Source organism: Callospermophilus lateralis, unplaced genomic scaffold (genome assembly GCF_048772815.1).
Source record: "Callospermophilus lateralis isolate mCalLat2 unplaced genomic scaffold, mCalLat2.hap1 Scaffold_82, whole genome shotgun sequence".
In the NCBI taxonomy this organism is placed as follows: Eukaryota; Metazoa; Chordata; class Mammalia; order Rodentia; family Sciuridae; genus Callospermophilus; species Callospermophilus lateralis.
In genome coordinates, this window is record NW_027516260.1 from 5,617,816 (window position 1) to 5,761,994 (window position 144,179).

At 38.2% G+C, this 144,179-nt stretch overlaps 1 protein-coding gene across 1 annotated transcript; it reads left to right on the forward strand.

The window, feature by feature from the left end:
• The first annotated feature begins 16,699 nt into the window (after window positions 1-16,699).
• Window positions 16,700-82,044, forward strand: LOC143641001 (secretory phospholipase A2 receptor-like). The gene is given in 19 exon segments (XM_077108466.1): window positions 16,700-16,860; window positions 20,339-20,358; window positions 26,347-26,541; window positions 27,671-27,828; window positions 29,682-29,780; window positions 32,963-33,075; window positions 42,407-42,576; window positions 43,042-43,049; window positions 52,491-52,623; window positions 53,368-53,403; window positions 53,859-54,016; window positions 59,333-59,397; window positions 59,884-59,987; window positions 61,737-61,876; window positions 69,792-69,909; window positions 70,557-70,687; window positions 71,350-71,497; window positions 75,593-75,831; window positions 81,856-82,044. Coding segments are annotated over 19 exon segments (2,385 nt in total).
• The last annotated feature ends 62,135 nt before the right edge of the window (window positions 82,045-144,179 follow it).

Consider the following 144,179-nt stretch of genomic DNA (forward strand, 5'->3'; position numbering starts at 1 on the left):
GGAAAGAATTAAACTTCTGATAAAACCAATCATTCTAAGAAGTAAAGACTTTTTTCAAGAGAATGATTTAGTATCAAGAGAGGACATTCAGATTCAAGCAGATTGGTCCCACCTGTGTGAAGTCTGCATCTTAAGATACTAAGAAAGCAGCAGAGACAATTTGAGAACAAAATTTTCCACACTTTATCACCTGAAATGGTGTGCCCTACCCCAAGAGGAGAGTGCTATTGCTTTAAGGGAGCTACACTTCTGGACCTTCTATAAATGAGACAGGTAGATAGACACACAGACAGATGAGAGTTTGGGGACATCGCAAAAAGGACAATGAGAGGCACAAGCAGCAACTGATTCCTCTGCCCAGAGAAGGGGACATCACAGGAAAGTAACAGATGACTGTGCTTGGAGCCCATTTCTCAAGGGAAACCATCCTAGGTCATTCATACTAAAACTCTCAGTGTCTGGACTTTTTAAGTAGCCAAGGTCAAAGCCCCAGTCTGAGTCTGGAGATTTATAATGAGCTATCACTACCTCAAGTACTTTGTCTGAATCATCAACAAAATGGATCTGCCTTCTGAGTTCTCTTGGAGAATTTTCTCCCAGAAAACCCATCTTGAAAGGTCTTTGAATTGGAGAATGTATTTGAAAGAGAGCAGTGAACAAATGATTTCACACCTGGGTTTTTTTCTTAAGAAATGTGGTTACACTATTATGAGAAAACTTTTAAATTTAATTCTGTGTTTCCTTGATGGTAGGCTACATAAAATTCCATAATGCTTCCAGTGTATCTGTTCTCACCATTAGCAGTTCTGAAACTACATTAGGTGAGAAAAAACACAGGGATGCCCATAAGTGAATAAAGAAAAACACTTTTCTGGGGAAATGGGATTTTGTTTAATTGTTAAACAAAGATTAGCAATTTTCTTCCCTATAGAGCCTCTTGAAGTGTTTACTAGATTAATGAGTATCATGAATTTCTGATAGGGGGATTTAATAGTCTACATTAAATAAACTATAGGAACATATTCATTATCAGGACAAGGATTAACAGCTTCCTTCAGAACACAGTTTGGGAAACCATGCTTCTTCACTAGAGACAGACATAAAAATAAATCATTCTGTCAGTTAACATTTAAATCCCATCCTCCTAATCCTTGATTGCCTAAAGTTAAGGCCATAAATCATTTTAAGAACAACTGATACTGTGCAACAAATGTCCAATAATCCACCAAGGTCTGTTCTGAGACCAGGGCTGACAACTGCATTTTCCACTCTATTGGTCACCATTCCATGCTATTGGGAATTCAAGATAACAATTTCATCAATATGTAATGAAGTTTGCCCCCTACTATCTCCTCAAATATTTGATTTTAACGGCAATTTTCTTCTATCAAAAAAGCTTTTACTGTGTGTGTGTGTGGGGGGGTGTTTTTGTTGTTGTTTTTGTTGAGACTTTAATATTTTGAACTCCCTGATATATAAAAAAGATTCACTTCCTTACTCCAATGTTGAAATCACTGTTGAGCCCTTAGCAGCATTGCCTGGGTTGAGCAGCCTGTTACACACTCAACAGCTAGGGGGCGCTAAGAGGGGGCTCCAGAATTAGTTGCAAGTGAGGCTCCACCAGAGTAGCCAGGAGGCCACAGTTAGCACTGCCTGTAGATGGGTTTTCTACTCCCTCAAAATCTCTCACATCTGACAGCTCAGGGAAATCACTTTTGGTCTGAAAGTAAGTATGCCCAACAATATATAGATTTCTTACTTCCGTTGCAGTGTAAAAACCCAACATACCGTCTTTAATTAGATGCCAGCTGTATTTGCTTTTAAAGGCTTTTTTTATTTCTCATCTTCTAATTCTTCAAACATCACCAGCTTAATGACATTTTGATTAGCTTGTTAGAATAATTTATTGTTTAGCCTTTTTAACGATTAGGGTGTTCACATCATACTCAATCCTTTACTCTATTTGATTTTGTGTAAACTTTCAGTGAGTGGACATCAGAAACAATCAGGAAAGTCCATAAAATGGGAGTAGAAAGTAATAAATCCTCCACCGATCTCCTCAAGGATGCTCCTCAAACAATCACTGGCCATCGTTTCTCCCAGCTTTTGAAAGGGTAACAATCATCCCTACTGTCACAACTGCATAAATTCCATCTTTAAGGTCAAAAGAAGTATGAAGTCCTTCCACTGAAAGTTTTTTTTTTTTTAAGTAAAATATTTCCATCTCATCTTCCTTCTTACATGCCCTCATGAAGAATGGAGATGGATAGGTGATAGACAAATATACATGTAGATAGAGAGACATACTTAAATCTGTTAAGGGGCACTATTATGTTACTGACCTTGGTGAGTCTACCATCACAGCCATGGAGGATTACACACCATAGGGATTTTCCAGATTTTCTTTTGCTCCCTCAGTGCAAAGTCATGGGGAATTCCAGAACAGAAGAGGCTGGCTAATCAGACTTTCACTGGACTGGAGGAATGTTTGCACAAGCATATAAGCAATCTCACAATAGAGGACTGGCCTGCATGATTCAGACCTCTCTGCTTCTATCCCAGAGAAACTTTTGCAGTTATGACTCCTCATGGCTCCACAGGTCATTGAAGGAGATCAGAGCTCACTGTGACTCCAATGATGGACAGATATTGCACCATGTCTCTCTGATGCAGCTGGAGCAAACTGTCAGAGATGGTGGGGTTGTCAGGTGGGGCCTCCACAACTCCCTGAGTCACCCCTGATCCCTTGATTTTTCTCCCTCCCCATGAGCAATTCATTTGCATATCCTGTCTCATAGAAGTATACTCAGAATCCAACCACTTTGAACTACTTTCCTTGGGTCCACCACAGTTCAAGTAATTCATTATCTGTGACTTTCAGATGCTGAAGCAGCCTCTGGTCAGCCTCCTGCCTCCTGTCCTTGCTGTCTCTACTGTTCACTCAGAGTGATCCTTCCAAACATAAGCTCCTTCGCATCCAACCAAAACTCCACAAGAGCTTCTCTTCTCACGCAGAATACAAACTCAGAGTTCTGACCACAGCGCTGCCCCCCAACCCGAACCCAGACTCTCCTTCAGGAGCTCCTGATGGCTCCTGTACCTCTCTGGCCTGGTTCCTACTACCTTCCTCAGATCACCCTCTCACTCCACTCCAGCCTCACTAGCCACATTGCTGGTCCCCAAATATTCCTCCCCAGGTCTTGTACTCCCTCTTCCCATGGCATGGGCTGCTCTTAGAGACAGCTATGTGACACCCTCCTTTACTTCCCCAGGGCTCTGCTAAATGACACCTTTTCAGAAAGCTTTCTCTAGCCATCCCACCTCAGCCATCTCTTACCATGCCTTATTTTTCTTAGCATCTGTGTATGTGTTGTCTGTCTCTTTCACCAGAATGTAAACTCCAAGAGGCAAGATCTTCTTGGCTTTAATCAGAACTGTGTTCCCAGAACTGTGCACAAATTGTGTCTGTTGATGGTTGCTGAATGAGTGAATGAATAAATAAATCAGAATTCATTTTTACTGTAACATATCTGCCCATTGCAACCCTAGAAGACATGGTTCTTATCAGAAAAAAATAAATGCTCAAAATCAAGGAATCCTAATCCTCAGTTGGATTGCTTAACTTATCTTTTAAAATGAAAAGAAAAAGAGATGCTTATCACTTGTGAAGCTGAGTATGAGTAAATCCCTTGGCAATCAATGTCTGTTTGTTCACATGGACTTCTTGCCTTGGCTGACCACTAATTTGCTTCATAGATGGGGAAAGAGCGGCATAACAAGTCTTTTTCTCAGAGTCAAGTCAGGATTAACTCACGCTTGCTAGCATTTACTGGAAAACCTCATCTTTGGATTTATTCCACAACAAAAAGACAAAAAAGAGCTCAGTTCTTTTGGACTTCAAAAGAATTTCCGAACCCTGAGGTGAGGGACTTCTCAAATGGTCTGATCACAAGGATGGTTTTCCTCTGACTCCTGTGCACACTGCGCTCTAGTGTGCATGGGGCCTGGGGGAGCTGAGAAGTCAGGGGGGCTGCCGATCAAGCACCAGGAGTTAATCCTGAGTCATCTCCTGGCCACAGGAATTGCCCTGACTGCACTCCCCTGTACTCAGTGCCAGGCCTGGCTGGATTCTTCCTGAAGCTGTTTCCTGCTGCCTTAAGGGCCAGGCAGCTTGTTTTGTTTCATTTTGTTTTTAAGTGATTGTACTAGACTTCAAGCAGAGAAGGAATAAGAAAGGATTGTACAATCCAGGATGACATATTTTTCTCATTTTTGGTGATAAATGATTCACAGGATGAACAAATAAAAAAGAGACAGCCAGGTATAGGGCCAGAGATAAAATGAGAGGGCTAAAGATACAGCCCTTTTTTTAAAGTTTCTGGTAGAGTTTCATTTCTTGTGGGCACCTTTTTTTGTTTGTTTTAACTCCATGATTATCTCTTATCCACCGGGAGATGGTTTGCACAGTAATACGACACTCAGGTTGGAGGGCAGTGGCCTTATACCCGGGTGGCCTCCTGAGCAGCTGTGTGATGGTGGGCAGGTTATATAGCTTCTCCATGTCTCAGTTTACTCATCTGGTAAATGAAAATGAAATAGTCCCTATTTTATGAGGGTTTTTCGAGAATGAAATCAGGCAATACTAATAAAATATTCAACAGTGCCTGACACTTGTTGGTGCTTAATAAAGGAAGCTACAGTAAATATGAATCCTAAAAAAAATAAATAAAATATAAAAAATAATAAATAAATACAACTCCTGAGGGAAAACCACAGAGGGGCCCCCATTTTAGGAGTGGGAGCTTAGGAGTGGTGGGACCTGTGAGTGGCTGGAGAATGGGAAGCTAGATTACCATCATGAAACATTCTTAGGTAAGCATCTCTGGTGACTTGCCTAAGGTGATAACAAAACAAAACAAAACAAAGGACTAGAATCTCCAAGGCTTCAGTAACTTGCTGTCATGGCTTTCCCCCCTTATTTGTAATAAACATGCACTTTCACACCTCATTGATTTTCAATTTTACTTTCCTTTTCTCAAGGAAAGCCCCCAAATTGTATATTCTTCAGGTCCCACAAAATCTGGTTTCTTTCCAAAGTGGTATAATTAAATTTTCACCATGATCCTAAAGGTGATAATATCATTGTTTCAAAAATCTGAAAACAAAAGTGTTGAGAAAAAAAAAAAAAAAACATTATCCCCACAGATAGACAGCAGGACCTGGCAGGACTGCAACTTAAACACAGGTTTCTCTATATCCGGAACAAAACTCTTGCCATTATACTGACCTTCCCCCACCACGAGCATCTAAAGGCTTTAAAAAGTGAGCTCTAGAAAAAAATAGGCATGTGTACATCCATGTTCATAGCACCACTCTTCACAATTCCCAAAAGGTGAAAATAACCTAAATGTCCATTGACAGATAAGTGAATAAATAAAACATGGTATATCCATATAACAAAATGTTATTCAGTCTTAAAAAGGAATAAAATTTTGACACATCCTACAACATGAATGAACCTTGAGGGCATTATGCTAAGTAAAATAACAGAATAGTTAAATTCATAGAGACAGCAGAATGGTGAAGGGCAGTTGCAGGAGAGGCAGCTACTGGGGGCAACTAATAGGTAAAGGGTGCATAGTTTAATTGGGGAATTAATTAATGGGCAGCTATTAGGTAAAGGGTACAGAAATTAATTTTCGATGACGAAAAAGTTGTAGAGATGCCTTGTGGTGAAGGTTTTACAATATCTGAATTTACTTCATGTCACTGAATTACATGTCTGAAATTTGCAGTGGGGAGACCAGGGATTGAACTCAGGGGCACTCGACCACTGAGCCACATCCCCAGTCCTATTTTTTTGTACTTTGTTTAGAGACAGGGTCTCACTGAGACGTTTAGTGCCTGGCTTTTTGCTGAGGCTGGCTTTGAACTCTCGATCCTCCTCCCAAGCCGCTGGGATTACAGGCATGTGCCACCGCATCTGGCTGAATTTTTTTTTTTAAATAGTAAATTTTGAAGGCTGGAGATGTAGCTTGAGCTTGGTGGTAGAGCACTTGCCTAGTACACAGGAGGCCCTGGGTTTGATCCCAAGCACCACAAACAAAAAAGGGTAAATTTTATGTTATGTATATTTTCACACACACACAGACACACACACACACACACACACACACACACACACACACACACACACCCCAAAAACAAATAAGCCCAGCCTAGAATGTAAGGCTTAAGCCATAAAATATTTCCATAGCATTTAGAATATTATGGGCATTATATACTAGGATGACAAAAAGTTGTTACGATAATTCTTTAAAAGAATTTTCCTGAATGTCTTGAAATGTGAGACAAAGATAGCAGCTTCCAAATTCCTTGTTTCCTATGTTACACACAACTACAAGTCAGCCATGAAATTCTGCAGACAATCCACTGTATATGATGTCACAGAGCTACCTCAAAGGTAGACTCTGAGCTACCTCAAAGGTAGACTCTGAGGCAATACACCCATCTGTGCTGTCTTCTTGGAGCTACTTCCTGAGATGTACTTGTAGAGAGACACACAGAAGTAGAAGACTTGTCATTGGTGCTTGAATAAAGCAGGGAGCACGTTAAAGCCCAGCCCAAGGTGATGGTCATTACCTGGTTCCCAGTGTTTCAGATGGCTCCTGGCCGGGCTTACTCAGTTTCCCCTCTCCTGGGAGTGTTGTGTGAGGGCCTGAGCCAGACCCAAGTGGGCCCTGGACTGTCAATTTTTGATGTGGCTGAGTGTCAGTTTCCAGGAGAGACCCGAGCTGAATGCAGTGAGCCAGAGGTATATATGGTTCTCTGAAACCAGGGTCAGATGAAAACAGCTCATTTGAAATCTCCCAAGCAAAGTTGCTGCTGAGAGGCTGGAGTGCAGGGGGGCTGCTACCCTGAGCTCTGAACAACTAAGATAGTATCCTATGGGCTCAGCCAGCCTGTCTAAAAGTGTCAATAGCAAGGATACAGAAACTCTCTCCACCACCCTAAGAAATGGGAATTTGTTGTAACAGTATATATTGCTCTAGGAAAGCAGGGTCCTGGAGAAAGCCAGGAAGAACTGTTCTTAAAGAGATCCAACCTGGAAGTGCATTTGGGATTACAGCCACTTGAGACTGCTTGAGAAACTCAGGAGAATGAGTTTGTGGATCTGACTCTACTGCTTTTCAATTAATATAGCTCAGGGTCCTTCTCTATAGATACCTCAACCCACTCATTTTCAACTCAGTGTTGCTTTCCCTTGCCTTTGGCTTCTGCCTCCATGTAGCTGCTGATTTCTTCTAAAATTGGACTGACACTTGATGCATAATCTTTCTTTCCTCCAGCCTGATACATTCAATCTCTCTCTCCCTCTCTCCCCCTACCCTCCCCCCCCCTCTCTCTCTCTCCCCGATCATCCTGTCAGTTTTACCTTCCGTTATGAAACTTTAGATTTTTCTGCCTAAATTTCTCAGTTCAAATTCCACATAGTCTTCCCTTCTACATGGTTTGGCTTTCTGAAGTTTCAGAGTTATCTGGTCAACTGCAATCCAAAAGTATTAAATGATTCCAGAAATAATTCATAAACTTTAAGTTGTGTACCATTCTAAGCAGTACAATGAAATCATTTTTAAACAATTTTTAATATGTTCAGTTTTTAATAACAGGAATGTTTTATAAACTATTACTATGTCGAACAGCAAATGAATACTTACAGTGATTTTTTTTCTAGTGAATTTGAATTTTTTTTCTTCCTTTAATTTTTTTTTTTGTTGTTGTTAATTGTCTTACTAGAAATTGAACCCAGGGCTTCATGAGTTTGAGACAGGTGCTCTACCACTAAGCTAAACCCACAATGCCTTGAAATTCTTTTAAAAAGAAAAAGGTTTGGATTATATAAACATAGCACAATGAAGTCTTTTACCATCCTATTCTGTTTCACACAGGGTGTGAATCATCTTTTTGTCCACTGTATCCACTTTTTATATGCTACCCACCTGATTTAGTTATCAGATCAGTTATCAGATCAACTGTCATGGTATCAAAATACTTGTATTAAAGTAACCCATATTTTACTTAAAAATGACCTTTAAGTGCAGGAGTAGTAATGCTGACAATTCAGATATGCCAAAGAGAAGCCATAAAGGGCTTCTCTTAAAGTAAAAAGATGAAAGTCCTTACTTAATAAGGAAAGGAAAAACTTATATGCTGAGGCTGCTAAGATCTATGGAAAGAACAAATCTTCTGTCCATGAAACTATGAAAAAAGAAAAAAGAAATTCATTCTAGTTTTCCTATTGTTAGAAATACCAGGGTGTGCCAGGTGCCATGGTGCATGCCTGTAATCCCAGAAGCTTGGAAGGCTGAGGCAGGAGGATCATGAGTTCAAACCCAGCCTCAGCAACTTAGAGAGGCCCTAAGCAACTTAATAAGACCCTGTCTCAGAATAAAAAAAATTAAAATTGGCTGGGGATATGGCTCAGTGATTAAATGCCCCTGGGTTCAATCTCTGATACACCCCCCACCCCAATTGTCCCATGCCCAAAAAGGAATCAAACATGTGCACTGAAGTAGCTTGGCAAGGCAAACTTTATTTTTGCAGAAGGGCGTGCTACTGATTATGAGCAAGCACACGTGAGTGAACAGTCAACCTGATTATATCCCTAATGCAGCACTGCCCCTTGCTCTGATATGAGGAGCTCAGGGTTATAATCTACATGATTGGCTCATTTTAAATTGGGGAAAGGCTACAGTTAAAGGGAAGAGCTATAGTTAAAATGGCTACCATTGGATCTTACATCCTAATTAAGGCTAAATACTATATTGTGAAAATGGAACACCAAACTTTCTATTTCTTACAAGGTGACATCTCAAACTGAGAAAGCTACAGTCACAGTATGTGATAATTATTACATTCTGATAGAAAAGGCATTAAATTTGTGTGTACATATGTATAAGAAAACAACATAGTATGTATAGGGTTTGGTCCTATCCTTTGTTTCAGGAATCCTCTGAGGGAATTAGAATTTATCTCCCATGGATAAGGTGAACCACAATAAGCAGAAACAGAGGGAAATAATCTGGTTAGTTAAGGGGACATGGTTTCCATTCAGGGCATCTTGAGAGTTCTGGCAAGCATGGATTGGCTGCTCATGGGATAACAAGGCTGCTCCTTTCACAGTGGTGTGAGTACAGCAGTTCCCAGGGGAGGGCACCAGGCACTACATCTTCAGGAAGCAAGACTGTTTCTTCCCTGTGCATTATTGCTTGGTACCAGTTATCCAGAGCAGTGCCAACATGAATACAGAGTGTGAGAATATTTTATTGTACCATTACTTCACTTTATATTTTCTCTTAAATTCCTCTCTGCATTTTCTCTACCCTACATTTTAAGCTTTCATCATAGCCCAAGCAGGGGACATGTTTTACCTCTCCTGGTTGCTTTCTGTACCCTCCTAAACCATTTATGCATGTACTCACCTATGTACTCAATATCCGTTGAATGCCTGCCCTGTAACAATACTGGACAATAAACTACTGGAAGTCTTTATACAGTATGGCACAGGGCACTCAATGTAAAGCACAAATTCAATTTCACAGGTTGAATTGGGTCTTGGGAGTTCTCCCAGGACCTTGTTGCTGCCTGCATCCTGTTGGCAGCGGGAATGAAATTTTATCCACTCCCACTCATGTTCCATTGGCAAGAGCTAGTCACTGGGGTTCTCTTAACTTCAAAACAGGCCAGGAGAGTTAGTCTGATTGTCTTCCCAGAGGAAGAGATTTTGGGTGGTAGCAGAACCCCAGAGAAGTTTCCACAGAGTGGGCAGATAGACAGCTGTTCGGGCATCCCTTACTCAGTTCATCCAAAGAGGCTAATAGTAGCTACTAGGGAGGTCTGTGTGCAGACAACTCAGGACTCATTGAATACCACCAGATTCATATCTTTCAATCCAAGCTGATGATCCCAATCTTACAGTTCATGCTTCAAACGTGTCCCCATTTTTTAGACTTCCATCTCCAGTTGCCTAAGTGGCATTTGGTTATCTTCTAGGATCTCAAACTGATCATGTTCTTATTCACATCTTCTTTACCCAGCCTAACCTCTCTCAGTGAAGAGTATCACTCAGTTACTCAGACCAAAAACCTCTCCCTTTTTTTCATGTCCACATCCAATCCATAATCAGTCGATTTTCAAAATATGTCCTGACCACCTCTTTCTAGTTACAACCACCACCGTGTCTGTCCTCAACAGCCACACATTATTGTTTTGCCCCAAACACCTTCCAACCTTGCCACAGGAGTTGTAACTTCCACAGCAGCCAGAGTGATTCTCTTAAAATGTAAATTACATCAGATCTTTCTAGGTTTCCTATGACACTCTAACCAGTTTAGAAAAAAATTCAAGGTCAAGACTATGTATAATCTGACTTCTGTCTTCAAAACACATCATTTTTCCTTTCCTTTCTTATAGTCTCAGAGTCTTTACATTTTCATGTGTCATCCATGTCATCGAGAGCTCTGTGACATAGCACTGGTCAAGGAGACTCTCCAACTCTCCTACATAAACCAACACCTCCTCACTGCCCCCCTTCCTTTAACCCAGCTTTATTCTTCATCCTAGCTCTGATCACTGTCTGAATTTGAGTCTCTTTCCACTGCTCTCCGGGAGTATTTGCTGCAAGAGTTCAGTATTTGATTGATTTTTTTTCAAGGACACAATCTGTTTCAAGGAGAATATCTGCATTATGAAAAAGAAAATGGAGTTCCTAAAAAATTAGAATTAGAACAATCATATTTATCCAGCAATCGCACTACTAGGTATATATTTGAAAGAAGGGAAATCAGCCTGTTGAAGAAACATCTGCACTTCCATGCTTATTGGAGCACTATTCACATTAACCAAGATAGGGAACCAACCTAGGTGTCCATCAGTGGGTGAAGGGATAAAGAAAATGTATTGTATGTGCAATGGAATGTTATTCAGCCATAAAAAAGAACAAAATTCTGTCATTTGTAACAATATGTATAGAACTGGGGGTATTACATTAAGTGAAATAAGTCAGGCACAGTAGGAGAAATGCCACATATTCTCACTTACATGTGGAAGATAAAAAGTTGATCTTAAAAAAGTAGAGAATATAATAGTGGTTACTAGAAGCTGGGAAGGATGTGAGATAGGGAGGGATGGAGAAAGGAGAATCATGGTTATAGGGAGAAATAATTCCAACTATTGTAAAGCACAGTAGGAAAACAATGGTTGACAACAATTAATGAAATATTTCAAAATAGCTAATAGAGAGGACTGTGAACACTCCCAACACAAAGAAAGATTCGCATCTGAGGTGATATATATGCCAATTACCCTGAACGGATACATTGTATGTATGTATTGAAATGCCACATTATATAAGTAAAATAAATTTATATTTTAAAAGAAATTAAATATATATATATAATTAAAAGTGATATTTGACACAAAACCAATACTCAGTAAATATTTATTGAATGAATGGATGAATAACAAGCTAATAGTGGATTTTTAAAATGCAGGCAATATCCAGGGCACTGGAAATGGAAAAACAAGCTAAATAAACTTTTAAATAAGAACAGTATATGGGAAATGTCTTTTATCCAATGAAAAAAATAAGAAAACAGTTTTCCCTAACCCTAACTTCTAGTCTGCCTATAAAATTATGTTTATTTTTTATTTTTCAGACTTTATTGAAATTCTCTGCAGAGGATTTAACATGGAGTACAGAAACTTGTGGTATTTTCATTTAGCTTGTTTTTCTTTTTTACCCTCCTTACCTGTAACTTAAATGCTTATGTTTTATTTCACATCTTTGCTGTTTTCATTAAATTAAAATCATTGTAGAAGCAATCCTATTTCAGTTGTTCTTTTGACACTTTATCGATCAACATTTCACTAAAGGTATCAACTTTCTCTAGGATGCAGAGAGACTAATAAAATTTACACAAAAATTTCTCCTAAATAAATTTCCCCACCTTCTTGGTTATTGTACACCTGCCTTCCTTATAAGGAGAACAAGGAAGTAAATCATGTGGAAGTTGCTTTTAAACACAGCTTTTCTTCTTTACCTGTCCAGCTAGCCTCTGTGTTCATTTCAGTCATAATGAAAACTTTTTAATTTACATCTCAAGTTTCATTTCAAAGCAGTGTAAGTAGTATTTAATATTTTACACTTCAAGAAAGAAAGCCTTTAACGATCTTCAGCTTTGGTCTTGTAACCTTGAAGGTAATTCATTTTTTTAATCTGCACAGCGAGAACTGAAACGAATGGGGATTGAGCTGCTCTTCCTGTTCTTTCTATTTCTAGGAAGGAATGATCATGCACAAGGTAAGACCTAAGTTCTCGGATATGTTGCTTTCACGATATGATTGACAAATCTGTCATTTGGTTCAGAAACTAGAGCCAAAGTCATTTTTCATTTGACCTGTTTGATGGCTCTTTTGCCACTGAGTGAATACTTTCACAAATTACAGGCAAACACAGGGCTGGTCCCACCGTGGATGTTCTAGGCTTAAGGTAAATAAATACAAAGGTTACACAGGCATTTTAATGAGGAGAATTAAACAACATTACTGCACAGTAGGATTTCTTAATGCCTTTGTGACAGTCCTTTTGGAAACTTCTGTTTTATTATACAATAAGTTCTTCCTCTTGAGAGTAATAATCTTGGGAGAGAAAAAGGATGTTATTTCACAAACAGAAATACCACATTTATAAGAGAAGCATTTTAAATGGTTACAAATAATTTTTAAAATTAAAATGACAGGTATTTAATAAGAATAAAAAACAGGATGATTCTGTATTTGTCAACAACTATTTTTAAAAAAAGGAAGAGGATTATAATTTTTGGCTTATAAGGCACATGTATTTTCAACGTGATAGATGTGAAGTGTAAATTTTTATGTGAGAGTTGCTAGTATTTTGAGAATTGATTTTTGAAGACAAAAATGCATTTTGATATTGTTTTGTTCAAGTAATTTAAGAGGCATAAGTCTTGTAAATGGAATGAATGAAAGTGTATTTAATTCCTTGCATCTTGCTGAATTTAAATGTAGGTGGCTGTGCCTTGGGAGGTGCAGAAACCTGTGGAGACTGCTTTCTCATTGGACCTCAGTGTTCCTGGTGTTCTCAGGAGGTAAAACAAATGACCTCAACATGTTTTTAAAAGCTCTGTGCAGTTAGACTTATGTTGATTTCCTCAATGATAGCTCAGATAATGTCCTTTTTTTCTGTGGGGTTATATGAGTGAAACAAATCAAGAAAGGATAATAAAAGTATTAGTGGATCAAAGTGGCATTGACATGATTGCTTTCAAACACAATTCATGGGAGGAATGCATGTCAAATTATTCTAAATAAAATAATCTACTCAGGGTCCTTTATTTGACCTGGTTCCTTTTCTTATTTTAAGGTAATTTCTCATGGTTAAATGTAAAATGTCAAGCCTTTCTGGACAATCAGTAATCATGGAGATGTTTTCTGAAGTTAAACACACATTTGATATCAGTACTATAGCTGTATTCCATCCGGGAACCAGGATCCAATGTGAGTCACTGCTAGTTTCTACAAGGAGCATTGTAGTATTGGGGAAAACCTTACTACTCAGACCTTATTCAGTTCTTTTAAAACTTATATTTTCATGAGTTCAGTCACTCTGTATCATACCAATGACAAAGCCCCAAACAGCCATTCCTTTTCTAAAACTGAAAACTATGTAGTGTGAAGATGTCTGGGGGCATATAGCAAGCCATTCTAAGTCACTGCCTGTGCTGTGACACCATAGAGTGATTTGCAGAGTTATCCTGATAAGATAGAGATGCACTAACTCTGAATTTTAAAACAAGTCTTTCCCCAACTGGATCTCATAAAGATAATCTAAACATCTATTCTTCCCATGCTCTAGATAGGGCAGAGGCATGGGAGGGGAAGGGAGGGGGCAGGGGGTTAGCAATGATGGTGGAATGTGATGGACATTATTATCCAAATACATGTATGAAGACATGAATTGGTGTGAACATACTTTATATACAAACAGAGATATGAAAAATTGTGCTGTATATGTGTAATAAGAATTGTAATGCATTCCTGTATAATATATTTAAAAAATAAATTAATAATAATAATAATAATAATAATAATAAAAAGAGCACAAACCTGGCACACTTCCCCAGTACTCACTTGACGGATAGGGGCCACAAAACAACATTCAGGTTGAAGAGCATTCAGCTCTTTTGATTTCAAATGCAGGATTGAGAATGTAAATGTGGGGGGTAGGCATAATTTTTTGGACATTGGCTTTCTAAAGAAGACAGCTTTAATTTCATTCCAGAGACAGAAAATGGCAAATCATTCTAGAATTTTTGTTTAAATGCACTTTTTAGCAGTCATTTGAGAGAGTTTCTCATAGCCTTACTTTTGAATGACCCTTGGTAGCTAAATGATTGTCAAATTTTATGGCAAGATTAAGAGGTCACTCCAGTAGTAAAAGTAGTTATCAGTTTATCAACTGAGGTAATTGGAACAAAATGTAAAATAGACTTCTGCTTAGGAAGAACAGAAAATATGTTGTGTGATTAACACCACCCCTGACCTTCTGGCAAAGGTTGTGACTACAGCCGATAGCAACTGCATGGTGTTGAGAAGGCGCCTCTATCAGCCACTGTTTGCCTTCCTTACATTTTGAGACGTTAGAGAGTTTGCCAGAGCCTCAAATACACAAAAGCCTGACTGGTAGATGACAAATTATATTCTCAAAATTTAATTTAAGAAGAAAGATAACTTTCCTACTTGCTGAAAACAAGTGGCCTTGAATTCTAAGGGGCTAGGAAAAATATGGATATTGGTTCAGTTCTCTCTAAGCATGAGAGTCAATGGGTTCAACTTTTCCTAGTGCCAGCTCTAGAGTAACCTTGTCATCAGGTAAGACAGGTACCTCTGGGCTCCATTTTTTCTGCTCTTGATGCTGCAAAAATGGAATGGCCACATATCTGCTGGGAAATACTATACCTCAGTGCTCATGTGAACCTAATGAGGCCTGGGAAACTCCAGAGTCCTGTACAGAAAAGCAGACTTTTAAACCATCTTCTAATTTCCTTCCTTACTTCCAAATCTTGGAGGAAAGATCTTGAACTAGAACACTTTAAGATACTGAGTTTAAGGTCCCTGAGAGGTCAGTTTTAGTGAAATAATGCTAATCAGGGCAACACACCAATGATTAAAACTAGTAAAGTATCAGACAGTGCAATGTCATAATCCTTGTCCTTTAGAAATACATAGAAAAATCTCTATTTGCTACCGGATTTGGTAATAGATGCACTGTAAAGCTTAGACAGGCCTAGGATTCCAATAACCAACAGTTCATTCCAAAAAAAAAACAGTAGACTGAAAAATGTCAACTCGATGAACTCAACTATTTCAAGAATCTGGTCATGGCAAAGGAGAATCTTTAAATAAATGAGCTTTTAAAAAAACTGCTAATGAATTCAAATGAACATAATTAAAAGGAGACTCCATCTTTACTCATAACTTTGCTGGCAGAATACTCTGGCTATTCAACTATAACTTAGCTTTAGACCTACAATCAATGTCAGTCATACAGGAATATGATGTATTTAGGATGGCAAGATGCTTAACTAGGAAAGTATGTAAAAATTTTAATTACTGCCATCTTATAAAGAAATGCAGATTTGTCTTCTTTTTCTCTACTTTTTTCATTTTTAGAATTTTACCCATCCATCTGGAGTTGGTGAAAGATGTGATACCCCAGCAAATCTTTTAGCCAAAGGATGTCAATTAACCTTCATCGAAAACCCTGTCTCCCAAATAGAAATCCTTAAAAATAAGCCTCTCAGTGTAGGCAGACAGAAAAATAGTTCTGACATTGTTCAGATTGCACCTCAAAACTTGATTCTTAAATTGAGACCAGGTAAGTTATGATTTTTTAACAGAAGGGGAAGGGTCTTTCAGAAAAAAGAAAAACACAGAAGTGTCTGTTCTTGTAAATAAACATAATGTTATGTGTGTAATATTGCTATTGCTTTAATATGGATGCTACATGTCACAGATCATTGATTATTATGCCTCCAATTGCCCATTTTTAAGGAAATATGAAATTTCGGGACTCACATTTTTCTTTGTTCACGTTGGCCACTTTTACTCCAAATGTGTTACTGAAGAAGTCTTTTCTAATAGTAACCATTTGAATTACTTAAATGTTGCTTAGATTTGCCTCACATTTCTTCAAGAGTTGAAATGTAGATTGAAACTCCCCTTTATTTTGTTCACCTGTTCTAAAACCACACACAAAAAAGTTCAGCTTATCTTTCATCTAAATGGATGCTAATTCTTCCCAGGAGATATAAAATATCCTAACTTATATTTCTTCAGTACTTATAAACTCAGTGCTGAAAGATGTTTGTGGGCTTACTCATTTATAAACTCTACAACTTAGTACATCACATGGTATGTATCTTCAGTAAGTTCTTAAGGGAAAGAAATAGCTAGCTGGTGGGGAGATTGGCCAGTTGCAAATGAACCTTCCTGTGTTTTATGAATTTGCTTTCCATGTGGGGGCTCTGCAGGTGGTGAGCAGACATTGCAAGTGCATGTCCGCCAGACCGAGGATTACCCTGTGGACCTGTATTACCTCATGGATCTCTCCGCCTCCATGGACGATGACCTCAACACAATCAAAGAGCTGGGCTCCCTGCTTTCCAAGGAGATGTCTAAATTAACCAGCAACTTTAGACTGGGCTTCGGGTTTTTCCACAAAAGACCCGTCTCCCCTTTTATGAAAACAACGCCAGAGGAAATTGCCAACCCTTGCAGGTAAGTGATTCTCTGGCATCTCTGTGCACTGATTTCCACAGCGATACGCCGCTGCCCGCCCTGAGCCGCACTTGCCAGGAACTTGCTAACTCCCTGGCATTTCTATCTGGCTGTCTGATCTCACAGTTCTCTCAGATGCCCAAGTTGCTCACAGCCTCCCAGGATCTTAAATGCATGGTTCTAGCCTTCCAGCCTCTGCAAAGCATCTGCCTCCAGCGATCGAGGGCGTGGCCAGGGGCGTGGCCAGGGAGGTTTTGTGTTCTGTGGACAAAGGGGACTGTACATTCCATTGGATTTTATCCCCCTCCCTGCCCTTGGGAGACCTTCAATCCCCAATGACCACCACTGAAGCTGTCTGACAGTAACCTCTATTCGTTTTGAGTCTTTTTCTACTGCAATGACTTCTGTCAAAATAATAATTTTTGCGACGTCCTCTGTCGTACTTTGGGAAATATGGGTTTTCTTTCATTGTTTGGAGAAGGCCTTTGCAGCCATCACTGCTACTAAATTCACAGGAAATGAGTCAGTGACTCCATTATCATGTGTTATAATCAGCTATTAAAACCGTGTCTTCTGCAGGATGGCCAAGGACAAATAGCTTTGTGATGGCTTACCTGTGCAGCCAATGATATGTTCAAAATCAAATTATTTAATACCCTTCTATTGAGAAAGAGCCACCATCTGCTCTGGGCCAGACCCTGCACTGAAGGCTTTACATACATGACCTTATTCAATCTCTATAATGACAGGAGGTTAAGGCAGGTTTCATTAGCCCTATATTCAGAGGAAGTAACAGAGGCTCTGCGTGGTTAATAATTTGCCCAAGGGCACATGACTAATAAGTATACCAAGATCTGGTTTGATCCCAAACCAAGCCCTTTACTACTATGCATTTAGTATATATGAAATCATTTTTAAAATGTTAATTTTTAATATTCTTATACACCAGAGCAAGCAATCCCTATAAAAGACAAACAGCTTCTATCGTATTTAAAAACACATCAGTGCACTTCTCAACTATAATCGAACATAGGTAAAAATTATTTAACTGTGAAAGTAATTTACCACTGATTATAACTCTTAGGAATTGTGTTTGGTTAAGAGTATCAGAAACTGTGACTTTAAAAGGAGAGAGTTTTTTTTTTTTTCTCTCTTTTACACAAAGTGAAGTCGGGGCTTGGGTGACAGTTCCACAAACACCAGAAATCCATAACTTCTGTGTTTTTTTGCTCCACCATCTTTAGCACTTGGATTTTGTCTTCATGATCCAAGAGGCTGCTAGGGTATTAAGCATAATTTCTTCACTCCAGGCAGGAAGAAAGGAAGAAAAGTGGGACAGATTAGTTAAGGGCACTATCTGACCCTCTTAAAGTATAATTGACATGTACTTGAAATGCACACATCAAAAATACTGTTTGAAGACTCTTAATAATTGAATATACCAGTATAATCAACACCCAAAACATGATGTAGGTATATTCATCAACTCAGAAAGTCTCCTCATGCCTCCTTCCAGTCATTTCTACTTCCTCAGAGGTACTCACTTTGTGATTTCTATAATTTAGATTGGTTTTGTCTATTCTTGGATTTCATACAGCTAAAATAAAATAGTATACACCTTTGTGTCTTGCTTCTTTTGCTCAGTGTAACGTTTTGAGATTTAATAATGATCTTGTGTATACTGAAAATTTGTTCCTTTTTGTTTTAATAAGTAGTCCATTAATGGATTTGCTACATTTTATTTATTCCTTCTTCCACTGATGGACATTTGAGTTGTGTCATTTCTTGGCTGTCATGAAAAATGCTGCTACATACTCAGCCCTTTTTTAAAATTTTACTTTGAGACAGGTTCTTGCTAAACTGTGGAGGTCAGCCTTGAACTTGCAATCCTCCTGCCTCAACCTCCCAAGTAGCTTGGATTTTAGGCATGTACCACGATACCCAGTCCCCAGGAGTATTTTTTTAAGTTCATTTTTCAATGGTGTGCTGGTGATTTATAGAAATGCAATTGATTTTTCACATTAACTTATGTAACCTTAATAAATTTTCCCATTTATTCTAGTCTGATTTTTATAGATTCTTGTGATTTCACAAGGACAGTCAAGTAAAACTAGTATAGCTTTTATTACTATCATGAGTGCTTGCTGGAGATATATATATATATATATATATATATATATATATATATATATATATATATATATATATATTAGGACTACTTTGGACACGGGTTGAGGCACCAGCAGTTGACTACGCTTTCCCATCATCAGAGCTCCTGTCAGCACAGTAAAAAAGGCAAATGACATATTTGCACACTGTGAAAACAGTGTGACCCTAAAAGTCCTCTGGAATGTCCCAGGAACCCCAGAGTCTATGCACCATTCTTCACAAACCCTTTTAGGACTGGCGATGTAGCTCAGTGGTAGAGCACTTGTCAAGCATGTGTGAAGCCTGGGGTTCAATCCCCAACACTGTAAAGAAAGAAAAAAAATGCTACTAGGGATTGAACTCACAGACACTCGACCTTTGAACCACATCCCCAGCCCTATTTTGTATTTTATTTAGAGATAGGGTCTCACTGAGTTGCTCAGAACTTCACTTTTGCTGAGGCTGGCTTTGAACTCGTGATTCTCCTGCCTCAGCCTCCCCAGCCACTGGGATTACAGGTGTGCACCATCACACTAGACAAAATGCTACCTTTTAAATCTAATTTCTAATGGATTTTGGAGTATTTTTTATTTTTATTGGAAGGAGAGTCACTAAAAGTTCATTTTATCGTAAGAAGGCTGAAGCACTAAAAATTCATTTTACCCTGTAAGAAGGCTAAAGCAGCTTACAGTTTTGAAAGAGTTCTCTTTGCTTTTGTCTAAGATACAGAATAAAAGAAAAGTTTTCTTCATTTCATATTTATAAATGAGTCATAATGTATATTTTAAAATACTTAGCAGCACAAAAATTAAATTTTTCCCTCCATCAAACATTTTGAAGAATTTCTTCTTAACATCAATCCGCATACACTATGTTATGATTTTTTTAATCTCAAATTTGGCTTCAATGGTGAGTAATTCATTGTAGTTTTACAAAAAAGGAGACAGAGCCATGGAATACTTAAATGGATTTCCTATATATATACATACACAAAAGCATATATGAGTATAGAATGTACAGTTTCTTATTGCAAAGTTAATAAGTTCATGTGACACAAAAAGAAGAAAATCAAAATAGGTTCTAACCCTAAGAAAAAGATGATGTTAAACTTTTAGTATATATCATTATAGTTTTTTTTAAAAAAATATATTTACTTATTTAATTTTTAAATTTGTTTTAATTAGTTATACATGACAGTAGAATGCACTTATGCACTTTGATATATTTTAACAATATTTATTTTAAATTTAACAAAATATGTAAGTAGTACTTCTTTATATTGTGTTTCTCAATTATCCTACAATTTAAATGTAAATTCATTGTTGTCTAGGAACTCAACATCCTCCATTGGTAAGAGATTCCTACTCTCTATACTTGCTATACTCAGAAAGCAACATCCAAATGTGAGCATTCATTAGAGTTATTTTACTCCAAATAAGGGTTTCAGTTCCAATTCCAAGGGCAACCCCCCCTCTAATGCTCTGCTTTGCTTTTGCCACATGTTCTTCCATCACATGAATCCGCTCAGTGAGTTACATTAAGATTTCATCCACTTTTCAAAAGCATGGACTTCTGATAATTAGAATTATCTGCTTGGGACATAATTTTAACCAACAAAGATGCAAATTTCTCACAGGAAGGTAGGACTGCCAGTTTTTTGGTTCTAGGAGATGCTCCAGCATCTTTTGGTACAGGGTAAATCAACAGCCCCAAGTGAAAGATTAAACAAAAAATTTCCAAAAATAGTTAGGTCCTAGGGACAATGGAATGACAAATACAGCTACATGCTTTTTATCTGAAATAAACGTCATAGCAACTTCATGAAGTAGATGTTATCATACCCATTTTATGAATAAGGGCACTGAGGCCCAGGAAGCTTAATTAACTTGCCCCAGGATAGAACTGTTCTGTCTTTTATTCTAATTTTAATGAATTTTCTATCACTTCAGAGCTACTCTAATCATTACGGGAGTAATTACGACACATGCTGATTTATCATCATCAACCAATTGGAAAAAAAACTAGAGCTCTTCCTCATATCACACTTTAAAATACGTCTCATATTTGAGGGTGGGTGGGGAAAAATTTGACTTTAATAAAAAGTTTTAAGGTATGTATCAAAAACATCAAAGACAAAAGGTTAATATTTTTCAGAGAGTTCTTCAAATTAAATTGGAAATAAAAAATATACCAAAAAGAAAATAAACAAAGGGTATAAACCAGCAAATTGGTAAAAGAATAAATACAAAATGTCAATAAATATAAACAACTGGATCAGTCTCATTACTAATAAAATAAAAGTTAAAAATAAAATTCAGATTTCACTTTAGCTAATCAGCTATTTTGTTTTGTTGAATGGTACAGTCTCACATACAATTATCCGAAATGACAGCTGATACAAACTTATCTGAAAAGAATTTGCAAATAAGGGCCAAAAGATAACCCAGCAATTCCCTATCAAAAAATTTATTCTAAGCAAAGATACAGACTAGTTTCCAAAAATATATGAAAAGGGATCACCATATTATCTAATTAACAAAAGATTTCAAAATAAATTATTAGCAAGAGGAATTATTGAACTCTGATATATCTCATAGGCATTGCAACCTTTTTAAAATTTCTTCTTCACATTTTCATATAAAACCTCATTTTTTTCAATGAACAAAAAAGGCATTTATTTTTAATCAGAAAAAAACACTATTCTAGAGATATCATTAGCCAAATCCATGCATTATTGTCCTGAGGTCTGTGCTAATCTCTATGTGATTGATGTAAGAAAAACACTAATGTTTGTGAACCCCAATCCCAAAAAGCTCATTGTGCAGTGTTCTCTGCATATTTTGTTTCTTCAAGCTTCACAACAACCCTTCTAGGTAGATACTATCAGTGGGCAAGACTTCAGAATTTCAGAGAAACCTGATACATGATATTTTTTAAAAAGGGAATAAGATTAACTTCTGGGAGTTAAGGTAAAATGTAATGAATCAGAAAGAAATATAAAAAGTGGCCTGGAAACAGCAGACTGGCTCCTGGATCACTAGAACAGCTGTGTTGGTAGCAGTGAAATAATAGATGGTCCTGGTGGGTTGGGGAAAGACAGAAAAAGAAGGGTCACAGAATACATAGGCATTCAAGAACCTCAGCCAAGTCACTTCCAGAGTTTCCAGCCCCATTGACTAAAAGGACTTATGAAACATTTGTTAGTTGAGGAGTTTGACCACAGATGAGGGAGGGACCAGATGTAGTCAAGAGCATCTGTTCTTGAGATGGCCATCTTAGGATAGCCCAGGCTGTGCCATTCAGTGTTCTGAAATGTCGGAAAACAATGGATTCTGACCTCTCTCCTTGAAAGTCTACTGACAGGAAGAAAATCACTTCCCTCATGGACACCGACTTGCTGGTCTTCGTGAGAGCTTTACTACTCAGTATAAAAGAATCCACAGCCATTCTGATTTGAATGAACATTCGATTCTCATCACTTATGGTAGTCATTCTATAAACTTGCCTCAGGCACTGAGTTATTCTAATACTGAACATTGCTCCAAAGGGAAAAATAGGTTAGAATCCTGTGAGTCTTTAGTTATAAGTTTAATCAACTGACCAATATATAACCTTGTTTTTTGTGTGTTTATATTTAAAAAACATCTTGCTTAATAGATAGTGTTGATTCATTTCTATTATTTACATTATTTACACTGTGAGCGATGACTCGAGAAAGCAAAACATCATCTTGTTTGACCTCAGCAGGTAATGTGCACATAGGGAAACTCACTTTTTTTCTTCTCTGTGTATATCTACAAACGATGAAGAAAATTATTTATTGATTTGCTAAAGATCAATTTTAGTAAGTAAGTGAAAATTCACAAATGATGAGGATGTATAGGCAGATGAATTTGGTAACAGGAGTCTGACCCTGAAAGACGCACCTGCTCTCTAAGTGCTAACAAGAAAGCCTGCCACACCTGCAAGCTCAAGGCCAGGCCCTATGTGTGCTCCACAAGAATCAACCAAGGCTCCCAGGCAGCGCACCACAGCCTCAATGAAGGCTACTCCTATCTGTCTCTGTGCTGTCAATGGTTGTCAAACTTTAGTGTGTGTCGGAAAGGTTTGGTACAGTACGTGTTGCTGAGCACATTCCTGGCATTTCTAAGGCAGGAGATTTGAACTAGTGCTCCAGATTTTGCATTTCTAACATTTTTCCATGTGATGCTCATGCTGCTGTATCAGGAACCTCACTTTGAGAACCTCTGCTCCATACCATTATCCTGCTTTTATAGATGAAAGCTCAAAGCTCAGAAGGGTTAAGTAACTTGCTCAAGGTTTCGGGCACAGCTAGTAACTGACTTTTAGGATAAGATGTAGCTGAACTCATGATCATCTCTATATGTTCTACTATTAGGAGCAGATTTCATCCTACCATGATATAAGCGGGGGTTTTATTCCCAGGTTGGTCCCCAACAAAGAATTCAAGCATGGTAGTGTTGGACTCTAGAACCTAGGCCCTGCTAGGTTTTTTTTTCAACCTTCAATAATATCTTTTTTAAAAAATATTTTATTTGCTCTTTTTAGTTATACATGACAGCAGAATGTATTTTGACATATTACACATACATGGAGTATAACTTCCCATTCTTGTGGTTGTACATGAGGTGCAGTTACACTGGTCACATATTTATATGTGAACATAAGAAAGTTATATCTGATTCATTCTACTGTCTTTACTATTCCCATTCCCCTGCCCTTCCCTTTATTCCCGCTTGTCTAACCCAAAGTACTTCTGTTATTCACTACCATCCCCCCACTTATTGTGTGTTAGCATCCACATATCAGAAATAACATTTGGCCTATGGTTTTAGAGGATTTATTTATTTCACTTAGCATGATAGTATCCTGTTATTATTTCTTCGAGTAAGCTTTCTACCCTTTCAGCATTTTCAAGTCCTTCTTGAATACCAATAACCCCAGATGCCTCATCCACATTTACTGACCTTGTAGTTACACTGCAAGGTTCTACCTGGCCCTAGGCAGGTAGATGAACCAGCCTCAAGTTCCTATGTCATACCTGTGGCCACCCGAGCTGCATCACATCCTGAGCCCATAGCCCACTAAGACCAACACAAATTGGATAGGAGCAAGGCTCACTCTATGGGCTGCCTATTGATGAGGTGGACTTGTGGCCTATTCTGCCATTAACTAGAATAGAAATACAATAGACTCAGGCCATGTATCTTCCTCTGGCACTGGAGCTGTTCCAGAGGCTTCATCTGTAGGCAGGCCTGGGGATGAACCCACAGGATCTGCCTGGTGTTAAGTTGGTTCACCAAATTAGCACTGAGGTCTAGGGCAAAGTCTTATACTTACTACCCTCTCCTACCCACAGTCAATGGCATTTTGCCACATATTATACTGCCCAAGGTTGAGGTAGTGTTGTGAAGGCAGTCCCTTGGCCACTAAGAATGTCACTAAGCTTAACACCTGAGTCTCATAGCTGCAAAGGCCTGCACAGTCTCAGGGGTATTCCGAGGCCCATACCACAGATGGCAGAGAAACAGGCCAAAACATGAGTCTGTGCCCCTGGGATGTAGGTCTTTCTAGTTCATGAGCAGTTCTAAATCACTATCTGAGAGCACTGCCCTCAGTGGCAGTGCTGGCTAGCCGAGTTAGGTGGCACACGCCTGTAATTCCAGTGGCCCGGGAGACTGAAACAGGAGGTTTGCAAGTTCAAAGACAGCCTCAGCAAAAGCAAGGCACTAAGCAACTCACTGAGACCCTGTCTCTAAATAAAATACAAAATAGGGCTGAGATGTGGCTCAGTGTTTGAGTGGCCCTGAATTCAATCCCCAGTATCCACCTACCTCACTCCACCCCAAAAAAGAAAAGAAAATAGCTGCTGTCTGAGACTGGTGGTGGAAGACACCAAGGCTGATTTAAACTAGGTTGTACTTGAGTCTCATAGCTGCAGGGGCCTTACATTCTCAGGAAGAAGATAGGTGTACCCGTTTTATTCTACAGCCAGAGATGATGCAGGCAAAACTTAACCAATCTCCGGCTGATGCTGGGGCTGATGCAGAGGCTCTATCTAGGAGTTGTGGCCTGTGAATGAGGTCTTCAGTTTCTAAGAGGTTCTGGGTCTCACTGCAGTGGGCCTGGCACTGGGGCTCCAACACAAATCCCTGTGCTAGCTTTCATGCCCTGTTCCCCAAGAAGGGAGTCCTGTTCCCTGCTCTGCTGCTGGAGATTGGAGGAAACTTAGTGGAGACAGTCAGCCTAACAATTTGTGGGGGTCAGTCCACAGTAATTGGTCTGGCAATAGGGGCCATGGTCACTGGTTTCACTATGGTGGGCCTGGTATTGGGTTTCAAATTGAAGACCTCGAACATGGTTCTCTCTACTTCCCCCAAGCGGGAGGCATCTCTTTACATGCCAGACTGCTTGGAGTTGGAGAGAGGTGACACTTTCCTTCCTGCCTTCTTCAGTATGCCCTTTCATTTTGTACTAAAAGCAGGGCCTAGAGTCTCTCATCTGATTTCCTTGGCTCTTGTGAAGGTAGTTTGGTGCATGAATAGCTGTTCAGCTTTGTGTTCTGTGGGGAAACATCACTGGAGGATCTTACTCATCTCCATCTTTGGGGTGGGGGCACTGTGCACAGCAAGCACACAAGAGCGAACATACTGAGGAGCAGATCCAGCACCTCCCACATGTCAGGCAGGCGTTCTACCCCTGAGCTGCATCCCAGCCCTCAACCACCATCTTGCTCTTCCACACCAGGTTCTTGCTTGGCTCTACTATTGCTTCCGTAAGAAAAAGTTCCTCCTTCACCTTTTTATCGTACCTTTAGACTGAGGTTTAAAACTCCATATTTTAAAAGGATTCTGTGTGGCTTTGTTTCCTAACTTGAAAACCACCGGATGATGTCTAAATATTCTACATTCTCGAACTATGATTCTAATTGTTGTCAGAGTTCAACAATTAGAAGCAATTTTAAAAGAATGTTTTCTTCCCCAGATAGCAGTGAAATCATTCCTAACCCTGTTAACTAGCCCTGACTTTCAGCTTTTGTTGTACATGATCTTTGTAATGTCTCCTACTGCTTTGTGCCTTTCATTTCTCATCTGGAAAATAAGGAGCTGAGATTCATTAGACCTTATATGTAGATCTAGATCAGAGACTAGGCCCTTCTCAATTCTGAGGATCTAAAATTCCACAATTTATATGTCATTGCATTTATTTTGATTTTCACATTTTCAAAGTAATCATATTGATGGCATTTTAAATAAAGAGTAATAAGTCATGTTAAAAATAATTGTGGAAAATTACATTGCTTTTTGCTGAAAAAAGATAAAGATGCTTGGAAATATCACGCTACCCACTGTGAGCCTGGCTGGAATCCCTACAACCGTAATTGCTACAAACTTCAGAAAGAAGCAAAAACCTGGAATGAGGCTTTGCATTCTTGCCAGTCTGATAACAGCACATTAATAGACATAGCTTCATTAGCAGAGGTGGAGTTCCTTGTAAACCTCCTTAGAGATGGTGAGTATCTTTGCCTTAGATTTAAGAAGAATGAAACATGATGCAGTAACTTTTTTAAAAAATATTTTATTTGTTAGTTGTAGTTGGGCACAATACCTTTATTTTATTTATTTATTTATTGTTTTGTGGTGCTGAGGATCAAACCCAGGGTCTCACATGTTCGAGGTGAGTGCTCTACCACTGAGCCACAACCACAGACCACAGTAATGTTTTATTAGTGGAGTTGAAAAGAAATTTAAGCTATTTAAAAGTGTTTTGGGCACATTTATTTAAAGGTTCTCAATAGTATTCAAGAATGCAAATTCATTGGATTTTTACTAAATACATGTTCAGAAACTTTGTAACTTCTCCACATATGCCAAATATGATTAGATGGCTTTTAATTGTTTTAAGGGGTAATATCATTTTCTGAAACTTCTAATGCAAAATCTAAACCTATGATTTAGTTTTATGCCCATTATGTAGTAGTTGTGTGCTGGTCATGTAAAGGGAATTCCTTAAGCTAAAAATTAAGTGAAATAACTTCAGGTATAACTTATGAGAAAGGCATGATTTATTTGGCGTGGTGATTTTCAGGCAGTCTGTCATGTGTGGGTTCCTGGCTTCCAACCTCTTCTACCTTCAGCCCTTCAGATCCAGTCTGCTCCTCCCTGTTCTATAGTTCACAGGAATCCTGCTGGAAAACATTGAAATCATTCATTTCATTTTTCAGTTTTTAAAAGTGAAAAAAAAAAAAACAGATACTACACTTGATCTTCTTTTAAATGTCCCTTTTCATAATCCAATCAACCTTCCCATTTTTTTCCCTTTCTCTAGGCAGAAGCAAAACCATATTTTTCAGGTCTATTTTACTCACTATAATAGGAACTAGAGTCCAAGGAGTCTGACTTGCTTTGGTTTTGTCATTGTGATGGCTTTAGCTCACCCTTTGCCTCACTTAAAAGATCTTGAAGCAGATCTGAATATTATGGGAGGGGAAAGTTTAGACAGGTATTTATATGAAGCTTAAACGGGTTTCTTCACATGAAGCAATTACATGTAAAGTAGTATGTTTTGGTAATAACTTCAGTGCATTATCACCTTTGCAAATAATAGGATCTCTTAAGTAATTTACAATCGTCTCTTACAGAAAATGCATCCGAAACATGGATTGGTTTGAGCAGCAATAAAATTCCAGTTTTCTTTGAATGGTCTAATGGCTCCTCAGTCATCTTTACTAATTGGCACACACTTGAGCCCCGAATATTTCCAAATAGAAGCCAGCTATGCGTCTCAGCAGAGCAATCTGTAAGTTGATTTGTTTTTTTCAATGCTCATGTTGCTGGACCTGTGTCAAGGATCTCCTATGCCTGGGACTTGGGCCACATCACAGACCAAGACACTTACTTCTGTGACACCTTTATTGTTGTGTGCTTAAGGCCTGCGTAACATATGCAGTCACAATTATACACGTTAATGCAGTGCCTCTGAGTTCCTTTGGGGGAGGGAGAAACAGTGACCTCCTAAATCTTTGTCATGGGTCTGACTCTGCTGAAATCCACCACAGTTCATGCTCCTATAGTAGAAACATTATTGACTCATTGGTTTTGATATAATTAAGATGACCTTCATTTCCTATTGACTGACAAGAATATTTCACTTAGCTTTTTTATAGAACAGGAGCCAACATTTAGATAGATAGTATTATTTTAAAAGAGTGAGGTAGGTGTTCTCCTCTAAGTGGGATATTCTGTAACCCCCTTTGTAACAGCTTATTTCCTTAAGTAGTAGGTATATAAAAATTAACACTTATTTTCGTCAAATAATCCTTAAAATGAAATACTCATTATATATAACAAGTTACCTAATCATGATTAACACCTAAATTTGAATGTGAAAGCTTAGGAAAACCACTCATTCATCCATCTATCTATCCAACAGTCATTAAGCAACTCTGGTATGCCTGACTATTCTATAATTGGATGGTTTGCTGGAAGATTCCATGGGGAGGGACAGTGCTGCTCTTACATGTGAAAATGTCAGCCCTTGACAGAGTATGCAACTGAAGGTCACGGAAGGGCTCCATATTCCCCTAAAATTCCGTATACCTGAAATACCAACTGAAATTTGAATTGTGTGGTTTTAATCTAAAGTTCTGACTCGAATTAAAATAAAAAATCATTTGGGAAATTAAAATTTTAATCTGCTGGCAGATATTATATTATTATTAATGAGGAATCTGAGAACAGCCGTTGGTAGAGCTGAGAGAAGACAGCCTGTTATATAAAGAGCTGAGTGATGCTCTGAAAACTTAGTGATGGAGAAGGACTTTAGGGGTTGAACGTGAATTTCAACCATGTGAATGTTATCTAGGATGATTCACAGTGGCTTCCAGGTATTTCCCCAGCATCAAGTTTATACACAAAAGCAGCAGAGGCTTTGATTTAACACTTAGAAGTGGTTGGGAAGAGAAAGCGGCACCCTCAATTGATCAGAGGGATGACTCCATCCACGTGGTTTCTCAAGGCATGACCTTAGACCGGCAACATCACCATCACCTGAAGCCTTTTACAATTACAAATCCTCAGGTCCCACCAGACCCACTGAAAGAAAAATCTGATCAAGGGCTACAGCCATCAGTGTTTCAGGAGTCCCTCCAGGTGATTCTGTTACACACTAATGATTTTGAACCATTACTCCATCCCATCTTTTTAAAAGAAAATTTGAGAGCAGCTTAATGCAAAGCCAGACTGACCCAGATATCAATCCTAGCTCTAATTTTTTTTTACTGACTATAGAACTTTGTGCAAAGCATCAAGCCTAATCTTCAAATTAGAATAATTGCTACCTGATAGAAACATTGAAATTCATGAAAATCACCCAACATTAGGTCTAGTACACAGCAGCAACCAAGAAATATCAGTTGTGTCCTCCCTCCTAACCCGTTTCTAAATTGTGGACATCAAAACTGTTGCATGCTGGAGAGAGAGTGGGGCTTCCCATCCCTGGAGGGGCTACTGACCCTTTCGTAGGCAGGGTCCTGAAACATGGCCCCACTGGAAACACTTGCTATTAATCAGATATTGGGTCATAATAAGGGGTATTGCCCACAAGCATGAGCACTGAGTGTATTCATTCATCTCATAACATTTTCCACATAGGAGGGACATTGGAAAGTTAAAAATTGCGAAGAAACCTATTTTTACATTTGTAAAAAAGCAGGCCGTGTTCTTCCTGATGCTGAATCATGATTTCAAGAGGTAAGTACGAGTAACACTGCAATTTAGGTACAGGGTCTACATAGGTAGAATAATGTATCTGCCCTCAATTTAAAGTAAATCTCTGCCTTCCCCACCTTTCCTTTACCTTCCCTCTCTTGGCTCTCCATTCCTCCTCTCCTTCCCACCCCCTCTCTCTCTTTCTCTCTCTCTCTTTCCTGAGTGTGGGCTACTTTTTACAAACCAAACAATTCCCAGATAGAGGCACTTGAAGGATTTACAACCCTGAGAGAGATCGTTGTCTTGCTGTGCTCTTTGACCCAAGACTACTCTTTTTTTCCTTGAGATAAAAAATGTAAATGATCCTGTTATGCCATCTGTACAAACAATGGCTGTGGCACGATGCCTCCTCTCACACATGTTTTTCATAGTTCTCAAATGGGATGTCAGAGAGAAAGCGAATGTGTTCCTTGGAGTCACCGTGAACTTCGGCACCCAGCATCTTGCCTTCTTCTTCCCCTTCTGAGACTTAAATATTGGAACAGAATAAAATAATGGAGAGGAGAGCATGCTTGTGATATATTCTTTATTTGGAAATGCAATAATAAAGATACTTTAATATAAGTCACAAAGTATTTTAGATGGTTTAAATAAAAATATGTAATACTTTAGGTTTAAACCTAAAAGGGAGAAAATTATCTCTTTAAAATTTCTTGACTATTTCCTGCCCTGAGATAAAATGGCATTTAAAAATCAACTTCTCAGTGTCCTCAGCATATGGATCCATGTTCTCTCTCCTTCCCTCTGCCCCCTCCCTCTTTTTCATCAGAAATCTTCATGCTACGTGTTATTCTCAAAAAGTTCCCAGGGGCTGAGGCTGTAGCTCAGTGGTAAAGTGCTTGCCTCTAATGTGTGAGGTACTGGGTTCGATCCTCAGCACCACATAAAAATAACTAAAGATACTGTAAGTTCATCTACAACTAAATAAATATTTTTAAAAAATTCCCAGACTGATTTTTATGTAACTCCACTTTAAATCTTTTCTTCTTTAATCCAGTTATTTATGTTAAAACTAAACAGTGATCCATCTCTGCAAAAACTGTGTTCCATTTGTTAATGAATGCTTATATGAACTACAGCTTCAAACTCCAGATGGATAATATATGTACCATAGCTGACATATCACCAAACAGTTTATCTAAGGATTCCGGTTCCTGAATTAGTTATAGCTGACCACTGACCTAATCTCTATCTTATGTGGCTTTCAAGGCAACTCCACATGTTTTATTTTTGCTGAATGAGCAATCAACTTCTTATACAAAAAAGCAGAGTGCTCTATATGAACTTTACTGCTTCCCTTTTCTGTCTAGAATTCCCAGTATTTCAAGATTCTGAGTTTAGAGCTAGTTCTTTTGTTGTATAAAAAAATTCCTGATAATTTTTTGCTTTACATCAACCTCTGAGTATGGTTTCCAATGACTCCTTTCTTTTAGCCATTTGTTTTAGTGGAACTCTCTAAACAGTGTCCCCTTGCAACATGAATTTACAAAATCAGTCTTATTCAAAGCCAAAAAAAACCAAAGTGATTTATTTTTTCCTCTGAGTCACTTTTTGGGGATTGGACAATATAAGCAAATGCTTCAACATTATTACCCTCATCCTTTCATTTAGAAATGAAGTGGCAGATAGAGTATACAAAGGGTGACGCTCCTGTCACTCTCCACTCCTCCAATTAGGTGGACAAGGGCTAGCAGTGCAGAGGTTTTGTTCTCCTGGTTACTACTCAGCCACTTCTTTTTACCCTCCGTTTTCTTGAGGCTGTTCAGTTCTTGGATTTTTGTTTTGCTAAGCTTCCCATGATCCAAAAACTGCTAATAAAGAAGGAATAGTTAGTTAGAAAGGTCAAATTGTCAGCCTCCCTCCACCTGTACTTCCAGGAACAAAAGCAGTCTAACCTCCCTGCCCCTGGCCCACAGAGTGCTCACAGGAGTCTCTCTGCAGCTGTCAGTTACACAGAGAGGATCAGGGGTGAGGTAGAGGGGAGTGAGTTCAGAGCAGACCCTGAATGGCTGGATGTGGGAGCCATGTGAACCACATCATTTCATGAAATGTTTTGAACCAAAATATCAGATTTCTAAATTAAGGTTTTCTTTAATTGACAAGACTGAGACCTTTCCAAGAAATATTCTAGAAATCATTTTATGCCTGATCAAAAGCAGGTAAGCATTTCCATGGCACAAAGTGAAAGGTATTTTTAAACTGGTGAATAAGTAAAAAAGAAAAAAAAAGGCACATTTAAGCAATGTGGTTTAATAATACTGAAGCAAAAAGACCTAAAATAATTCAGTTGAAATATGATGAAAGTATGACTCCTGTATCATGTGATTTTAAAGAACAGAGTGACCCTAATTTGCTCCTAGGGCTAAGCCATAGAGCAATATATTTTTCATTTTTGTCTGAGTGTCAAAATTATCTCTTTCTTCCTCTCTAAAAGGCCATCCAGTTAATTTAGGAATATAATCTTTGTCATATATATGTGTATATATTTTTTGGCCATTCTCTATTTGGAAGTATCATGATCGAACTGAGACCATCCTCAATTGCATGAGAATTGGGTTCCAGGCTCAGCTGGTCCACTGGTTGGTGATTTTATTTAAGTCCCTAAGCTCAAAGAGATAACATGAAACAATATGAAAGAAAGTTGAAAAAAAAAAGACTCCAATATTATCTAGACACTTTTCTGCTTTGCTCATACTGATTTCCTGTCTCTACTCTAAGATCTCTGCCTGCATTGATTCTTTTTGATTCACAATAGCCCGATAAATATTGTACTATACCATTTTACAGATGAGGAAACTAGATGTGGAGACATTATACTTATTGAAATTCATTCAACATTAATAGATAAACCCACATTGTGGTTGGATCCAAAGTTGGGGTTCTTTTGTTTGCCATGTTTTCCCCCTTTATTTTCATTTGTGTCAAAGTTTTTGCATTTTTAAGTTAATTAAAATTTCTAGTTTGTTCAGATAATTTTAAAAGTGTCGAAGTGGCTATAGCTATTGGAACCACCAGATAGGAGAAATATAAAGGTAGACAAAATTCAAAGAGATTTGAGTGAGTCCGAGAAAAAAGTTATATATATATGAGAAAATGCAAAAAAAGACCTATTGGTATTTAATTAAAATAAAACACACTGTTAATTTCCCCTTTTCTTGTTTAAGGGATGGGAGAGACATGGTAGATTCTGTTACAAAACGGATACAGTCCTTCGCACCTTTGACTAGGCTTCCAGTGGTTACTACTGTCCTCCTGCTCTTGTGATCATTACAAAGAGGTAAAATTAAATTTTTCTAGCTGAAACATTAGTATTCTTTGATGTGAGGGCTCTTGGGATGATAAAATCTAACCATAATCAGAGCTTCTTAAAATGTAAAGTGCTCTGTAGAGTAGGGTATTCAATTACCTAAAGCATTTATGGAGGTGAATTTAAATCTTCTGATGTTATTCCTAAATTGATTTTTGAATGACAAATAGTAAAATTTAAGATGACTTGAACTTTCCACAAAGATTTATTAATTATTAGCTTTGCTAATATATTCAGTTGTATTTAGGCTTTTATCTTCTAACTGCTTGTCATGGAAAACAAATATTTACCAAGTATTTTTTAAACACAATATGTATAAGCTGCATGGGGTCTTTCTTTAGCACAAAAGGAAGTGTAGTGAAAATGTGGAGGGTATTCAAATACCTCCCCATTGCTGCTTAGGTCTATTTTGTTTAGACTTAGACTTCTTTGTGCACAGATGTCTTCCTGATCCTGCAGAGGGTTGTGCCTTTTTACTCTTCATATAATTTGCAGCATGCTATACTGGGGATAAAAAGTGCAATAACAAAGATGACCTCCTGTAACAATAAATGTCAAGGACAGTGAGGGCTGGAAGGCCAGTTTCTCCATACCTAAAACAGAAGCAGCAGGACAGAATTCTTCAGTGGTTCCACAGGAAAGACACCTGCAAAACAAGTCTCTTGCTTTTGTGACAAGGCCATTACCTTTGAAAATATCCACTGAAAACTGCATGTGGTGGTATATACCTGTAATCCCAGGTACTTGGGAGATTGAGGCTGTAAAATTACTTGTGCAAGACCAATCTGAGTAATGTAGTGAGAGATCTGTATGAAAAAAAATCCACTGACTACTAGGAAATAGGAGAACTGGTGCTTTGGTTTTGTCTAGAGACTCTTCATGCATCTGTCTACTTTGTAGAGAGAACTTGTATGCTTTCTCTGTTCTCCCTTGACTTGGGAGTCAACATTCTTAGTCACCAGTGTTTTTTCTCTTCTCTCACCCTCTTTCTTTCCTCACTCCCTCCATCTGTCCTGAAATCTTTTCCAGTATATACTCCAAAAAAATGAACAGGAATGTGCATGCATGTGTGCAGAGAAATGGATTAATACACTGGGGAATGGGTTGACATCGAGTGGCAGACTAAATGACCTTCTTTAGGGTATAATGCTACCTTTGATGTATCTCAGCATTAGTTTTAGTTCTGCCATTCTCCCTCCCAGGTATAGGTACCAGGCAGAATGAAGCCTTTATTCCCTCAACTTTCTAGGCAGCTTCCACAAGCACTTTGGATCAGAAATCCCCAGTCAGCAAGTCAACACTGGACATTACAGGAGCTTGACCAATGAAATCAGGGTCCTCTGTTCATTATAATTGAATTGTTCTGTATTGAAGAAAATAAGTATAATTGTTTCATCTATTTTTATGTATCATTCTTCCTTTTTTTTTTTTAATTTGTGTTTGTTTGTTTAATGTTCATGGAGATCTTGTTACATACCAGGCATGCTAGTATTTTATTTTTCATATGTTATCTGACTATGCAAAAAATTAATAGTCAAGAGTTTATTTAAAAAGTATTTATTGAATGCCTGTTTTGTGAGAGGCACCCTATTAAACACCAACAAGATTTTAGTTAGGTAGGTAGATAGATCAATCAATCGATTGATCGATAGATAAATGGTATAATTGTCCAGTGCCTTTTGCAATATAGCAGCTGACGAAAGAGAACACAGACATGTGGAACAAATGAAGAAGATGGAGTAACAGGACAAAGTGATGAACTCAAAGTCACATTATAGATTGTTCACAGTGCCAAAGTGACCCTAGCTAGGGTGGAAATCAGCCTTAGCGTTCAGAGGCTTCATATTCTACCAATGCTTTGGGGACCTCATACAGATGATGAATAGTGTCGGGGGGGAAAAATCTGTTTTGTTTCCCCAAAACTGGATACAAGTGTATGTTGTGAACATGATTTTTTTCTTTGCTTAACTACATTCAGTAGCCCACATTCATGTGTGTTCCAACTCTGAAGCAAAATTATGGCAGAGGTAAATTTGGTTTTAATCCCTATTTCAGCTACCTAGGCCTGTCCAAGTTGTCTTGCGCTGACCACCAGCCCAGTTGCTAACCACACCTGCAGGACCACCTCTGAGTAAATGAAGCCCTTCCAGGTCAGTTAGCAGCAAGTACACTACTGGCAAGCAAGACCACATCCAAAGCAGGATGTTGGAAAAATGAAGAACACTGGACTCTTGGTCTTTATCCATTCAGACCCCAGGAGGCAATAAACCACTCTTTGAGTAACACACACGTTGGAATGTTCTCCAGCAGTATATTCTGTCTGAGAAGGCTGGACAGTAGATGGAAAGCCTCCTCAGACCCAGGGGCGTCCACTAGCCTTAGTAATCATTTTCTTCCATTACTGATTTCCTGTTTGAGTTAAGACACTGCTGTCACTCTTCAGCACCCAGGCTTGTAGTTACTAATTGATTTTCCACTCTTCTGCACAATTGAGTGACGAGTTTGATGGGCACAATTAGAACCACCTGCTACAAATTACTTATTTCTTTTGTTATCCAGCAACCACTCTTGCTCTAGGACTTTTTAACACTTTGTGGAATAGAGAAAGTCAGAAAAACAGACCCTTATTACTAAGTAACAGATTTTTATTTACTGGTGTACTATTACAAAACCTTTTCAGGTCCAGTGACTTTGCTGCTTATAAGAGCAGGAATGCAAAACTCCAATTCCATAGATAATTGTCTAGGTGCTTGTATGTTGAAATCTTGATCAATCAGCTATGGAATATTTAGCAAAAAAATAATACAAATGATATTTGATTTTGTGAAGCTTACCCAGAGAGAAAAATCCTGCAATGTCTCACTTTTTTCTGTTTAAATATTCATTATACTTAAGTATTAAGTATTTTTAAAGTTTTGCCACTTTCCTGCAACTGCCATATCCCAAACACCCTGGCAGTTAACTTTTGTGTCTGTGTGGGTAAAATACACATAGCATAAAATTTACCATATAAACCACTTTAAGTGTATCATTCAATGGCTTTAAGTGCATTCACATTGTGGTACAGCTACCACCATCTCCATCTCCAGAGTTTTTTCATCTTCTCATATTGAAAAAAAAAAAAAAAAACTCCCAATTCCCCCTTACCACCAACTCCTGACAACTACTGTTCTATTTTCTGTCACAGTAAGTTTGACCACTCTAGATTCCTCATGTAAATGAAATTATAGAGTGTTTTTCCTTTTGACTCTGGCTCATTTTACTTAGAATAATGCCATCATGGTTTACACATGTTGCAGCATACATCAGAATTTTCTTTGTTTTTAAGGGTAAGATAGCCTGATATGTATATACCACATTTTGTTGACCCATTTGTCCATCAGTAATTATTTGGGTTGCTTTTGCCTTTTGACAATTATAAATAATGCTACCTTGAACATGAATATACAAATTCAAGTCCCTGCTTTGAATTCTTTGAGTATATCCTCAGAAGTAAAATTGCCAGGTCATATGATAATTCTATTTTAACTTTTTGAGAAAGTGTCATACTGTTTTCCATAGTTGCAGCACCATTTTACACTCCCACCAGTAGTTCACAGGGTTCCAAGGTCACCACACTCTGGCCAATTTGTTATCCTCTGGTTGTTTTGTTGCATTTTGATAATACCATGCTACTAGATATGACATGGTATTTCACGGAGGCTTTGATTGCATTTCCCTGAATGAGCATCATTTCAATATTGGCCATTTAAAGACACGTGTATTCAAATATTTGGCTCATTTCTTAATTGGGGTGTTTGTTTTTCTGTCATTTAACTATAGAAGTCATTTATATATTCTGTATATTAATCCTATATCAGATATATATTTGAAAATATTTTCTCCCATTCTGTGGGTTGCCTTCTCACTCTATAGTGCTTTTAATGCACAAAAGTTTTTTATTTTGATGAAGCCAACTTTATCCATATCTTATTTTATTTTCTACACTTTTGATGTCACTTCCAAGATATAATTCCCATATACTGTCGGGAATCACTCTGGAAATACACACCCTTAAGTCCTAAGCAAGAGATACTGAACATTGTTGTGCCCCACAGAAACTTGGGCTTTACCTCCACTTGGATAATGAGGCTTGGCTCCAGGAGTGGGCGTTACCCAGTGGGGTTGAGTTACACTCACCTGTTCTTTTGTAATCCTACCCCTTGCCTCGTTTGGACGGCTTCTCCCCCAATAAAATAGGGTTCCAGGCATGCTCATTCTCTTTCATGCCTGACTTGCCTCTTTTGTTGGATCTGGGTAAGAGGAGATGTCAAAGAACCCAAAGAAAAAGTTATCTCTCTGTCTCTGTGTGATTATTTCATGCCAGCCCAGTTCACCTGGAGTGACCCTGACTGGTTTAGTCATGTGTCACAACAATATACAATATTGTTGTATATTGTTGTGATACATGATTTTCCCTACATTTTCTTCTAAGAGTTTTAAAATTTTAGGTTTTATATTTAAGTTTTTAATTAACTTTGAGTTTTTTTTTTAATGGTATAGGAATCCAATTCATTCTTTTGCAAGTGTACATGAAGTTTTCCCAACACCATTTATTGAAAAGACTGACCTTCTCCATGAATGGTATTGAACCCTTGTTGAAAATCATGTGACAATATATGCAAGAGTTTTCTCTGGGCTTTCTGTTGTTCCATTGATCTATATGTCAGTCTTTCTGTCAGTACCACAGTTTTGATTACTGCACTTTTTGGTACATTTTTTAAAATATAGTATAGACTTTATTTGGATTCTAATTGTAATAAGTTTTGAAATCAAAAAGTGTGAGACCTCCAACTTTTTGCTCTTTTTTATTCTTTCAACTATTCAAGGTCCCTTGAAATTCCATATGAAATTTAGGATTACATCTATTTCTGAAAAGAAAAATTATATATATGTATATAGGATGTTGATAGGGATTATTTTGAATACATAGATCATTTGGGATAATACAGACATAGTAATAATAGTAATCCTTCCAGGCCATGAACATGGGAATGTCTTTGTGTTTATTTGTGTTTTTAATCTCTTTCATCAGCATTTTGCAATTCTCAGTGTACAAGACGTTCTCCTCTTTGGCTGACTTTATTCTTAAGTATGTCATTCTGTCAGGTGCTATCCTAAATGCAATTGTTTTCCTAATTTCCTTTTTTGGACTATCCATTGTTATAGAACACAGCTCACTTTTGTGCGTTGATTTTGTATGCTGTAACTTTGCTGACTTCAATTATTAGTTCTAATAGTGTTTCTGTGTGTATAAAAAGAAGCTATTTTTTTTAAAGAAAGAGTGAGAGAGAGTGAGAAAGAGGGAGAGAGAGAGAATTTTTTTCAATATTTATTTTTTAGTATTTGGCGGACACAACATCTTTGTCTGTATGTGGTGCTGAGGATCGAACCCAGGTCGCACGCATGCCAGGCGATCGCGCGACCGCTTGAGCCACATCCCCAGCCCCAAAAGAAGCTATTTTTTTTAAAGTCACATCTTAGTTATCCACTTTAAAATAAGACAATAAAAAAAACTCTCATTAGTAAAAATTAAACACCAAGAATATAGACTAAATAGTGACAGTGCTCCTTCACCTACTGTCTATTCTCTTCTCTTCCCCAAAAGGAACCACCACTAACAGCTTGGAAGTTGTTCTTCTAGGTTTATTTCTTCTGTCTATATTAAGTATGTTTTCTAATTCTACATTTGTTTTCTAATAGTTTTCAAGAAACAATTTTCAAAAATTTAACATTCCTGGTTATTACAGGAGGCCACTAGAAACTTGTGACAACAATGATCATGGTGCGTGTCTCCATCTTAAAACTATTGATAGTCTATTTCCGTTCTTCATTTACAAGAAGGAAAAAGAAGCTGATGATTTTTATATTTTTCAACAACAAAGTTTGTTATTTCAAATGGCATAGAAAATGTTGATAATTGTGTAATTGGGAGAAAGCAAATTGCAGTTACTCAGTTCAAAACCAAGTCATTCCAGTGAAATTTTCAACTTCTCTCACACACACACACACAACCACTATTTTTTAAATTTCATTTGCAAACAATAAAGCTATACTTTCTATGTGTTACTTTTGTTTTTAATTCATTTTGGATAATACAAACACAATCGTTATAGTGCTGCTATCTGCTACGTGCTGTGATGTTCATAGACAAGAAACCTTTTTTCCAATTACATGCCAATTTTTTTCCAGTTAGCCATCACTGCTAAACTGATGAAGAAACATAATGTTCACTTATATATTAAGTAAAAAGTACCTCCTCTTAAAGTATGTACTTTTAAAGTGCAAAATGCTTATTCTGAAGTGAAAAAAATTTATCAATGCATATTAAAAATATGTTGCTATCTTTAAATTGCCTTTTTAAATGAAAATGTAATGTTTAGCACCGTGAACAATTTTTTGGAAACATAATGGAACTTCAAGATGTATTTTTCTTATTTACATTGAAAACACAAGTGATTTCTTAACTTTTTCTAAGGCATTAATTGGAAAAGTTAATTTCTTTCTGACTGCAAGAATTATTCTCCTAGAATATTTGATTTTGTAAGTAGGTGCACCTAAGCAAAATATTCTACCACTTTTTTTTAAGATGACAAATAGTTTTTACTTTATTCAGTTCTTAGAGATAGCATGCTATCCTGGTTCAAATAACAATACAGAAGAATGTACATTATATTTGGTTATTTTTGTTTCCTTAAATCCCAACAACATTTGAATTAAACAAGCTCAGCAAATCAGACAGAGACCAGATAATACAAAACTCTGGAATGTTCTCTTATGAATTATTCTAAAACACAGGGTTAGAAAAGCCTCTGAAAGATGATCTTCTATATTATTGTAAGGCAGAAGTTTTTTTTTACCCTATCAGTGTTTGAAATAGTGAGTAGTAAAGAATATAAAATGACCTCTTGCTTCTTTACCGGCTGGAAACTGATACTCGAAGATATTATCCAGATTTAATATCTTCATATTGTTTAGAAAAAAAGAAAGTTTTTTAGATTTTTTTTATTCTTTAGAAGAAAGACACATTTGTCACATTTCTTCACCTTTTAAAACTGGATCAAGAAAACCAGAGTCTTGTTTTGAGTTGAAGGCTTTAGGATTTAATGTATGAGTATTATATACACTACTTCAAAAATACACTTGCCAGTTCAAAAAGCCAAAGGTTTCTATTGTTTCAAGCAATGATAAATAGAAATAAAATAGCAAATCAAAGGGGACTAAATAAATCTACAATCAACAGGGGACACAAGCAATATGTTGTCATGAATAATGATACCCAAGGCCAAGTTCACAGACAAGGTCATTTCCCTGCATTATCTGATAAATGCCACAGTATAAGATAATGGAAAACCCAGCAACACCCCCAGACTAAACACTGGCACAAGAAGCAGTGCCTGATCATCGCACCCATGGTGCACAGTGCCTTGCTGGCCTCTAACACAGCAATTTCAGGCACCATGTGGGGACAATAACCATGCCATGCTGCCTCGGAGGGATCAGGAAAGCAGACCATATGTTAAGACACACAAACCAACAAAGTATAAGGAAAATTATGACAGCATCCAGGAAGCATTCAGCTTGATATACCTTCTTTCTGAAGCACATTTATGTAAGGTTCTGCCCCTGTGTGTAATTACAAAAGAATTTGTCTAACTTCAAATGGGTGCGATTTAGACTGTTAATAAAGTATTTGCAAAAAATATTTACTAAAGCATGAAGAAAACCCATGAGCTCTGCAAAGATGCATACCACGGATGTTTTTAGTCACTAAACATTTCTAGTGGTGTCATTTCAAATTTTACTTTTTTCTGTTCTCCCCGCGCCCCCCCATTTCCTTTGTGACACCTCTGTTTTCCAATGATCCCATTGTTTTACTTCCCTTAGCAAGTTAAAAATGCATGGAAATTTTTAAATTCCGAATAGTATTTTAAAAGTCTAATTTGCTTTCTCATTGTGTTCCTGGGTAACTTCATCAGGACTTCATTTCCCGTTGACTCAGCTGAGCTGGCCAGAAGTCACCACTGTTTGAAACTTCTTCTAACTTTATATATTTTGAAAATAGATTTCTCAAGACAGTTTCAAATTTAGCTTTAAATTCTTATCAGGTATGCATTGGCGTTTTCTGTGTGAATGTATTCATGTTGGAAAGGATGAATTGCTAACAATCATTGAACACTAATTCATTCAGCTGTTTGGGGAAAATGCTAGTGGATGTACTGGCTTGTAGTAGCTCCTTCTGCTTGAATTTGTCATCAGTGAAAATGCACATTTGAATAATCCAAGAACTCCATGTGCCTGTGAACAAACTGATTAGGGAGACACACAGTTACTACTTATATTCTTTTCTCACCAAGCAAGTGTGGTGAGTGGGTGTGTGTGAACTCTGTAGTGTTAAACACTCATTCAGAAAAATTTACTATTCTTCCTTCTCTCTCCTGCCAGCCCCTACCTCCCTGCACATTATGGCATGGTGTGTGGTATGTGGTCTAAACACAAAACAGGCCCCATCTTACTCTAATAAATGTATGGTTGGCTACATGGACTTTCCCACCTACACTGTGAAACCAAAGTCAGCCTCTGTTCCTTGAAACAATTTGTTAACAATTTGAATATGAGATTCTCCCCAAAAGCTCTTATGTGAATGCAATAGGTGAAATGATTAGATTATGAGGGCTGTAATCTAATCAGGCTATCCTCGTTTGATGAACTAACTGGGTGGTAACTCTAGGAGTGTGGGGCATGGCTGGAGGAAGTGGGTCATTGGGGGGCAGAGGTGCTGGAAGGGTTCATTCCCTGTGTCCCATACCACTCTCTGCTTCCTGGCCACCATGAAAAGACTCTATCCATCATGCCTCCATCACCCCTCTGCCATGATGTTCTGCCTCAACCTGGAGGCCCAGAGCAATGGTATTGGTCAACCATTGGCTGAACCTCTGAAACCATGAGCCAAAATAAACTTTTATTCCTCTAAGTTATTCTGGTTGCTTATTTTGGATACAGTGATAAAAGGCTGACTAACACACAGTTATAAAAGTCTATAAGAATAAAATTCTCCTCATGTATTTCTGGAAATTACACTGACATTTGGCATTTATTAGTAATGTTCAGTGTCTTAGTGTATTTTCCTGCTCCGTGTTCTAAAGAATTAGCAAGAAATGCTTACTCTGGTGCCATTCTGTGCGCTTCATTATGTTTTAATGAGATTTTTTTTTTATTGCCTAGAAACGTAATGTAACCATTTCCTTTTCCCCTTTTCAAGGTTTGAACAGGCTTTTATTACCAGTTTGATCAGTAGTGTGGTGAAAACAAAGGACAGTTATTTTTGGATCACTCTGCAAGACCAAAATGACACAGGAGAATACACTTGGAAGACCACAGGACAGAAGTCTGAGTCGGTACAGTACACGCACTGGAACGCACATCAACCCCGTGAGTGGAGAGGGCTGCAGCACCTACTCCCCCTCACTTTTTCCTTCTCTTTTATTGGTTCCAAATCCCTTCCACCCCTTGGTCACCTCGTTTGAGTCTTCCTTAATGTTTTCTTACTGCCTATGTTAACTAAAATAATCACCCCGTTTGCAGGGGGTAACAAGATAGTCAGTTTCTAACATATAGTCCACATGAAGCTGTATAATTTGGGTAAGTCACTTAATCTCTCCATATGTTTCCTCGTTATTAAGGATAGCAATAGTATCTACAGAATTACTCTGAGGACTAAGTGAAATATTACACAGTTCCTGCTGCACTGTAAATCATAAATACTAGCTCTTACTGCAGAGAAAGAATGTGTAGAATTTTTTCTAAAGACTTCATAGAATATAATATCATGGTTTTCCTGTTAGGATTCCTCACCCATACATTCTAAGATGTGGGGCCTCCTCTGTGCTGCACCAGCCACCAAGGTGAGCACCCTGGAAAATCCCAGGACCCTACAGGAGGGTCTGATTGTTTTCTACATGCTTAGATTTCCTCAACATTTATGAGCCAGATTTAACTGTTTAAAAAAGATTCCCTAAACTTCCTGAGGTTAAAAGAAAGAAAAGAGAGATCAAAGAAAATCCGTTTACAGTCTCTCTGTTGAACACATGGTTTAAGTACCGGTACTTTTTGAAGACTTCCAATTCCCAGCCCCGCATGTAAGAAGCTTAGAAGTTGCCATGCCATCCTAACAAGCAAAGAGCTGAACAAGCTGAGAAACCAAAATTCTTCTTAGAGCCACCAAAGATATGAGATCACAGAGCAAACCACTGCCCCCAAATTGGAGAGAGAGACAGAGGATACAGACATCACAACTTACTGGAAGAGAGACTGACCAGCAGAAACCTCCACTCAATCCAGTGCTGGGCTTAGAAATCCTGAACTGCAATGGACGAAGTTGCTGGAAGCTCCGTGTAGACAACTCTGAGAGTCAAACTCCAGGAGGGCCTGGGTCACAGGAGGCGCACACACTGTCACAGCTTCTTCCTCTTGAAACTCTAACAGGTCCGCACAGTGAGGATCAGAGAAAATTTTCCTTGTGCTTTCACTTGAAGGAGAAGGAAAAGAACCTCTATTTTTGGGGGGGGGGTACTGGGAATTGAACTCAGGGTCACTCAACCATTGAGCCACATCCATAGCTCTGTTTGGTATTTATTTAGAGATAGGGTCTCACTGAGTTGCTTTGCGCTTCCCCGTTACTGAATCTGACTTTGAACCCATGGTCCTCCTGTCTCAGCCCTTCCAAGCTGCTGGGATCACAGGCATGCACCACTACGCCCAGCCAGGATCCTTTTTTGAATACACAACATTCTGTTAACAGAGTCTCACCAGAGCCTGACCTGCTTGAGTTTAATCAGAGCATAACCTACCTGAGAGGGAGGGGAACTACCGGGCTCCAGCACTCTCCAGCTGTTCTATCACACTGAGGAGAGAAAAACACCTGAGAAGCTCTCACTGATGAGGGCCACAGTCCAGAGGCACAGGACGGATCATTTAAAGACTGAGGCCAAGTCATAGGATGTGGACACTCCCTTTCGCCCATAGTTTCCACCATCTTACTAGAGGCCTGTTTCCTGGAATTCCTTTTTCCAAGTACATTATGTCCACCTTTCAACAAAAACATTACAAGGCATACTAAAAGGCAGAAGACAGATGGAGAGTCTAAGAAAAAAAAGTGAAAATGAAATGCTATATATAGATATATGTATTTATCAGAATAGAAGAATGTCTTGGCGGGCTAATGATTCACTGATGAAAGAATCTTTGAGTTTGAGGATGTGACCATAGAAATTTTCAGAAGTGAAAAAAAATTTTTTTAAAGAAACATAACAGAATATAAAAGAACTGTGAGACAACTACAACTGTATAAATACTTGTAATAGGATTATCAGAAGGAGAAGAGAGAAAGGAACACAAGCAATACTTAAAGCAACAGTAACCAAGAATTTCCCCCAATCGATGTCATTACCAAACCACAATCCAGGAAGCCCAGAGATCACCAACCAGGATAGTTCCCCCAGAATAACTATAGCTTGGAAAATCAGATTCAGACTTGAGAAAATAAAAATATAAAGAAAAATTTTTGGACGAAGCCAGAGAGGGAGCAAAGATGAGAATTAAATCTGACTGCTCCTCAGAAACTATGCAAGCAAAAAAGAGAATAACGTGAAATTTATAAAGTATTGAGGGGAGAGAAAAACCCAACCTAAAATTCTATAATTTTTAAAGTATCCTGTAAAAGTGAAGGAGAATTTAAATCTTTCATGATTTTATTGAATGTGTGCCAGTAGGCTTGCTTTGCAAAAATATTAAATGAACTTCTTGGGAGAGAAAAAAAATGAAATAGAAACTTAGGCCTATCTAAAGGAAGCGCATTGGGAATGAATAGTGAAGATAAAATAAAAACTTTTATTTTTCTCATTTTTAATTATCTAATATATGTTCAAAATAATAATGACAACAATATACTCAGTTATAAATCATAACAACTAATTATCAAATATTTGCTTCTATGTAAATGAAACAAATGACAGGGATAAGAGGGACATTGGGTGGTTGTGATGTGTCAGAGTAGCTTTAGTTGTGACAAATTTGGCACTGTGATATGTGATGTCTACTGTGAGGGAGATTGTGTAGGAGGCAAGGGAGAGGGATGATATGGGAATTCCCTGTGCTTTCAGGTTCATTTTGGTATGAACCTAAAACTACTATAAAAAATATTCATTAATTTTTCAAAAATTATATATTTTAAAGATACAAGCAAGGTGTAATCAAGACAAATATTTTTTTTGTGTGTTTGCATATAAATGGTACACCTGTAATCCCAGCAACTCAAGAGGCTGAGGCAGGAGGATCACAAGTTTGAGGCTAGCTGCAGCAACTTTAGCAAAACCCTCAGCAACTAAGTGAGACTCTGTCTCAAAACAAAAAATTAAAACGACTGGAGATATAACTTAGTTCAATCCCCAGTACCCCTCACCAAAAAAAAAAAAAAAAAAAAAAAAAAAAAAAAAAAAAGCATTGGTTTAGGAAATTGTATAGAAACTGATGATTTCCCATAGCCCAAAATAAGAAACATCACAATTCACTCAACAGAACAATCTTCTGGTTCTGCAACTCTGTATTATTAAATTGGAAAAAAGAAGTAAAGTTCCATGTCACACCATTCTACAAAACAAAAAAATTAAAGCTCAGGTATCATTTCTATATACTTAGGAATTTTGATGGGAATATACCTGACAAAATAAATTAATACATTTTGAGAAAACAAAATTTTTGGTTTTTAAAGTTAACTTCCTTGGGGCATATTTAGATGTCTGAAGTCTGGAACTAAAGCAGAGCTTCTTGTCATTCATAAGTTTCTGCTGTAATTTACTTGAGTGGCACTACTCTTTTTCTCTTTTCCCTGAAGCAAAAATAATGCTGTGATGCTCAGTTTGGCTGCTCATGCTGATTGACATTGAGTAAATTGTCTCTGAATAAGATGAAAATGTAAATCTTTTTTGAAGAAAATAGCAATAATAAAAGCTCCAGTGTTTCCATTTTTCTTTTAAATTACAGCTTGTAGAAACACCACCCTAAATCACATTTTCTTTACTGGCTGTCAAAAAAGAATCCATTATCTTGGGCCTCATATGAGAATCTTAATCCAGCAGAAACTGACTGTCTGAACTGACCACTGAACAGGAAGCCTGTAGGTTTTTATAAACTCGGACTCTGTCCTTATGTCCTACTAGCAAAATATTCCATCTGTGCTAGAATCACAGTTCTGCCATTTTTTCTCAATTTTGTATTATGTTCATCAAATAGCACAATACACCACCACGTACTCTTCACCAGGAGTCAGCAATGATCAACTTTATGGTCACTATTGTCTCAGCTTTACCCTCACCCATGTCCCATATTTTCTCATAGCAAATCCCAGATATATATCATTTCACCCACAAGTATTTCAGAATTATTTAAAAAAAATAAAGACATCTTTTATAAAAACATGATATAATACAATTATCAAACCTGAAAATAATTAATTATAGTTCCATAACATCATAAATCTTCAATTAATGCTCATGTTTCCAAGTGACCCATAAATATTATATAGAGTATTTTACACTTTGTTTCAATCAGGATCCAAATAAGTTCACACATTGCAATTGATTAATAGATTTCCTAACATCTGTTTCCCACCTCCTTCACCCATCTTTTGTTTTTCTTAGAATTTATTTGTTGATGATGCAAATGAATTATATGGCTTAAATTTCCGTAAAGTTTATGCTTTATTGTCTAACACATATTGTGTAATGGGTTACTCTATCCTCTTTATTTTTCACACAAAAAAACAACATTTTTTTTTCTTAAACAGAATCAGAGACCTGATCAAATTCAGTTTTTCTTTATTTTATTTTGAAATACTATTTCTCACAAACTTGCATGTTTTGTCTGGAGATGCATAATGTCCAGTTTTCTTTCTTTTTATGTTATGAGCAGCTTTTTAATTTTTTTAATTTTTCTTTTTAGTTATACCTGACAGTAAAGTGTATTTTGACATATTATACATTCAAGGAATATAACTTATTTTAATTAGGATTCCATTTTTGTGTTTGTATGCTATGTGGAGTTACACTGGTCATGCATTCATGCACAAGCATAGGAAAGTTATGTCCAATTCATTCTATTGTCTTCCTGTTCCCATCCTCCTTCCTTTCCCTTCATTCCCCTTAGTCTAATCCAATGGACTTCTGTTCTTCCCCTCGTACCCTCCCTAGTTGTGGATTAGCATCTACATATCAGAGAGGTCTTTGATTTTTTGGACTGGCTTATTTTGCTTAATATGACAGTCTCCCATTCCATCCATTTACCAGCAAATGCCAAAATTTCATTCTTTATTGCCCATTTTTTATTAGGTTTTATTGTTTTGTTTTGTTTTGATTTGGTTTTTTGGTGTTGAGTTTTTTGAGTTCTCTGTATATCCTGGAGATTCATGCTTTATCTGATGTACAGGTAAAGATTTTCTTCCATTCTATAGGTTCTCTGTTCATGTTCTTGATTATTTTCTTTGCTATGAAGAAGCTTTTTAGTTTGACACAATCCCATTTATTGACTCTTGACTTTACTTATTGCACTGTAGGAGTCTTATTTAGGAAGTCGGTTCCTAAGCTGACATTGGGCCTACATTTTCTTCTAACAGGTGCAGGGTCTCTAATGCCTAGGTCTTTAATTCACTTTGAGTTGAGTTTTTTGCAGGGTGAAAGGGGGTTCAATTTTATTCTACTACATATGGATTTCCAGTTGTCCCAGCACCATTTGTTGAAGAGTCCATCTTTCCTCCACTGTGGCACCTTTGTCTGGTATGAGAAAACAGTATTTATATGAGTTTGTCTCTGTGTCTTCTATTCTATACCATTGGTCTTCTTGTCTGTTTTTGTGCCAATACCATGCTTGTTTGTTACTATAGCTCTGTAGTATAATTTAAGGTCTGGTATTGTGATGCCTCCTGCGTCACTTTTCTCTTTAGGGATTGCTTTGACTATTCTGGGCCTTTTACTTTTCCAGATGAATTTCATGACTGCTTTTTCTATTTCCATGAAGAACATCATTTGAATTTTAATAGGAATTGCATTAAATCTGTGTAGCACTTTTGGTAGTATGGGCATTTGACAATATTAGTTGCCTATCCAAGAACATGGGAATCCTTCCATCTTTTTGTGTGTTCTTCAGTTTCTTTCTTTAGTGTTTTATAGTGTTCATTGCATAGATATTTTACCTCTTTTGTTAGATTGATTCTCAAATTTTTTTGAGGCTATTGTGAATGGGATAATTTTCCTGACTTCTCTTTCAGCTGATTCCTCATTGGTGTATAGGAACACAATTGATTTATTTGTGTTAATTTTATATCCTGCTACTTTACTGAATTCTAGCAGCTTTCTGGTGGAGTTTTTTTTGGGGGGGAGTTTCTAAATAGAGAATCACATCATTAGCAAATAGGGATAGTTTGAGTTCTTCTTTTCCAATTCATATCCCTTTAATTTCTTTCTTTTTTCTAAATGCTTTGGCTAGGGTTTCAAGAACTATGTTGAATAGATGTGACAAAAGAGGGCATCCCTGTCTTGTTCCAGTTTTTAGAGGGAATATTATTAGCAGTTTTTGATGATCGATGCATAGGCCCCTTGATTCATTATGGTTTGTTTGTGTTATTTTGTTTTTCTGGAGATGGAACCCAGGGCCTTAAGTATGTTAGACAAGCACTCTGCCACTAAGCTATATCTTCAGCCCCCAGTAGGGGTTCTTGATTCATAGTTGGAATACTCCTATAAGGAAAAAATTCTCGGCCTGTATTTTAGTAACTTTGTGGTATGGTTTTTATAGGAAAGCCAGAATAAATGCTTAATTCTTTCCCTTTACAAAATAATTATTTCTTCATTAGCATCTTCCAGCATTGATCAATTAGAGGTTTGCAGGATTTTTAAAAGCTGTTAACGAGTAAGCACTTTAAAACATATTTGATATGTTGATCTGTTTTAGTTCATTTAACCTCCCCTACCCTGGAGGCTGAGGGGTTGAACCCAGTGCCTAATCACTGGACCACATCCCCAGACCTTTTTATTTTTTACTTTATTTATTTTTATTTATGTTTTATTGTGTTGGGGATTGAACCCAGGGCCTTGTTCATGCAAGGCAAGCACTCTACCAACTGAGCTATATCCCTAGCCCTTTTAGTTCATTTCACTTATCCTTTTTTAATGCTCAAGTTGCCCAATCTTTGTAATGGGGATCTCCTCAACAACTACCTCCTGAGTCCTCCTGATGTGATGTTAACTGTCTCTGATAGCATCCTTGCTATCTGGCATGACAAGATGTAAATTTCTGCCTCAGACTTCAAATCATTCAGGTCATCAATGAATCCTGGTCATTTTAATGGGAAGTGGTATTATTTTCATATGCAATCTGAGCATATAGGTATTTATTAAACTTTTGTGTTTTTTTTTTTTTCATTTCTAGGCCATTTTGGTGGGCGGATATAGGAAGTAAATGATGTGTCTATGTATGTACGCACGTGTGTGTTTGTGTGTGTGAGAGAGAGAGAGATGAAATACTTTTTTAGTTCAAACTGATAACTGATACTTTCAATTCAAATTCAGGACTACAAGGTTTTTAACCTTTATCTGTATTTCCTTTCTTTCACTCCAAAACTCTCCTTTATCAAAAAAAAAAAAAAAAAAAAAAAAAAAACCAGGAAACTCTGGTATATATTTTTTTAAACAACAACAACAAAGGCACTCTATAGCCCTTGGTATTTTGAGAGAAATAAAATATTCAGGTAAAGCAGGAAAGGTGGTTTTGATTTCCACTAACCATTGCCACTGATTAAAGGGGAAGATGATAAGATATTTTCTATTAAGGGAGAAACTAATGCGTCAAAACTGAAATATACTTTGTACTTAGATTAAAGATTCCATTGTAAATGAAGGCTGCTCTATGGGAATGAAAAAGGTGAATACATCATTGTTAAGATATTACAAAAGATTTTCTGGGTTACACAAGAGTTTCGTAGGAATCTTAATAGAGGGAAAGAAACACTTGAGATCGCTGTTTTGCGAACATGCATAACTGATATCTAGATGCGGAAGAAGACAACTTCAGGGCCCATTTGCCCCAATTGGTCCAAGTTAGTGGAAATCTGCCAAGGGCAAGAAAAATGGGATCCTAGCAGAGCAAGTCAGATTTGTTCTCCTGAGAATGCCATACAGATAGTGAGTACAGAGACATCACCAGGTCAGCAGACACAGCTAGACTGATGATCTATTCTAAGGCTCATCAGAGTTCTAGAAGAACCACATAATGAGGACAAACTCAGCCTTGTTTCTGAGCACTTTTGGACATTTTCATGTCTTTTCAGAACCACACAAGTAATTGCCATACAAGTAAAAATGTGATTGTAGATCTTCAATCTACAGAAACATGACCAGGGAAATGAGAGAGCTCCATGGAGAAGGAGGAACATAATTTGAGCAGAATTCATTCATTCATTCATTCATTCATTCGTTCAACTACTCTTTATTGAATACCCACCCACTCTGTACCTTGACATTGTCTCATAATAGTCTCAAGTAAAATACGATTTCAAATCCTGGATTAAACACTCACTATGTAGCCTGTGGCAACTCACGTCCCTCTGTGCCTCAACTTTTCCACGTGCAAAATGCAGATGCTAATCGCTGCCTCAATGAGCTTCTGAAGTTAAATAAGGGAAAGTTCATATAAATGCATAACACAGTTCCTGGCAGAGGTACAGAGCTATGAAAGCTCAGCTTCCCTGCCTGCAAAATTCCACTTTTTTTCTGTAGATAAGGAGAGAGGGAGGGAGAGGGAAGGTGGGGAGGGCAGAAGACTTGAGAGGTGAGAATATGAGAGGGTTATTGCATGGAAGGGGACAATAACTAGAGAGATTCAAGTAAAATATTCACTCAGAGGCACAGAGGTCTGCCTGGCACAGTTCCCTCCTGCCCTGAAGCCACAGGTTGGCTTGCAGCTTAGAAATCACTCAGCTGCATCTATTTTGTTAATGAAGAAACTGAGACCAAGAAACAATGGAGCATTAAAGTCAATACAGCACTTAAAAAAACAAACATTCACCAGGTGGTGCACACCTGTAATCCTAGCAGCTCTGGAGGCTGAGGCAGGAGAATCGCAAGTTCAAAGCCAGCCCCAGCAAAAACCAGATGCTAAGCATTTCAGTGAGATCCTGTCTCTAAATAAAATACCTAATGGAGCTGGAGATGTATGTGGTTCAGTGGTCAAGTGAAGTTCAATCCCTCGTACTCCAAAAAATAAAAATAAAGACAAACAAACACGCTACAGGTTGAGAATACTTCATTTTGTTTTACTCAAACACATTCATTAGTAATAAGAGGAAAAAAGACTATGGTTCAGAAAACAATGACAAAAAGGCCGTGAAACTATAGACTGAGGTCCTATGACCACTTCCTGCTGGGCAGAATGAATTCACAACATTCTCTGAACCTGAGGATAAATATATTTATGTCATATAAATTGTTGCACGACTGTATATATTGAGGAGGACTATAAATGGTTTCACACATCCTTTTTTTCCAATTTTTTATTGCAATTTTACTTGTGATCCATTCACTCTTCTGTCAGAGTAAGCATTAAATAGTTGAGAAGGCTAAATCTTTATTTATGAATTATGGAGCTATATGACCTATGTGGTCACTCAGGGAAATTTTTGGTAGTTTCCTGACTGAAAAGCTACCTATAGATTAGAATTTAGTTATGAGAAACTAAAAGCTTAGCATATACACAAAGGAACCAACATCAAAGGTGATGCCCAGATCTGGCCCATTCTTGTGCCTCTAAGAAGTTTACCCAGGATCCCAGGGTGAGACTAATCCTGCCAGTTAGAAAATAGTGCTAACTCTGAACAAAGCTTGCACCAGATTTCTTCCTTCTGGAGAAAGGAGTCACATTCCCCCTTTTTAAGAAAAAGCATCTTGGGGCTGGGGCTGGGGATGTGGCTCAAGCCGTAGCGCGCCCATCTGGCATGCGTGGGGCCCAGGTTCGATCCTCAGCACCACATACAAACAAAGATGTTCTGTCCGCCGAAAACTAAAATAAATAAATAAATAAATAAAAGTAAAAAAAAAAAAAAAAAAAAGCATCTTTAAGAAAAAAGATGCTAAACACTAATTAGCTTGTTCTTCACAAATGTGGAACAACCTTTAACTAGAACGACACGCAAACATTTCTGAAGCTTCCTCTAGAAATCTATAATGATTATGTGCATGGAATTCTTCTTTGATCTTCTGAAACTTCAATCATTAAGGAATAACAAACTTCATCTGCTGCAGGTTGTCTCTTCATTTTTAGACAGTATTTATTTTGAAGAAGATCCAAGAAATTGTGCTGTGTATAAAGCAAATAAAATATTGCTCCCCTCACACTGTGGTTCCCGCTGTGAATGGATATGCAAAATCCCAAGAGGTAAAAATATTAATAAGGTTTTTACTTTATGTTTGAACTAATAATGTGTATAGCACTTTCCCTATTGAAGAGATCTAGAGACTCAAAATCGAAGCACCCTGAACCACAATGCCAACAACCTGCATGATGAAGCAAGTTTCACTATTTTAGTAAAGAATATATCACAGGGAACTGATGAAAGATAACCACCATTGCTGTATGCCGTTAGTTCACTAGGAATTAGGGCAAACAGCCAATATTACAGAATATTTATTATGCAAGTACAGTTAGAAAGAAACGTCACTGACATTACAAGCAAATAGGATTACTTGGGGCTGGGATATAGCCCAGTTGGTAGAGTGCTTGCCTTATATGCACAAGGCCCTGGGTTCAATCCCCAGCACCACACAAAAACAAACAAACAAACAAATAAATAAATAAATAAATAAATAAATAAATAGGATTACTTGAACCATGAGTAAGTAGAAGCCTGTAGTACAGCATGTAACATGCAGTAGGCTCGTGCCCTTTCTTCTTTAATCAGAAACCTTTCTGGGGGAAAAAAAAGAAAAGAAAGAAAGAAAACTCTTTGGAGCCTCCTTTTCAAGATGCAACTTGAACTGACCATATTCCAACAGCACAAAGTACCTGTTTTTTATAAGATTTTTTTTAAGGTGAAGTGAACTATAGTATGTGTAGAGCTGAAGTGAGTCAGAGACACCTGTGAAGACAGGTCAGTCCAGGTGGTTTGCTTTCACTTTACAGATGTGAGACCCAAGATTCCACCCTGGTACCAGTATGGTAAGAACCACCTTGGCATTTCTCAAATTTCTAATTATAAACTATCTAGGTGCTATTATATACCTTTATTATATTATCACCTTCCTCCAATTGAGCCTCTCTCTTCTCATGTATATCTAGAGCTAATTTGTTCAAATTAATAAGTCAATAATTAATTGAATAATTAATAATTAAAGTCATTAAATATGATTGAAGACTAATATCATAACTTAATTCCATTTTTAAGACACATGATTTTAAAATATCCTCCACCCTTGAACTTTGAATACTAGTATAAGTTTCTTATATGATGTAGAACAAAAAAGTAAATTATGTATTTATTTATATGTGTCCATGTCTGTGATTGTGTTTCTGTGTGTGCATATGTCCTGACCAGATTACAAATTTGATGTCAATCATGTATATTATAACTTTCAACAGATTTGGCACCATTTGCAGGTTTATTTTTCTTTCAGATGCGCCCTGGCTCTTTTATCAGGATGCAGAGTACCTTTTTCATACCTATGCCTCTGAGTGGTCTGCCTTTGAGTTTGTCTGTGGCTGGCTGCGCAGTGATCTTCTCACAATTCATTCTGCACATGAGCAAGAATTCATCCACAGCAAAATAAGAGCGGTACTTGAATATAATTCACCTTGAGAATTTCTCATTAGCACCTTCTTCTGTCCTTGTACAGGATTTTTTTTTTTAATTTGACTTCAGACATTCATTTAAATTTCAGTAAAAGCCATGGATTTTTGCGAATTGTTTTTCTTCCAGTTATAGAGATTAAGAGAAAATACTAGAGAGATTTACTATGTTGCTTAATCATTTCACATCTCATTATTTATTAGCAACGTTAGTGAATAAGTAAAGTTTATTGTTTTGTAAGTGCACTGATTATTTAAAACATATTTATTGAGAGCTCTCTAGGAACTAAGATTCCATCAGTGATTAAAACTGACCAAAATTCCTTCCTTTATGGAGTTTATAATCTAGTCTGGGATGAGAGATCATAATCAATACAAGTAAACAGAATTACATAATACATTAGAAAAGCATAAGTGGATAAATGCAATGAAGGAAAATATAGCTCAAATGAAGGATGAGGAATGCCTGATTGGGTGGAGGGATGACAGTTCTGATGTTTCAAATCTTACATCAATATATGACTTTTAAATTTGTAAAGATTCAACATATAGAAAATTACAATTTTCAGTTTCCACTTAAGATAAAAGACTAGCCTGAATCTTTTGAGGAACTAGGAACATACAAGACCTGACCTGATAAACAATAAAATAAACTGCCAAGGAATAGCATAGTCTTCAGTGCATGTCTACAGTTAAGATTTTCTAAGTTATCGAGCATGTTCCAGGCACTGTGAGATTTGTCACAAAAAAATGACACAAAAATGTAGGAGACAGTCTCAGTTTTCAAAGAAGCTGGAGATACACACACACACACACACACACAATACACACACAATATATATATATGTAAATATATATATACACATATATACTTCAAAACATCATGTTACACATGATAAATATATATACTTGATCTGGCAATTTTTTTCAGAATTATAAAATAAGATGCTAAAAATGAGAATGCAGTAAGTAAATTGGCAGCTCTAAGGAGGAAAAAATCTCCCTCCTAACTTCCCCTGAGAAAACTTTGAAAGCAAAGCCAGTCATTTTTTAAAATTTAACCATATTTCATAATCTCTCCAACTCTTTTAATAATCTTTTCATGTCTTTGTAAATTGATGGTTAAAATGAAGCATGTACTTATAGGAAAATATCTTTTCCCACAGTTCATGGAAATTATCCATTTCTTTATCCTTTGCGTTACACATACAGCCAGCAAGACACAGGCAAGTTGGGACTTCTGCCTCCTTATGATGGAAAAGCCAAGAAACAGAGATTAGGTGACAACCACTCGGTCCCACATAGACTCAGTAGCAGAACAACCCCTACTGCCAGCACCCTCCCACTATTGGATCATATGCTATTTTGCCACCTCTTTACTGCTACAAATGGAACACTCCAACCAAAACTGTCATTCATGTTCAATATCAACACATCACATACCACAATGTCAGAAAATTCATTTTTTTCTTTAGCCAGATACCAGACTCTGGCTGTAGGCGGTGATAACAGGAAATCAGGTGAATGGCTGAAAACCTGTCTACCACATGCAAAGTACACGTTCCAAAAGGAGCTATGATTTTGCAATACTTACTGAACAGAGCCAGACACTGGGCTAAGTACTAACATCTAATTCCACTTAATCTTTCCAAAAGCCGTCTGTGGAAAGTCTATTATTAGTATATTTTACAGATGAGGAAGCTAAGACTCAGAATAAGCTAAGCAACGTGGACACATAGCAACTAAACCAAGGCATTTGGAAAGGAACCCAGATCTTTTAAAAACCCTACACTATGCTGCCTGTGACAGCAGACAGCAGGTTCAGGGTGAATAAAAGCACAATATCTACACTATATTAAAATGCTCATTATAAAATCCCTTCCCAAAGGTGGCTGTCAGCTATGTCTCAGATGTGAACAGTGAAGGGCTTCTTTCCAACAGAGCTGACCTCTTCTTGGTATTTCTGTAGGTTTTCCCTCTTCGTCTTGCCTCTTAATTCATCTCCTAATTTGGGGGAGGTAGGAAGACAGTGGAGATAGCAAAGTTAATACCTCCCGTAGAAGAGAATATAAGGCTCCATGGGTTTAGCAGTTTGAGAAGTGACAGCCAATGCCATAATGTAGTTGAAGGCTCGGATCTAACCTTGCAGCGCCTTATTCAGCAAAACTGTAACCCTACCTATGCCTGTGGGAATATAGAGTGCCCTGTCAGTGTTATAGGTGACCTGTCCTTATGGGTATAGCCTTCTGTGCCACAAAAGAAAATTATTGGAAGATACACATTGTGGAGACTAAGAAAGGAGAATGAGGACTGTCTCTGTCCATTTGGGCTATTATAACAAAATACCATAGCCTGAAGGAGGGGAACTCACAGACAGCAAAATTTTATTTCTCACATTCCTGGAGACTGGGAGTCTAAGATCCAGGCACTGACAAATTCAGTGTCTTAGGAGGACCTGCTTCCTGTCCAAAGACAGCTGTCTTCTCACTGTGTCCTTACATGACAGAAGGGATGAGTTCACTCTCTGAGGTCCCTTTTAAAAGGGCACTAATCCCATTCATAAATACTTCACCCTTGCTACCTAATCACCTTCCAAAAGGCCCTTGGGGATTAGGCTTAAAACCTGTAAATCTGGGTGAACACAAACATTCAGCCTATAGCAGAGGCCAAGGGAAAGAGTATCAAATTAGAAAAATTAAAGTTGTAAATTTCCAAGCAATTAGTGAAGGTGTTGGTGGTATTAATGGTATCTGTTAATGTATAAGTAAGAAATCCCATAACTAAGAATGTCCTACTGCAATGGGTCAATCTAGGAGAAATTATTTTATTCAAGAATGAAGAGCCAAACTCATAGAGGTCATGCCACTTGCTTCTGTGGCACATCCATCTTATAAATGTAGGAAAAACTGTCATAAATAACTAAATGCTTTTTAAAAATTGTGAATGTGTTTTATATAGCTTCCCTCCCTATGAATAGTTATTATTAGAATAGCAAAGAAAAAAAGGTTTAGTTGGAGTATAAAAGAATTATGTACCGAAAACCTGGATACAATTTTTAAAATCTGAAGGAAAAAAAAACAAATTTTAACAAAATCTTTCCATCTTGTGGAAGAAATTAGCCAGTGCTTTCTCCCTGAAGTTTTGAATAATAGGCCACAGACACCATCAGAGTGAATTTTGAGTATTTCTTTGTTGAGTATTCTTGATAATTAGATAATGCCTTAGGTAAAAAGCACTTAAGAGTTGTTAGATATGAACACCTATCATCAGTTCACTTAGCTGTATTATATTTTATATTATTAACACAAAATTCGCATTTTTATATTATATTACACAATATTTGCATTTCAAAATGAAAACAACTTATTACCATTATTTTTTTTTATTTTTTTAGTTGTTGATAGATCTTTATTTATTTTTATTTATTTATATGTGGTGCTGAGAATTGAACCCAGTGTTTCACACGTGCCAGCCAAGTGAGCTACTGCTGAGCCCCAGCCCCTATTATCATTATTTTTATATTTTATTTCTAAATACCTACAAATATATATCAAATCCATTAGTCCTCCTCCAAAATATAATTTTAAGCCCTTAAGGTAACTTGATTTTTGCCATTTTCTATGGAAATGTTTTAAAAGGTGACAGGCTATTCCTCTTTATATAGTTTAGTAAATTAAATATATTGACTGTTGTATTTGATATCTTTTTGGTAAGCTCTTCCCATATGATGTTACCTAGGTACAACAAAACACAATTGATTTTATAAAATTCATGATCATATCACATTTATTAATAATGTTTCTATTGTTGTGATCTTGTACCTAAGCTAAAATGCAAAAGATCCATTTTTCACAGGGATTTTTCTGTCTGGGTATCTTCTAGCTTGTCCTGTGAAGCTTTGTGCCTTATCACAACAGGTCATGATGGGCTATGTGGGAGATGACTGTACCATAATTGAGGCGGTAATCAATATGCCTCTTAAGATGCAATAGTTACCATTTTCCTTTAGAGATCCTTAATTGGGGGAGTGAACAATCAGGCCATGATTTGCACTATCGTGGCACAGGAGTCCTCTTTAGATGGAATGAAATTGTTGTGGTTCTCCCACTAAGTTCCCAGGCAGTCTCAATGGACCCATTCCCAAGTCTGACAATGAGAATCTAAATTCAGCATGTAGGAACATGTCCACGAAACGACACCTCAGGGATCCAAAATTACAATTGTTCCACCTTGCATTATTCTCAAATTGCTGATGTGGCAGACAGCCACACTGTTTAAGGAGTAAGAATACCTGTTTACAAACTGGAATGTTAGCAAGCTATTAGGTTTTGTTGTATGATGACCTGAAATTCATGTGGAAATATAATAGATCTTAAAATTTATTTCCATCTTTACAAAAGAAACGAGTGCAGACTTAAATATATATGTCTTCAAATTAACAGATTTTAGCATAGAAAATTAAGTTCCAATTCAACACAAACATACAATTCATACATCATAAAAAATACTGACTCAGAGATCTCAGAGAAACTCCCTCCTTCTCTCTTATGGATAAAGAAGAAATTATAATTCCCTAGGTCATGAGTCCATTATTACATCAGCTGTAATGTGTGTTTATGTGTGCATACACACATGCATGTAGATTATATTTCAACTTTATACTTTTTGTGCTTAAGACTGAAGGATTACAACTGGTATAAAATTAATAAAACATATAAAGATAATTTTCTACTTGTCAGACACTGGAATTCTGTAGTATTCTTTTGTCCTGTATTCTATCTCTCTATTTGAATGCTATTACTGTTTAAAGCTTAACAATCAGACTAACACCTAAAATTCAAAATCTTTATTCTATTGATGTCTTTGTATCTTGAATTGTTTTTCAAATAAATGTGACATCTGCAATGAACTTCTATAATTCACTGAGAGGAAAACAACACTAATTTTTTAGTCAGAAAAAGAATCCATCTTCTATTTTACTTTTTAAAAACTCTTTAAATCCCTTTTACAGAGTTAGAAAATTTAGTTTCCATGTTGTATGGAACTAAAGTGATTTCAGTATTTGATTCCAATTTTCCTTCATAATGAAGGGAGAATATTTTAGAATAATAAAGTTTCAGGCTTTCTCAAGATCCTAGGCCTTAGTTCCTCTTTCTTAGATAATTGGGTGAAGTATTCAAGATTAGAAAGCTATTAGCCACAACTCCATTAATCTTAATGGTGAAAAGGGAAAACAAGGAGAATAAATGCTGACAGTTTCTTTATTTTATTTTATTTTTGTTGTTGTTGTTGTTTTCAATAGCTATCAAAGTATGGTGCAAATTGGTGGATTGGACTTCAAGAAGAAAGAGCCAATGATGAATTTCAGTATGAACCTAGATTAATTTGCACTTAATTTTGTTTGACAAGTTTTATGTAAAAAATAATTAGACTATATTTTAGCAATCAATTTGTTAAACAACCTTCAAACATTATCTTTAACTTATAAATTTTCATTTCCCTAGACAACGACATATTTTCTGAAGTCTACACCCATGAAACCATTACCCCATTCTGTGCCATAAACATATTCACACCTTAAAAAGTTTTGTCTTGCCCTATTTCTTTGCTTATTTTTGTGATAAGAACAGTTAAAATAAAATCTACCCTCTTAGAAAATATTTATGTGATACAATATTGTTAACTATAAGTGCTTTGCTGTATAATAGTATTTTTCTGAGTTTCACAAAATATTATACCTTTAATCCATGCCCCAGAACTCCAGAATGGTGTTAAGAGTTAATACTGTTTAAAGCTTAATGATACTTAAAGATGTAAAATGAAAGGCCCTTAAAGTTTTTAATTTTCCTACAGTTGGAGAGATGGATCACCAATAACATACCAGAATTGGGACAAAGAAAGTGAAAGATCTGTGAATAATCAGAGCCAGAGATTTGGCTTCATTTCTTCCATAACAGGTTATTGTATTTATTCTTGATTCAGTTTATACTACAGACTTTTCTGGAGGCTTGAAATCTCCTTTTTTATTATATCAGTTCAGTGAGGAGTTTGGTGACATTTCCGTTGACTGTGTTTAATGTCATAATCTTAAGGCTTAATGACATTCCTTCCATTTAATCCATGTACTTGTGTCCTTGAAAATAATGTACATCTAGATAAGTTCCTCCTCATGAGCCAAAACAGCACCAAAAATGGGCCCATTGAGACTGCTAAAAAAAAGTGCCTGACAAATCTGTTTTCTCTATGAAATTTCAATGTAGAACCATGTTTTTTCTATTTCTTGTATCCAATCTAAAGATATTCAGAACTTGAACCTCTATGAAATTTACTTCTATTTTCCCTAGCAAACATTTTGATTCAATTCGGCATTCTTTTGCTTTTTTTTTTCTTTTCTTTAAATACCTGGCATTGACTAAGCCTGCTTTGTGAGAGCAAGGGTTTACAAATTGGGTTTAAAAGCACACTGATGCTGAAGTCTGCTTTATTTTCATCAGCACAGAGCTTTTGGGGTTGCTTGTCCACTGTCTCCTCCCACACTTTCTAATTAAAGATCACAATATCCTGGAATCTAAAAGATTCATAACTAACCTGGGACCCATGTCAGGAGAGGGAAAGCAAACCTGAGTGGGAGGGCCTCTGCAGAGAGTTAGGAAAAGAAAACAACAGTGTGGTTAATCAGCTTGCTTTTGCCAGCAGGTGTCACAATAGCCTACAGAAAAGGGCTATTTTTTTGAGTCTGGGAAACAAGCAGCTCATCTGCATTGAAAATAGCATTCCAGCCCCTACTTTAAAGCCAGCATCTTTTTGGCTCATATTTCTGATACTAGACTCCTGAACTTGCCCTTACAATTTTCATGCATTCTGCCCTGTTCTGGAATTTATTACTTGAATGCTAATGAAATGCACTCTATATTCTGAAAACAACTCTTCTACAATTAAAATCAGTTTTCAGAAAGCTAAGGACTTGAGGATGTATCTCGCAGTGGACATGTTTATATGAGTCTGATTTTGTGAAGGGTCAATACTAGAGAACTACTAATTTCTTAGAAGTTCCTAAATTAATTTTTCTAAATTATTATACAGGTTGAGCACCCTTACAGGTAATGCTTGGGACCAGAAGTATTTAAGATTTCAGGGTTTTATGGATTTGGGTTATTTGAATAGGTTATGCCAGGTGAACATCCCTAAATCAAAATTCTGAAATCTGAAATTCTTCAAAATCTGAAACTTATTGAGCATTATTGCAGTGCTTAAAAAGTTTTAGATTTCAGATTTTTGGATTGAGGATGTTCAACCTGAATTTTCTAAAAATAATAATAATAAAGTGGAAATGATCATCTGTTGTTTTGGAACCTTTTTTCTGAACATTGAAGCTATATATCTGGAAACAAAAATATTACTCTATTAATATTATTCTACCCAAGTCAAATATTCTTAGAACTTTAATCAATTCTGGGATTTTAGTTGAGTTACTTTCATTTACTTATTTATTTATTTTTTGCATTAAAAATTTACATTCTTAAGAATTACTGATTTAGCACCTTTCCCAGATAGCTGGTGTCACTACAGTCAGTAATTAAATTTAATTTCATTTCTATATTTAAAGTAATAAATTTTGGAAAACCATAGCAGTTGCATAGCATGGAGGATACCTACAAAGAGTCACCACTGTTTCTGAGCCATTTCTAACCCACTCTCTCCTCCAGGACTCTGGGGCAGTGCAGACTGTTCAGTCTCTATGCCTAGCATTTGTAAGGGAACCAAGTTTTGGACCATTGAGAAGAAGAAAGAGATACCAAAAGAACATGGAACGTGTCCCAAAGGATGGCTATATTTTAACTCTAAGGTAAAATTGTTTTCAATGAGCTGCCTCTGTTGTAGCTTTTCACTTTAGAAAGTATTCAAAAAGTTGGGGTGACTTTAAAAAGCCATGAGTTATCCATCAGATCTAGACTGCTTTTGTCCAAGTTTCAAGAGATTGGAGAAGTTCTCCACATAGGAACAGATCTTTTGCAACTAAAAAGACTTTGACAAAAACAGTCTTGACACCACTCCTCATTGTATGCTCAGTTTGGTTCTTATTTTTGGCAGAGCCCTTCACTGTATTGAATGTTTCTTCAGGTGCGATGCATGTTTGTGCATGTGTGGTGTGTGTATTGTGTGTGCAAGTGTGTATGTGTGCATATGCAGTGTGTATGTGTGTGCAAATGTATGTGTGCACATGTGCCTGCTCGCCTATGTGTCTAGGCTCTGCTCCAAATGAGCTGTGAACTCCAGAGGACCCAGACTCGATCTTCTCCTTTTGTGTCTTCCCTGCCTGGAATCAGCAAAGAGCTCTATGCACCTGCAAATTGATGAACTAATAACTTAGCTTGGTCAATGTCATCTTGAGCCTCATAAAGCTGATGCTTCCATGCAGAATTGAATTTAAGAAAAAAAAATCGCCAGTGGGGATATTGTAAACCAGATTTATTATTTCTGATACTGCCTTCAATTAAGGCCTAGACTTTCCTTCCACTCCTTATGTTTTGTAATAAAAAAAAACTTTATAGGCCTTAGGTGGAAGTAATTAAAATGCATCCCAAATTTTAACTGTTTAACTCCTAGAGAATTAAAAAACCCAAACTGTGTCATAATTTTATATGCTAATAATGAATTGGTCTTCAATTGTGGACAGCCAATTTTCAATCTGAGTGTTCTGTTATGTTGGCAGGGCATTTTCTCCTTCTTTGTGATTTTCCTCTCATTGTTAATACATGAAATGAAGTCACTTGGATTTTCTACACAATTATTGAGCACCCTCTATATATTTGACACTGACTTAATTTTAATTTTTTTTTATTCTGTGGTAAAATACATATAACACCAAATTTGCCATTTTAAAACCAGTAAACAGTTCACTGATGTTAAGTACGTTCACATTGTTGTGCAAGGAATCTCCAAATTCTTTTGATCCTGTAGAACTGAAACTCTACACCCATTAAACAATAACTTCCTATTCTTTTTCCCCACACCACCCTGGCCCCAGACAACCACCATTCTGCTCTATAATCTATAGATTTGACCATTTTAGATACCTCACATAAGTGGAAGCATACAATATTTGTTTCGTAACTTGCATATTTCACTTAGCATAATGTCTTCAAGTTTTGTTCATGCTGTAACATGTGACACAATTTCCTTACTTTTTAAGTCTGGATAATATTCCATTGTATGTAAATACCACATTTTGTTTATCCATTCATCATCCATTGGTAGACATTTAGGTTCCTTCCAACTGACTTTGTTGAATGATTTCATATGCATTTCTCCTTCCTATTGAACTTTTAAAAGATACAGAATTACTATTAAAAATTTGCATATTGAATAATTGTGTTACCTTTCTAAACATTCACAGTAAACAGGCATTAGACTGAAAATCAACCTCACATTTTCTGTCCTGAATCTGGCAGTCCTACTCTTTCCTACACGATCTACTTCATATTAGAATTTAAGGACTGCATTGCAAATGATGATGGAACACACTGCCTTTCTGTTAGAATGGCCAAAACCTAGTACACTGACACCACCAGATGCTGATGAGGAGATGAAGCAACCACAATTCTCATTCATTCCTGTTGGAAATGCAAAAGGGTACAGCCCTGGTGGAAAATAGTAGGAATGTTCTTACAAAACTAATTATACTCTTACCATTCATTCCACAATCACACTCCTGGACAATTATCTAAGGAAGTTGAAAACAACATCTGTGTGAAGTCTTGCTTGTGGATAAAGCAGTTTTATTCATAATTACTAAAATTTAGCAACCAAAATGTCCTGCAGTAACTGAAAGGACAAATAAGAACTCTGATATATCCAGACAATGCAGTATCATTCAGTGCTGAAGTGTCAAGATCATTGTATTGTCTTGAACAACTAATAAAAAAAAAGAAAAAAAGAAACAAGCTATGGAGCTATGAAAAAACATGAAAAAAAAACCTTAAATGCATATTACTAAGTAAAAGAAGCCAATCTGAAAGTACTCCAATGCTATATTATTCCCACTACATGACATTCTAGAAAAGGTAAACTATATAAAGACAACTTAAAAATCAAGGGTTGAGGGCTAGGGAAATAGCTCAGTTGGTAGAGTGTTGCCTTGCATGTACAAGATCCCAGGTTCTAATCCCCAGCACCACAAAAAAAAATTAAGGGTTGAGGGGAGAGGAAAATATGAACAGGCTTAGCACAGAGGATGTTTTAGGCTCTGGAACACTCTATATGACATTCCATAGGGGAATACACCTTGTTATACATTGGTCCAAACTTATTCAATGTACAACACCAGGAATAACCCCCTAATGAAAACTATGGACTTTGGGTGATAATTACAGGTCAGTGTAGGTTCATCAATTGTAACAAATGTGCCTCGCTAGTGGGGGACCATGATCATGGGGGAGGCTCTGCATGTGCAGAACTGAGGAAATTATGGGGAAATCTCTGCCTTTCCTATTAATTTTGCTCCAAAACTAAAACTGTTTTTTAAAAATAAAGCCTTCAATTATAATAATATAAATAATAAAAATAATTGCCACATCAGCTTAGCCCCATGATAAAGTTGGCCTGGTGGCAATATGCAATATTTTCTAGAGTATACATTACTGTAGCATTGAGGTATACTATTTTTAGTAGCTAGTATTTTCTGTTATTTCCCATTTTCTCAAGCTATAGACTCTTTCTACCAGTCGTAAATTTTACATTCCATTATGAAAATTGTATCACTTATATTCAATAAGACACTGAGTGTTACTAAGTCTTTTACTAAAATGTTTGGCAATTGGTTTTTAAAGTATTTTCATTGTGTGTGCCACCATACCCATTCTCTCTAATCTATTTTCTATCTCTGTGAATTTGCTTCTTCTAGATATTTCATTTAAGTGAACTCACCCAGTGTTGTCTGGCTTATTTCATGTAGCATGGTGTTCTCAAGCTTCATCTATGTTTTAGCATATATCAAAACTGCCTCTTTTTGAATAATACTCCATTGCATATTCTATGAATTACCATATTTTTGTATATCCATTCATTTGTGGATGGGCACTTTGATTATTTCCACCTTTTAACTACTGTAGCTAATGCTGCAATGAACATTGATATGTACATTTCTAAGTTCCTATTTTCAATTCTTGTGGAGATATACCTAGGAGTAGAATTGCTGGTTCATATGGTAATCCTTTGTTTAGCTTTTTAAGGAACAAATGGTTTGCCACAACAACTAAGCCATTTTACAATTCTGCTAACAGGGTATGAGGGTTTATATTTTTCCCCATTCTTTTTCCCCATTCTTGTCAACACTTGTTATTATCATTTTTGAGTGTAGGCATTCTAGTCCACCTGAGGTGTTATCTCATTGTGGTTCTGCTTTGCATTTCCCTATTGGCTAATGATGTTTAGGTCTTTTCAAGTACTTATTGGCCATTTGTTTATCTTCATTTGGAAAAAATGTCTATTCAAGTTCTTTGTCCATTTTTTAATTGGTTTACTTGTCTTTTTATTGTTGAGTTATAAGAATTCTGAATATATTCAATATACTAAATTCCTATGAAATATTTCCCTTATTCATTAGATTGTCTTTTAACTGTACAATTTCCTTTGATGCACAAAAGTTTGTAATTTTAATGAAACTCAATTATCTATTTTTTCTTTCATTGTTTGTGTTTTGGTATCATACCTAAGAATCCACTGCCAAATCCAATGCATGAAGATTTACCTCTGTTTTCTTCTAAGTGCTTTATGGGTTTAGCTCTTATATTTGGATTGTTCATCCATTTCTGGTTCATTCGTGTACGTGATTATTAGTTTTTCACAACTGGGTGATAATGACTGTATAAGTATATCCTAGAGATATTCACTTTCTGGGTAGAAAATGGTCACCAGTTATAGAAGGGGTTTGGGGTTTTACAGGTTACACTGAGAGGTGACTTGTCAGTTGGGGCATTCAGGAAAGAGATTGTAAAAATTTGAGACTTTTTTAATATTTATTTTTTAGTTATAGGTGGACACACATCTTTATTTTTATGTGGTGTTGAGGATCTAAACCCAGTGCCCCACACATGCTAGTTGAGCATTCCACCTCCGAGCCACAACCCCAGCCCTTGAGACTTGTTTTACTGAGCAAGGATGGAAGGTTTAGAGCTTAGTGCCCAATGCTTATCTTGTCCTCTGGGGATCATTGTATTGTGACTGGGACAAAATTAATGTGTAACTTTGCTGTCATTGAAAAAAAATTTACTGGGAAAGGATCAACATTTATCCTCTTTCTAGGTACTGCCCTTTTAGGATTGATGTATGTCTCCTTCCCGGGGATTGTCTTGTCACTGGGAAAGGATTTACTGAGGAAGGATCAATGTTATACCTCCTTCTTCCCTCCCTCCTCCTGGGGCACATTGTCTTGGGGGTTAACATTTTCCATGTCCCCACTTTCCACTTTATCCATTCCTTCACTTAACTATGTTGCATAGTGAGAATTCAAAAACAGGACACAATGTTTTCTCTTTTGGAGTTTACAGACAAGAGGGCGAATAAACTTTAATAAGCAGCCAGGAAAATTACTATATAATTTAAAACCATGATGTATGTGATAAAGTCATGCAGTTCTTTAAAAGTATGTCATAGGAGGCCCTGACCAAGGTGGTCATAAGATAAAGATCATTAAAAGTAGCATGTGTTAAAGGTCCTATGGTGAGGAGAAATGTAACAGTTAAGAAACTAAAGAACTAGGCTAATAGAAGATGAGACAAAAGAAGTAGGCAAGTGATATCATTGTAGTAGAGTTTCTGGTTTTATCCTAAAAGGAATGAGAAAATCCTGAAAGGTTTTTAACTAAAGAGGGTCATAACCAGGACCAAATTCTTACAAGTATCACTCTAGCTACAGTGATACTTTTAAGCCAAGGATAGATTAGAGGCAGGCAGGGTGAGAACAGTTAGATAGCCATTGCAATAGTACAGGCAAAATTAGTAACTTGTGCTAAGAGGGTGGTAGCCAAGATCATGGGGTAGTAGGGGTAAAAGAAGGGGGAGTGCTTTGTAAAACAGAAATTCCAAATGGTAGTGCAGGAGGGCTGGTGAAATGCCTATGAGGGCCCAGGCTTACTGTGTGCTGACTGTGCCATTCAGTTCTCAGCAGGAACACTGGGGAACCACCCAGGGTCAAAGAATTCCATTTCCAAATGTTGAGTTAGAAACAATTTTGAGACCAAAAATAAATGAATAAAATAATCTTATATGTGAAACTTGTAGGGAATACAATAGCACCTCCTTAATTCACAGCAATATACAAGCGATGCATTATACGAGATGATCATATTTTGCAAATGAGTCAGTAAACAATGTTAAGGATGTTGTACTGCCTCTTACTGCTGTGCTTTAATTATTAACAACACCATTTCAGAGAGTGTTAGTAAATATGTTATATTTTCAGAAACAATGAAGTTGTGGGAAAGGGGAGACCACACTCCACACTGCCGAGCTAGTTAATCCTGGCTGAGGCCAGCATGTGGGGAGAGAGGACGGAGTGTTTTTCTGGAGAGATTTAATGTGCTAACAGAACCAATGAAGTTCCTTGGTATTTGTGAATGGTTCATTAGTGTGACTATCTGAACACAAGGTGAATTCACATTAAGTGATAAGACTTCCCAATAATTAGTGTGTGCCACTCTTCGGAATTTGTAATTAGAAGAAAGAGGCAGAATGAAAAGAAATAGATAAAAGGATAGTTGCTATAAAATTAAACTCCTTATAGCCAATTCAGTTTCTTTGTGAAGCAAACAAGGGAAAGAGAAGCAGAAGAATTGAAAATACACTTCCTCCTTTGGTTGTTAAGTCAACTTCAGGCCAGATCAGGGGTTCTGGTTTTTATCCTAAAAGCAATGAAAACCCTTTGAGGAGCGTAAACTCAGGAATGACATGTCCAGGCTGGGTTAGTGGCTCAGCGGTACAGCGCTTGCCTCGCACATGTGAGGCACTGGGCTCTATCCTCAGCATCACATAAAAATAAATTAATAAAATAAAGCATTGTGTCCATCAAAAATAAAAAATATTAAAGAGGAGGAAGAGGAGGAGGAGGAGGTGGAGGAGGAGGAGGAGAAGGAGGAGGAGGAGGACATGTCCAGTTACTTTCCTATGTTCATGCATGAATACACAGTGTAACTCCACATCATGTATAACCAGGAGAACAAGCTATACTCCATGTATGTACAATGTGTCAAAACACACTCTGCTGTCATGTATAACTAAAAGAACAGCAACAAAAAAAATAATGATATGTCAGAACTGAGTTTTGAAAGGATGATCTCCTATGATTGACACTTTGAGCTGGGCAGTTCTTGGCTGCAGACTAGTGACTTGTTCTGAACCTTGCAGGGTGGAGCTTCTGTCCTGGTCTCCACTGCCAACGTCAATGGCAACCCTCAGACATTGTCACATGATCCCTGAGGGGCTAAACTGTTTGAGAACCACTGGGCTCAATCTAGAATGCCTGAGGATGTCATTTGACAACCATTTTAGGATCTGTTGTCTAATTTTTTTTCAATAAATATTTATTAGTCACATTCCCCTGATGTGACAAAAAGAACAAGACTTACTCTTCACTTTTAAGGTGTATATGATGGTGGGGAAGCAGTGGGAAATGATGAATTTAGAAGAATGATGGGAAAGGATGGACGTCGTTCTAAGGCAAGATAGGAAGATTGCTCCCTCAAGTCGGATTTCTACATAATGTGACATCATCCTGTAACTGGAAATGTCTCTGTAACAAGATCTTGGAATCTGACCTATCTAAAGACTAGGGTTGCTATGTTCATTTATAAGCAAATTGAGCATGAGAGAGGAATTCTCAGGAAATTCTAGATGGACTGTGCTTTGCATAAAGTCTCTCCTGACTTCTCTGGAACTTTGCCTTTTCCGTTATAACCTTTCTCTTCTGTGTCTACCTCTCACCTAAGCCCAGTTAGTCCTACCAACATTTTAAATTTCATTGAGCTTTAGGGGTGGCGGTGGGGAAGAAAAGCTTATCTTCAGTCAGGCCAGTCCTCCATTTCTTTCCCATCCCATAATAAGAAGCCTCCACCATGATAGAGACATGAACTCTCAGTGCCAAATCCCATAGCCTTTCTGTGTTCCATTTAACACTGATGGCAGGCCTTCCTTTGTTTCTCCTTTTCCTGGGTGACCTTAGTTCCACCCTAGCTTGTCCTCCCACTGGCTCATTTTATTTTTTTTTCCTTTTCTGGCTTTTCTGATGGACTTACTGACCTAATGGCTGACTCTAAATATGTGGTAAATTGAAACACCTGATGTGGCTCCATCTCCCCATATTCCTTTCTCACTCAAAGTGAGGAAGGATGCTTGGAAATCAATTCAAGCTAAGCTGTTCTTTTCCACTCACAGACTTCTTTTATTAGATTAAATCTGCCACTGCAAACTTTGTGAGCAAACTGGCTCCTCTTGAGGATCCATGGCCACTGCTCTGACATCCCACATGACAAAACACATCCTTGTTTCTTATCTGTCTGATGTCAACACAGGCATTGGCCACAAGAGGAACAAGACTTATTCTTTACTTTTAAGGTGTATATGATGGTAACTTTAATGTCTTTGGAGCAGCTGAAAGAAGAATGAGTTCTTTCTGCCTAAGTAATTTTCAAGGTTGATCTATGGGAAATTTTTAATTCACTTATAAAACTACAGAAATGAGCACTTTGTTTTGGTGTTTTTTGATAGTGCCTTTTGGTGAGGATCCCCAAAGACCGAAGTGATCTGAAGAACTGGATGGGTGCTCAAGATTTCTGCATTGAAACGGGGGAGACACTGGTTGCCATTGAAAGTGAGGTGGAACAAGGTAGAGTATTCAGGGTGCAGCCAGGCCAAAATAATCATTTTTATTCAGGTATTAATTTAAATGTTCCAAAACATTTCCAAATCAACATTTAAAACATCGTACTCATGATACACAAATTTTCAGTTTACCCAGTAAGCTTTATGTCATGACATCTATACATGTCTGCATACTGCATTAATCATAAGCTGCTGAGTTTTGAAGGTAATAGAAAGAATAAGATCTGCATTTCAAAATGGCTAAAATTATCTCAAGTATAGTCTACTATAATTGCACAGTATGACTTTTAGATCCCTTTAGATTTAACTACACACTTTTATTTGATATTTAGGTAATTATATACTGTAGCTTAACTACAATAGATAAATCCTCTTTTGTTTAAAAAGGCATTGAATGAGCACTGGAAATTGTTTTGTTAATGATATGATAAAATTTCTTGTTATCCAGCTAATTTCTGTCAATTTAAACTCAAACAAAAGTGCAGAAAAAAACTCCATTACCTTAACAAGGACAAAGTAACACATTCCTACAATTGATTCATAATTAAGTTTCACTGTCATTTAAATATAATTACAGTTATAAACAGAATTCGATGATTACCCTAATGGTTTATATGGTGTTAAATTAGATAATGTATTCCTATCTTTCAGCTGTCATCACTATGAATCTTTTTGGCCATAACACTAATGTGTGGATAGGGTTACAAAATAACGATTATGAAAAATGGCTAAATGGAAAGCCTGTGACATATTCTAACTGGTCTCCATTTGATGTAATAAATGTAAGTTTTAAGATTTATTTTGGGGCTGGGGATGTGGCTCAAGCGGTAGCGCGCCCGTCTGGCATGCGCGCGGCCCGGGTTCGATCCTCAGCACCACATACAAGCAAAGATGTTGTGTCTGCAGAAAACTAAGAAATAAAATATTAAAATTCTCTCTCTCTCTCTCTCTCTCTCTCTCTCTCTCTCTCTCTCTCTCTCCTCATTCTCTCTTTAAAAAAAAATTATTTTGTGGAAATCATTTTAGCCAGAACTCTCATTCAAGACTTGCTTACTAAAGCGTTTTTCTTCCTATATTTTTAGGTCTAAATTTATATTAGTATATTATTAACATATTAATTTTTAATAATGTAATTTCACCTAATTTTCATGTGTTTCATAAATGTAATTATTTTACTCATTACAATTATTGTTTATTTTGGAGGTTATGAAGTGATTTGTGAACTGACTTATTAAATGCAAAGAAAGAGGGGCTGGGAATGTCGCTCAATGGTACAGCCCTTGTCTACCATGTGCAAGGCCTTGGGTTCAATCCTCAGTACTGCAAAAAAAAAAAAGAAAGAAAGAAAGAAATGTTAATAAGAGAGTAATGCTCTTGATTTCCTAAGTACAAATTTCAATGTTTTATATTTTCATATTTTTATAGCATTTATATTCTTTTAAAGATTCCAAGTCATAACACTACAGAAGTTCAAAAAGACATTCCTTTCTGTGCCTTGCTGTCAAGTAATCCTAATTTTCATTTAACTGGCAAATGGTATTTTGAAGATTGTGGAAAAGAAGGATATGGGTTTGTTTGTGAAAAAATGCAAGGTAAGAAACATGTTTTTCTTATTCCTTTTTATTCCATATATAAAAATATGTTTTTTTTATTCCTTTCATTTCCTTAGTCTCAGCCCCCTTATCTTCCATATTTGTTTTCCACAACTGCTTAGCAGTTCCACAGCTAACAGTGGGAGGCACTTATTCTTTCTCTTTACCTATGGTCATGTAATCCCCAGCACCCTGGGACTATGCTATACTATGCCATACTATAGTTGTGTTCTAAGGACTGCAGAGACCACTTGACTGGTGACTAATTTTATGCATTTACTTTGGCCTCTTAAAGAATTTTCCTGCTTTGTTCTGGGTTACATGTATGTGTTAGGTCATTTTCTGACACTATAATGAAGTACTGTAACAAAGTTAGCAAGCTAACTTATAAAGAAAAGAGTGCTATCTTGGCCCATGGTTCTGATCTCAAGTAAAGGGCCCCTATCTGGTAATGGTCTTCTTGATGGCAGACTTAAGGTGGCACAGGGCATCACATGGCAAGAGACAGAGATAGTAAGTGTACCCTCTGGTCTGTCTCTCCTTATAAAGCCACCAGCATTCAAATCATGAGAGCTCACCCTGATGACCTCATCTAATCTTAATCATCTCCTAAAAGTCCCATTTGTAAAACTCATAGTCAGATAAATTCTGTACCAGCTTCATACCTCATTAATGAGAATGAAACTTCAACATGTGGCTCTTAAGGAACATATTCAAACTACATATAAACCATAGCAGCATCTATTCAAGCAATTTTGTAAAAGTCACCAAGAAAACATTGGAAAAGAATCAGAGAAATAAACCAACTCATACACCTTCTTGGAACCCTAAAAATGGTCTCTGTGGCTAAATATGACATATAGTATGTTTCTAGATCTAATAGGCAGAACCCCCAATGACTTCTGGTACAAATTACCAAAGCCATGTGTGTTTGCTCATCATCTTTCCATCAGTGTAACAAAATACCTGAGATCATCAACTTATAAAGAGATAAGGTTTATCTTGGCACATAGGTTTGGTGGTTCTAGTCCATGATTGATTGGCCCTGTTGCTTGGGGCCTATTTCAAAGCAGCACATCATGGCTAAAGCATGCACCAGAGCAAAGCCACTTACCTCATAGCCAAGAAGCAAAAAGAAAGGAAAAAGAAGAGACTGGGGTTCCACAATCCCCTCTTAGGGTATGCTTCCAATGACCTAAAGACTTTTCACTAGGCCTTACCTCTTAGTGGTTCCACCACCTCTCAATAGTGACACCCTGGGGTCCAAGCCTTTAACACTTGGACTTTTAGGGGATATTTATCATCCAAATCTTATCACCACACTGTTACACATAGCCAGCGGGTTCAGCAAGCAACACGAATGCATTTGAGTGATCTCAAGTAATAAATATAGAAACAGCAGCTTCCTTTCATTGAGCACTATTTATCCCTGTACGAGAGCACTCTAGATGGTCACAGTTTGCATCAGGCTATGTGGAAATCTGGGAAGCCTAGCCTATGATGCTTACCAGGAATATGAATCACACTTCTTAGTTCTGCACACCTGTGAGCTCTCTGAGGATGCTAAGTATCAACCCATCCTCAGCAATTCCAAAGAAGCTCCATTTCTGGTACTCAGTTATCACTGAGGCACAATGCCCAGGATTTATAAGAAGATACTGCATCAGTAATGGCAAGAATAATATGGAAAGCACCTTGTAAGGGAAGAAATGATATCAGAATAGCATGTACATTCACATTTAACATGGATCTGGCACTGTGCCTTGGGTATATGAGCATTATGCCATAAAACCATAAAGAATTCTATGAAAGAGGTCAAAGTCTCCCCATTTTACAAAGAACTTGAGGCTTAAAAAAAATAAGTAGCACTCAACCTTGAGGGTGATCGATTTCTCTCAGTTAAACACAATGATTCTATTCTACTACTGTAACACTGATTTTTTTCTTGAAATTTAACCTCAGATCACTTGCTCTCTCTGATATTTTGGGATGTTCTTTCCGAGACAGTTTAGAGCAGTGGTGGGTGAGAACTGAGACCCTGGAGTGCCCCACTCAGGGTTTCTTACCCCACCTCTGTAAACAAGCTTCTGTCAAGTTATTTATCTTCTGCAAACTTTGATTTCAGCATTTATGCTCTGTGCATATATAATGCTTAGTACTGTGCCCAGCACATGTTTAAGGAATGATAGAATATTTTCAATTATGACTATTTGACTTAACAAATGCTTGCAAATTACAATGAATACACAAGTTCTGCTCTTCTATCTTATAAATATGTACTCACTTTGGGCTTGAAACTAAATCACTTGTCTGCCTGAAAGAACAAAGAAATCTGAATAAAAAGAGAAAGGCAAAGGCAAGAACCCCTCCCTTTCCACTAGGCCTTAGTTTGGGGTTCGGGATGTATCACAGTGATAGAGCACTTGCCTAGCATGGACACCACCCTGGGTTCATCCCTGGTACTGCAAAACAAACAAACAAATCCCACAAAAACATCTAAGAGCCCCCAATTTGGAACTTGGCTTCCAAGAGATCTTTCTTTTTCAGGGGAAAGAATGGAAAGATCATGTTGCTCAAATTCACTTATTTTGAAATTTGATAGACTAGATTACATAGGAAGAAATTCGTATGTGTAAAAATATAGATATATAACTCAGTTGGGGGGCAGTCAAATTGGTATTTGGGGCACCTATGTAAGAATTTGTGTCTTAAATTTCACTAATCATTTATAAATAACTACTTCATTATTATATTGATTTTATAAAAATAACCATAGACTGTGCATATAGACTGTAAAACAGACTTCTAGCAATAAATAAACTGATAATAAAATTCAAATCTTCACAAGTTGGTAAATATATTAGTTTCACTTTGATTTTGCAATATGTTGCTATATTAAGATAAGAGTTTCAGGTAAAAGTCAATTTCCCACTTTGCCACTTTGACCGGTTGTGCAGTAAGTAGAGGGTAGGAGTTATGTCCAGAAGTAAGGAAAGGGAAGCAAGAAGCAACATTTATTGAGTGCCTGCTGTTTCCTAGGAATAACAGTATGTATCCCGTGTGGATATCTCAAGGAATCCTACTCACACTCCTATAAGGGAGATCATATCAATGTCTCATTGACCAGAAATTTGAGTTCAATTTGCTCAATGTCTCTTAATGAGTTAGAAGGAGGAATGGGATTAGCCCCAGACCTTCTGACCTATCCACACCTGGCCATGTTCCTTTCTAACCCTAAGTGTTGAAAACCACAGAGAGAAACTCAAGGCACTTTGGATAGTGCAGAAACTTTTATTTTGTTTTCATGTTTTAGTTGCTCTGAACTCAGCCTATCCTAGTACACAATGTAATACAAAACAAAAAGGTAAACACACATATTAAAAAGAAAATATCTCTAAGTCAAACAAGACTCTCTTTCCCCATGATCATAGCCACTCCTAAACAGGGAAGTACTGATAATTACAGGCTGGAAAAACTTCCCCTTTAAATTATAAATCTTGACTCTCACAGGTGACATATTAATAGTAACTTTTTATAGGAAGTATATGTTTCTAGCATTTGTTAACTTGAGTTTTTAAATTTCTTTTTAGAAATTATATACTAAATATGATAATGAATATAGTCTTAAAGTGTAATAAGTGTTTTATTTGAGAATATATACTTGTAAAACTAGTTTTGCAATGCAATTGATGACAACACAATATATATTAATACTCTTTCATGAAGTGTGAATTTCTTCCATAACAATGGGTTAAGCTAGTGTTGGTAGCTACTGAAACCTGCCCAAGGAGATAACCGGCAGCTCTACTAAAAGTGGTCTATTTGACAAAAGAGGGTCAAAAATGGGAAATCTTTCAAAATTAATGCAATCTATATTTATAATTTTGAAGAAACTCATTTATTAAATTCCCTTAAGATTCTGATTTTTAGCATCCCATATACTTTCAGGTAGTACCCTCATTTAATACATAGTCAATTCCGGAAGAAAAACTCTCTGGTCAACCTGGATCATCATGACAGGGATCCATGCTAGATTTTTCCTCCTCCTTTCCCATCCAGATGCTACAAATGATTGTGTTGTTCTTCTTTTTGTAGTTACTTCCGGACACCACGTGAATACATCTGATATGTACCCAATCCCCAATACCTTGGAATATGGAAACAGAACATACAAAATAATTAAGACAAATATGACTTGGTATGCAGCAATAAAAGCCTGCCTGATGCATGGAGCAGAGCTGGTTAGCATTACAGACCAGTATCACCAGTCCTTCCTCACTGTTGTCCTCAACCGGCTAGGACACGCCCACTGGATTGGACTGTTCACCACAGATGTAAGTGTCCTAAGTGCCCTGGAATATCTTTACATAATTAAATTTCATGTCTACCTCCTTCATTTTTTTTACCTCCTTCATGATGGGATCAGTGAAATTAGCACAGAAAAAAAAATCCCAGAAATAACAGTAAATGTAACATTCAAATAATTAGTAAAACAACTGACTAACCTTGTGAGCGGCTTAATTAGAAAACAAAAGAGTGTATGTCTTTGGGGGATAAACATCCACTTGCCTGATTTCTAGACATAATAAATAGCCTTCAAAAGTCTCTGAAATTTTCCAGACACATCTGAATTCCATCCCATACGAATACTGGAACACATTTTAAACCCAAGCTCTGCAATTGGGTCAAATTGGGTCATTTGTGATATTTCAGGAATCACCAAGAAAAATGGCTCACACTTCTTGCCTGATTTTTAAATTATTCCATGCCTTTTAAAATTTAAACATTGTTTTTGTTTTCCTGTAGGAATGTAATTTGGAGAATAAGGTTCTTTGCTTTATTGTTTTTTAATAAAAGTAGTGAAAAGTAAATTCTATTCTCTCTTGATCCCTAGTTCTATTCCCTGTGTTGTAAGCAGTTTCTTGTATGCCATCTAAAAATTTTCAATGGATATACACGTATGCCTCTAAAATGAGTGAATATGTACATTGTTTTTAAAATACAAATGAGATCACACTGTGTCTGCTATTCTTAAATTTGCTTTTAATTTTGTATAGTTTTTATAACCTTCCTGTAAGCACATAAAAATCTCAAATATTCACTTGGAACAGCAGTATGTTAGAATACACCCAAATTTATTAAACTATTCCCCTGAGAATGGGCATTTGATTTTTTTCTCATTTTTTTTACAATCACAATGACCACAAACATTCTTGTACAGGTAGGAAAATTTCCTAGAAATAAAATTGCTGAATACACTAAATTTTAACAAGTACTGCCAAATTGCCTTTCAAAAATTTGCACCACTTTATATGCCAAATGATTGCATCTAACTTTTACATCTTTTTTTCTTTTTCCTGGTACCAGGGATTTTTTGGTACCCGGGGGCCACTTTGGTACCCACTTAACCACTGAGCCACATCCCAGCTCTGTTTTTTACATCCTTAACACTATTATCAAAATTCTAAACCTTGTCAGTTGGGTAGCTAAAAGAATAATATTTTATGATTATTTGTTGTATTTTTTGTTTTACAGAATGTTTTATCTTTATGTTGTAAATTTTGTATTATGGACTCTGGATTTTGTATGACTTGGAAAGATTTTCCCCACATCAAAAGTATAAAAAAAAAAATCAAAGTTTTCATTAATGCTTTTATGTTTTCAACATTATGCTTGAATCTTCAATCAATCTAGAATTTATTTTGGTGTAAAAATCAAGGTATTGACCCAATTTCCCTCTGATTATTTACTAGGAAATTATGGTTGCAAGAAGCCAATGATTCCTCAGAACCAAAAAAGATATCAGGCATTACAGGGAGGTTTGGTAGAGGCAGCAAAGGGGCGCAGAGGGCCAGAAGTGAGTCCTGTTGCTCAGGACTGTCTCCCTGTTCTACAGGCTCTATAAAGGAATCCCAAAGCTACCATTTCAGAGTCTTTAAGCTCTACATGGCTTTGCAAATCCTGCAGAACTGAGTATGGCCATGCCTCCCTGCCCCTAAGGTGGCCATGCAGGCCCAAGGAGGCTGCACCCACGGCACCAGAGGGGAGCCATCCTGATCCCAGGAGCACAAGGTGCTCAGCTCTGGCTCAGAGGCTGGAGGTCCTCCCAGTTGAGGGATGGAGGAGTCTCCTAAATGAAAACCATGCTCAGGAGGCAGGCAGTGGAGAGTTTTGCCTCTGAAGTAGTGAAAACAAGTCAAAGTGGACAGGAAGCGAGAGATGGATAAGACTGAGATAAAAGATGCGTCACTCAAGTAGATAAATTTGGAATCTGAGGTTCTCCAAGTGCTTCTGCTTACAGATTATGGTTCTCCTTTCTTAAAACCTCCACCTGTACCCTCTGCCCCTATAAATGTGAACTTTCAGGAGTCCACCTACCTTCACAAACACCAGAGTAAGATTTGGTCTATCTGTTAAAGACATGTTGCAGCTTTAAAATTCATTCATTTAGGGTGCATCCAGAAAGGATGCAGACCAACTATCCAGAATACAAGCAACAATAAATGTTGGCAAGGATGTGGGAGAAAAGGTACATTGCTGGTGAGACTGCAAACTGGTGCAAGCATTACGGAAATCAGTATGGAGATTCCTCAGAAAACTTGGAATAAAACCACCTTTTGACCCAGTTATCCCACTCCTTTGTTTATACCCAAAGGACTTTAAATCAGCATACTTCAGCAACATGGCCTCATCAATGTTTATAGCACCTCAATTCACAACAGCTGAGCTATGGAATCAACCTAAGTGTGCTTCAAAAGATGAATGGATAAAGAAAATGTGGTACATATACACAACGGAATATTACTCAGCCTTAAAGAAAAATGAGATTATGGCATTTGCAGGTAAATGGATGGAACTGGAGACTCTCATGGTAAGTGAAATAATCCAATCCCCGCCCCAAAAAAATAAAGGTCAAATGTTTTCTCTGGTATATGGATGCTAATTCACAACAAGGGGATGAGGGCTAGGGAAGAACAGAGGTACTCTGGATTAGGCAGAGGGGAGTAAAGAGAAGGGAGGGGATAAGGAGGTGAGAAGGGCAGAGGAATGAATCAGACATTATTACCCTATGTGCATATATGATTAACAATCAGTGTGATTCTACATCATGTACAACCAGAAGAATGAGAAGTTTTACTCCATTTATGTAGGATGTGTCAAAATGCATTCTACTGTCATGTATAGCAAATTAGGGCAAAAAAAATGCAAACCAGTAGCCTTTGGGAAGACTTCCTGGTACCATGCATCAGAACTGCATACATTCTGACACAATCACCCCCTAGGAGATCCTGTGATTGAGTTCCTTCTCCAACACTAGCACAAGTCTGTATGTAACACTCAGGATTTCCCACACTGTGGGCCCACACCTGAGGCACAGGGAGGAAAATAACTATTTTAACATAGCCTCATAAAAGTACTCCTGGCCACAGGAACAAGGTGGCAAATGCCAAGCCTGTCTTTCTGGCAGAAGGTATACCCCAGGATTTCCTTGGGATAAAAGGATAAGAAAATCCGATGCCACTAACTGGACTCTTCAGGAATTAAACCCCCAACCATGCATTACTCCTCCTCCAGTGCCAAAGACAAAGATTAAAAGGTCCAAACAAATTTAAAAAAAAAAAAACACTCTCTCCCTCTGAATCCTTAAGTCACTGTCACCCAGGAGTTTCCAGGAATCAGGAAACAGTCAAGGCATTTTGTGCCTTTTTCAATTAACCTCGATTCTGACAAATTCACCAACATAATCCAATCAGAGGAAATATCAGTGCAAAACCCTCCTATTTCAGAAATGTGTGCCAAAAGATTTTAAAAAATAAAACTTGGTGGTAACTCATTTCTGGACACACCAGTGATCAGAAGCTTTTATTCTTGTTAGTAAAGTAAGTAGTTAGGTGGGGATTCTAGCCAGATCTACTTCTGAATTACAAAGGGACCAACGTATCATAAGTGGCCTGTCTCCCTCCCTCAAGGAGACAAAGAAGAAAATGAAAGTGAATTGTCATAAGCAAATACATTTGTACAAACAACAGCTTACCTTAATGTTACTGGACTCTCCTTCCTCCCCCAACTCCATACCAAATTACAAAAAAAAAAAAAAAAATTAAAGGACAAAAGAGTGAAGCCATTCATAAGGAATCCCCTGGACAAGGAAGCCCACAGGCCCACAGGTGGCCCCATCACTTCCATTACTTGCCCAGTTCCTTTATCTTTAAATGGAAATCACCCCCAAAACATCTCCATGACCTCTCTTCATGCCTGTGTGAAGCCTGAGCATCTAGAATCTATAAAGCAAATATAAAACTCATGCTGCTTTGCCCTGGATGAAGCGCGAGGTTCCTTCAAACATTTTCTAGCTTAACCTGTCTCCCTTTTCTGGATTCTCCAACAACCAAAAAAATGAAGGCCACTTGAATCCGGAGATTTGAGTGACCTTCAGCAACTCAGTGAGACCTTCTCTCTAAATAAAACATAAAATATGGCTGGGGATATGGCTCAGGGGTTGAGTGTCCCTGGGTTCAATCCCTGGTACGCCCCCCCCCAAAAAAAGTGGATCTTAGCAGTAAATTTTACTTCTTAAACTGTATCTCAGCCAATAATTAATACTGTACCTACAATAATTAATCCTGTACCAATAATTAATACTGAAAGCTCTCAACCAACCAAATGAGAAAACAGAATCTACCCACAAATTTTCAAGAGCTGCACGAGTATCTCTGGCTAAGTATTTTAAAGAATATGTAGGGCTGGAAATATGGCTCAGTTGGTAAAGTGCTTGTCTCACATGCAGAAAGCCCTGGATTCAATCCCCAGCACCAAAAAAAAAAAAAAAAAAAAAAAAAAGATGCAGAGCTCTGCAAGGTCAGCTCCCAGTGAATTGCAGACTTTAGTGGCTAGGTTATCAAAGTGGGATCTCATGCTGCCCATTTTTCCATGGGACTTTTTAAGGTTTATGTGTGCTATGAAATGCTCAGCTGTAGCCAAAAGGCAAAAGTATTTCTTTCTATAACACTATGAGATAACCAAACACTCTCAACTTTAAAGACGATTTTCCCCACCATAGTGGGGCAGTGGCAAGACCTCAACTGCTGGGTGTTGAAATGCTGAGAAGATATGAAATCGGGTTTGACAACACAGCATTTCAGCAGGCACTATTTTACAGACTGGTTTCTTATTAAAATATGAACTTCAGCACACCTGTCATCCCAGCAGCTCAGGAGGCTGGGGCAGGAGAATCATGAGTTCAAAGCCAGCCTCAGGAACTTAGTGAGGCTGTAAGCAACTCAGTGAGACCCTGTCTCTAAATAAAATACAAAAAAGGGCTGGGGATGGGGCTCAGTGGTTGAGTGCCCTGGGTTCAATAACTGCCCCCCAAAAGAAACTTCACATGCCATGAAATGACAGGGATAAAGCATCAGATAATCTGTGTGACCTCCATCCTTAAATACAGTCAAGTTTTATGTCAATTGGAAACCTGCCTGTGGTTTTCTTTGGGGTTCTGTTTGTTTTGACTCATTCATTCATCAAGGCCTCTAAAAAGATGCCTCACCTCTTCCATATGTCCTGTATCTACACTCAACAACATTTGTGTGCAGTTCCAGGTCGTCATTTACTCCCAAGGCATCTGTCTTAAGAGTGGATCCTGTCAGGTGGGCATGGTGGCGCACACCTGTCATGCCAGCCACTCTGGAGGCTGAGGCAGGAGGATCACAAGTTCAAAGCCAGCCTCAGCAACTGTGAGATGCTAAGCAACTCAGTGAGACCCTGTCTCTAAATAAAATATAAAATGGGGTTGGGGATGGGGGTCAGTTGTCAAGTGCCCGTGAGTTCAATCCTGGTACCAAAAAAAGTGGATCTCAGCTGTAAATTCTACTTCCTAAACTGTACCTTAGCCAATAATTAATACTGTATGTACAGAATGTGACTCCTATTTTTTTTAACAAACCACCTTACCAAAAGACAGTCCCACTTACAGAAATGTAAAAACACACCCTTACCCTGTGGATCTGTAGATACTCTATCCACACTGTGCTGACTCAGTTCACAGGGCTTCTTCACATCTGAGCAGGAAATCAAACCCCATGGTTCACACCAAGCCCAGACATTCATTGAGGCAGCTGCCCTGGGAACATTGGGAAGTCTCTGCTCACAGCTTTCTATTTAATGAACACAGTCTCCAGTTCTAGCCATCACCTTTGCAAAAAGACAACATTAAGTCCAAGTTTGTCAAAGCCCCTGCTCATCTTGTCCTGTATCAAGGAACTCTTACACAACTTTGCTCCCACAAGAACAACAGCCTTGGGGTGAGTATGTTGCTGCATATTTCACAGGAGCAAATCCAGCACCCTCTTCCATTGTAGGCTGGTTCTGTTCCATGCCCCAAAAATATAGGAGATGAAAGCATGGTTCAGGATGCAGGCCCAGTTGGCTCAGAAGGGCATCCAGATATCAGATTCAACCCTTATTTCACCAAGTCTCCAGGACTGGCCTCCCACTCTGAAGTCCCCCCGCACACACTCAGAGCTCCCACCCCAGATCGGTCTGTGTAGTCACACAAGCATGACTCGGCAAAACTGTGCTGGCAACATTTGCTTGCAACAAACACAACTGGAATCAATAAGCCAAAGCAAGTTTAACTCTGATTAGGCTAAAGCTTGCACAAGCCCAAAATGAAAACCACCCACTCTCAAACCCCGAGTGGCAGCACAGAGCGCACCTGCACCGACTTGTCAGCGTGGTTTATAAGGTCACAAGCACCTGATAAAAGAGCTTTTCTTCCTAGGGGCAGGAGACAAATGGTAGGCCTGTCCCACCATTGGTGTCAATATTTATCTACGGCCTGGGTATTCACGGCCATATAAAACCAGGCACCCTTTTCAATCCACTCATTCACATCATTTGCAACTACAAAGCCCCAAAACTTTCATTTATAGCTTGAGTTTCCTCTCTGCCACTGACGTAGAGGCTTGCTGGTTGGCTGCAGGGCCCGCGATCTATGTCAGCTGTAATCCTGGCAGTTTGAGAATAATGCTCTCCAAGTATTGCAGAACATCCAATATTAAATGGCACTGCACCTGAGGACAATCAAGAGGCTGGGAAAGGAGACGAGGCACCTGCTCTCTCCCTTCCCAGGTCAGGCATGGATCCTATGCTGGGAATGAGCAAGGCTTAGACCCCGCAGGAAAGTAACTGAACCCAGGCATTTCTGAGTGTCACTTCCTCACCCAGCAGGCAACTCCAGCCAGCATGAAAGAAGCTATAAAGAAACCTTCTTTATGCTCAGCTCCAACCTTCCTCAACATCTTCCTCCCTCCCCCCTTCCCCTTTAGCCTCCAATTTTCTGCCCCCCGCCACATGCACCACAACTAGTACCACTCACAGTAAAGGTGAGTCGCAATTCATCTTTCCAGGTAAACATCAGATGAAATAATTAGCCCATTAATCTCAACTGTTAACTCAATTCACAATAGCTAAACTATAGAACCAACCTAGGTGCCCTTCAACAGATAAACTGATAAAGAAAATGTGGTACATATACACATTGGAATATTACTCAGCCATAAAGAAAAACAAAATTAGGGAATCTGCCAGTAAATGGATGGAACTGGAGACTATGATGCTAAGTGAAATAAGCCAATCCTCCAAAAACCAAAGGCCGGATGTCCTCTCTGATTGGTGGATGCTGACCCACAATAAGGGGGGCAGGTAAAGAAGAATAGAAGTACTTTGGGTGAGACAAAGGGGAATGAAGGGAAGGGAGAGGGATGGGAACAGGAAAGACAGTGGAATGAATGGGACAGAACTTCCCTGTGTTCCTATGTGAACACAGGACCAGGGAAACTCCACATCATGTCCAACCACAAGAATGGGAAGTTAGACTCCATGTATGTATGATGCCAAAATGCACTCTACTGTCATGTATAACTAATAAGCACAAATTAAATATATATCAACTGTACGAGGCTCTGGGGACTCTGGAAATATCTGTGCATAGTGAAACCAGGTTCACAGATGGATTTTTCTCCAAGTCTCTCCCCAGGACTCAAAGTCTTCAACAGGGTGCTAAGCTGGAGCTCTCTCAATGAGCTTTGCTGGCTTCCAGCAAGGGGACACTCTTCTGTGTAAATCAAAGCCCTAGTGGATGGCTCTCTGTGTAGTGACAAATTAAAGAAGGATCTGCAAGACCAGGACAAGTGACAGGACAGATTTCTCAGGCTAGCTCTCACCAACTTGCTACACTACTCTTCTGATGACACAACCTTCCCCAGCAGATGGGCAGCCCTCCCATGTCCCTGTCCAGGACTCTGGGCACTGGTAAGGGACTTATACCTTCACCTTTATACCTCCCAACAGGCTGCAAAACACTTCCACTGCCTTCTAAGCAAAATGTGACTGCGAGTGATGAGCTGACATGATGCCCATGTGCCCATGTGCCTGTGTGGTCTGCCAGTGGCCAGCCTCCTGCCTCTGCTGAGAGCAGGCCCACAGCCGGAAAAGGTAGCAGCAGAGGGTATAGTCGGCTTTTATTCTTTCCTTATATAAAAACTATATATAACATTTAAATGGCCAGTATTTCCTCATGTACACTCCTGTTAATAATTCACAAACCCACTGACTTTCATCAAGGATCAGAAATTTTAAAGGTGGTTTGTGCAAACACTCCTTTCCTTGCTCTCACTGAACAACTGTTTCATTTAACCGATGGCTTCTGTGGCCATTAGGCAGCACTGCAAGCATATAAAGCCAGGCACACAAGCCCAGTCTCTTGGCCTCTGGGTTACACAGTCCAGGTAGGCAGCTTTGGCAATGCAGAGATGCAGCACCAAGGGACCCTGCTTTGCTGATAAGACATTATAGTGATCATGCTTTTCCCATTTCTCATTTGGCCCCTCCAAATAGACGATCTCCAAAGATGCCAAGGCTCAAGGCAGCCTGTCTCATTCCATGAAGACACACCTTGGCACCCCAGACACACCCCTGCATTCCCTCTCCCCACGAACCATCCATGTGCCACCTCTCTTCCTTGAGCCAGAGACAGAACCATAAAATCCTGTCTAGGTGTACTGGGGACAAGGTAAGGGGAAAGGGGGACCCAATGCAGTCTTCTCCAGCCACTAATTGAGTGCCTCCAATCTGCTGCTTGTAGGAGGATTACCCAACAATGGCTGGTTGTTGTTTTAACCAAAGGGAATTAAAGCTCAGAGCCTGACTTATCTCCAAAGCTAGGGACTTACTGTAAGCCACAGCACAGCCCAGGTTTAGGAATCCTCAATAGCAACAAGGTCACATAGGTCCGTGTAAGCCTCAATAAGAAGTCACATATTAACCACCACACATGTGAAGGGAAATTCTATCACTTGCACCATCTCCACACCTTTTCCATCATGCCTCTGAAAGGACTTTTCTGCAAGTTGTGACCATGGAGTTTGAAATGAATGGAAATGAGTGCAGGTTTTGGTTTTGGTTTTATGGTTTTAACCAACTACAAATCTCAGTGTGTACAAGTGGTCCTGAAAAGGCAAACAGTTAACCCCAAGGGCAAAAATGTAACAGCCAGCGGAGTACAGTGACCCATGCCTATAATCCCAATGGTTCAGGAGGCTGAGGCAGGAGGATTGTAAATTCAAAGCCAGCCTCAGCAAGTTAGCAAGGCCCTAAGTAACTCAGTGAGACCCTGTCTCTAAATAAAATACAAAATAGGGCTAGGGATGTGGCTCAGTGGTCGAGCGCCACTGAGTTCAATCCCTGGTACCCGCGCCCCCCCCCAAAAAAAAAAAAAAACAGAAGGTCAGATGTATAGGGCAGCCAACAGCGGGTCACCTTGACAGGTGTGCAGAGGACACAGGAGAAAAGTGTCCATCAGAAAAGCCAAGGGCTGTACACAATTGATTTAAAGGTCATTGAACAAAAGACTGTGTCTAAAGCACCTGATATGTGCCAGGAGTGGTGCTGGACTCCAGAGTCACTTGGGTCAACAATATAGGATCAGCCCTCAAGGAATTTGCAATCAGAAGAAAACCAGGCCAAGCCAGGAAGCAGAGACACGTTCCAGAGGCCTTATTGATGAAGACATTAGCCAATCTCACACCTAGGTGTTCTGGAATGGCCCTCTGTGGTGAAAGTAGATTAATCTGCGACCTGAAGGGGAATACAAGGCACACAAGAAAAAGCTCTTTAGGGGAATCTACCCAGTCCTACTTGGACCAGAGCTCAGAAAGTTGCTAGTATCAAGAAACCACAGGAGAAGGCAGGGCTTAGGGGATACAAGGACCTGTAGCTAAGCCCAGGAAATCTAGGGTGGGGGCTCTTGCACACAAGACTCCAAAGCAATGTTCCTAGTAGGTTTTAAAATGCAGATTCCCAGGGCTGGAGTTGTGGTTCAGCGGTAGAGCGCTCGTCTAGCATGTGTGAAGCCCTGGGTTCAATCCTCAGCACCACATAAAAATAAAATAAAGGGGGCTGGGGATGTGGCTCAAGCGGTAGCGCGCTCGCCTGGCATGCGTGCGGCCCGGGTTCGATCCTCAGCACCACATACAAACAAAGATGTTGTGTTCGCCAATAACTAAAAAATAAATATTAAAATTCTTTAAAAAAATAAAATAAAATAAAATAAAGGTATTGTGTCCAATTACAACTAAAATATTTTTTAAAATGCAGATTCCCAGTTTCTAAACATCATAAATGAAACTCCAAGGTCTATTCAGGAGTTTTAAAATGCCTACTATTACATTCTGGAAAGCAGTACGGAGAGTCCTCATTAAACTTGGAATGAAACTACAATTTGACTCAGTTATCTCACTCTTCAGCATATACCCAAAGGACACAATATCAGCACACTACAGTGGTGCAGCCACATCAATGTTTACAACAGCTCAATTCACTATAGCTGAGCTATGGAGCCAACTTGGGTGCCCTTCAACAGGTGAATGGATAAAGAATAGGTGGTCTCTATACACCATGGAATATTACTCAGCCATAAAGAAATTATGGCATTTGCTGGTAAATGGATAGATCTGAATATTATCAGGCTAAGTGAAATAAGTCAGTCCCCCAAAACCAAAGGTTGAATATTCTCTCTGATGTGTGGACGTTAACTCATAATAAAGGAGTGCGGGAGGGAAGAAGTTCACTGGATCAGACAAAGGGGAATGAAGGGGAGGGAGGGGGTGGGAATGGGAAAGACAGTGGAATGAATGGGACAGAACTTTCCCATGGTCATATATGAACACACAGCCAGGGAAACTCCACATCATGTCCAACCACAAGAATGGGATCCTAATAAGTTATATTCCATGTATGTAGAATATGTCAAAATATACCCAATGGTCATGTATATCTTTTAAAAAAGAAAGAAAAAGGAACAATAAAGTAAAAAAAAATTGAAATGCCTCCTGGAGGGCCAACCAAGGGCTAACTCACTTGCCTGCAGAGGTCAGCCTAGAGAGGTCAGCCCAATGACCAGCCAGCTCACTCAGCAGTCCCCTCAGGTGAGGCTGTCAGGATCCTTTCAAAGTGCACCTAAAAGGTCTTCTTGCCAGTTTACCACTCCCCAGCCCTCCCACCCTGCCCTCCACTCAGTTCTAAAATGGGACTACAGAATAGAAAATCAAAACCAAAACCAGAAGGTCTTATCATGCACACTGAGGTCAGAGGTTCCAAATGTTTTGCACAAATTCAGTGCTGACCTCCTTGAGGGACTCCATGAGGTACTTTCCCTCTGGTTTCTTGCTTTCCCATTAAAAGTCACCAGGGCCATAGTTTTCAATTAGCTGTGTCAGCCCACCACCCTGCAGCCACCGAGTTCGAGATGTCATCCCTCCCTCAGCTTCCATTCTGCACCAAGCATTTCACACCTCCCTATTGTAAACCTGTCCAGAGTAATTACCCTGACCACCTTCAGACAGCCTTGGTGGTGCATTTCTAATTTATAGCTGCAAAGCTCAGGCGGCAGCACAGGCAGGACCGCCCTGGAGTGGAGAAACCAGTCAGACGGGGAGATCAATAAATGCACACACACACACAGCAAATCTCCTCAAGTTAGAGCAGAGCAGATTCTCCCATTCTCCTACTAGCAAACACTGTGATAAGCTCCCCTGAATAACCTGTAATTGCGAATTCACTCCAAGAATCACCACTGCTTGGGCTGGGACTGGGGCTCAGTGGGACAGCACTTGCTTAGCTTAGCCCATGTGAAGACCTGGGCCCAATCCCTAGTACTGCCAAAGAAAAAAAAAGAGAGAGGGAATAATGACTGCTCTTTTCAACCAGATGGGGCCAGTTAATAGACAAGGATAGTTACAACATTTTTTTTTACTTTTTTTTTTTTTAACTTAGATACTGGAGATTGAACCCAGGGGCACATAAGCACTGAGCCACGTCCCCAAACTTATTTTGTAATTTATTTAGAGACAGAGTCTCCCTGAGTTGCTTAGGGTCCTATTGTTGCTGAGGCTGGCTTTGAACTCACAATCCTCCTGCCTCAGCCTCTGGAGGTGCTGGGATTACAGGTGTGCACCACAGCACCCTGGCCACTTAACTATTTCTTGACTTTACAGTGGTTCAACAGCCAGATACGTTCAGGAGAAATCATACTTGATCTGGAACAGAGGTAGAATCCCCTCTGGGTGGTTTGTGGGCAGTGGTAGTGTATCTGCGGCTCCCAGGGGGAGCCTTGTGACTACAGGGGGGAAACAACCCACTCTGCTGACCCCCCCCTTGCCCCCGTGATGCTCAGGAGGTTGGGCCTTTTCGATGCATCTCAGACTTACAACATTTTTAACTTCTGAAGGGTTACTGAGCTATGACCTCTTCATAAATTGAGAAGCAAAGGTAGTACCCCTTTACAGTTCCACTGGAAGATCTCAGAAATCTGAAAAACCTTAAAAAGAAATCTCTTCTCACCTGAGGAAGGTAAGCTGGAGAGGAGAAGCAGAACTATCTGGGGTGTGAGACTTGAAACTGGAATATCTGGGTCTTTTTATGATGAGCTCTGCCCACACCGAACAAGAGGAAGACAGCTGACCCAATTAACACATGGCAAAGATTTGAGTAGACAGTTCTCCTATAAAGACATGCAACTAGAGAATAAACACAGGAAAAGAGGCTCAACCTCATCAGTCAACAGGGAAATGCAAATCAAAACTACCTCACATCCTCTAGGATGGCTGAAATAAAAAAGGTAATACTGAGTACTGGCCAGGTCGTGGAGAAATGGGTCACTTCATACAATGCAGGTGACAGTGAGAAAAGGTGCACACAGCCTCGTTAGGAACAGCCTAGCAGTTCCTCAAAGTTTAAGAGTTGCCATCTGCCCCACCAACCCCATTCTTCACTAAGTACCCAAGACAAAGGAAAACATACACCCATGCAGAACTTGTAGACACATGTTCACAATAGCATTGTTCTTAACATCCAGGAAGACAAAACAACCTAAATGTCCACCAACTGGTAAGTGGATACATGAAATGTGGTATAGCTCAACAACTGCATATTATTCAAACATAAAAAGAAATGAAGAGCCAGGCATGGTGGTGCATACCTGCAATCCCAGTGGCTCAGGAGGATGAGGCAATAGGATTTCAAGTTTGAGGACAGCCTCAGCAACTTAGAGAGGGCCCTGAAAACTCAGCAAGACCCTGTCTAAAATAAATATTAAAAAAGGGCTGAGGGGGGCTGGGGCTGTAGCTCAATGGTAAAGCACCTGCCTCGTGTGAGGCATTATTGAGTTCCATCCTCAGCACAATATTAAAAATAAATAAAGATACTTTGGCTTTATCTACAACTAATTAAAAACAAAAGCGGGGTTGAAGATGAGGCTCAGTGGCTCGGCACCCCTGAGTTCAATCCCTAGTACCCCCAAAAAATTGTTTTTAAACAGAATGAGGACTGATACACACTACACATGGAAAAATCTTGGAAACACTATAGTTAAGTATGAAAGATGCCACACACTATAGGATTCCACTTATATGAAATGCCCAGAATAGGTGAATCCACAGACACAGGAATTAGGTCATGCCAGAGAATGGGAGGAAGGAGGAACAGGGAGGGACTGTCAGCAGGTACAGAATTTGGTGTGGGTGATAAAAATGTTCCAGAATGAGTGGTGATGACTAAATGATTCTGAATATCCTAAAAACTCAGGGTCTCACCTGTGTATAATAACTGTGACTTGGGACACTGACACAGGATTTCAGGTTTGACATCAGCCTCAGTGACTTAGGAAGTCAGGGGTTCAGGAGGCTGAGGCAGGAGGGTCACTAGTTCAAGGCCAGCCTCAGCAACTTAATGAGGCCCTTAGCAACTCAGGGAGACCCTGTCTCTAATTAAAATACAAAAAGGCCTGGGGAAATAGTCCTGTTGTCTTAGCAGGCTTTCAAAAGCCCAGACGAGAAAAAGTTGCCCAGTTTCTTCTGTACCACAAAAATGCAGAAATAACCTTTTCCTCTAAGTACCAAATGAAGTCGCGACCCGACAAAATATCCAAATTTTAGATGGTGAAATCATGATACTACCACCCAAACACCCTCCCACCAAGTTCTCTTCTCTCAGCTTCCCAGAAGGAGCCAAGAGCCCTCAGCTGGAGTTTATTCCTCACCAGAAAACAATTTCTCAGGATTTCATAAGAGCATCCTTTTTTCTTCTTTTAAGTAATTATTTAATAAGGCTGTGGAAAGCAGGGCTCCCAGTGGCCTGTCATTCAGAAATTAGGAAAAAGCCAGAAGGCAGGAGTAAATATCACCACAATAGGGGAAATAAATTAGTTAGATTAAGATTAGGATCTAACCCCTTCCTGTGGTTGGGCAGGCACAGTTGACAATAAGAGCAAGCTATTTCTGGAAAAGTCCTTGCAGAGGAAAAGAGTGGAGACTGGGGGTTTCAATGTCACTCTATTTTTTTTTAATTTAATACCAGGGATTGAACCACTGAGCCCCATCCCCAGCACTTTTTGTATTTTATTTACAGATAGGGTCTCTCTGAGTTGCTGAGGGCCTCACTAAGTTGGTGAGGCTGGCCTTGAACTTATGATCCTCCTGCCACAGCCTCCCAAGCTGCTGGGATGACAGGCAGGCACCACCATGCCCGGCTAATGTCACATTCAAATTTAAGGTGACTTGAAATGGGTATGAATGGGCAGACCTTTGCATGCACAGGTAGACAGGTACTCTGGGCCATGAACAGTTCTCTCAACACCCAGGCACTACCACATAGCACTGCCAGGCTAGCAAAGATGCAGTTCACTGGGAAGTCCCCAAACCTAATGGGGCCAGGATGCTAACCCACATCAACGAGTCCAGTTGCTCCTCTTGTGCAATAAACCCCTTCCACCCAACATCGTCCACACTCTAAGAGCAAAGTTCACTCTGATACAGGTGGCTTTCTCCCTTTGTAGCTTTTTTGGCAAGTGCCCCTTGGCATGGTTGTTCATTAATACATAATCAGGACCTTAAAAACATTGTTTTGCCTTCTAGGGAGGCTGTGGCCAATTTAATGCAGCTGATATTGTCCCTGGGGGTGGAAGAACCACCTTGAAGCCGGCAGAGAACTCAAGAGATGCACAGTCTAGAGGGTGTCAGTGTATGTACACACACACACACACACACACATAGTGAAATATTTTGCAAGATGTTTTTGATTTTCCCAGATGGCAAAGGAGCAAAATGAAATCAGTTATCTCACCATAGACATTGACTGGGTATTTCTTTCCCTTTAATCCTTTCAACACCAAAGGACTTCTCACTTTTAAAACCTTTAGAGGTGCCAGATGCTATGGTGCACACCTGTCATCCCAGCAGCTTGGGAGGCTGAGGCAGGAGGGTCACAAATTCAAATCCAGCCTCAGGACTTGGCAAGGCCCTAAGCAACTCAGGGAAACCCTGTCTCTAAATAAAATACAAAAAAGGCTGGGGATGGGGCTCAGTGGTTAAGTGTCACTGGGTTCAATCCACAGTATCAATCAATCATCAATCAATCAATAAGTAAATAAATAAATAAATAAAACCTGGACAGGAAGTGGTAATTTCAGTGGTAGGAAGATAAATGACTGAGAAATGCCACCTTCCGATGTCAGAACTGTCTGTGAGACTCCCTTTCCATGCATGCACTACTTTTACTTTTCAAGTCAGACACACACAGTGACAACTCACTTTTGAGACCCATGTTTACTCTGCTGAAAGCCACACTCTGAACACGGGCCTGTCTGTCGGAGGGGAGCAGCTTACAGGCCAACATTGTTTATGCTCCAAGTAGGTTTGACAGAAAAACCACATCAATTTGTTTTAAAATAATTTCCATTTGCTGGAAGCTGTTCCTGAAGGGTTCTCAGCCACACTAAACTGCTCTGATTCCTACCAGCTGTAGGTACCCAGCACACTGAGCCACAGACAGGGCAGGCAGGGCACGGGAGCCAAGCCGGCTGTGCAAGGGCTCAGGCAGCCTGGGAGAGCCCCAGAGCCTGAGAGCCACTGCAATGTTCTCCTCCAGAACTCATAATCAGGATGGGATAAAGAATCAAAAACATAGACCATGCCCACTGGAAGCAGTTTTCCACAGAATCACACCTGCACTTGCCCAGGAACACCTCAGCCCTAGTCCTAGAGGTACAGACTCCTACTCATGCTCAAAGTCCACACCAAGGTCATTTATCAAATGGAGCATCAAAAAAGGAAGGAAACTCAAAACGAATGCATGTGGGTAACCTGTGAAAAGTTTTCAGCCAAGGAAATGCAGATGAACCCAAAGCAATCCTTATACACCACACAGGTACATGGTTACATGAATAGAAAGCAGCATCTCATGTTGGTGAGGGTGTGAGAAAGGCAAGCACAGGTTCACATGTGAATTGACTGCCTTTTGGCGGGGAGCAAAGTGACACCAGAAGTCTGAAGAATTTGCATATCCAGAGCACTCTGGACTTGGTAACTTAACCTAAGAAAAGAAATGCATAAACATTATGCATATAAGGATATCTGACAAAGTTTTAGGGAAAAACTAACTTATAATGCTCAATATAAGAGACGTTTTAATTAAAACTTAAATCAGCCAGGGAGCAGCAGCACATGCCTATAATCCAAGTGGTTCAGAGGCTAAAGAAGGAAGATCACAAGTTCAAACCCAGCCTCAGCAATTTAGTGAGACCCTGTCTCAAAATAAAAAAATAAAAAGGGCTAAGGATGTGGCTCAGTGGTTAAGTGCCTCTTGGCTCAATTTCTGGTATCAAAGAGAGAGAGAGAGAGAGAGAGAGAGAGAGAGAGAGAGAGGGAGGGAGGGAGGGAGGGAGGGAGGGAGAGACTTAAAGACTTAAACCATCCCTTTATAAACATTTAAGCCTGGAGAAAATATTCCTGATACTTAGTCTTTAAAATATAGAACTTCAAGCCCATCATGGTGGCACACACCTGTCATCTCAGTGACTTGGAGGCTGAGGCTGCAGGATAACAAATTTAAGGGCAGCCTTAGCTACTTAGCAAGACATTGTCTCAAAATAAAAAAAAAATAAATAAGGGGCTGGGATAGCGCACTTACCTAGCATGTGTGGGGCACTGGTTTCAAGTCTCAGCACCACATATAAATAAATAAAGTTCTATCAACAACTAAAAAAATAAAAAATAAAAAGGGTTGGGGATGTAGTTCAGTGGTAGAGTACTCCTGGGTTCAATACCCAATACTGCAAAACTAATTGTTTGTTTGCTTATAGCTTTGAACAAGTATTCAACCAGAGCCACTACTAGAGATTTATACAATAAAGTGAAAATAATTATCACTAGTTAATGAGATCAATGAGTCTTTTTCCTACTGTAGTCTTCTCCTTATTCAATAAATACCTAACATTTATCTCAGATAAAAGTAACTAAACCTCCGAACTAGAGTAATGGGTACATAGCACAAAGATTCCTTCCACCCCAACCCTGCAAACTAGTTCAGCTCCTCAGGTACAAAGGCCTCCCTGAAGAACCACAGCCCAAGCCCTCAGCGATCATTAAAAGCAACATCTTAGAAGGGGCAGAGCCCAGCTCTCCAACTGCTCTTCCTTAGCTTCTCTGGGCGACGACCCAGGGAGGACCCACACTGAGCCAGGTCAGCAATGATCCTGCTGCTGTGGAGGAAAAGGCCGTGTGCCTCACCTCTGAGATCCACAGAAGAGGGGCCTGATTTACACGCTGATCTGCCCTGAACCCTCCTGCTGCAGAGGTTTCCATAAATCAGTACTTTGGCTCTGTCGACTGAGGGCACGGTCACCCACCCTGAGCGCTGAACAACTACCTCTGGTCAAGGAGAGCAGTCATTCCCTCTGCCAGCAGAAAAGAATGAGAAAAAACTACTTTGGCCTGGTCATCATACTTGTCAAAGCAGAGGTCTTAGCAAAGGCACTAAGAGCCCCAGCAACAAAAACTAGCTGCCTGGTGAGGGCTCAGCATAAACTGAGCAAAATGACCACAAGGGGAAGGGTGTCTAGACAGCCTTGGTCTATGTGAGAAGCAACCCTCCCCACAGCCAGCTCTGCAACCCAGCTCCAGCAAAGGGGCAGAGGACAGACCATGTCAACAGTGGGGAAATATTCAGTGGGCACCCTGGCCAAACCACCACCGTGGGGAGACCTGTGGAGGCCCGCCAACCTCCCAAGGCCAGCCACTAGGGATCCCCTGTGAGAGAGAGGTCACAGGCACCTCGTCCATGAGAAAGGGATTACAGTGACAATACCTGGACATGGGATTTCAAAGTCATCTCAGCAAAATTCAGAAGTGCTACAAAGACTGCCAATCAACATGGCAGGTAATCAGCTGGCCTGTCCATCTTCTGTAAGTTCTAGCTATCTGTTATTCTTTCCATCCTTCTAAATTCCTCCACACCTGTATCTTGGATGAGGGGCGGAGGAAACTAGAAAACATACTGACTGATGAGCCCTGGGAGGTCTAAATGATTCTACTTGTCTGGGAAAGGCATATCCATAGGACTTTGAGGACTATATAAAATGAATACCCATGTTCTTATCTATATTAGCATCTGTGCTAAGCATTTTTAAAAAATATTTATTTTTTAGTTGCAGTTGGACACAATACCTTTATTTCAGTTATTTATCTATATGTGGTGCTGAGAATCGAACCCAGGGTCTTTCACATGCGAGGCAAGCGCTCTACCGCTGAGCCACAACCCCAGACCTGTGCTAGCATTGTAAAACATTTTGTGAGTTGATGATGGGATACCAGACCTTTATTTATTTATTTTTATGTGGTGCTGAGGCTCAAACCTAGAGCCTCACATGTGCTAGGCAAGCTCTCCACCATGGAGCTACATCACCAGCCCTGTGTTGAACATTTTATGTGCCCCAGGCTTCAGATTCTGGGAAAATAACAGTGAATCAGAAACAAAGCCAGTCTCTGCCTTCAGGGGGCTTACAGTCTAATCCCTTAAAATGTCTATATTAAGGAATGCAGAATCCCCCAGGTGGACAGTCAAGTCAAATGGGATGTCAGCCATGGTTTCTGGGGGAAGATGTAAGGCAAATGTGGAGCAACTTTCTCCAGACAGAAGGAACTGCATATAAGTTTCATGGGACTCTCAGAGTGTTAAGAAGTGTGTGTGTGTGTGTGTGTGTGGTTTTTTTTTTTTTTTTGGCACCCGGAATTACACCCAGGAACACTCAGTCACTAAGTCTCATCCCCAGCCCTTTTTTATATTTTATTTACAGACAGGGTCTCGCTGAGTTGCTGAGGCTAGCTTTGAACCCACGATCCTCCAGCCTCAGCCTCCCAAGCTGCTGGGATTACAGGCGTGCGCCACCACTCCCAGGTGTAAGGGAGCTTAGGACAAGATTCACAAGGTTACAGAGGCAGGTGGAATCCGATAGAAAGGAGCTACAAAACCTGGAGAGGCCAGTGGACAGCCAACAGCTGGATTTGCAGGTTCCATTCTGTAAATCTGCAAAGGCCCCCTGTGGACAGAAATGAAGTGAGTCAAGAGGTCCTCTACTCCCCACTAAAGTCTGCATATCCTGACCCATAAAAAGCATATAAAATGAAAGTTTAACATAAAACTGATCAACAAAATCATTGACAATCTCCCCTTCCTTCCCTCTCTCTGCTGCACACCCCCCTCCCCTGTTTTAAATGAATGGTGGGACGCAGAGGGTGGCCACAGCATTCTCCCAAGACCATATGTACCTATCAGCGCCACCCAGCCCAGAGCATGCCAAGGATTTCAGGCAGAGTATAAACTCCATTGGCAGGCTAAACTGTTTATATGTACTTGATTTAAAAATACACCACCTGGGTCAGCGTTAACACCAGGGCCTTATCACCAAGGCTCTTTGTGAGCTGGTCACACAAAGCTGGGCAAGGACTCACCTGTCTTTGAGATATGCCTCGGATTGCAAACTGTCTAACGATGATGCCTCAGTGAGATTACAGTAAAGTCACCAAATATACATGCATTTGAGAAAAACTCTTTCCAAACCCAAGGATTCTTTACTGTTTATAAATAGTTTACTTTTTTTTTGATCCCCCAGCATATAATATTCGCAGTTGCTCCAGAAACCAAAGAAACATGGAGCAGGGACACAAACCACAATTAAAAGAAACAATAAACAACAGATGGCAAGACATATGTACATGCCACCAACCCCCTTCACCAAAGAGGAAAACCAAAAATGAATGGCAACACACACGCCTAGAGAAGAAGCGTGCTCTTCATAATCACATTCGAGACACCATTTATAGAGCACCAGCTGTATGGCCAGAACTGTGCTAGGTGCTTTAAGTCACCCAAGAGTTATAGGACCCATGACTGGCCTTAAGGGATTTAAAAACTTGAAATGGAGTAAGTGCAAGAAGAGCAGTATTCTTTCTAGATACCATCGTGTAGATACAGGTTTGAATCCCAACAAGTCATTCAACCACCTGGACCTCATATGTATAAGTCAGAGGTGAGCCAGGTGAGGTGGGTGCACTCCTGTAATCCCAACAGCTTGGGAAGCTGAGGCAGGGGAACCATGATTTCAAAGCCAGCCTCAGCAACTTAGTGAGGCCCCTAAGCAACTCAGTGAGACCCTTTCTCTAATTAAAATATTTTAAAAAGGGCTGGGGCTGTGGTACAGTGGTACAGCACTTGCCTAGCACATGTGAGGCCCTGGGGTCGATCCTCAGCATCATATAAAAATAAATAAATAAAATAAAGGTAGCATGTCCCTCTACAACTAAAAATATTTTTTTAAAAAATGATGGAAGTAATGTCTCATAGGCTTAAGATGATGATTCAATTAGTTAATGACAATGGATCCTGCTGCCAAAAGAATGTAAATTGCTATTACTGCTGTCATTTTAATTCTAACATTTCCTCAAGTTTCTGCCTTGTCCTAAAAATCCTACATTACTTCACTTCTGTCTTCATAACAAGTGTAATGAGGTAGGCACCCACTAATTATCCTCATCTTACAGAGGGAAACTAAATACATTGACCAACTTTGCCCAGAGGCCACCACTCTTATTATTGAGCCCCATAACAACATGGCTGCTCCATCCCTTCCCCCACACCTCTCACACCCAGAAACCTAGGATGCAGGAGTTCAAACAGGAAGAACACACAGTGTTATCCCCCTGAAAACCCTGAATCATTGCTCTGGGCTAATCACAGGTGAGCAGGGCCTGAACTTATTTGAAAAGCTCAAAACAAATGTTTCAATTCAGACTCTCAAGTCACATTTGTTTTAAGTATTGATTCTGATTAGCCGATGCTGGTGACTTTTTTAAAAAGATGTCATCTGTCTCAAAAGGGAGGAATATCAAGAAATAAGTGTAGTAATCATATTGCTTTCCATATATAGACATGTCTAGTTTAGGCATCATACTCTCATATCCAATCACTCTGCCAATTTCCATGCTAATTTTTTTTTTAAAAAAACTCTGACTAGAATTTTCCAACTACAGTGTAACTTTAAACTTTTGTGATTCTTCTACATTTAAAAGGAATGCCATTTCACAATATATAACTCCCAGATGTAGAATTCACAGATGATTCTTCTCACAGAACAAGTGTTCTGAGACATCAGCTCCAAATAGAGGAAAAATTTGGAATTCCCTTCTCTCCCTCAAAGTAAGAGCTCACCTCCATCTGCTTTTTTGCTCCACCAAAGTTTGCTTTCAATTATATTTCCAAATTCTTTTAACAATAACTGCCTAGCGTCTGGCACCAACACATCTGATACTTTGAAGTGGTTCTCAGGAAAAAAATTAGGAGAAAGGAGGGGAGAATCATCCATAATTTTTGTTTTAGGTCAAATAGTCTCTCTGATGTACAGAATCAAACAAACCACAAGCCATGGCTTCTCGCGGAGGGTCTACATTGCAAGGCGCACCAGCAGTGGAGCAGATTTGGATCTGTCTCTGTACCTTCTGCTGGCTCCTGAGAGAAACACAGGCCATCAGCGCAGAGAAGATGGTCCTTCCTGCACATCTGTGTTCCCAAGTCACTTCTGTCAAGGGCTCCCCACTTGCCAATTAGGAATACTCACACTTGAGGGTCAAGGCTTGTTAGAACCCCCCCCCCCCAAGATAAACAAGAAAATCCTGCAACCCTTTCTGCCCTGAAAGAACAGGCCCATCCCCAAGACAGAAAGCCCTGGGGAAATAAGCAAAATATTTTTTAAGGATTCCTACAGACATGAAACTGAACACCCCAAATTTCCAAGCATAATGGAGAATAAAAAAGGGAAGCGTGAAGAGTTCTCTAATCAGAGAGACTTAGAGGATCCTCTGGGAGAGGAGAGAGATAAATAATAGATGCACCAGAAGGAAGTCCCAGGAGAAACAGAATGATTGACAGTGACATACTAGGCTCCTGGAAGGGTAGGAAGATCACTTGGCCTATTTTGATCCTCAAAAAACACACTGGAAAAAAAGCTCATCTTAGGGGCTTACAGGGAAAAAGCTTTTTTGAAAACATAATTTTTTTGGACTGTTTCCTTTGGTCCATAAGTAGTCTAAGTCCTGTTCAACTTTTTGTCAAGAAGTTCCAAACCACTAACTGTGGCTCCAATTTCACTTCTTTTTAGCTGTACTCCTAAACAAAGCTCCAAAATATAAGGACGTGTTCTAAAGGGGGGGAAAAAAGAAAAAATCAAAAGTGAGTTTCAAATTAGGAAAATTTACATGATAACAAATGAGTGAACACTCCCGAGGCTGAGGTAGGAGGATCAGAATTTCAGAGCTAGCCTCAGCAATTTAGCAAGGCCCTTAGGGAGAACCTGTCTCCAAATAAAAAGGGGTTGGGGATGTGGCTGGTGGAAGAGCAATGCTGGGTTCAATCCCCAGTATCCAAAAAAAAAAAAAAAGAAAAAAAGAGAAAAGCTCAAGAATTTCCACTGAACACAGTAACAAATTTCATGTGGAAGAAATTTAGATATTTAAGGCATAGAAAATAAAAGCTTCTAGATTCTGCATGGTAAGTAAATCTTGTAGGAGTCTAATTTCTACAGGAAACAAATTTTTCAAAATTGGCACTGGACGAAGAAGCAACCCAGGCACATCTAGGGAGACTGGAAAATTCTGTCTGAACTGGATCAATAAAAGGAGGAGAATGAGATTCAAAATTGCAGAAGGAAACCACTGGGCTCTACATACTAGGCTGCTGAGTTTCCACCCTGAAAGGTACACTTGAAAGGTCTCCTCTGAAACCTGCCATGTCCCCTGCTTGGAATTAGTCAACATTTTCTTTGAGCCTAAAGGGAAAAGGAAGCAAGGTTGAGCACCCTTTATCCAAATGCTTCGGGCCAAAAGTGTTTCAGATAACAGATTTTTTTGATTTTAGAATGTATGCATGGCAATGAGACCAAAGTTTATACATGAATCCACCTATGATTCATATGACCTGGAGGTAATTTTATATACCATTTTAAAATACGTCTGTGTGAAGGAAAACAAAGTTTCACAGTATGGAATTTTCCACACATGGTGTCATGCCAGGACTCAAAAATTTCAGATTCTGGACTATTTTGGATTTCAGATTAAGAATGTTCAACCTGTGCTTTCTTTGTGGGATATTTGCTTTTCCTCAACAACACCTAAAGGTCTATGCAAGGGTCCCTCACTGAGGCTCCTACCACACACCCTCTTGCTCCTTGCTGCCTGAGGTTTCAATCTAAAGATTCCACTCAGTGGCATCAAACATGCGAACATCATTCTATTTTATTTTATTTTGTGCTAGAGATTGAACACAGGGGTGCTTAACTACTGAGCCATATCCTCAGTCCTTTTTATATTTTATTTAGAGACAGGGTTTCACTGAGTTGCTTAGGGCTTTGATAAGATGCTGAGGCTGGCTTTGAACACACAGCCCTCCTGTCTCAGCCTCCAAGCCACTGGGATGCAGAACATTTTTAAAGGTGAGTGCAGTGGCCTGTAATCCCAGCAACTTGAGAGCCTGAGGAGGTTCACAAATACAAGGCCAGTTTGGGCAATTTAGTGAAAGCCTGTCTTAAAATTTAAAAAAGAAGAATAAAAGATTGAAGATGTAGCTCAGTGGTAAAGTAACCTTAGTATTTATCTCCATTATTGCCCCCAAAAGAGTACTTTTTAATTAAGTATACTAAACACCGACCATCCTGTAATGTTATTCCTTCTTTGTTTCAATCAGAACAGAATCATAAACCTGAACATGCTTTTGTGTGCTTTTCCACACAAAGCACAGCAACCATGGGTGTCCTTCCCTTACACTCAAGTCCCCTGCAGTAAACACAGAGCTCAGCAGCACTGCAAATACTGCCATCACACAACCCAAGTTTCCAGGCACTTCAAGTAGAGATGAAAGTCAAACAGCCCTCAACAGATAGGAAATTAAGGGAGCAGCCCAAGATCCCATTGGCAATCAGCAGCAGAGAAACCCCAAGGTCTTCTGAAACTCAACCACATGCTATTTTTCCATTTTACCACGTTCCTGCTTCCATTTTACCATGTTTTTTCCTTTTAGGTCAACATCTTTCAGCCCTCCCCCCAGTTAAGAAACTTACAAGATTTCATGCTCACTAGGTGCAGTGACACACACCTATAATCCTAGTAGCTCAGGAGGCTGAGGCAAGAGAATCAAGAGTTCAAAGCCAGCCTCAGCAACTGAGTGAGGCCCTAAGAAACTCAGTGAGACCCTGTCTCTAAATAAAATATAAAAAAGAGCTGGGGATGGGGCTAAGTGGTTATGTGCCCTTGAGTTTAATCCTTAGTATCAAAAACACAACAAAAACAATAAAAAAAGATTTCATATTCAACCAAGTACTACTGGAGACCCACGACTCAATAAGATTTCAAGTTGGCTAGTCTTTAGGACAGTGCAGAATAGAGTATGACTTAGTCATTTCTAAGTGCTGTTTCCAATGGAGATGTGAAGAAATCCAAACGTCTCCACATCGGAGTGCCTAATTTTTCTCCTAGGCAAAGCATAGCCCTTCAATGGAGCCAAACTACTCATGTCCTATACACAGGCACTCAATCTGAGAAGCCAGTCAGAGGCATTTTGCATGAGGAAGTCCTTGATGGCTACAGAACACTTATTTCGGTTAGCTCTCTGCGCCTCCTCTCCTCCAAACAAGGAGGAGCACCCACCCCATGGGGCAGCAAGCCTCTGCATCCATCACTCAGTTCCATCAACAATTCACTTCCTGGAAGCAGCATGCTCTTCTGGCTGTGTATACGGTTTTCCAAGCACTGGGAGCTGGTGTGACAGACACTCACACCAGTCCAGGTGTTATTTACCAGAGACCTCTGCTGACTCAAAAAAAAAAAAAAGTGCTAAGGGAACTAGCCACAGATCACCACTCCTGAGAGGAGAGGAAGGCCCACCTTCTACACTTGCTGGAGAAAAGAAAAAAATAGACTCTGAACTCAAGTTGTCCTAAACTTTGAGGGCTTTTGCACTTTCCAGGATTTTCTCTGCCATGTCTGGGCCTTAAAATAGTCCTGAGAGCTGGGGGTGCAGCTCCGGGGATGAGCCTGTGCATATTCGCATGTGAGAGGCTGTGGGTTCCAGCCCCAGCCCCACAAAACAAACACATAAATCACTCCCTATTCAAAAAAAAAAAAAAAAACTCAAAATCAGATGTTCAAGGTCTGTTGAGCTTGATTATGTGATATGAAGGCAAGGAGATAAAAAGACAGAAGTGAATACCAAAGGACCATCTAGACAAGCTGTGTACTTAGAGAAAGACAGAGGTGATGGAGAGGAAGAAAGGAAGGAAGGAAGAAAGGAAGGAAAGAAAGAAAGAAAGGAAGGAAGGAAGGAAGGAAGGAAGGAAGGAAGGAAGGAAGAAAATAAATCTCAGTTTAAGTTCTGAAAGGATTTAGTCATCTAATTTGCATAAACAGGATGGGAAGTGGAAAAAAAAATCCTTTTTTTCTCTTTAGCTTCTCCAAAAGAATTGAAATCAGCATACTAGAGTGATGCTCTTGCTTCTGAATTCAGGTCCTCGTCCCTCAATAAAGAACAAGAATGAAGGTTTGTTCTGCCTCCAGGACCTCCCTGCCTCCCCACTCACAATTCCAATAGGCCATAATTCAGTTTTCAGAACGTTTAAGCCACCATCATTCTGTGACTAAATATGGTGCTTATATTTACACCACAGGTAAGAGTCTAAGGTAGAGTGTATTTAAAGATCTCCTGAAGCCATGCTCCCCAAAATAATTTCAAAGAAATCAAACATCTGAGTTCTAAGAAGTTCAGCTTCTACTAAGGTTCTTGGAAGCTGGAATAAGGCTTGGCAGTGTCTGCTGCTATTTATGAATGTGCTGGTTGAACAATGCCAATCTCACCTACGTAATGGGATTGGGAGACTCAGTTATGGCTCCGCTACTATAAGTGACTGCACTGAATAAATTTTCTTCAGGCCCTATGAAGGAAACTATGTTCCCCTCAACCAGCTCTATTCTTTCTATTCATAATACATTCACATTCACTATTAAAAAGTTTGACTTCCTTTATGATAGGCTTAGAAGCAACTCCCAAATTAGATGCACTGCTTGGGGGGCAGGGAGGTCCCATAAAGCCCCAGGTCTCCTGCTATCTCAAACCCACAGCCTGAAATTGTTTGAACTGGCTGAAGTAAAATCTGGTTCATGTGCTTATAAACTAGCTCAAAGCATTTTCGAGACATGATGGACTTAGAGGGTGTAAACGCCATGAAAATACAGGAAACATTATTGTATCAGATACAGAAACTTTCTCCACTCCTGCCTTGCAGAATCACTGCCAGGAATACAAACTGTATAAATATTCTCACAGAAACTTCAGAGTAAGACTAATGTTTTGACACATCTAAAAATTAGAGGGAAAACACATCTACGTGACTCCTTTTTAATCAGAAATAAAACTGCACAGGGCTGGCGATGTGGCTCAAGTGGTAGCGTGCACACCTGGCATGCTTGTGGCCTGGGTTTGATCCTAGCACCACGTACAAACAAAGATGCTGTGTTCGCCAAGTACTAAAAAATAAATATTAAAAAAATTCTCTCTCTCTCTCTCCCTCTCTATTTCACTCTTTCTTAAAAAAAAAACTGCACAGATATTTTTCAAAGGATACTGTATGCCGTGTCACCCCATGTTAACCAAAAATCACACGCTGCTCAAATCTTGAGATCTAATCAGTTAACACCATAATGAATGTAATCAAGTCTCCTGAAGCTTTAAATACCCAGTTTGGTATTTATTGATCATCAAACGTGTGAGTATAAAAGAGTGCAATTTTCAAGGCATTTATTTAAACTGTGTGAAATGTCACCTCTAGGCAACAGAACAGCCTTTAAAAAAACAAACAAAAAACTATTTTCTGCTCCCCAAAAGGACAAGGCAAAGTGGATCTTGTGACTACAGGAAAGTGCAAACAAGAGGACACTTTGTCCTCTCCCGGAAGTTACTGTTTGGGAGCTAAAGAACCTTCCTCACAGTGCCTCTGACACATGGCATGGAGTCACACTTCCAACAGGTGAACATACTCACTAAAGGAAAAACCACAACTCTCCAGGCTGCCTCAACTGAATAAAATACTACTTCAGGGCAGTACTGGGTTCTGCCTCCCAGTACCCTAGGACCACTGATTTTTCCCTGGGTCAGTGAACTCCTCTGGGAAAGATAGCACCTAACCACAACTAAGGGGTCCTCACCAGCTTCTGCATTGTATGGCACTTGCTTGTGGAGCAGTGTGTCCTGTAGGCCAAGCTAAAGATGTGCCCCATTGTGACAGACACAAGATCTTCACCTTAAAAAAAAAAAAAAAACTTCTCTTCTTTCCCTCACAGTAGCCAGGCTCAGTCTGTGCGTTCTGTGATGGAACCACAGGTGTGTTGGTTAAAACTTGTATCACCAGTTTTCTCCTTTTTAAACAGTGAATGTCATGCCTGAGGTTACAGCTGTGCCTCCCTTATGTTCTGGGAAAGATGACATCTATTCAACTGAGAAGTGGACTATTCGAGCAAGGCCTTTTCTGGAAGGTACTCAGAGGTCTACAGAGATGCTGCTCCTGATAAATGGACAGGACTTGACTCGTGGACCGAATTTTTTATAAGTAAAAAAAATAAAAAAAAGGTTATTCTATTCCACCCTATTTACAGAAATTGAAAGTCTTTTTTCCCCCCCTGCCAAATCTCCTCTAAGAAGTGTCCCACCAACTCCAGACAAGTTAAAATCCTGACAGCACAGAAATGTGCTCTTTTGGGAGAAACAAACTGCTAAAATCAGTCAAGACCCTGGCACATTCTCCTGATGCAGCATGACTCCAAAACTAATTTGCACCATTTATGGAGGAGAAACTGGAGGGTGGGCCTGACCCCACTGGATCATGAAGCACAAGTGGGGCCCCAGGGAGCACGCAGGAAGGATCTGGAACACAGTTCCCTAACATGCCAATCAAGCAGAAAAGGACAAATTCTGGGTACTCCCAGATCTCTAAGAACTCTTAAAAAGCTCCCTTTCCCCTGAGTACCTTCTGGAAGGGATCCCTTGACACCCCACCACCACCACAACCATCTCAAGTCACTATGGTCCTTCAGACCTGGAGGCTGCTACACACATACACTCATTAATAAATAATGCACGTGGAACACTGGAGTCCCCTTCATTCATCCCCACTACAATACTAAGGAGTACCAACACGAAAGAGGTGGGAGAGGAAAAAAATCATATCCACAGAATTCTGCACTCTGCTTTAGACTTCTCCCACCCTCCATCCTCAGCCATAACACAAATATGCTCATCTCCACTTTTCACTCACTCACTGACCCTACAACTTCTCACCTCCACACCCAGAGGACCCACACTCACGGGCCTGCAGACCCCCATGAGGCACAAATGCTCACTCTCAGGATCCACAATCTGCTCATGTCCATGGGCCCATGAGGCGCACTTGCTCACCTTCACAACCCTAAGAGACTTACACCACCTATTGCTCACTTTCAGACCTCCAAGACCCATGCTTTCTCACTCACCTCCAAACCTTCACTGTCCACGACTGCTTTCCAACAAACCCCACCAGTCCAACTCGTTAACCTCCAAACCGCCACAACCCATGATGGCTGGACTCCAAACCCACAAGAGGTACATGCTGACCTTCAAACCTTCACGACCCCATCTTCCCCCGCCCCCCGCAAACCCCAAAGTGAGTCACTCACTTCCAGACTCTCAAAAGATACACACACTCCCCTTCAGAACTTCAAGACCTATGATCATCCTCCTCTTAACCCCATGGCAGGCCCACTCACCTCCAGACCCTGACACACGCTCTCTCTCTCTGCCCCCCATGCACGACCTCGTCTCTGCCACCCCAAGCAAATTCCTGCAGCCTACACAACTCCAAACACAACCAATCTGCACCCCTTCCCGGGTAAGAAACCCGGGGGCCCCGTGTCGTGCCCTAGTGACAGAGCCACAGGATGCAGGGAGAGCGGAAAGGGCGGCACTCACAGGCTCTGTGTCCAGGCGGGTAGGTCCCCGGATGGCGTCTCCAGTCCGCCCCCGCTGCAGTCCAGCGAGTCCCCAAAGCAAGTGCAGGTGGTCGCGCAGGGCGGTCGCGCAGGGCGACCGGCTTCAGCCGACGCCGGCTTCAGCTGAAGCAGGAGCAGCAGCCACAGGAGGAGCAGGCAAGGGGAGCATCGTGGGGCCCCGAGCACTCCCCGGACCAGCCGCGCCATCTTGTCTGGAGCGTGCCTAGAACTCCAGGCTGCTGGCCGCAGGCGCCGGCGGGCATCTTCCTCTGGGATGGGACGCAAAAGTTGTAGACCTGGGGCTGGACGGCTTCTTGGGGCTCGCAGGGCCCCGTGCACCTTGCTGCGGCAGCGCCACGAGCAGGGCGCGCGCCGGCAGGGTGGAACTCACACTGCGAAAGCCCAGCTGCCTTCCCGGAGGAACAATCAGCCGCTCTCTGCAAGCGTCCAGGCTGTCCAGCCCGGGCTGGTCCCCTAGACCCCGCCCCCGAACTCCCGGCTGCACACACCCACTTGCCCTGGCGCCCGTGGCGGCCCAGGTTGGATGTTTTGCAACAGTGCTGCTCCACGCTCCCTCCTCTGCTCATTGGCTGCGGTGTCCACAGCGGCCAGCCTGGAGGGCTATTGGAGCGCTTGCAGTGATCCCGCCCTGCGGCCTGCCTGGGCGTCCCGCCCCCACCCTCTTTTCCCACCCTAGGTGTGAAGTCGGGACAGTGGGAGGAGAAAGGGAGGAATGTCCCTCGCCTCTGCTGCCCATCCCCCCCTGTTTTTTTTTAAAGAGGCGACGGGGTTGCCCTGACTGGCTGCACATTCCTGGGCTCCAGTGACCCTCCTGCCTCGGCCTCCAGAGAAGCTGAACTACCAGGCTTGCACGCCTAGCACCTTTCCTGCATCTTAAAGGAAACCTACAGGGTATTGATATAGAATGAGGTCTCAGGATGCAGAGAGAAGTCATAAAGATAGGCGCTCCAGGCCTTGGGGGACAAGGGAAGTTCAGTTAGGAATGTATGGCTGGCACTTTGGAGCTCTCCAGCTTGTAAACAGGGCTATGGATTTAAATCAAACTCATACCCATTTTCCAGCAGAAAAGACAGATTTAAGACATATTTCCTTCTTAGTTATTTCCTTAGGGATGGCTCCTTCCTCCTAGCACAATCTGGAGCTGGTTTCTGCACCTGCCTTGTTCTTGACATCTTAAATCCCTCCATATGTCCTTATTTACCAAAATGAATGTGCACTGCAGAAACCAAATCTCAGAGGTATACCCACTGCCTCGCCCCTAGTTAGTTGAAGAATACTTGTGGAAATCCTGCAGACTTCGATAAAGGGGTTGCTGTCTGGTTGTTGTTGCTGAGTTTATTTTGTTTTGTTTTGTTTTTTAAATCAGATGTTTTAAAAGACAATTTTCAAGAAGGCATGTGTCACATACTCCAAAATACATGGAGAAATAACAGTAACAAAAATTCTAACTTTGGCTCTTACAGATAAGAGTAGTAGCCATGTGTAATAACAGTGCATGGAAATAAGGTTTACACACACACACACAAAAAAACTTTTTGAAAAAAAGAAGAGATTAGCACTGTAATATATATATATATATATATATATATATATATATATATATATATATATATATATATATATCTGCCCCTCTGGGCGTTTTGGCTTGCCAGTATCTTTCTATCTTTTCCCAAGAGTATGCAAGTTTTTAACATAACTGCACACATTGTCAGGAAAATTAAGCAGGTTCATGTCTGTTGAAAAACATTTGCTTCAGACATTGTGACTTGTGCTTTTTGGAAACATGCTGGAAAAGAGGATCCTCAGGAAGAAAAAGCAAAAAGGGGGGGGGATTTTTCCATATTCAGCACAATTTAAGGGGTTTGTTTAAAGATGAACTAAATGGGTTCTACCTTTCCTCAGCCATCTGAGCACTTCTTGTCTTTAAGAAAAATTGGGCTTGGACTTGGAGACTAGGTAATTACTGTGTCCTCTCAAGTCTATTTCCAATTCTATCTTCTCTGAGAAGTAATTCATGATCTTCCTTTTCCATTTGGAACTCTTGAACATTTCCTTGCTCCCTTTTCCATATTTTTAGAACTGGAAGGGGCCTTAAATTTGGTTTGGCCCAACTTTCTAATTCAGCATATGTGAAAGCAAAACTTCAAACATCCCGAGTTTTCCATAAGCCACTTGATAGACTGGAGGGCCTGGGTTTACAGATCATGTCTCCTGTGTTCTCTCCACTGCACAGTGCCACCTTCCCAACCTCATCATTGCTGACACATCTGATAGACATGTGGGTATTCTCTTCAACTTAAGTAACCACAGCAGAGATGCTTACAATTTGAAAGTGCTGCCCTACTTTCTGAAAATACTTATCCTCACTCAATATGAGTTTTTCTTTTTAATCAGGATATTCATATATCAGAAATGTTCACAGTGAGATACATTTCTATCCATGAGTCTAATTCTTAAGCATTTCTCTGTTTCATAAATATGAACTGAATATATTTGCCTAGGTTCTAGACTTTTATTTTAATAAAGCACTTTAAAGCCAAATACATCATGATGATATTAATTTCCAAAGAGAAGCTTTTATGAACTCTTCTACTACAATCAGAAATTATTTTCTGAACTAAACTACAGCTTTCAGCTTTTATGATGAAGCGGTTAGCAAAGGTTGAAGATGTGCTGAAGAGGCACTATATTCTCTCCATGACCCCCACAGTGCTTTGTTAATTTCCATTATGATCTTTCTGCCTGCTTTTCTTTTGGTTTAACCTGTTAACATGTTTTATTGTCAATGTGCCCATTATTAGCAAAGATTGGTTCAGAGTCCCTTGCAAAAGATAACATAATAATAGTCAATTAGCAAGACCTTTTTATTTTCTGAACATCTTATTATAAATCCTGTATGCTCTTCCTTGTTAACTCCATCTAGCAGAACCATTCATATCTTTCAAAGCCTAGCCAAGTTTATGACAGAATGTATATATATTTACTCTTGCCACTATTCCATACCACCTGCATGAAGATGCAAAATAGATTGATAACCAAAAAAATAGTCCATGTGGGAATTATGGCAGAGATGAGCAGGGATTTTGCTATGTGTTTTTTTCTGACCAAAAAGAACTGTCACCATACAAGCTTGTCACATAGATTGAAAATAAAGTTGGAGGAATTTCAAAAACTATAGCTTAGTATGGTAGTAATAGTAGTCTGTGTTTGATACAATTACAATATTATTATTAAGCTAATGTCAGCACAAGAAAATTGTAATCAATTATAACAGTAAACATGAAGTTCTGGAATTAAAAGTTATTATACAAAATATCCAGTTAGACTATGCACCAGATATATAATTTTATGTGATGTAATTATAATTCTAAAGTTCTAAAAATTTTTATATGAAATAGTGTTTTAGGATAAATAGTCACTGAACAAATTTTAGAAGTGTAAGCCTATAATAGGCATGAACATATCATTTAATTCATCTTTCTCTGTCTTGGGAAAGGACTTTATCTAAATGTATCTTAATAAAACTTTTCTCTTAAAAAAAAGAAGAGGAAAAAAGGATCATGCCTTTTCTTAGAAGAATGTTAGTATTCTTCATTAAGAAATAAAAATGGATGCAGCAGTCTCACTTCTGAGTTTTTACCCAAAAGATCTGAAATTAGTTTGTCAAAGAGATATCTGCTATCCCATGTTCACCAAAGAATTTTTTACAAAGTCAAGTAATAGACAACCTAAGTGTCCACTAAGTGATGAATGGATAATGAAAATGTGGTATATACGTACAATAAGAATACCACTTATGCTTAGAAAAGAAGGGAATTCTGTTATTTGAAACAACATGGATAGAATTGGAGGACATTACACTAAGTGAAATAAGTCTGGGATAGATAAATACCACACATTTTCAGTTGCTATATGGTTTTTCCTGACCAAGAAGAATTGTTGTCATACAAGCTTTTTTACTGTGAAATCTAAACTAAACAAACTAATTGAAGAAGAGAGTAGAATTTGGGCTATAGAGGCTGTGAGTGGAGAAGGTGGGGAAATGATGGTCAAAGGGTACAAAGTCTCAGGAGTTTATGTTTTCTCCATGAGATCTATCACACAGTATAGTTCAAAGCTATTGAGAGTAAACATCATGTTGCTACCACAAAAAAAATATTTGAGATGATGAATAGCAATTAGCTTGATTTAATTATTGCACATTTTATAATAAATCATAACATTACTTTGTACATCATAAACATACACAATTAAAATTGTTGATTTACAATAAATTTTTTAAGTTAAAAAAGTTTTCTTTTTAATTATTTAAAAATTGTAATCCATATATGGATAAAAAAGTTTTTTTTGAAGCATACAGTTCTGATTTTAAGATCTCAGTTGGCCTTTGGGGAGTGTTGGTTCTGTGTGACATCTTCACACATGCATAATCACACTTTGTTTATATCCATTCTCCCTCTTGCCCCCTCCCTCAATGTTTTTCTCATATTAGTAAAAAAGATAGGAATTCTTTTATTATTTGGGAAATAATTCACTTTGTAGGGATTTTTTTCAATTCCTGCAGTATTTTATTGCTTGCTGTACATCTTTATAACCCTCTGCATTTGGAGAGTGAATAATGCAAAATCATAAAGATTGTGGAGCCAGCAGCACAGGGAGCTTGTTAAGCCTACTGTACTCACCTGTCTGGACCTGCTGATTCCATCCCACCTTCCCAGCCAGCTCCACAATGTGGAGATGTTGCCCTATGAAACCTTTTCCATTGCCACAGCCCAGCAGGTTGCAGATGAGGAATAGGGAATATTACATGCAATAACACATATCGCATCAAGATGTGACTTTGCTGTTGCTAATTTGGGTCTTGGCTCTAACAGGAACATTAAACTCCAGCCTTTTCTCCTAATCAATTCTGCTTCACTAAATTTGCTTCACTAAATATTGGTTTTCTCAGGTGGCTTTAACAAACTACTGCAAACTTGGTGTTGGCTTAAAACAACAGAAATCTACTCTCTTAAAGTTTTAGAGGATTAAAGTGTCTGCCTGAATGTGCTCCCCCAAAGGATCTAGAGAAGAATCCTTCCTTGCCTATTCCACCTTCTGGTGGCCTCAGGGGATCCCTTTTAGTGGCTGTATCGCTTCAATCTCTGTTTCATTGACTTTCCTTTCCCATCTTAGATAGGTTGAATTGACAAGGCTTATATACTTCATGGTGCACAGCAAGATGTTTTGATGTAAGTTGTGAAGTCATTAGCACAATCAATTTCATATTCTTTACCTCAAAAAGTTATTTTTATGGTGAAAACACTAAGATCTACTCATGTAGCCAATGCCACATATTCAATACATTATTCTTAATATAGTTCTCATGTTGTACATTAGGTCTCCAGAGCTTATCTTATAACTGAAAATTTAAACCCTTGCACCCAGATTCCATTTCCCTAGTCCCCTCCCCTCAGCTCTAGGCAACCACTTTTCTACTCCGTTTCTATGAATCTGTATTGAAATGAGATCATGCAGTATTTGTGTATGTCTGATTTCTTTCACTTAGCACAATGACCTCCAGGTTCATCCGTGTTGTCTGTCTTCACATGGATTTTCTTCTGTCTCAAATTTCCCTGTGCCTTTTTCTTCTAATGTTATCTCTCATTGGGTTTAGTGTCCACCCAGATAATCCATGATGATCTCATCTCATAATCTTTACCTTATTTACACTTTCAAAGATCCTTTTTCCAAAGTTATAGATTTTCAGGGATTAATAGATGACATAGATTTTAGGAGCTACCATTCCACCCATTATTAAGATATTATTTTGGTTATCATTCTTATGCCTGGATCTGGTTTCTTCAACCTTCAGCACCTGGTTGATACTTTAAGAGCTTCATCCCAACCACAAGTTTTCTTCCACCTAGAAACTCCATTCTCATGTTCCATCCATCTTATAAGACACGGGGGCTTCCCTGTGGAGGCTTTGGAAGCAGAGGGCCTGGGTTTGAATACAGATTCCACCACTCCATTCATTTGTTCATTCACCCATTCATTAATAAATACTTACACCTACTCATTGCCAGATACTGTTCTAGGCATTTAAAATAGAGCATTACACAAATAGGCCAAGTCTGCATTCTTGAAGATAACTTTGAGGGTAGGAGGAGACAAAAAATAACCAAATAATACAATATATAACATGATCCTAATGTCAACAAGTGCTCTAAAGAATAATATAGCAAAGTAAGTGCAATAGAGCCACATGCCTGTGGAGGTGCACCTTTATTTTTATTTATTTATTTTGGTACTGGGGATTGAACCCATGGGTGCTTAACTACTAAGCCACATCTTCCTATCATTTATTTTGAGACAGTGACTTGCTCAGTTGCTTAGGATCTTACTATGTGGCTGAGAACTGACCTTGAACTTGTGATCCTCCTGCCTCAGCCTCCTGAGCTGCTAGGATTACAGGAATGCAACACAGACAGATGCACTTTTAGATGAGTTTGACAGAAACAGCCTCTTCTTCTAGCAGCTAATATTTCAGCAAAGAGTTGAGCTAAGTATAAGACTGATCCAGGAGAATTTGGGAAGTGCTTTCCTAGAAGAAGGATAGCAAAAAAGCCGTAGGGTAAGAAGAACTTTAATGAGGTCAGTGTGTTTAACAATAGGCAAGAAGATCAGCTATTACACTATTACACTCATGTTCACAACAGAATATTGTTCACAATAGCCTAAAGCTACCAGCAACCCAAGTGTCCATCAGTAGAGAATTAATACACAAAATATGGTATATATATATATATATATATATATATATATATATATATATATATATATATATGTAATGGAATATTATTTGACTTTAAAAAGGAAGGAAGTTATGACACATAGTAAAACATGGAAGGACTCAATTACATTGATCTAAGTAAAATAAGCCTGTTACAAAAGACAAGGACTGTATGATTCCATTAATATGAAATACTTAAGACTGGTCAGATTCATAGAGGCAGAGGCTAGGAGGAGGAAGGAGTGGGTAGTTGTTTATTGGGTATAGAATTAGCTTTGCAAGAGCTGGGGATGTGGCTCAAGCGGTAGCGTGCTTGCCTGGCATGCGTGCGGCCAGGGTTGGATCCTCAACACCACATATAAACAAAGATGTTGTGTCCACCGAGAACTAAAAAATAAATATTAAAAAAAATAATTCTCTCTCTCTCTCTCTCTCTCTCTCTCTCTCTCTCTCTCTCTCTCTCCCCACCCCCAACTCTCTCTTTAAAAAAAAAAAAGAATTAACTTTGCAAGACGAAAAGTTCTAAAGATTGGTTGTACAACAATGTGAATGTTCTTAATATCATTGACCTATACACTTAAAAATGTTTAAGATGGTAAATTTTACATGTATTTACTGCAATTAAAAACCAAGTTTAAAAAAGTTATTAAAACTTTGTCTTAGTGTCTTCATTTGTAAAATGAAGATAATTGCAGATATCTCATGCATTTGATGAAAGAATGAACAAAATCATCCATGTGAAATGCCTTTACATGCCCTGGCTTGTAAATGCCGTTACATGTTGACTGTACTTATTATCACAGTTGCTGTTCTTTCTGTGATTGTTCTTCCTGTGAATGAAAGAAAATATACAACCCTTGATGTTCTGCATTTGGATTATTTTCTTAACATAATAGTCTCAAGTACTACCTGTTTTATGCAAATGACATAATTTCATTTTTCTTAATGGCTGAGTGAAACTCCATTGTGTATGTGTATATTTTCTTTATCCATTCATCCACTGATGGACATCTAGGCTGGTTCCATAATTTGGTTATAAACATAGTTATGCATGTATCACTACAGTAAAATGACTTTAATTCTTTAGGATAAATAGCGAATCATATGGTGGTTACATACCTAGTCTTTTGAGGAACCTCCATACTGATATACCCAGTGGTTCTACTAATGTATAATCTCACCAACAGTGTAAAAGTATTTTTCTGCACATCCTCTCTAGCATTTAATATTGTTTGTATTCTTGATGACTGCCATTATGACTAGTATGAGATAAAATTTCAATGTAGTTTTGCTTTGCATTTCTCTAATTTCTAATGATGTTGAACATTTTAAAAAATATATTAGTTGCACATTTGTATTTCTTCTTTTGATAAATGCTGTTTCATTTGCCCTTTTATTAATTGGTTTATTGGGGGGTTGAGGAGGGTTTACAAAGTTTATTGAGTTCTTTATATGTCAGAAGTGTAGCTAGCAATGATTTTCTCCTACTCTGTAGATTCTCTATTCACATTCTTAATGGTTTCCTTGCTGTACATAAGCTTTTTAACTTGATGCCGTCTCATTTATTAAATTTTCACATTATTTGAGGAGCCGAAGGTGTCCTATTGAGAAAATCATTGCCTGTGCCTCTATGCTGGAGTGTTGACCCCACGTTTTCTTCTAGTAGTTGCATAGTTTCTTGTGGAATTCCTAGGCCTTCAATCTATTTTGAATTTATTTTTGTGCACGGTGAGAGGGAAGGGTCTAGTTTTATTTTTCTTCAAATAGTTAACTGGTTTTTCCCACCAACATTTGTTAAAAGGCTGTCTTTTCTCCAATGTATATTTTTGGGATCTTTGTCAAGAATCAGATGACTGTAGATATGTAGGTTTGTCTCCATGACTTCTATTCTGTACCATTGGTCTATGTGTCTGTTTTTAAGCCAGTACCATGCAGTTTTTGTTACTCTAATTCTGTAGTATAATATGAAGTCAGGTATTATGACACCTCTAGCATTGCCTTTTTGACTTAGTATTGCTTTGGCTATTCTGAGTTCTTTATTCTTCCGAATGAACTTTAGGACTGTGGTTTTTTTTTTTTTTTTTTCTAATTCTGTGAAGAATGTCATTGGTATTTTGATGGGGATTGCATTGAATCTGTGTATTGCTTTTGGTAGTATGTTCATTCTAACAATATTAATTCTGCCTATTCATGAACGTGAGAGGTCTTCTGTCTTCTGAGGTCTTCTTCAATTTCTTCTAGTTTTCATTGTAGAGGTCTTTTACCTCCCTGGTTAGATTTAATCCTGGGTATTTTATTTTATTTGAGGCTATTGTTAATGGGATTGTTTTCCTGATTTCTTTCTCAGCACATTCATTGTTAGCATATAGGAAAACTATTAATATTTGTATGTTGTTTTCTAAACTGCTACTTTGCCATATTTGTATATTAGCTCTAGCAGTCTTTTGGTACAGCTTTTTGCATTTTCTAGGTATAGGACCATATCATCTGCAAATAGTGATAATTTGAATTTTTTTAGATTTTTCTCCATTTTATTTCTTTATTGTCAACTGGTTGTTCTTAGGAGCCAGCCAGTATAAGAGGGCAAAAGGAGGTAAAGAGAAGTTCCTGATATCACCATTTTAACCATGAAGTGTGGTCTTGCCCAGAAGAGTCATCTGCAGCATTTTAGAGTTTTGTTACAGTCTCTCAGTGTTGGTTTTAGCTGTCAAAGCCACTCATACTTTGGTTCTGGTACTTAACACTAAAAGCATTAGACTAATATAAATATCATTCCGTGTTGATAAAGGTGCTGGGCAATAGGAATTCTCGTAGGACTGTTTATTGCTGTAAAATTTTTTGAAAAATAAAATGTTCCTGATCTTTAGAAAAGCCCATTAAAATTTTGCAACTAAAATTTAAGAAAGCACACACATATAAAAATAAAAATAGTTCAAGGACTAAAGGTCCTTTCTACTTCTCAGTCATAGGACCCAGTAAATCATTTGATGATTCCCTTTTTGAACTCCATTTTCTGACTTCTATGGCCACCCAATTAACTGGATCTTCTCCTCCCAACCACTTCAAATATGTGTTTTGGATTTCATTCACAGAATATTTTTTTTTGCTTAAATTTTAGTGCCTCAGGATGGTACCCTCAGATCTCCAATCTACTCACCCCACGTTCTTCTGTTGATGCCTTAATTATTCACATACACTTGATGGTTTTTCAGTTCTCATCTTTCATTTGAAATCCTGATGAGTTTTTCCACAAGTCTATTTGCTACCTCCATCTGGAAGTCCTCAAATTCAACTTGTGCCAAAGGGCATGTGTTTTCATTACTTCCTAGTCTGCTACTCATCCTGCCTTCTCTCACTATGGGGACCAACTTCCAAACTAAACACTTTGTCAACATCCCATCTCGTTTCTACAAATCACTGTTCTGCACCCTATGGATTGGCAACTCTTGTTAATTTACCCTCTAAATCTTTCTCAAAACATCTCCTCATCTTTATTTCTCAGATGCTCTTTCATTAAGAATTCCAGCTTTTCACTATAGACTTTATGGAGGATCACTGTGGCAGGTGCCTGGGGTCTGCAAATTATGGACCCAGAACTCTGGCCCACCATGAGAAGTGCACAAATATGAGAAAACTGAATGGCAGACTTAATATAGATTATTGAAGGGAGTGGCCTATAATAAGGTTGCATATTAGCAAAAGGATCACCAGCAGCTGAGTACTAAAGCCTGGAACATTGGGTTTTCATGAGGTTTTGAGAATGGAGTGCTGAAATACAGGCTATAGACCTGGTGGCAGTACCTCAGCGCAGGGGAGGCTGTATCTCCCAGAGGATGGTCAGTTCCAGGGATCAGTAACTGCCATTGATCTGGGATTCTGAAAACCTAAACAGCCTCAACATTTGGAAACATGCTCACCCGTGTATCAGGCTGTTCTCCACAGTCAAGAGATTATCTAGCAACTTTATCTAGGATAGGCCCATTTGGTGTCATTACCCGACCCAACAGGAACTTCTAGACCTTCTAATAAATTTATGTGTACAACAACAATAAGGAGTTCCACTACTGTTAGCCAAGTGCAGTGGTGCACACCTATAATCCCATGGATTTGAGAGGCTGAAGCAGAAAGACCACAAGTTTGAGGCTAATCTCAGCAATTTAGCAAGGCCCTCTGCAATTTAATGAGACCCTTCCTCAAAAAGGGTGGGGGTTCTGCAGTGGAGGGGTAGCTCAGTGGTAAAGCAGCCCTAGGTTCAATTCCAAGTACCAAACAACAAAAAAGAATTCTACCACTTTTAGATTAACAATTTACAAATACAAATGTACAAAAAAGAACCACTTGGGCCCAGTGCAATGTAGCACAACTATAATGCCAGCTGCTCAGAAGGTCAAGGCAGGAGGATCACAAGTTCAAAGCTAGTTTTATCAGGCCCTAAACAACTTAGCCAGACCCTGTCTCAAAACAAAAAAGTGATGTGAGAAATGGCTCAGTAGTTTAGCGCCATGGGTTTAATCCCTAATCAAAAAATAAAATCCCCAAAACCTGGAAAGCTTACTAAGAATGATACCCCAAAGTACAATTCCTCAAGAAGTTCTGATGGGCTTGGCCTGAGAAACACTATATGAATCACAACAGTAACTCTTCTGATCAGTTAATTGGCTCCCCTGCTTGAAAATATTCAAAGATTCATCCCTGCCTACAAGATACACTACAACTCCTTCACATGGGAAACCATGCTTTCAAACTGCAGACAACTCCTCAAATTCTATTTCTCAATTCCTCAAAGAAGCCATCTGTCTTAAGGAAATGTCTCTGGAGATTAGATCTTTCCTTCTATCACTGACTTAGATCAATCCCATAATAGTTAATACTCTTTCATTTAATTCCCATTAATGGTGCTTCTAACTGTCAGGCTCAATGCTAAATTCTGATCTATAGATCTTATTTAGTTGATCTTATTTAGTTAATCTTATAGCCATATGGAGCAAATGGCATTATTATTATAAATTTACCATTTGAGGAATCTGAGGCTAAAGGAAATACTTGCTTATGATCATGGAGCTATTAAGTCCTGAAGTGGGATTTTTAATCAGGCAACAAACTTGCTGCTACTTCTGAAATACAAATTCCTCAGGACCTTGACAGGGTACCAAACACTAATACCAAGTCTTTCATATAGGAAATGCTCAATTTGTGCAACTGACTTTCTGAATGACCAATGCTAGAAGGCAGACAGGACAAGAAAGCAATCATACTGTTTATTAACTTTGACAAATGTAATTTAATTTTCAGGTATTTTGCTCTTAAGACTAAGTAAAGATCATATGTATTGTTTACTTAATTTCCCCCAAAGTTTTACAATTTGGAAAATTGTAGTACTTTCAAACCAGAATATTGACATGAATACTGTCAAGTAAAAACAATTCCTGTTGCTCTTTCCTAATCACACCATCTTCCCTCCTGTCTACACACGAATCTGTTGTCTATTTCTATCATTTTGCTGGTTGAAAATTTTTGTATGAATGAATGATACAGCATGAAATCTTTTGCAACTTTTTTTCAGAATTCTTTTCTTCAGAAACTAGTGATTTATGTGATGGTTTTCCACTTCTCTCCCAGTCTGCAACTCACTTTTCATTGTTTTCAGATAGGCTTTAAAATAGAAAATGTTTAAAATTTTGATAAGGTTCAATTTATCAACTTTCCCTTTTATGGATCATGATTTTCTTTATGTCAAGGCTCAAAAAATCTGTCTAGCTCTAGATATTTAATAATTTCTTCTCTATTTTTTCCTTCAACATTTTGTAATTTTATATTTTAAATCTAAGTCCACCATGCATTTCGAGTTATTTTTTTTTGTGTGTGTAGTGTGTAACATTTAGTTGGAGGATCATTTTCAGGCCTACAAACATCTAACCATCCCAGCCCCATTTGTTGAAAAGGCTATCCATCCTTCATTGAACTGCTTCTCCACATTAGTAAAAAAATGTGAATCTTCAATTGTCTCAATATAATATAAGCTTTAATTTTAGAATTCCCCATTTCAGGGTGATGAGAACTATTTGTAAGTAGATAAAGGTGACATTGTGAATACACTAAAGGCTGTGGAACTCTGGATTTTAAGATAGATAATTTTATGTTGAGAATCTCAAGAAGAGAATGAAGAAAAGAAGTTTCTCCTAGCAAAGCATCTGTTTAATGACTTATACATCTCAAATAAGGTTTTCAAAATTGTGTGTAGAAGCCTCTCAGCACCTTCCAGTCTATTCATCATTCAGTATTTCCAGCTTCCAGTTTCTAGCTCCCTCCTTGCTAAAGTTAGGTAACGTCCTAATGTCTAACCTCCGGTAAACATTTTTAACAGTGAGGCAACATGTGGGCAGTCAGAACAGCAGCAGTTCTTAGTAGACCTAATATTTCCTGGTAATCAATCCCCACATGTCCTTAGTCATTCTTTGACCATTATTTATGTTCTCACTTGTCTTCATCCCTCTGAAGTAAAGTGCCCTCAACAGAACACTCTATTATGTCATGGGGTAATTACTCCCTTTCCCTCTGAGTACACAGCTCTGGAATAATATATTTTATCACTTTTCTGGCAAGGAGTTCACAGGCTTCTGCTAAATGAGAGCAACATAGTGAGTCAAGGGCCGAGAGTCTAAGACATCTAGGACTTGCTGAATTTCCAGGCAGTCTGGTACTAAAACTTGCTCCCATGGATTCACAAGGAAGAGGGTCCACATTTAGTTATCTGGAAAATTTCAGATTAAAAGAAATCTTGGAGGTGGCATAGGTGAGACAAATATCTTTCTAAATCTAGGGGTTTATACTGTCACAGTATGACCTGGCTTTGAGAAATCAATCAGAATTTATATTACTACATTTAGATAATCTTCAAGTGGTCAACCAAGGTCAAGCTGGAGAACCCCATACAGTCTATGTATTTTTAATACTTCTTGTGAAGAAAAAATTAGTCTTTAAGTCATCTAACTTTTGATACCTAGGCCATAGCTATCAAGCATTCTAAATTTAGTCCAGAAATCAGAGCAAACTGGAGACAAATTTTAACATATCAAAGTGTCCTCCAACCAGATATCGCATCACATGACTAGGCATGGGAAGGGAGAGGATACCTTTGAATTCCCGTGGAATAAGCTCTTCCTGGCCATGGTGTCCTGAACATAGGTTCAGGGTGAGAGAATAATGCTTTTAACCCTAACTTGCTGTGACTTTTCACTTATGTAAATACTTGTCATCTCTTCCTTCAAGCCTCAGTGACACCCCATCAGGTAAACACACTGCCATCCCCATTAGTGTGTTAACTATTTTTTTTCCTTTCATGTTATTTCCCAGAATAGTTTCCCCATATTGTCCTTTGATGAATACTTGAATTTCAGGGAAATATTAACAAGTCTTCCACAAAACACATCCCATTTTCTCATGAGATCAAAGAATACTGCATACCACGTCTCTCCTCCAAAATCACGTTTGTTATTATGACATTAGGAGGTTGGGGAGTCCTGTAATAAACTTGCTTAACTTTGTGTTTCTAAAACCTAATTTTACCCACACACACACTCACACAAATCTTTTATGGTGTGTGCCTGGGTGCCTGTATGTTCCAGGAACATCTCTGTAACACAAGGGGCCGGAAGGCTATTTTAAAACAAACAGGCTACACTTGCTGATACTATTTTCTCACTCTTATAGCAGTATTAAATTTGCCATCTCAGAGCCTACTAGCAATCTGCAAATAGTAAAATCCAGTTATTGATTTTTTGCTTCTTCCATTAATATTGTTTTTGACATTTCGAAAGCTAGCCCACACCTTCAACAACTACAGACTCTTCAAGCTTCCCACTTGGAATTTTTAATTCCTTATCACTGCCATCAGCTATTTATCTCAATTTTCTTATACTCTCCATGTCCAGACCTCTTAGCCCAGCCTTCAGAGATGCACAGCAGCCAAACCCCATCTTATTTTCCATCTATCTTTTTCTAATCACATTGGCACATTTTTATCCTCTGTCCAGACGAATCTGTTCACCACCCTACCAAAAATACCAGTGCATTTCTGTCTTTGAGTCGTTCAGTTCTAGCTAACAAGGTTAAAAAGTTTCCCTTATCCTGCTGCTTAATTTTATTTGTCCTGAAAGCCACTGCCCTTGCTAACCTAGCCTTCTCCCATCATTTTTATATTAATATCAATGTTTCCTCCTTTAGCCTGTAAACTCCATTACAACAATGGCCATATATGTGTTTCTAGTTACAAATTCTTCAGCTTAGCTCAGTAGCTGCTAAGTAATCTGTAGATGTTCCAGAAGTTCAAGTTTAATTGAATCTAAATTCAATTTCTATTGCCTGTGCTTCTCATTGCTTTCCATTGGTAGTTAACATTTTGATCTGTGCACTCCATGAATCACCTTAAATATACCTATTTCTTTAACCTTATGTTTAGGGAATTATGTGTATTTGTAACACCCTCAGCAACCAGGAAAATGGCTCATACATAATTTAAGAACTGGAGACACCTTGAAAGCTCAGCTAGTTAATTCAGAGAACAGCATAGGTCTTATCTCCCATGAAGTTTCCTATGCCATGTCTCATTATCAAGCTTCTTATTCTGGTTCCTTCCTAGTAGTTCCTATCTCTCCAGCTCATGTTTATACATTTGCTTCATGTACACATATCAACTTTATTCTACTGAGCTTATGATATTTTTAATATCAGGGATTGAACCCAGAGGTGCTTAACCACTGAGCCACATCCCCAGCCCTTTTTATTTTCGAGATAGTGTCTTACTAATTGCATAGGTCCTTGCTAAGTTGCTGAAGCTGGTTTAGAACTTGTGATTTTCCTGCCTCAGCCTCCCAAGTCCCTGGGATTCCAGGCACACCCCACAGAGCCAGTCAAGTTTGTGAAGTCTTGAAGGGTGAAAAAAAATCTGTTTCATAGTTGGTCTTTTAGTGAGGGAAGAATGTAAGAGGAATTAATTACATGTAAATGAAAATAAGCTGAACTGCTTACACTACAATTCCCTTTATTGTAGATATTTATGATACAATGTTACTATTTCAATATTTAATGCACACACAAATAAATGACATAAAATACATAATGCACTCTGATAATTTTAATCATACACAAAATATGAAGTGATCAGAACTATATTACATAGATATTTTACAAGAAAAAGGGCTAATCACACATTCAGATGAAATATATCATTAAATTTGGGATGTTATATGATGTTAAATATAGATATACTTAAAACAATTACTATTTATAGAACCAATTTGATATTTTGCTATTTAAAATAATGAATACTGTGTAAATGAGTACTTATAAAAATATTTTTTAATCAGAAAGCTACATTCTACTCATTTACTTGGCAGTTACAAAAATATATATTCATCTGAAACTCTAATAAATGTGCTTGAAGCATTAGATATTCAAATTTGAAAGTCTTTTCAAGAGTATTTCACCAACTTAGTATTCTTGACTACATACAATATTTATATGCACATGATATTAGAATAGGTTTGTTACAAATATTGTCATTTTAAAACATACAAGTGATAAATAAACACAGACACACTGAAGATTTCTGAACCAAAAACCAACACAAACACTTCACCCACCAGCTGCACCATGTACAACACAAAATCTTGAAAGCATTTGTTGAATATCTACATGACATTTACTCTGATATTTGCACCTAAAATTAACTTTCAAAACCTTCCTGTTTCTAGTAGAACTGTAATTTTAAAACTTAACAATTTTCTTTTTTATCAGCTACTTCTTGATGGCAAAGCCAGATCAAATAATTTCAAACTGAATTGTGAGTAGTATGGTTTGTATTCTGAATTTCCCTCAAAGATCCAAGTAGTAGAGGGCACTACTGGTGGAACCATGCAAGTGGGGCTTATGAGAAAAAGTTATGTCATTGGGGGGTGTACCCTTGAAAGGGACTGCAGGACCCTGGTCCCTTTTCTTTCCTTGCTTCCTGATCACAAGTTGTGTGGATGTGCTCTGCCATGTACTCCTGCCAGGATGTGTTGCTTTGCTGCAGGTCCAATACCATGAGGCCAAGTGATCATTTAGAACCTCTCAAACTGTAAGCTGAAATAAAGCTTTTTTCTTTATAAGCTTATTATTTTAGGCATTTTATAATGGTTACAAAAAGCAGACTAACATATACCAAACCAGCATCAGTGATTGAAAGATGTTCAACCAAGTACACTTACTACTTTGGACAGCTCTGATGTCTACATTACATACACTGAACAATTTCATTTTTCACATCTTAATGTAAAACAAGACATAAGAATCTCAGTGACTTCTATAATGAGTTATCATAAAAACAAAAGTAGTAAATGCATACAATATATATAGACATACACACAGATATATCTCATTTTGTACACCTAGTAGACTTCAGAAATTTCTTTTCAGAGAGAGACGCAAACTATCCTGAGTGAAGTAGGCCTTGTGTCTATGGAACAAAGGCTAAAAGATACACAGGCCATGTAACAGTCTTCCATGCTTGCTCATAGATGTTTGCCAATATTAATGTTGGCATTGCTTTTAATGGAAAATTGTTGAAGTAGCCAAATTCTTCTGAAACCAAAGATTAGCCATAATGACTATTATGGAATTGTAGCACCAAGGAAGATAGTGGCGGCCAGTATTTGTAAAGGGAATCACCTGGGGCTATTTTTGGCACAACCCCTCTTATATTTTTTCCAACCTGTTCTGAAAGTTAAAGCTTTGCTGAGAATTATCACTAAAACTGCAAACACTTGAGAGAATACAAAATATTTTTTCATAATTGAAATTCAGATCATCCTAAAGTGTTTCAAAATCTTTTCCCCTAATAGTTAAAGAAGACAACTGACAACCCATTCAACAAACAGGTAAATGTATATATATATATATATATATATATATATATATATATATATATATATATATGCTATATATATCTTATATATATAAAGTTTTATATATATATTAAGTCACTATTAATATGAGTTGTCAAACTATAATTTAGTAAGATGTTACACATAAAATTAGTCCTTAAATATTAAATATAGTTTCCAAAAATTCAGGAGCAACTCAGTCCACTCTAGTTTCAATAGTACTTGTAAAGGAAAATGACATTTAAAGTAAAATATAAAGTACAAGCAACCTGAAGGATGACTATTGATTTTACATTTTCTTATTATGAGTTTATAAAAACATAAGTGAATAAAAATATGCCCAATAATCAGCATTATACCATGTTATACAGAAAAAGATCTACTTCATCTAGTGAAAGAATATTCAGTATTTTGGGTAAAAATATATTCTTAGTTTTTAAATTCATGGAGCAATTATTCTCAACCTAATACTTCCAAATCAATACATACTAATCTTGCCTATAAAATGTGCTGCCAGAGGACTTGAAAAGGGTTTGCTTTCCTTAAATCAGTTTGTCCCTTACAATTTTCTTGCCTGTTCATTTTCTTGGCTAGTACAGTTATCATTAAGATCAACTTCATTTCCTTTTTCGTTTAATGATCACAAAATTTAAATGAATAGTTGTAATCAATGTCATATGTTTTTTTAGTATCCTAAGAAGTTGACCTCATTTTAAATTGAATATTGTTGCTGTAAGAAGAGTAGCCAAAATGCACAGGACTCTAAACCACTGGAAAAATGTACTTGAAGGGACAGAAGAGAGTGTGGGACTTCAGGTTGGGATACTGGTTTTTAAAATAAAGCTTACAAACTAAATTCAACATCACATAGCTAACAAATGTAAAACTAGTACAGAAATTCTTCCCCATCTTTAAATTTTAATGGAAATAGATGTTTTCAAACTCCTCATACTCTTTAACAGCACACTAAATTTTATAATATTAAAAAACATGTATCAGTTATGATAGAATATTTATGATGCATTGATTTTGAATTACTAATCATTATTTTAAAAATACTTTTTAGTTGGAGATGGACACAATACTTTTATTTTATTTATTTATTTTTAAATAGTGCTGAGGATCAAACCCAGTGTCTCACATGTGCCAGGCAAGTGCTCTATCACTAAGCCACAACCAAAGCCCCACTAATTGATTATTTTTAAGTCAGGTCCTATGCAGAGATCCCAAATTTCAAAGCATGACCCTCCTTCCCTTTTAGGTAGGAAGAGGCAGATGTCCAAATCCCGAGTTTGGATGAACAGTTAGCAGGTTTTAGCAATACTTGAAGGAACCATGGTTACAGAGGAAGATGGTTCTAAAATTCAAAGAACTTAAATGTCCAGTATCTTAAGGAGACATATTTATATTATGGTATTGAAAAAAATTGATCCATTAGATGATTTTTTGTTTTGTTTTTCTACTATTGCCACTGTTTTGGAATTAACAGTCAAATTTTATATCATTACATTCCAGACATACAATATATATCTAAAACTGCCATCTTAGATTATAAGGCAATGATATAAAATATTTTGTTCAGTTTGCAACAGCCCTGGGTTTCCTCAAAATGTGTATCCAAATGGTAAAATGTCCAGGAAATCCTGTGATTTTCATGTGTTAAAGGCATTTCACATAGTTCCATTCACTTTTTTAAATTACAGATGGACACATATCTTTATTTTTTATTTATTTTTTTAATGTGGTGCTGAGGATCGAACCCAGTGATCTATACATGTGAGGCAAGTGCTTTGCCACTGAGCCACAACCCCAGCCCCCATTCACTATTTTTTTCAGCTCAATATGTATATTTTCATGGCAACGCATGCCATATAACTCCAATTTTACTAACAAGTAATTGGTAATATTACAATAGTTGTTATATCAACATGGAAAAGCAGCATAACATATTCAGAAAAAGGATTTCCTGGGTTCGAATTTTGCTTCTATCACTTGCGAGTCATACAAACTTGTACAAGTCACTGGAACATTCTTTGCCTCAGTTCCTCAAATGGGAATGATAAAAAGAATACTAACTAATATCAATGTAATGAGGATTTTGTGAATTAGTAATAAAATGTGGGAAAAGCAATCAGAGGTGCCACTTAGCACACAGTGATCATTTAGTAAATATTAGTTACAGATATTATTACAGTAAAAAAAAACAGTGACTCATGTTAATGTAAACCATTCAGGCTTTCATGAATTTAGTAAGTGGCATATACACTGATAGACTGTACACTTACATTTAACCCTGAAATATTATTGAGCATATTCTATTATAGAGATTAGACCCTTTAAAATATGTTAATTTGTAAATAACTAAAGAGCAGATAGTGGGGCCCAGGAGATGTGGCAAAGTAAAATGTTTAGGTGACAGGCCTCTGATGAGGATCACTGCCAGGATGGTGATTAGAAGACAATATTGACAACATGATTAAGTACCAGCTAATTATCCAGTTGTGTTCACTCATTAGCCCTGTGTTGAAAGTTATTGAATTTTTAGAATAGGAAAAAAATCACTAAGTAGATGAGCCTTCAGGATCACTTGCTGAAAATGTCAAGAATGTGAGACCTCTGAGAGTCAAGAGTTATTTAACATAGAGACTTATGTGAAGGTCATTATCTTAATTAAACTCAAAATGTCCAACTTTTTCTCTGATCTTGGTTCCCTTGTTTATCGCTGTACCTATGGGCTCAACAGAAGAGTCTCAAGTGCTTCCATGCCAAATTACAACTATTAGCTTGACCAGTAAGTTTACAGACATAATATAGAACACATTCTTTTTGTTATTCAAAACACAACTGCTAGTGATGAAGATTTTTAATGATAATATGAAAGCCATTATTAGATTTTGCAAATTAAAATTTAATAATGATTTGCCTAAGTCATAGTTATTTCACATATTTAGTCTAGATCCACATGCAGTCATGTGCTGCATAATGACATTCTGGTTAATGAAGGACAGTATATATGACAGGGGTCCCAGAAATTACACTATCTAATGATGTCATAGCCATCTCAGCTTGTGTAAGCACATGATATCTGCATGATGATGAAATTGCCTAGTGACACTTTTCTCAGAGCTTCCTCCTGTTGTGAAGCAAAGTGTGGCTCTAATTATTATAAACACAAGAAGAATCTTTCCATTATTTTGAGAATTATGAATTTAAAATAAAATGTTAATTATTCACAATGATAAAACCACACTATTATATCAATGCAGAAATGACAAAAATTACACATACTTTAGGATGAACATGGAATATACTTTGTGTCCACAATCAAGGTTTCCAGTGGTCCTTTTAAAGTATAACAAGTAAAGCTTTATTTTTTCACATCTTGTACAATACTTGGATGAAAAAAGCACTCCTGATGGTGAATTCTTTTGAGTCTGACATCTTGTGGAAAGGCTTCAAAAAATTGAGTTTTAGGTTTCTTTCTAAGGTAGACATGTGAGTTTTTGCATAGGTTTATTTTTTTCTTCTTGACCCATTCCCCTTCCCCGCACCTTCCTGATCCCCACACAATGCCCTACCCAGGGCCACTGATGCTACAGCATGTAAGACAGGTATCCTTGGGAAGCCAGGCCCACAGCAGAGACCAAGGACAGCACCAGCTCACTGGACTTATTCATGAGCATAAAGTACACTTGGAAGTAATGGAAGAAAAGTCTTGCTGGAGGCCTGAAAACTCTCTTCTCCTCTACTGAGCAGCCCTTAAGACAAACAGAGAAGCATGTGTTTCCACATTCCACACATATACCCTCCTCTGACATGAATGGGGGATGGAAAAACCTATGCCTCTCAGTCTATACCATTCTTAACTTTCAAATGAGGATGTGCCAAGTGTGACCATGTGTTTTTCAGTGACAGACTTCTTCAAGCAAAACTATCCATTATTACATGTGTCCATTTGGGGAAACTGAAAACAGATACAATCAAATGAATGAATCCAAGAGGAGACCAATAGTTAATATTTTTATCTTGGACATTTTTTTTCTATAAATTCTGGAGATTAATTTTTGTCCAAAAATGAAGACATATATCAATCTTCGGAGATCACTTTGTGAGGCTGAAGTCTGAATGAATTCGTACCCATTTCCAGCATAAATATCCAAGTATAAACTGAGCATTAGTTATAAAACACCATGGGAAAACATATAGAGGAAAGAAAAAAATGCAGTTCTTTTATTTTCAGTGGAGAATGCTGAACCAGCATGTATTGGTTAAGGCCAGTGTTCAGAAGCTTCTACCTGCTTGGTTCCTTGGGATTCTCTTCATTCTTCTCTAGCCAAGGGAGGGGGCTCACTCAGCTTATACAGCCTAGAAGAGGCACAGGTAAGTTTGACAGCTGCCCAATTTTTGTACCTTACCTGATATAATTTTATTGGTATAACAAATACATTGAAAGTAATTATTTTTCATTCTGCGAGTCAAGGACGCATTGTTTACTTCACTAAACATAGCATATGAATAAGCAAACTCTAAAATTTTGGTTCTGTGATTTAGAAAACCAGGTTTCTTTGCATCTCTCAATGGCTACTGATTATGCAACATTGCATTTTTAAAAACCTGCTGCTCTGCTCCAGTGCTGCCAATCCAAGCCTGCTTAGCTTGCTGGTAGTAAAAAATCTATGCTCTGAGTTCCAGGAGGTAATATTATTATAATTGCCATCACCTCTATCATTATGAATATCTTATTTACAGGAAGTCAGCTCTTATCTCACAGGGTTCTGGTGGTTTTTTGACCAGTTTTGAAGTTAACTGCATTTTGGACTATGCCTGTAGTGTGGATGTGAATAGCCTGATATGGCAGATTCCTGAGGCTTGAATCTCAAAGGCACACTAGCTGGGGTTTCCTAAGAACTGGGCACCTGGTTCTGCCGTCCATCGCTTACCTGGTCAGTGGATTCTAAAGTGGGTCAAAGAATCAACATTAATTGTGGAGATGCCTGGAGATGCTCCCCTTTGCAGCCCAGGTCTACTTGTTTGAGCACTAACAAAAAATTCTAAGGAATTTTCTAAGGTTACACAAGTTCCAGTCTCCACCTTCTTTTTAATAGTTGAATCCTAATTCCAGAACCAAAGTAAAAGTGAACATGATAGCTGCCAGATAACCCTAACTCTATTGACCTCAAGGCCATGTGCATAACTTTCAGTGTATCCTGAAAGAAGAGAGGCTGAACTAGAGTTGTTGGATATTGGACTACACCTGTTACCCCTAATAGTGACCAAGGTGCCACACTGGTGCCACTGCAGAGCTTAAGCTAATGACTTTTTTAAATGCAGAATCTGACACTACCCCTTCATCTGTTTATTTATTTCTGGTGCTAAGGATTGGACCCAGGATTGCATGCATGCTAAGCACACACTCTACTTTTGAATACACTCTGAGCCCCAACATTTCCCTTTTTCAAAAGCAGTCCAAACTCAGGGCTAGCTGAAGTGATTCACTCCCATTTACACATTACGTTGAACACAGCTTAAATGAATTGTTAACCTATTTAGTAAATTATAATTTCCCTCTCCTTTGACATTTAATTTCATGCTAATTCTAAATCAATGGGGAAGAATGAGAAAGCTTTAATTTAGAGTTGAAAATTTGGTTAAAAACATGAATTTTCTTAGGAAACGCAGAATGTATTATCTTTGAATGTACTTCAAGTGTGGAAGGTGGTTTATGTTCCATATGTTATCTACATTGAAGAGATGAATACTGAACTAAGGACATGTCACATTATAAAAGCTTATTTCATCTTTACTAGAGAAGAGAATGCATTAAATTGAGCTGGTGTACTTGAAATGTTTTTTTTTTTTTTTTTTTGCAGCTGAAAGATTGGGTGTTACTTCAAATTGCTTTCTCAGGTTTGAAAAAATTGGATGATCAGAAGTTTTTTTTCCTCCTTAATTTCTGTCCTCTTATTTCCCTGAAAGTGCTTCATAAGGAGTAAGAAAGCACAGTGGCCTTTCTCAGGTAGAAAAGAAAGAGGAGGATGGGTGGTGGATGTCCTGCCCCATGAGATCTGCACTGTGCCACCACATCCATTACCTTGCTCTGCATGTTTTCACGGAATGTAACTAATGCCACTGGGTAGATGAGTCTGAAATGTCTGCCTTGCAAATTGGAGAAAAGACTACTCTCTGTGATCACCTAATGAAATAATAGCTCTGGGTTCTGTGGAGCTGGACAGATTCAGCTTCTGAGGCTTCTTGGAAGAAACTCACAGTTATTTGAGTTCAGACACATTTGTAATGGAAATTGTAGAGCTCTGGGAATTCAGAGCAGGCAGATGAAGCTTGGAAGTAAAATGTAATAGGTAAAGAGTTTGACTCCAACTGTGCTCTGAGGCATTTGTATTTTGGCAGCTAAATTGTTGGGCACCGGGAGGCCTTTTTTTGCCCAACATCTGGGGCTCTTCCTTTAGTTCATTACACTCATGCCTACCAGTGCCCTGCAGGAGTGAGGTCTGTTCCTGGCTCCATTTTCTTCTATTCCTGTTTGGGCTCAGGGAGCCATTTTTGGAGCTGGTGATTCAGTCCAAATTTAAATTAGCAGAGAGAAAAATTTTCAAACTTTATTCTATAGATCAGGCTTTTCATCTTTCTTTTTTTAATATTTATTTTTTAGTTGTAGTTGTAGTTGGACATAATACCTTTATCTTATTTATTTATTTATATGTGATGCTGAGAATAGAACACAGAGCCTCTCATGTGCTAGGTGAGTGCTCTACTGCTGAGCCACAACCCCAGCCCACACTCTTTATCTTTCAATATGGGAAAAAAATGTAACATGTATTAATAGAGACGACAAAGTAAATGCCTCTTCTGAGGTTCTTGTACCAATGGTACTCTATCTCAAGACAATTGTCTTTATCCTACAGATTGGAAAATAGAATCTCAAAAAACAAAGACTTCACTAAGATCATATAGCAGAATCTGGGATTCCTCAAAATCACTTTTCTTCTTTTCTTCATTTTTAACCACTATAGTATGATGTGGTCTTCCCATTACACAAATAAAGTCTTTACAGCAAAATACTTCCAGATTTTCTGTAACAGAAATCAAGGCCAATATGCCACAACTAGTGATATGACATCTGGAGTGTCATATTTGGTTGTTGATGAAAATTTGACAATTGCTTCGCAAATGAGGGAACCAAAGAGAGGAAGTCTGCCCTCAACCCTTACTTCAGCGCCATTCAATCAAAACACATTCATTGATCACCCAAATCTATTTTTATTTTCCATTCTATTGGACTGCAAGCGCCTGGAGCACATGGAAAGCTTCTCATCCACCTTGATATCCTAAAACCAAAAAGTAGTTTCTGACACGTTTCAGACAATGATTCCTAGAGGGGGAGTATGCAAAATGTGATGAAGCCAAGATGTCCAGGAAACCTGCTCCCAGGAGTAGACTTTCCATTGTCACTACTCAGAACCAACCTACCTCAGCACTATTAAACCCTAACACTCCTCTCTAGCATTCTGATTCCCAAAATTATTACATTCACTCTTTCTATGGTGTGACACAGCCACTTCCTCCGTTTTTGAATTTCAGAACTACCAGCTCCTATTTTACTTCCACGTTTCCAATTGCTCTCCTTTGACTGTCACTCCTGTTCCTTTGCTTTCTCTTCACTATTGGCATTTCTCTGGTGGGTTCTGGATCTTCTCTCATCTGTTATCCACTCACCATGGCAATAAAATTCACTTCTATATCCTCACTGACTTTCTAAATATTGATGACTCATAGAACCACAGCTCCACCTATTTGCCTCTCCTTGGCTTTGGACCAATGTGTTGAACTGCCCACTAATAAAACCACATGGAAGTCCCTGTGATCCACTATCTCAGGGGCAATAACCGCCAACCCTTTATTACCCAAGTCAAAGATTTTATAGTCACTCTGGAATACTCCATTCCCCTATTTATCTTCATTCAATTTGTGTCCAAAGACTAGTAAGTCTGCCTTCTAAGCATTGTTCTAATCCACCCTTCCATCAGGGTTCTCAATAGTCCCTTTCAAAGTTCTATCTTCAGTCTTAGAAATAGACCCTTCTAATATCACCTGAGACGAATTCTAAAAGTCAGATCTTCTTCCAAGTAGGAAGATTGTTGATGCTGCCCTATTGTCTTCAAGTTAAGATGAAAACTCTTCAGTATTTCTGGTATGTCTCTTTCTGGTCTGGCCCCTGCCTGCATCTCCAGCTTTGCTTTACATTATTCTTAAATCACTTTCAACTGTCAGTCACACAGACTAAAGTATGGTTTGCAGAATGTGATGTTTTCTCTGGGCCCCCATGTCTAGACCAGGAGCATTCTGTGACCTTCCTTCTCCCTCCTTTGGCTGGGCAGGATTCTTCCATGTTCTCACGATAATTTATGCTTGGTTTGTGTCACAGTTATTATCACATGTAGTGTACTATGATGTAGATGGGTGGGGGATTTGAACCAAAGACCATCTCAGGCAGAGAGAGTACACTAGACTTTTGTGAAGGTACCTTCCAGAAACACTACCCTAGCTTTGCCTTTGGTTGGTCTGAGCTTGAGAGGCAAATGTGTCTTTCAACTCACTGCCTTTGAGGATGGGGTGCTGTTCCAGCTGAGGAGGAATCCCAGCCCTCTGTGCTCAGAATTCTCTTTGCACCCTCCAAGGACAGCTTCTCACATTCCACCTTTGTTTAAAATGATGTTTTACTCACTAAGCCTACTTAACTAAAAGCTCCTTGAGGGCCAGAGCTACTTCTATTTCAATTTTACATTATCATGAGGCATAACAGAGTGGGCTTCATTTCTTGGGTCCTAAATAGATGCTTGTAGAATGAATAAAAGAGTAAATAAAATCCATTTTTTAAATTACTCTTAATCTCTCTCTCTCAGGGTTATTATTTTAACTTTATAGGAAGCTAATTTTATTGTGCTTCATTTCAAGTATTACATAAACCAATAAAGAAGAAAGTGAGTTCATCCATTGCTTTTCTTGTGTTCAGCTTGCATATTGGCTTATTGATCAGGATGCTAAAGTCTTATCCCAAACCCACTGTTTATTAGTTCTAATAAGATCTACCTAAAAACATCCTGTGAGCCATTATCTTGTCATTTTTTTATTGAGATTTTAACACTTCAGTGGGTCTGTTATATAATATACCATGTCTGCTCAAGGCATTGAGGAGACAATGCTTATGAGAAATGATTCTTCAGCAATAAAAACCGGTAGATTCTAATCTAATCAAATGTGGAAGCTAATGATAACAAGACAAGGATTAAACAGAGTTAGGAGTTAGCACTAAGAAAGAAATTCAACTATAAAATGAGTGCTCCATCCATTTCCGGGTGGGGGATATGTTTTTTTCTTTTCAAAGAAATTTCACTTCCCATGTAGTTTTTCAGAATGAAATATAACTTCACAAATGCTCCAATCTTCATTCTTGCTCTGGTAATGGTGCTGCAAATAAAAACAACAAAAAAAGTGTCTTATCTATGACAGTGTTTGCAGGAGACTACTTCCTGTCCAAAGGCAAATGTATAAAACCAATTGAATGTAGAAGAAATTAGTTAGCTTTGTCCCACTCCAAGATAGATGACTGCCTACCCTAATCACCAGGGAAACTGAGAGGAAAACATTTTTTCTGTGGATGCTAACTATGTTCATTTGTCTTAAAAGTAGACTGGTGTCCTTTCTTATGATGCTGTATGAACTGTGAATATTTAGCATCTCAGACAATAGCCCTGTTAATATGCTTACTCATTCAAGTGTTCTTGAAATCAGTTTAGATATTGCATTTCTGTGGTGAGCAAAGGAATAAAATTTAAAATCCATACTGACTCCTGAAAACTCTTACTCAGGTTGGGCACAGAAACATGTTAACAAAATACCACAGCATAATATAATAACATAAGGGCTATCATACAGCAATATACAAGATACCTAGGACAACCAGAGAAAAGGAATACAAACAAGACTACTAGAAGGAGATGATAACTAAAGTAGATTTTGTTTGTTAAGTAGGAGTCTTCTATATAGACACAGATAGGAAAGACAATACCAAAAGAGGAAAGAATATGAATGATAATAGAAGAATAAATGAAAATGGCATCTTGGTTATTGGCCCAGCTGGATTAAAATTGTTAGTTGTATCCATGTGGATTTTTTAAAACTCATAATGGAATGTGCAAAATAGGAGGGTATCCATTTAATTATGATCATTTATCCCTAATCACATTTAGTGACTGGGTGTTTATGAGGTCAATTCCCAGGAATACTATAAGAATGATAGTGGGCATATTCTAAAGTAGGTATATTAGTCATGCAGAACAAAAGCTGGTGAACCCTCTGGAAAGAGAAGGCAGGGATTTACTTTTCTTGGAGCTGATCGAGGGGTCCAGTCTCTCACTTCCAAATTCTTTTGCTGTGTTCTGAACTCTTGCTCTCTGAAGTCAGGAAAATCACTTTTAGCTCTATACTGGATTACTATTTATTTAAATATCATTAATATGTGAATGTATAATACTTATTCCTACAATATATTTAACATCAAGAGAGACTGGCTAAGGACTAAGAGAAATCAGCACCTGAACATCTTTGAAATTAATGCTTTTAAGAATCAAAATATGGCATGAAGGTTTTGTAAGGCTGCACCTGGTGGTATACACACGTATTCCCAGTGATTCAGGAGGCTGAGCCGGGAGGATACCAAGTTCAAGTCAGACTCAGCAATTTGCCAGAGATTTAAACAAATTAGGGAGACCTTGTTTCTAAGTAAAAAATAACAAGAAGTGGGGGTATGCCTCAGTTGTAGATCCCCTGGGTTCAATTCCCAGTGGCAAAGGGGGGAAATAAAAGAAAATATGCTATGATGTTCAAAATGATTAATAATTATTTCTAAAGACATCTGAACCATTCAAATAAGTTTAACAGCTTCCTGTTCAACATCCCATCTATATCTTTATTTTTAGACTCAATAATTAATAACTTCAAATGCAGAAAATAGGAAACAATTAAGTATAAATACCTGCTGTCCCACCACCTTCTTGGAACAGAAATCACAGTCCTGTTACAGTCAGGCACCTATTTTCCTTAGCTAAATAGTTGACAGTACAATGATAAAAACCAGGAACTGTATTGGTACAATACAATTAACTATATGGCACATCTTATTCCAGTTCTATATTTTCCCCACTAGTATTCCTTTTCCAGAACCCAATCCTGGAACCTGGTACTCTAAGAGAGACACAATACAATAAAATTAACGATGCAAATACAATTCTAATGTGACTAATTTTAAGTTTATTTTGATTTACTTTTTAAAAGATAATTTGCATATTTACTCTCCAAAAATTCTTCCTGAACCCTCTGGCAATTTGCATCTGTGTTTGTCCTTTGCAGCTGGACAAGAGTTTATTTCATACTTCTGCTAGATCTAACCTTTACTCAGTATATCCTTTGACCTTCTAAGATCTTGGTTGTCAATCTTTGGTTCTTGGGTTCTTACCCAGAAGTGTCATGTATATGCCCTCACTGTACCTGATCTGTACAGCGCAGGTGCCAGCTCAGTGGTAATCTTTTGTTGATTTTTTTCATTGGCTTGGTTGTCATTCTGTACTGTTATCTTGGGAGCAAGCCCATAGGGATATATGTGTCTCCTTAGGAGTTATACACTAAATCTTTGGTAAATGCAAGCAGTCAAAATTGCAAATGCATACCTTAAAAATTAATCACTCACTATCACTGGACAACTTGAACCAAAGCAGCAAATAAAGAGTTTTGCTATTGTGGTAGCTTAAACGTGATAGAATAAAGTAAAAAAGAAAAAAAAAACTAATATCTTTTGATTTTTTGTCATTCTGTAGGTTGCCTTTTCTTCTAGATTAAGCCCATTTCCTAATTAGAAAACTGAAATTAGTTAATTTTTTATTTTTTTAAAGAATTTTAAATGTTAAAAACTAAGATAAGAACTAAGCTATTACTCTTTAAAAAAGCTACAGGGTGATGGCATACAAAGTTAATTCTATTAATTCAGAGAGTACATTCTCAACTATGAGTATTCCAGTGACCTAAACACAGCCCAAAGGCTGTTTATTCATTCTCTAAAGCAAAATTCGAAGTCAGCACTTTATCCTTGAAATAAAACATATACTTCTTAGCATAGCATGGAAGTCTGAGAGATCACCAGAAGTATGTAATAAGTAAACATATTGCTAAATTTTTTCCATCTTTTTTCTTGCCTGTCCCTCTCTCAATCCATTCTTCAAGATTTACTAAATCACCTACAACTTCCAGAAAATTCCAAATGTCCTTTATCTTGTCCCTTACACAAGCCCCTAGTCCATTCCTGTCTATTTTCATAGCCGATTCCCTTTTCTCCTTGAGATTATTGCATAGACCTCCTTTTGCCCAAAATTCTTGGAGAACCCTTACCTAAGAGTCTGTACCAAGTTCTCATCCCACGGGATTGCTTCTCACCCATGACTTACCTTACCAAGTCATGTGTCTGGAAAAGTGCCCTAAACATCAAGGCACCAGTCAGACACCTGACCTGATGAATGAACAAAGGAACCTTCAAACACAGGGAGTTCTAAAATTCCCCTAAACAAGCATTAGACTCACCTGCTTCTGCATCACATCTGTAGCCTGCATAATGTATCGAGGTGGCAGCCCATGGCTCCTGGCTAGAATGATGGCTTGCTCCAGTGTTACTCTCAGGGTGCACCGGTGTGCCGAGGAAAGAGGAAGTGAGAACACACTGGTTTCTAAAACACTCTTCCAGACAGTGTGAACTATTGATTACAAGATCGGAAATCCACCAAAATCAAAGGGCTAGACAATGAACCACTGATTTCTCTCTCCAGAATCAAAGGGCTAGACCATGAACTACTGATTTCTCTATCCAGAATACCTGAAAACAGGTTATAGAGTCAAAGCTAAGAATTCAAAATTGAAACAAACCTATAATGAGTTGGTTGCAAAAGAGCTCCTCCAAAGGCATTTAAATAACTTTTATAATTAACTATTATTTTTATTGATATTTTATGAAACTTAGAAGAAATGAATTTGTAATGTTTATCATTCATTTCTACATATTGATAGTTATTGAATTTAAATGCATGCACAAATATCTTAGAAAAATAAGCAGTGAAATTCACTGTTTCACTAAGTTCAAGTTTGATTTTAAAAAATTATTTTTTGGACCCAATCTAATACATTATTTGTAAAAATTTTAAAAGAAATTTAAATTAGTTATATGGAAATATAATGCAAGAATAGCCCTGAGAAATGTGTTTTAACCAGAAGTGAGGGGACTTGTCAGCCTTTGTTATTTTCCTTCCACTTAAGCCTTTTTTTTTTTTATACCTTTCCACCTTTTCTCCACAGCACCCATTAAAGCCCATGTTTATTTGTTACTATTTTCAGGTACTGGCCTCTGGATTGTTTAGGGTTATTTTTGTACACACTTTCAAAAACAAATGCTCATTATGTTGAGATGTTTTCCCTAAAATTTGTATTAGTGGATTAGTGGATTTTACTTCCTTTCTTGACTTGTTGATAGTTTGATTACAGTCTTTTCTCCACTCTGGCACTGACCCCTGTATGGTTTGATGTCCTACTCATGTATTTTTTTCCAGATCAGTCCAGTATTTTCTTCTATAAAGAACAGTAATAAGCAACAAACAAATAACAGTGGAATTGCTTCTGTGTAAGGAATATCTAACTCCTGATCCTTGGGTATGAGGCTGTAGCACAAAAAGTCCAATACGTTTGGTAGATTTTGATACTGATGAGTTGAGAAAAAGAGAGATTTAAAACATTACTGTTTAAATAATAGAATTTGACAAAATATGAATATATATATATATATATATATATATATATATATATATATATATATATAAAACATAAATTATATATATATGGAGAATTCTTTGGAAAACCTTAAATAATGAACTTTTCGTTGTACACGATGTTCACGAATATTTAGTGTATGAGTCTTATAGGAATGCATATTGTTTTCTGTGCAAATTCTGCAGAAGAATCCATGCTGATGAAGGCCAAGCAGAGTAACTGACAGTTCAAGTTTAAGAAATCAATTTTCTACAAAGCTTTCAATTGCCTCCCTACTCAACAGACCATAACCTTTTTCTCCTCTGTAAGGTCTCCTCTACTGTAACTTTAAATCTTTATTGATCCTAACATTTTAATCAATAATGCTCATTACACTAGCTGAATGACACTAAGGAAAAAAATCTTTACCTTTTTCTAATCATACTGAAACACGACTGTGCTTTCCTGGTAAAACGTGACTCACTCTACTTTTGAAAAACACTTACACACTATCAGGGTATTTTAACAGGCAGTCTATAATTTTTATCCTTTATCTTAATCCTTTCAAACTGAACTATTCCTCCCTTCCTCAAGCTGCAGTGAACAGCAGTACAGCAGCAAATTATCTGCCAGAGACTAAAAAGATTTTACTATGGCTGGGGATGTGACTCTAGCGGTAGCGCGCTCGCCTGGCATGCGTGCAGCCCGGGTTCGATCCTCAGCACCACATACCAACAAAGATGTTGTGTCCACCAAATACTTAAAAAAATATATTAAAATTCTCTCTCTCTCTCCCTCTCTCTCACTCTCTCTTTAAAAAAAAGATTTTACTATGATCAGAAAATCAATATGGCCAGTAACATGGTCCTTGACAGGGTACCTCAAAGTTTTCACTGCTTTAGAACCAAAGCACATCACCTCCCAGAAAAATCCACCATCAAACGGATACACATATTTTCCTTCCAAAATATCCAAAATGAATAGCTGCACCTACATTTGTCCTTTCATATTGAATACTGTGTATATCCAATTAGGTCCCAAGATTGTCTTGAAGTTTTTAAAAATATGTGAAAGTGACAAACATGTAGATGGTGGAAATATTTTCTGTATTTGATGCAGGATTGCCTGGTATTTTCACTCACAGCATCACAAAAATTCTGTCATCTTAAATTAAGCACACATATAAAAGCCTAGCAATAATCCGCAACTTTGCTGTCAATAGATCATTATTTGCCTCATAACCTTTTATCTTCTTTCAACTATATCCATCTGAATGCCTAGAAGAAGAAAAAAATCAGCTTTTGCAAGACATATTTTGATTCTGGTATTCTCTAAAAGCCTCTAGACCCAGAAAATGGCACATGGTTTTTCAATGGCACTTAAATGTATACACAAGAATCTGGTTTTATAAGGCATTATTTGATTTTATAGGTTCTTTAAATTACCAGAGAGTGTGATATGGTAACCATGGCCAAGAGTGTGAAAGGAACATTCTGAAGACCAAGAACTCTAAGCAAATCCCATTCAATATGAAGTTTGATACCTGACCAGCCAATTTCCTTTCTATTTTTATCCCTAGTTTCATATTAGTTAAATTAAAATTCATGTAAAGTTATATTTTTATATCATCTGGAAAACATGGACCTTCAAAATTTTCAGCTCCCTCTAACTGCTATGTCAGTAAAAATTTTTGGAAAACTCCTTTCCTAGATGTTGCAAAAATAATAGAATAAATGTCACAGACTAGCATTTATTCTTCCTAAAAAGACATACATATTCACTGAGAAAATTTTTCCCATAAAGTCAGTAATAAGACATTCTAAGTACTGGCTCTGCCCTGCACTTGTGAGGAAGTGCACTTGATGGAATGATAAAATTGCACAGAAATTGTTCATTTCCCCACATAAAGGAAAAGAGTCAATGTAACTGTGCTTCTCATTAATATATTTTCTTGACATAATTTATATTGAGAATAGAGCCCAAATCACTCAGAGTTAACATAGTTCAATATGATAGATGAAACCTAGAGTTAATGGGTCCAATTAAATTTTATGTGCATGTATAAATATGTAACAATGGCACCATTGTGTATAATTGTAATGCATAAATAAAAAATAAAAGAAAGATGTTTAAATTATGAGAAAATGGCGTCAGAAGAACCTAAAATATTCTCTGAAATTTATACAATTTAAATAATCATTATAGTATAATTAGTTTTCATTTGCTATTCTTTTTCTTTTCTTCACAATTTTTTCTTCATTAGTGTGTGTGTGTGTGTGTGTGTGTGTGTGGTGTTTTTTTTTTTTTTTTTTGTGTGTGTGTGTGTGTGTGTGTGTGTGTGTTTTGCTGGGAATGAAACCCAGGGCCTCTACCATTGAGCTCCATCCCAAGCACCCTTTTCCTACATTTTAAAAGAAAATATTTATATGTTTATGTCTGACTTAAAGATATCATATGGACTTTCTCTGATGAACCACAGTAAAATATCCAGGTTTGAATTCTTTAGCTATCACAGAGACAGGAAGTCGCATTTGCCCATGCCTGCCTTCTTGAACAACATCTAGCAATCATCTGACACCTCCCTCGACTTCCTCCCTCTCCTTGAACTTGAAGTTCTTAGTCGTATTTCTTAGAATTATTTTTCCTTTCTCTTTGCAAATGTCTCTAAGATCTTGATTTGAAAAAAAAATTCTCTATGCCCTATGTGCCGTATTCTTGACCTCCCTTTATCCAAACCCTAATTATACCTTTTCATACCATTACCAATGCAAATGACTGGCACAGGAACTTAGAATAGAACCACAGTCACATTGAAGGTCCTGATGGAGCATCCCACAGGGACCACCTTATCTATGGGGAACTCATGCCCTCTGCACCCCCTCACCTTCACAGTTTCTTCTGTTACATTCTTGTCCACTTTTGCTGCAGCACACTGGCTCATTATATGTAAGAATGCCTGCATGAAACAAGAAAAGATGTTATGAAGGGAACAGAAGGTTCATAAAAATGACTGCCTGTTGATCAAGATTCAATTCATTTTTTACAAAAAAAAAACAAAGCTCAAAAATCCAATAGTTGAGTAAAATGCTGTCCACTAAGCTTTGATGGGTGCCAAAAACAGTTTTGTTACCATATGTCAAATCCTGGTGTGTTGCTCTCTACCTGAGAATCAAACTCCTTTTATGATGTCAAACAGAGCCAAAAATGATCAAATCTATATGAATTAAATTTATCCATCATTCTTTCTAAGTTCTGAAGTAAATATTTAGGGCCAGGTGTTTCCTAAATGTATAAGCATTGCAAAGTACAAAGAGACCAAAATCTAATAAAAAAATAGTAATTCTGATAAAAAAAAAGAGACAGGAATTCTGAGGTGATTCCCTTAGAACTTAGAGAGTCAGAAATAGATACATACACACACACACACACACACACACACACACACACACACATCCTTTCTAATAACTATTTTCAGGTCCTAAATGGAATGAAAGAATTTCCTTTCCTCACTTCCACCCCATACAACACACTTTTAGGAAGCCAGAATTTAAATATCTGGGTTCAGATCAGAGCTCTTCATTTCCCTGTTGTTGATAGATGAGCACAATAGTATTTCAAAGATCCAGGCTCAAGCTCAGGATGTATCTCAGAGGTAGACAGCTTGACTAGCATGCTCAAGGGCCTGGCTTCCATCCCCAGATTGTGGAAGGGAGGGGATAGAGACTTCTCAGTGGCCATTAAGCTTTGACTGATACCTAAATAGAGCATAATGATTGATTGATATTGAACTTTAAAAAACAAAGTTTTAAAAGACAAGTAAAAGGAGACATTCCATTTTGCAAATCTGGTTTATACCCTCAAAACACCATTTATTAACTATATAGTGACCAGGTAAGATCATCCAGAGCCTGGGAATGTTGCTTAGTGGTAAAGCATAAGCAAGAGTCCCTGGGTCCAATCCCAGAACCACCACCAAAAAAAAATTCATTCCTTCCCTTGTCTAAGAAGTTTGCCACCACCCGCAAGTCAGGACAGGACAGGACTGTACAGGACATCAACTACTAGGGTGATACAAAAGCATAGGAGAACCTCAGGCTATCTCATCAAACAAACAAAAACCTAAGGCAAGAATCATATCTTTAGTAGGTTATATTTACTAAGATTTAGGAGATTAATAAAAACTTACAAAGACTTAAGAGATTAACACAGCCAACAATTGATCATAATGTTCCAAAATTATCATTGCTACATATTTCTAAGGACAATTTGAATATATCTTAAAGGGTTTTGTTTTGTTTTTCTTTTTCTTTCTTTTTAGGATGTAGGCATTGAACCCAGGGCTTTGTGCATGCTGAGCAAGCACTTTACTAATGAGGCACATCCCCAGCCCTTTCTCAAAAATTTAAAAGGGCATTTTTTAAATCTATAAATCCTACTTCTATAAATTTATCCTAAAAATATTCAGACAATGGGTTTCAGAGCCTGGCATGGTGGCGCTCACCTACAATCCATTAGTTCATGATGCTGAGACAGGAGGATCACCAGTTCAAAGCCAGCTTCAGCAATGCTAAGGAGCTATGCAACTTAGTGAGACCCTGTGTCTAAATAAAATACAAAATAGGGCTGGAGATGTGGTTCAGTGGTTGAGTGCCCCTGAGTTCAATTCCTACTACCAAAAAACAAAAGCAGAATATGAGATGAGGGGTCAGAACATTGATTAGAAAAGGAGAAATACTGTAAACTATTGAAAGGTCTATCAATAAGGGAATCATTAAATACACTACAGTATATACAAATGATACTTTTGTAGTTATGACAAAAGTACAACCATAAATGGAATGTGAAGGGGCTGAGGATGTAGCTCAGTTGGTAGGGTGCTTGCCTTGCATGCACAAGGCCTTGGATTCAATCCCAGCACCATTAAAAAAAATGAAATGTGAAGAAAACTACATGTAAACACATATGCAAATGTGTATATAGGACAGATATTCTTAAAATATTTTCTGGTGAAACCCATGTATTAAGTAGCACACCTAATATATATGTATATCTACATACATGTATAATGTGTCTATTCATATTGAAAAAAATAGGTAGCATATATACCAAAATGAAAACAACAGTTACCTACATGTGGTAGGAAGGTGGCCTTTGTGCACCTTATTTTCAAAATATTCAGCATAACATGTGTTTTGTTAGAAAAAAAAACATTAAAAAAGAAATCAAACCAATGAGCCCTCAAGAACTCAATTCTAGCATAAGCATCAACACCATCCATATTTCTGATTCTACCAATTCATCTTTCAGATTCTATAACTATAAAGACATATCAAAAGTAGTTGCCCCAGTCTATAATCCCAACAACTTGGGAGATTGACACAGGAGGATACCAAGTTCAAATCATTTCAGCAACTTAGCTCGACCTTATCTCAAAATCAAAAAAATTTTAAAAGGCTGGAGATGAAGCTCAGGGGCAAAGTACCCATAGGCTCAATTCCTAGTACCTAACAAAAATAAGATGCAAAAAACACTATTAGCCCCAACTCTTTATCATCAGCTAAATTAAATACAATGAATAAGAATTAGCTGTAACCTTTATTTTTATTGAAAATATGTGATACAATTGTTGAACTATTATCTGAAGTTATCATAAATGACCATGGAAAATTATTCTTGAGTACCATTTTAATTGGTTTTATTCCGTTTAATTTTTAATTTTAGTTTTGCTTTTCTTGAGTATTTTCCAAGGGCTTATACCAGATATTCTCTTTAGATCTTTTTATTTAGTCTTAAAATAACATGGATGGTTTATTTGCCTAGTTTACATTTTACATTGATCACACAGTCAACAGGTAACCTCTCATGCAAGTAGAATTTAAACTTCACCTCTGCAATTATAAACCCCTTCTTCATAAATAGAACTCAGTCACATTATGAACTCAAAAATTTTAAAGCTACAAAGTTGAGTCAAAATGTAAGTTAAAAGGAAACATACAAACTAATAAGGTACACCACATCTTTATCTGACAATTTTTTAAACTTCTTATCCTCCAGGACAGTATGAAATATTTTGTTAAACTGTATATATAAGGAAACCTGGAACATGCTAGCATCTCTGACCAAGCATTTATTTTTCCTAAGGGCTTCATTTTATACAACATTGAAGGCAGATTTAGATGTTTTACTGGAAATGCACAATCATGAAAACTGTTGACATTTTTTAGAAAATGTTTAAGTCTTTCTTCCTGAAAACAAAAATAAATACATGTTTTCAGAACCACCCTTTAACAACCAGTATCCACAGAGTTATTTCAGTCTCTGGCAATTGGGCATTTAATCTTCATATCAATCAAGGAAGCACTAGTAATCTAGTCAATATATATATATATATATATATATATATATATATATATATATATATATATATATATATAGGATTTTATACACTGTTTTCTGTCTGCATTCATTTATTATCGCTTGTCCACAATTTCATTAGAATTAGACAATCTTCATTTTGAAACAAGTATATTGGAAAATAAACATTGGAAAACAGCTGTTAATGCCAGTGATTCTCAAACTCTATATTGTATTTAAGACTTAGACAGTTTCTCCTAAATATAGATTCCTAACCCTAGTCCTGGAAGGCCTGATTCAGCAGACTAGTTTACAACTCAGGAATCTGCACTATGAGCAGGACTCCTCAGTGACTTGCATATTGGTCAAGGGACCACCTTTTTATGGACAATCTCTGATGTTTATTCTTCCAGATGGAAAAAAAAACATGGCTTAGAGGAGCACATATGTGACTCTTAATGGGAAAAACAGGTCCGTTTATTTCATTCTGACTCTGAACTCAAGTAATGGTTATCTTTGTCCATCACCTTCATATTCAACCTTGTGGGGCTTTTGGGTCCCTGACCAAGGATTGCCTTCCACCCCACCCCATGAAAATTACAACTTGAACTACACACTGGTCATGGTCATCTTGGAAGGCTTGAGAAATACAGAGATAGGTGGTTGAAATATGATAGGATGTGAAATTTGGAGTAAGTGAGGCTGGCAGGTGCCGCTCCAAGGACTTTTCAACCCACAGGTGTTACAGCAATACACTCAGTACTCCAGCATTCCTCTAACAGTGGCACGATTCAACAACTTCC